General features: G+C 45.4%; 2 protein-coding genes across 2 annotated transcripts; one reads left to right on the forward strand and one right to left on the reverse strand.

The window, feature by feature from the left end:
- Nucleotides 1–30,001: 30,001 nt before the first annotated feature.
- Nucleotides 30,002–72,731, forward strand: RGS19 (regulator of G protein signaling 19). Its single transcript, XM_032217232.1, has 6 exons — nucleotides 30,002–30,234; nucleotides 55,043–55,191; nucleotides 56,588–56,727; nucleotides 64,758–64,832; nucleotides 69,110–69,344; nucleotides 71,959–72,731. Exons 2-6 carry the CDS (start codon nucleotides 55,162–55,164, stop codon nucleotides 72,145–72,147), a joined length of 669 nt encoding a protein of 222 aa, XP_032073123.1. The 5' UTR covers nucleotides 30,002–30,234; nucleotides 55,043–55,161; the 3' UTR covers nucleotides 72,148–72,731.
- A 12,423-nt stretch (nucleotides 72,732–85,154) lies between these two features.
- On the reverse strand, nucleotides 85,155–113,215 carry TCEA2 (transcription elongation factor A2). Its single transcript, XM_032217246.1, has 10 exons — nucleotides 113,019–113,215; nucleotides 110,616–110,678; nucleotides 108,152–108,257; nucleotides 104,014–104,101; nucleotides 94,752–94,885; nucleotides 93,368–93,424; nucleotides 91,455–91,609; nucleotides 89,369–89,515; nucleotides 88,178–88,249; nucleotides 85,155–86,773 (listed from the first exon to the last, which is right to left on the reverse strand). Exons 1-10 carry the CDS (start codon nucleotides 113,088–113,090, stop codon nucleotides 86,765–86,767), a joined length of 903 nt encoding a protein of 300 aa, XP_032073137.1. The 5' UTR covers nucleotides 113,091–113,215; the 3' UTR covers nucleotides 85,155–86,764.
- Between the last annotated feature and the right edge of the window lie 30,468 nt (nucleotides 113,216–143,683).

Raw genomic sequence — 143,683 nt, forward strand, 5'->3', positions numbered from 1 at the left:
ATGACAAGAGGAACTGATGTAATTACTACTTAATACAATAGGATATTGGCTATGTAATAGTATACATGTGATTATATGTTATGAAAATGGAAAATAAAAAAAGTATATTTAAAAAAAAAACCGAGTCCAACATTCTCCATTCTCCACTGAAGGCAAAATATTGTGTTTTGTTCTACCGTATTTGTTGTGTCAAAAAGCTGTAGGATGGCAGGCCAATTGCAGACAAATATTAGCCTTCCAAAAACAGACTGACCCAGAAATCCATTTTCAGCCAATAAATAAACTAGAAGTTTTTGAGATCACAAGCATTTGATTAGCATTCGAGGCATAATTACATTTCCCATCTGCTCTGTACGGCCTTTGAAGATGTTGGAGCCATCTAATAGATCTGACAGTGAAAGGCAGAGGTATATGAATCTGTATAAATCCCATTTCATGCCTCCTAAGCCCGCAGAGGCCGAGGCATCAGTGGCAATGAATTCCACAAGCCAATTTTATAAATAAATCTAGTGTCCCAATTTCTGTTACTTGGGAAATATCCGTGATGTGCCAGATGTAATTTTATCTTAATGGGGAAACCAAGATCATTTAATAATGAACTCAACTTTTATGTTTAAAATAGTCGTCCTTCTTTCCTTTTTTCTTTCTCAACTTCCGTCATTTCTTCTTCCACCTTTCCTTCCACCCTCCCTCTTCTTCCTTCCAACCCTCTCCCTTCCTTCCTTCCTTAATCTTCCTCCCTCTTCTTTCTTCCTTCCATTCTTCTTTGTTCCCATCTTCCATCTATTCTTCTTCCTTCCTCCCTCCCTTCTCACTTCCATCTTTTTCCCCTTCTTTCATCTTCCTTCCTTCCATTCTTCTTCCTTCCCATCTTCCATCTATTCTTCTTTCTTCCTCCCTCATCTTCCTTCCATCAATTCTTTTCCCCTCTTCCTTCCTTTCTCCCTCCCTCTTCTTCCTTCCTTCCCATCTTCCATATATTCCTCCTTCCTCCGCCATCTTCCTTCCATCCATTCTTTTCCCTCTCCTTCCTTCCTCCCTTCTTCCTTCCTTCCATTCTTCTTTGTTCCCATCTTCCATCTATTCTTCTTCCTTCCTCCCTCCCTTCTCACTTCCATCTTTTTCCCCTTCTTTCATCTTCCTTCCTCCCTCTTCTTCCTTCCATTCTTCTTCCTTCCCATCTTCCATCTATTCTTCTCTCTTCTTCCCTCATCTTCCTTCCATCAATTCTTTTCCCCTCTTCCTTTCTTTCTTCTTCCCTCTTCTTCCTTCCTTCCCATCTTCCATATATTTCTCTCATCTTCCTTTCATCCATTCTTTTCCCTCTCCTTCCTTCCTACTTAGTTTAGTTTAGTTTAGTTTATTATTTATAGGCCGCCCTTTTCCCTGAGGGGACTCAGGGCGGCTTACAATTTATAGGGAGGGGGATACAAGACAATAAAACAATAAACATGAAAACAGTGCAAGTAAAAATAAAACACAACATTCATCATTCGGGTGGGGACAGATTACGATCTTTATCCCCAGGCCTGACGGGATAGCCAGGTCTTGAGGGCTGTGCGGAAGGTCTGGAGGGTGGTGAGGGTACGAATCTCCACGGGGAGATCGTTCCAAAGGGTCGGAGCTGCTACTGAAAAGGCTCTCCTCCGCGTAGTTGCCAGTCGACACTGACTGGCAGATGGAACTCGGAGGACGCCTAATCTGTGCGATCTAATAGGTCGCAAGGAGGTAATTGGCAGGAGGCGGTCTCTCAAGTACACAGATCCACTGCCATGAAGGGCTTTATGGGTGGTAAGTAGGACCTTGAAGCGCACCCGGAGATCAACAGGTAGCCAGCGCAGCTCGCGGAGGATAGGTGTTATGTGGGCGAACCGAGGTGCACCCACAATCACTCGCGCGGCCGCATTCTGGACTACTTTCATCTTCCTTCCTTCCTCCCTTCTTCCTTCCTTCCATTCGTCTCCCTTCCCATCTTCCATCGATTCTTCTTCCTCCCTCCCTTCCCCTCTTCCTTCTAGCCATTCTTTTTCTCTCTTCTTTCTCCCTTTCCTCCCTCCCACTCCTTCCTTCCTTCCTCCTTCCCTTCCCACCTACCTGCCCTCCCTCCCATCCACTGAGTTTCCCAACTATGCAGGTCATAGTTGATTCCAAGGTGCTTTTTCCAGAAGGCAACTGGCCTCTCTCTCTCCCCCCCTCCCCCCACCCTGAAAATATTTCACTTTTCATCCAAGAAGCTTTTTCAGTTCAGTTTTATTCAAAGGGAAATAAAACCAAAGTCCAGTTGCCTTTTGGAAAAATCACCTTTGGGTTCCCTCTCCTTTCTCCTCATCTTCTCTCCACCCTCTCCTCTCTCTCTTCTCTGCTGCCAGGGAGAGCACAGTATTGATTTATAGGATGTCGCTCTTTGTCAGATGGGCAAGTCCTACGAATCTGATCAATCAATCAATGGCACAAACTCTCCCCTTTGGTTTAGTTTATCGTTCAGTGTATTTTGTGAACTCCAATGAAAGCGTCGGTCACAAACCAGGGGATTTATTTATTTATCTATGCCAGATGTAAGTCCTTCTTGTTCTTGAGATGTACAAAGCCCTCCCTGCTCCACTACTCCTGCATAACAACAGACCTGCGAGGTCGGTTGAGGGGAGGGAGGGAGAGAAAGAGAGAGAGAGACGGGGCAGAGACAGAGAGAGGAAAAGAGAGAAAAATGACAGAGAGAAGAGAAAGAGACAGAGAGAGGAAAAAAAGTGACAGACAAAAAGAGAGAGAAAAGAGACCGACAGACAGAAAGAGACAAAGAGACAGAGAAGGGAAAGAGACAAAGAGACAGAGAGATAAAAGAGACAGAGAAAGAAATAGAAAAGAGACAGAGAGGAGAGAGGAGACAGAGAAGAGACAGAAGAAAAAGACAGCGAGAAAAAGAGAAAACAGGCAGAGAGAAAAGAGAGAGAAAAGAGAGACAAAGAGAAACAGAAGAGACAGAGAGAAGAGATAAAAGAGACAGAGAGAGAAAAGAGAGAAAGAGACAGAGAAGAGAAAGATTGACAGAGAGAAAAAAAGAGAGAAAAGAGAGAGAGAAGAGAAAGAGGCAGAGAAGAGAGAGAGAGAAGTGAGAAGACAGAGAAGAGAGAAGAAAAAGAGAAACAGAGAAAAAGAGAAAACAGAGAAAAGAGACAGAGAGAAGAGAAAGACAGAGAAGAGGCAGAAGAGAGACAGAGAAAAGAGATAAAACAGACAGAGAAGGGAAAGAGACAGACAGAGAGAAAAGAGACAGACAGAAAGAGAAGAGAGAGAAAAGAGAGAGACAGAGAGGCAGAGAAGAGACAGAGAGAAAAAAGAGAGATAAAAGAGACAGAGAAAAGGGAAAGAGACAGAGAGAAAAAGAGAAGAGAGACAGAAAGAGAGAGAAAAGATAGAGAGAAGAGAGGGACAGAGACAGAGAAGAGACAGAAGAAAGAGAGACACAGAAAAAAGAGAGATAAAAGAGACAGAGAAGAGAAAGAGACAGAGAGAAAAAAAGAGAGGAGAGATAGAGAGAGAAGATAGAGAGAAGAGACAGAGAGGCAGAGAAGAGACAGAAGAGAGACAGAGAAAAAAGAGAGATAAAAGAGACAAAGAGAAGAGAAAGAGACAGAGAGAAAAAAAGAGAAGAGACAGACAGAGAGAGGAGAGAGACAGAGAGACAGAGAAAAGAGAAAGAGACAGAGAGAGAGAAAAGACAAAGTCTCCTCGGGTAGCGTGTGGCGTCCCCCAGAACCCCACTCTGTGCCAGTGATTTAGTAAAGCATCCCCCCTCAGACGCAAAGGAAAGGAGGCCACGCAGCACTCCTTTCCTTTACGCTAAATAGACAGCGCGACGGGAAAGAGGGGAGTGAGTGAGAGAGAGAGAGAGAGAGAATGTGTGACCTCACCCCAATTCAACCCTGCTCGGACCTTCGCGGGTGGTCGGTCGGTCGGTCGGTCGAGCGGGAGCGCACGCACAAACCCCCCCTGCCAAGAAAGGCACGTGCCCGCTCCACCCCCCACTTTCCCCCCAGCCGCGCGCAAAGCCTTTGATCCGGACCCCAATGTCAGCCAACGGGGATGGGAGGGGGAGGCATCGCGAGCTCCAACTTTCTCCAAGCTGGAAACTGGGGGGGGGGGAGTGGGGGGAGGAAAACTGAAAGAAGAAGGGGAGAAATCTGGTCTGTCCCTCCCCCGCGCCTGCATGCATGCGCGTGTGTGTGTGCATGTGTGTGTCCCACGCGGGCGCGCGCCCGTTTGGCGTGGGGGGTTCAAAGCGCATCTCCCCCTCCCCTATTTTTTTTGTGCCGGCGGGGGAGTTTTGCAATGCAGAGGGGGAAGGGTTTGCAAGGCGGAGGGGAAGGGGATTCCTTTGCAACGCCGCCTTCCTTCCAACTCCCACCCTGCAGCTTTCTGGTTGGCAGGCGTGCGGGGGAGGAGGAAGAGGAGGAGGAAGAAGAGGAGAGGGTGGGTGGGTGGAGAAGAACTGCGGAGGCAAGCCCCCGTGGGGTCTCCCACCCACCCCTCCCTCCTTCCTCCGGCTCCACGATCTTGCAACACCCCCCCCCCATCCCCCGCCTCCAAAGACGATCGGGCAAAGGGGGTGGCGGTGGCTTCGTTTGACGCGGGGAAGCGCACCGCGGCTTTTAGGAAGTCAGTCGCTGGGGCCGGGGGACGCGTGCGCAGTGGAGACCCTGCCAGCAAGGGATTTTTTTTTTTCTTTTAAATTTTTTTTTTTGCCTTTCCTTCCCCCCCCCCGCCAGAGCTTGCTTTCCAACAGACCCCCCCCCTTCCCTTTGCTCCAAAGGGTGTCGAAATCTGGAGCGTGGGGTTTTTTTGGGGGTGGGGGGGGTGGGGAGAGGAGGAAAGGAAAAGAGGGGAGGGGGGAGATCGGGCACGGATGCGCCGGGATTCAGCCAGCGCGGAGGCTCGCGGGGGCCTCGGAGGCAGGGGGAGGTGAGTAGGGGTCCAGCCCTTTTTTATTCCCCCAATTATTCTTACTGTTTTTAAGGGTGGGGGGGGGGGTTTGCACAGCCAGCGATCGGTCCGGAGGGAAAGCAACCACTCGGGGCAGGGAGGGGGGAGGGGTGTTCCCTTAAGGAGAGAGAGAGAGAGAAGCGACGGGGGGGGGGGAAATCAGGCACGGACTGCAATGAGAACCTGCCTTTTAATCGCACCCCTAAACCCCCCACCCCACCCCAATCCCCCTACCCAGCGCCCTTGGGCTCTTCCTTGTTTCCCTGCTTGGCTTTTGCGCCGGTGGATTCGATTGGGGTCTTGAATGAGGACACACACAGACACCCCGGGGAGACTGGGGCGGGGGGGGAGGAGGCATGTAAAACACACGCTCCCCGGCGAATGCAGCAAGTGTGCCCGTTGCAACGGAGCCCTCTTCTCGTTTGCAAAGCGAGGGGAGGGGTGGGGGAGGACCAACTGGGATGGGGTGGAAGTGGCGTGTGTTTGTGTGTGTGTGTGTGGAGAGAGAGAGATTGCCCTGCATTGCAAACCCAGCCCGGCTGCCTCCCTGGGAAGCGCGGAAGCCTCCAAAAATGAAAGCCATGTGCGCTGCGTTGCAAAGCAATTGCGCCGGCGGAGACCGGAAAGCGGGGCGTCCCCGGGCGCCAGGTTGCAAGAGCTGGTGCCCATCCGGCCTTGGGGGCGTTGGCGGCTCCTGCTCGGGGTTGCCAGCTTTGACCCGTGGCGGGTAACTGTCAGCCTTGCGTGACCACTCCGTGGCGGTGGGTGGGTAGGGGACTTCTCCCCCATCCCCCGGGAAGGAGGTCTGCGTGAGCAGGGGGTTGGACTAGATGACCTCTAAGGTCCCTTCCCGCTCTTGTTCCTCATGTATTTATTTATTTATTTCGCCAAGCCTGAATTAATAGCGGATATAAGTATAGACGCGGGGATGAATGCATGAAAGGGAAACGTGCAGGGCCCTTAAAGACCTCTTAGGATTAGGGTTGAGGTCGGCAGGAAGAGGGTCTTAATTAAAGGGAAAGTTGTGGGGTGGGGGTTTGGGGCTGAAAACCACAGAGTGCATTTCCAGGCATTGCCCTCTGGGTTGCAGAAGTCGCCTGTTCTGCAATCAATTTTAAAAATGCAATTAAATTTAAATGATGAAAGATGACTCCCCCCCCCTCTCCACCAGCCGAAGGCTCTACCTTCCCCCTCCGCTGGGATGGGCTGCATTCGCTTCTGCGCCTCCTCTTTGCAGTGTGGGTGGGGGGAAGCAGGAGGGGGGGGATTTCCCTTCCTGGATGCTGCCAGGAAAAAAAGGGGGTTCCCTTCCTTTGCCCGCAGCCCCACCCTGGATTGCTGGGCATCCTCCACTGGAGGAGGGGTAGGGAAATCCCTGCCTTTTGCAAGAGAGAGAGAGCCAGAGAAGCATCACTCCCCCCTTTTTTAATTTTTGCAAAGCAGGAAATCTTGCTGCGGGATTTCCCACCCCCATATCCCCCCCTTTTGGTGTCATCCCTGCTTGGGGGGGGCATCCCCTCCCCATCCTCTCGTGGAAACCTGGCTTAAGTGGCAAAGGTCTTTCCCACGTCCTCTCCTGCCTTATCCTGTGATGGCTGCTCTCTTTTCTTTCTTTTTTTTTGCAACAACCTGGGGAATCGCCCCGAGGAATCCTCACCCTTGGGATCCCCAGGGTGTTTTCCTATTATTATTATTAATAAAGTTCCGTATGTCTTTATTTTTACACATCTCATGGCGCGAACGGTTTGATTCCTGGGTGTCGTACAGTTCAGTACCAATAAACGTAACGGCGTTATTCCTAGCAATTTACATTTTTCATTTTTAGTTGCCGTTTCTACTATCCTCTTTTCAATTCTAAACCTTCTCGTGGTTCTACCGCACCATCTTAACATCCGTTTTTGCTGTTTCCCCCTCTCTTATTTCTACCTCTTATTTTAGCCTCCCCACCATCCCCCCTTCCCCTATCATTCTAATATCCAAAGACGTGATTCTTCCTTTTTTTTCATCACTCAATATTTTAATAGGCACTTCTACCGTGTTTCCCTGAAAATAAGACTGGGTGTTATTTTCTTTGAACCTCCAAAATATGGTCTTGGCCTTATTAGGGAGGAGGGGGGCTTATTGTTTGGGGGTTGCTCTTGCAAGCGGGGTTCCCGAAGAGCCTGGTGCGTGGACGGGAAGACACGGCCACAGCCTCAGGGGCGAACGGCTGTCTTGTACTGTCGCAGCAATGCAACACAGCCCCCGTGGGGTGACCACGCTCACGAGCAGCTGCCCGGTAACCCCCTTCTGCCGGGCAAAGCGCTACTCACTGACCTAGAGGTATCCCGAAGGCGCAAAGCTGTGTGAGCACCTGTCCTTCCCATCCCCGCCTCCTGCCTAGGTCGGTGAGTGGCTCTCTACCTGGACAGAAAGGGGAGGGGGTTATCAAAAGGGGCTTATTTTCAGGGGAGGGCTTATATTTTTTGCCCACCCCAAAAAATCCGTCATGGCCTTATTTTCAGGACATGTCACATTTTGGGGAAAACACGGTAGCATCAATCGTCCTTCCAAGCGTTTTATCGAGCTACTTCATCCTAGCTTTTCCCTGTTAAATCACATTTTAATACATATTTAATAATACCCTTATACAGATTCTGCTTATCTAATTTACAAGCCTTTTTTTGCAACCTCTAAATTAAATTATACCGGCGGAGGATTATTATTATTATTATTTTTGCCTTTGCCTTAAAAGGGATCGGTGGCTTGGAAAAGGAATCTGGGGCTGCCTCTGGTCGGTTGCCAAGGCGAGCAAGCAGCAGTTTGTGTCTGTAGAGGGGGGGGGGGAAATAGCGGAGTTGTGCTTTTTCCACGGCTGTTGCAGCCTCGGTCATTCTGACAGGTCGTAGATTTGAGGATCGATCCTGTAATGTGGGGCATTGCTCCTGCAGCGCATTAAATCTGGGTGGATTTGAGGTTGGTCAAGTGAGGTTCTGCCTTTTGGGCCTAACAAAGGCAGCTGGAATGGTCTCTCTTCATTTTCGTGCAATACAATCAGAATAGAGCTGGAAGGGAACCTTGGAGGTCTTCTAGTCCAACCCCCTGCTCAAGCAGGGGACCCTGGCCTGTACCGTATCAAACTCTTTTCAAGTGGCTGTCCAGTGTCTTCTTAAAAACTTCCAGTTGTTGGATCACCCACAACTTCTGGTGGCAAGATGTCCCACTGGTTAATTGTCCTATTAGGAAATTTCTCCTTCATTCCAGGTTGATTCTCTCCTTGATTGGTTTCCATCCATGGCTGTTTTTTTTGTCCTGCCTTCTGGTGCTTTGTGTAAATATTGTGTAAATATGTTTTATTTTCATTTCGTACAGTCACATATACACTGTGCATAACCGGGGCCATATAACATTGAACAATAAACACAGCCATTCTTGTCAACAATGCCCCCCAAAATACAAACCCAATATACCACTTCAACCCTCCATACACCCTTTCTTTCACCCTCCTCCAACTTTCCTTTCTTCCCTCCAACATTCCCCTCTACCCTACTTCCCCTCCCCCTCTACCACTCCTCTCTCCCAATACACTCCCTCCCTTCCTTCTCACCCTCCTTCCAATCCTCTCTCCCACCCTCTCTACCCCACTTTCTTCTATCCCTCTGCTCCTCCCTTCGGTGTATTTCTACTATCTATCAATATATTCAGCTTCCTATTTTTACACTAGAATTAAAGAGCAACACCATACAAGTGCAATCATGTTACTTTAAAATCTAGCACATACTGTATTCCCCCCCTCCCCCCTAGGACCCCACCTCCCTGCCCCCCCCCCCCGACTTCCCAGAGCCCCTACACGGTGTAGCTTCTGGTGCTTTGAAGAATAGGCAGGCCCCCCTCTTCTGGGCTCTGCACTGACATGGGGATGCATGCAGCATGTCAGAAAACGGCCCATGCAAAGAACAGAACAGAATAACAGCGTTGGAAGGGACCTTGTAGGTCATCTAGTCCAACCCTACGCTCGATAACACCATTTTTGACAGATGGCAGTCCAGTCTCTTCTTGAAAGCCTCCAGTGGTGAAACTCCCACAACTTCCGAAGGCAACTCCTGTTCCATGGTTGGATTGTTCTCACTGTCAGAAAATTCCCCCTTATTTCCAGGTTGAATCTCTCCTTGTTCAGTTTCCATCCATTATTCCTTGCCTGGCCTTTGGAAAATAGCTTGACCCCCTCCCCTCCTCTCTGTGGTAGCCCCTCAAATATTGGAAGAGCTGTTATCATGTCTCCCCTGGTCCTTCTCTTCACTAGACTAGCCATGCCCAGTTCCTGCAACCATTCTTCATATGTTTTTGACTCCAGGCCTTTAACAATCTTAATTGCTCTTCTTTTTTTACCCTAAACTTTCAACATCTTTTTTTCTTTTCATATGTTGGCCAAAACTGGATGCGCTACGCCAATGTATGGGCTTAGTAATGTGCCATTCGGTGCAACTGGAAAGCATCACATTGTGGAAAAACAGACCCGCACTTCACCTCTTGGCCACGTGTGCAATGTGGCTTGTCTAATCTGGCACTCTCTTTTTTTTTTTGGCAACATGTTGAGTTCCAGAGGGAATCCAGATTAAGCCAGGAATGGCCAGTGGCAAGACAGGGAGGCATTTAATGGACAGAAGTGCTTTGGTGTGTATGTATTTGTGTGTGTGTGTGAGATGACAAGAGTGTTGTTGGTGGTGCAACCATTTAAAATTGGAAGCTGTAGATGGCCAGAGCATGTGACTGTCATTGAAAAAGCCATCAACAAGCCGCAGGGTTAGGAATACCCCTATTGACAATGGTTGGGTGTCACTGAATGAATTCCATGTTGACCTCTGGGAAAAGGAATTCCCCTGTTTTCTCTCTCTCTCTCTCTCTCTCTCTCTCTCTCTCTCTTTTTATAGCAATAGCAGTAGACTTATATACCGCTTCATAGGGCTTTCAGCCCTCTCTAAGCGGTTTACAGAGAGTCAGCATATTGCCCCCAACAATCTGGGTCCTCATTTTACCCACCTCGGAAGGATGGAAGGCTGAGTCAACCCTGAGCCGGTGAGATTTGAACCGCTGAACTGCTGATCTAGCAGTAGCCTGCAGTGCTGCATTTAACCACTGCGCCACCTTGGGTCTTTTAAAGAGTTTTATTATTTTTTCCATCTTTCCTTATGCAGTGTGTCATCTGGGTACAAATATCCCTGTGCAACATCGTTCCTCTTTTGCCAAATCTTCCACATTCATATTAACATTATTTCCCTAAGTTTAGTATTGTAATATATTGAGCCTTTAAACATCATGGAACTCTCCATTTCTCTTGATATCTTCTAGCAATAATATCATATCGACATTAAACATCGTTATTCTCATCATAGACATACTAACAGTTTTCATCTTATTTATATCTATGTGTATTATCCGCTTATTTTTTAGTTTTCTTCATTTCCAAACTCTTTTTTTTTTCTCTCCAATCATTGGTAAAATGCTTCCCAAATCATATAATGTTCAGTTTGCTCTTTCTCCTTAATTGGAATCCCGCTGTTTCTCAATCTGCATCAGTGGTGGGATTCAAATAATTTAACAACGGGTTCTCTGCCCTAATGACCATCTGGGTAGGTGGGGCTCGGTGGCCATGTGACTGAGTGGGCGTGGCCAACTCAATGTCACTCAGGTCAACGGGCGCTTCGCCTTAGCTGTGACAATGTAATAAGGGTTAACCGGAGAGGCAGTTTCTGTAAGCAGGGCAATAAAGATTAGGCTAGAAGCAACACCAGAATGTTTCCTTCCTGCCTTCCTTACAGGATTAGCCCTGCAAAGTGGAAAAAAACAAAAGATTTCTTCCAACAACCGGTTCTCTGAACTGCTTAGAAAGTTACCAAATGGTTCTCCCGAATAGGTGCGAACTGGCTGAATCCCATCACAGATCTGCATGTATGGACATTTAATGCTCAGGGGAATTCTGGGAGTTGAAGTCCACAAGTCTTTAAGAGTTGCCAATGTTAGACATGCCTTATGTCAGTGATGGCTAACCTTTTTGTTGCTGTGTGTCGAAAGAGTGCACGCCCCCTCCCCTGCACCCATAATGGAATATGTGCGTGATACTTCCCTGCATGTGCTCTGCGTGTGCGACACCCTCTCCACCCCCACCCCGTGCCCCATTTTTGTCCTGGAAGGCCTCTTGCATCAACCTGGAAGCCAAAATGGGGCATGGGGGGGGGGGAGAGGCTGCGTGGAACCCCAAAATACAATGTGAGTGTCCCCCACCCATGCACCCCGTCCCGTCCCCTGTGCATGCATGCACACATGTCCCCCGCATGTCCCTGTGTACCAAGTTTGGTTGAAATTGGTCGAGGCATTCCAGAGTTATGCTGGAACATACATACATACAGCCATTTTTATTAGATTAAAAAAAATAAACAAATAAGATTAATTAATAATATAAATATGATATAATAATATAATATGAATATAAATTGTGTGTGTGTGTGTGTATGTATGTATGTATGTATTATGTCACAACCCCTGCTATGCCTAAATATGGGAGGGAGCATACTGCTTCCCTTTTCTGTCTATCGGCTCACTCTGGGAGCCATCCCGGCAGAAAGCCATTTTTTTTATGTTGCCTTGTTACATTAGTGTTGCATTTGTGCTTTATTTATTTATCAGCACAAATGCAACCAATATATATATTGTTTGTTGTCATAGATTTTCACGGGTGTCGGTATGCTGGTTTTGTTGTATTTGGGTCTTTTCCCGTGTAAGATTGATATTGTCTTGGCGACATTTCGGCGAGGTCCCATTCGCCATCTTCAGGCTGGTGTTTTCGGCTTCGTGCTTATGGGAGTAAAGCGTGGTCCGTCTCTATAAATCTTGGTGGGGTGTGTGTGGAGTGCTGGCTTTGTTGCTGTAAGTGGGTTGATTGGCTGTGTAGTTGCATCCTGATTGGTAGAATCAGGATTAGGACTTCCTAATCTGCAAAAACCCCAATGGCCTCCTAAGACACATCATCTATCGGGAAAAAAACCACACCAACCGCTACTTAAACGCACAATCCAGTCACCACCCTGCACAGATCAATAGCAGTAGTAGACTTAGCAGTAGACTTATATACCGCTTCATAGGCCTTTCAGGCCTCTCTAAGCGGTTTACAGAGAGTCAGCATATTGCCCCCAACAATCTGGGTCCTCATTTTACCCACCTCAGAAGGATGGAAGGCTGAGTCAACCCTGAGCCGGTGAGATTTGAACCGCTGACCTGCTGATCTAGCAGTAGCCTGCAGTGCTGCATTTAACCACTGCGCCACCTTGGCTCATACAGATCAACTCTGTAGCCAAGACCCTCATCTCCAGAACCAAACGCCTAGCCGACAAAGACCACCTGAAAACTGAATTACACACTCTCACAAACATATTAATCTCCAATGGATTCCAAAGAAAAACAATTACCAACCTAATCCAAAGGGAGACTTCCCCCAAGAACCGAGACACAGAACAGGACAACGACATCGCCCTCCTCCCTTACATCAAAGGCACCACGGATAAAATCAGCAAAATTCTCCACAAACACAATATCAAAACAGTCTTCAGCATTGACCAAAAAATAGCCAACATCTTAAGAAACCCCCAAAGACAAAATCCAGCTAGAAAACCAAGGAGTCTATGAAATACCATGCAAAATCTGCCCTGCAACATACATTGGACAAACTAATAGGAGAATAAACGCACATATCGCAGAACACAAGAACACAGTAAGAAAAAAAGAAAAAACTTCCTCCCTTTTCCAGCACCTTAAAGCAACAGGACATGAAATTGATTTTGAAGGAACCAAATTACTCTCCAAAACTGAACGCTTCAACAAGATAATAATTATAGAAGCCATCGAAATAGAGAAACACCCCCACAACATGAATAAACGTGATGATACCTCCTGCCTACCAGACATCTGGAAACCAGCCCTAGTCAACAAACGATCCCCATCCACCACCCAGGCTGTTACAACACAAGAGAACAACGGCCACACAGCCAGCACCTCAGCCTGCCGCCTGGGGAATTCTGGGATTTGAAATCCACTCATCTTAAAACTGCCAAGGTTGTGAAACACTGCTTTAGAACAGTGTTTCTCAACCTTGGCGACTTGAAGTCCTGTGGACTTCAACTCCCAGAATTCCCAAGCCTGCTGGCTTGGGAATTCTGGGAGTTGAAGTCCATGGGACTTCAAGTCACCAAGGTTGAGAAACACTGCTTTAGAACAACTCCCTTGGCCCACTCTAGATATATTTGCACTATACCTCCCATCACCCACCCCCAAACTGTCCTGGACATTGTAGTTCAGGCAAGAAAAGGGATTTTTACAGCCTGTCAGAAGGCTGTCCTTTGCAAGACACCGTAGCCGCCTGCAAATTGTTTGAAGTGACATTCATCCCATTCTTGCTTGGGGGGAAAAAATCAAATCTTATTATCCAGGCTGAATATACCACTCTTGTCTTTCTTGAATTCCATCAGCCAAATGACATGGCTTTGGGATTTCTTGTCTGTTGCAAATTTCAGGGATGCAGAGTCTTTATGACACAGCTGTGAAGTTTGCAGAGGAAACACAAATGAAAGATTCCTCTTTTTTTTTAATGCTGTCGAATGCCTTTTAGCCTCTAAGAGATGGATCTGCCTTGAAAGTAGCTCATGTTGATCAATGGAGCAGACTCAAACACTTATTTTCTGTGATGTCATAAAACGGTTTAGGATAATCCTAGACCTGCGATGTCAAACTCAAGGCCCGAGGGGCCGGATAAGGCCCACGGGGTGCTTTGATCTGGTCCGCAAGGCCAGCCTGGAACCAGCAAAGGACCAGCCTATGGTGCGGCGACTCTGAGCTCCGTTTTCGCTGGCAGAGAGGCTGCAGGACGCCGTCGTAGCGCAAAATGATCTCCGTTTTCGCTGGCAGAGGGCTCCCAAAACATACTAAAAACAAAACCAAAGGAGAAATGTTTCCCCTTTTGCATTTGAGCATGCAAGAAGGGACAGGAAAGGAGAAAGGGGAAAGAGGAAAGACAAAGAAAAAGAAGGGAAAATGGGAAGAGAGCAAGGAAGGAAAAAGAAGAAAAGGGGAAGGAAGAAGAGAAGGAGAATGAAAAGGGAAGGAAAAAGAAGGAAGGGACGGAAGGGAAGGAGAAAGGGAAAGAGGAAAGACAAAGAAAAAGAAGGGAAAATGGAAAGAGCAAGGAATGAAAAAGAAGAAAAGAGGGGAAGGAAGAAGAGAAGGAGAATGAAAAGGGAAGGAGAAAGGGAAAGAGGAAAGAAAGAAAAAGAAGGGAAAATGGAAGGAGCAAGGAAGGAAAAAGAAGAAAAGAGGGGAAGGAAGAAGAGAAGGAGAATGAAAAGGGAAGGAATAAAGGAAGGAAGGGAAGGAGAAAGGGAAAGACAAAGTACAAGAAGGAAAGATGGGAAGAGAGCAAGGAAAGAAAAAGAAGGAAAGAGGGGAAGGAAGAAGAGAAGGAGAAGGAAAAGGGAAGGAAAAAGAAGGAAGGGAAGGAGAAAGGGAAAGAGGAAAGAAAGAAAAAGAAGGGAAGATGGGAAGAGACCAAGGAAGGAAAAAGAAGGAGGGGAAGGAAGAAAAAAGGAGAATGAAGAGGGAAACAAGAAGAGGAAGGACGGAAATTATAATAAGAGTGAGGGAGGGTCTCAGAAGTTTTGCCTTAGCACTTGGCCACCATGGACTATGGACACGGTCAGGGGTGGTGTTCACTTACTTACCCTACCGGTTCTCAAATGTGGGCACGCACTCATGCTTCGCTCACCCCATCCACGCATGTGCTCAGCCTTCCGCACATGCACTTCGGTCACGCGTGCAGCTTGTACGCATGCACATGGCTTGAAAACAAGCCTAAATAGGGTGGCCTAGAGCCCACCCACGATTTCCACAACCGGTTCCGGCGAACTGATCCAAACCGTCTGAATTCTATCTCTGGACCCAGCCCTCCAAGGTCAAACAGAACCCTGAGGAGACCCTCAATGAGATGGAGTTTGGACCCAGCCCACACTACGTTCCCAAAAAGATGCATTGGGGGGGGGGGGATAATAATAATGGAAATGTGTATGTATGTGTGTGTGTGTATACACACACACACACATTCTAACCCCCTCCTCCGTCCAGTAACGAATGCCAAGACAAGCTTCACTGGAATGTCACAGCACTTTATTAGCAAGACACCAAAACCTCGGTGGCTGAAAGCCAAGCATAACAAACAGATAAGAACCTTGGCAGCAACTCAGACTTCGACAGATAACAGCTTCTCCAGCGTTAGGAATGACGTCGAATCCTGCAAAACCAGGCTCCTCCCAGTCTCTCTTTAAATACTATCTTGAGAGGAGCCTAATGACAATCACCTGGGTCCAGTTATCTTTGGTAACTGTGTAGCTGCTCTCTAGGTCGATCTGCCCGGCATCCAGGAACAACTCCTTGTCTCCTCTCCACTGGTCCAAGGCTCAGGCGCCTCTTGGTGGCCAACCAGCCTCTCTGCGCCCTGCTCGGAGTCGGAATTCTGTCCAGGGTCCTCCACATCCTCCAGAGCCGACTCATAGGGCCCCTCGCTGTCAACATGTGTGTGTGTGTGTGTGTGTATTAATATGAAAGATGTTTATTGCAAATGTAACAATTAACATAATCAATATTAAACTGAGTCTACCCAGATGCTGAAATACACCATGTAAGCTAAGCAGAGAGAGTGGAGAGGAGAGGAGGGGAAGAGAGGAGATAGGAGAGAGGGAAGTAGAGTTGAGGAAGAGTAGGAGAGAGAGAATGAGTGGAGGAAGGAGAAGGAGAGAGGAAGGAGAAGTAGAGAAGAGAAATGGCAAAGGGAAGAAAGGAGCTGGTAGGGAGGAGGAGAGAGGGAGAGGAGAGGGAAATAGAAGGGAGAGGAAAGTAGGAGAGAAGGAGCGGAAAGAGGAGAAGGAGAGAGGAAGGAGAAGTAGAGAAGAGAAACTGCAGAGGGAAGAAAGGAGGTAGGGAGGAGGAGAGAGAAGGAGAGAGGAAGGGAAAGTAGAGAAGATGGATGGCAGAGGGAAGAAAGGAGGTAGGGGGAGGAGAGAGTGAGAGGAGAGAGGGAAATAGAGGGGAGAGGAGAAGTAGGAGAGAGAAGGAGCGGAAAGAGGAGAAGGAGAGAGGAAGGGTAAGTAAAGAAGAGAAATGGCAGAGGGAAGAAAGGAGGTAGGGAGGAGGAGAGAGAAGGAGAGAGGAAGGGAAAGTAGAGAAGATGGATGGCAGAGGGAAGAAAGGAGGTAGGGGAGGAGAGAGTGAGAGGAGAGAGGGAAATAGAAGGGAGAGGAGAAGTAGGAGAGAGAAGGAGCGGAAAGAGGAGAATAGCAATAGCAGTTAGACTTATATACCGCTTCATAGGGCTTTCAGCCCTCTCTAAGCGGTTTACAGAGTCAGCATATCGTCCCCAACAACAATCCGGGTCCTCATTTTACCCACCTCGGAAGGATGGAAGGCTGAGTCAACCCTGAGCCGGTGAGATTTGAACAGCCGAACTGCAGAACTGCAGTCAGCTGAAGTAGCCTGCAGTGCTGCATTTAGCCACTGGGCCACCTCGGCTCCGAGAAGGAGAGAGGAAGGGGGGAGTAGAGAAGAGGGATGACAGAGGGAAGAAAGGAGGTAGGGAGGAGGAGAGAGAAGGAGAGAGGAAGAGGAAGTAGAAAAGAGGGATGGCAGAGGGAAGAAAGGTAGGGAGGAGGAGAGAGGGAAATAAAAGGGAGAGGAGAAGTAGGAGAGAGAAGGAACGGAAAGAGGAGAAGGAGAGAGGAAGGGGAAGTAGAGAAGAGGGATGACAGAGGGAAGAAAGGAGGTAGGGAGGAGGAGAGAGGAAGAGAAGGCAGGGCTGTTGTGGAACAGATACGATGTATGGAAAGCAGAAGAGCAAATGAAAATTATTGCAGGTAGATGGTGAGAAGAATTGATATAATATTGGATAATACCTGACTGTCAAGATGTAATGATATACTTGTGGATATTTATATGAAAATAAAAAAAATTTAAAAAGCGTAGGAAAAAACCAAAATTAAGTTTGACCACCCCCCCCGCTCTAGACCGTACATTAGACTCTGCATTAAAAGAAAGATTATTATTTTTGCTGATGCGCTTCCAGCATTCAACTCTTTTGAAAGACTAAACAAATGCTTTATGATCATTTTGTTAAGTTCGCCCGATTTGAAGTTTGTGGTACCTGGGTTCGAAACATTTTGCCCTGTGGATGCCCTGTTTCACCCAGTTAAAGTTTACAGGGATGAGATCTGTAATAATATGTAAACTTCAGTGTGTCAAACAAAGCTTAAAAACAACCTTATGATGAACACCCCCCCCCCAAGAAATTAGGCAGTTTTACAACAGAGTTACTTTGCCGAGGTGGCGCAGTGGTTAAATGCAGCACTGCTGGCTACTTCAGCTGACTGCAGTTCTGCAGTTCGGCTGTTCAAATCTCACCGGCTCAAGGTTGACTCAGCCTTCCATCCTTCCGAGGTGAGTAAAATGAGGACCCGGATTGTTGTTGGGGGCGATATGCTGACTCTGTAAAGCGCTTAGAGAGGGCTGAAAGCCCTATGAAGCGGTATATAAGTCTAACTGCTATTGCTATTGCTGTTGCACGTAACTAAACCAGCTTTCTACAACCGTTTATGTCCGTGATGGGGAACCTATGGCACGCGTGGCACAGGTGGCATGCAGAGCCCCGTCTTAAGAGCATGCGAGCTGTTGGCCCAGCTCAATGCCGCACACGCGCGCATGTGCCTCCCCCCAGCCAGCTGGATTTCAGGTCTCTTCTGCGCGTGCACAGGGAGAGGGGCATGTGCATGGGGCGGGGGTGTATGTGTCATGTGTGCATGCGGGGGTCACGCCCGCATGCACACAGGGGTCAGGCGCATGATGGGTGCACGCACGAGCTTTCGGCACTCTGCCGGAAAGGTTAGCTAGCCCTCCCTGGTTTATGTCATTGGCGTAATGATGTCATGGTTTAAACTGGTTTATAGGATGACATCATTCAGCAAGGACATCACTCAGCTTAATTGGCAGGTGGGAATAAGGCAGTGTTTCTCAACCTTGGCAACTTGAAGATGTCCGGACTTCAACTCCCAGAATCCCCCAGCCAGCGAATGCTGGCTGGGGAATTCTGGGAGTTGAAGTCCGGACATCTTCAAGTTGCCAAGGTTGAGAAACACTGGAATAAGGGACACTCTGGCAGCATAATCGGTCACTTAAATCAAGATTTCCTTTGTAATTCAGTAATGAGTTGAAGTGGGTTGTGAAGAGGCAGCCCAGTGCTCCTCGTGTGCACCGCACCAAATTGAGTTCAGGTACCTGCTTAATATAGCCGTGGCTTCTCTTAGCGTCTCGCCATTCTTAACGGCTTATATTGCTCATGATTCTAAGCCCTTTTTTGTGTTAATGTTTAGGCTTTCAGAAGAGTTCTAATGCTGGAAGCATATCAGCCAAAATAATAATCTTCCTTTTATTACAGAGTCTTAATCTACACCCTAGGATTATCGTGCCAATGCAGCTGTTGTGTTGCCATTGTAACCTCTCTGGCTTTTGTTTGAATGAGCCGTTTCGATGATAATGCAATAATTATAGTTGGCGATAATTGTAGAGGCCAAAACAATTTCTCCCTGCTCGGTTATGAATGACGGAATCGAAGAAAGACTCAAGTACTCAGGAAGTCCTCGGAGTAGGAGCACAATCGAGCCCCAAATTCCTCCCGCCAAGCGAGACAGTTGTTAAGTGAACTTTGCCCCACTTTATGACGGTCGCTGTATCCCCCAGGAACATGGTCCTGCTGGCAAGGAAAGTCCACAGGGAATCCACGTTTCACTTCAACAACGGCGTTACTAACAGAACAACTGAAGCAATGATTTACTTCCCAACAGTAAAATTGGCAAAACTCCCTTAACAAATGTTTCACTTAACAACAGGGCTCGATTGTGGTCATAAGTCGTGGGCAACCTCTTACGATACTGCAGCTCCGGAAAGTTTGCGGACAGGATCGTCTCCTTGGGTGAGAAATTTGGGATCCAAGCCGACCGTCATTCTCAAACCGTTGCTGCATTTTGCTTGCTGCCAGCAAGGTTAAAAAAAAAAAGGGTTTTTTAAAAACTAGGATATGTTAAGCATATTGACATGTAGCGGAAATACACCAAGGAGAGGAGGAGTGGGAAACAGAAGGGAGAAGAAAGATGGGTAGAGAAGGATAGGAGAGAGGGTAAGGGGGGAAGATGAGAAGGATAAGGAGGAGTGGATTGTAGAGAGAGGAGCAGTAGAAAGGGAGGGGAAGTAGAGTAGAAAAGGATGATGGAGGGAAGATAGAAAGTTGGAGGGTGGTAGAAGAAAGAGGTGTATGGAGAGCAGAAGAGCTATAATGGGTTTCTATTTTTCTGGGCATTGTTGACAAGAGGAACTGATGTAATTATTATTTAATACCATATGATACGGGCTATGTATAGTATACATGTGAGTGTGTGTTATGAAAATGAAAATGGAAATATTCATTAAAAAAAAAAAGGAGGAATGGTGGTTTAGCAGCCTGGCGGCTCCCTCTGATAATAATTGCTTTGCTTCTTGCAAGGTTGCTGTGTGCCTAGAAAAAGCATGGATGAAGGGGAAGATAATTATGTGAGGATTGAGGTTTAATCCAGGATTGGTCGTGGTTTGGAGTAGGGCAATCCCATTGTCTGTTGTTGTTGTTTTGGCTCAAGCTACAGGGACAACTTAATGGCCCAACCTTTAAATTTGAGGGCCTTAGCATTTAAGACCTATAGCAATGATGGCTAACCTTTTGGGTGCCCTGCCCAAAGTGCGCACTCAAGCATGCACGCAACCCCAAAATGCATTGTGAGCACCTGCCATGCACGCGCCCTGCAACCCCCACTGGCCATTTTTGGCTTCCAGGTTGGTGCAGGAAGCCATCCAGGCCCAAAACGGGGACGCATGTGCGCAACCCCCAAAATGCAATGCGAGCACCCCCCACGCATGCACCCTCCCCATATGCATGCGCACGTCTCCTGCAGGCACCCCCAGCAAGCGCCCCACCCCCCCTCACATGCACAGCAGAGACTCGAAGACCAGCTGGCCAGCAGGAGGTGGGCTGGGGTGACGACTGGCATGCCCGCCGAGTGGACTCCGTGTGCCACCTGTGTCGCACGTACCATAGGTTCGCCACCACGGTTCAATGGAAATTAAGGAGCCAATTTTTTTTTTGAAACGTTGACCGCTTTTCTAACCAAAGATTCTCAAAATTATGAGACAATGGTTATATAATGCAAGGTCAAAGGCGACACGGGATATGTGTGAAAGATAGAGGAATGCCCTCTTAAGATACAATACAATACAATACAATAGCAGAGTTGGAAGGGACCTTGGAGGTCTTCTAGTCCAACCCCCTGCCTAGGCAGGAAACCCTATACCGTTTCAGACAAATGGCTATCCAACATCTTCTTAAAGATTTCCAGTGTTGGGGCATTCACAACTTCTGGAGGCAAGTTGTTCTATTGATGAATTGTTCTCACTGTCAGGAAATTCCTCCTCAGTTCTAAGTTGCTTCTCTCCTTGATTAGGGGACTGGAGGCTAAAACATATGAAGAACGGTTGCAGGAACTGGGTATGTCTAGTTTAATGAAAAGAAGGACTAGGGGAGACACGATAGCAGTCTTCCAATATCTCAGGGGTTGCCACAAAGAAGAGGGGGTCAAACTATTCTCCAAAGCATCTGAAGGCAAGACAAGAAGCAATGGGTGGAAACTAATCAAGGAGAGAAGCAACTTAGAACTGAGGAGGAATCGCCTGACAGTGAGAACAATTAATCAGTGGAACAACTTGCCTCCAGAAGTTGTAAATGCTCCAACACTGAACGTTTTTAAGATGTTGGATAGCCATTTGTCTGAAGTGGTGTAGGGTTTCCTGCCTAAGCATGGGGTTGGACTAGAAGACCTCCAAGGTCTCTTCCAACTTTGTTATTCTATATTCTAAGTAGAACTGGCCATCCTTGAGGAAGAGGTTATATACATAGAACCAACCACCAAACAACAAGAATCCAGGTGTTGACACCATCCCAAAAAAACCCACCTGGAATCGGAAGAACAATAATATTGGAGAGTATTTTTTCCCCCAGAAGGCTAAATGTGGTCTATTATTCTTCTGTTCCTTGATCCTTTGCTTCTGGCTAATAGTGACTTCTCCGGTCTTGGAGATGAAATCAGGTCATAGAGTCCAAGGTTAGACCACATGTGTGGTCTCCACAAGATCCCAGAACTTGGCCCCCAGATCCTCCAGGGAAATCTCAGCAGCTGTCAGCTGTCCCAAGTAAAGCAGACAGGAAGCAGGATGAGATGAGCTAATTCTGCTTTATTCCGAGGCTGCATTGAATGGAATCCCACGAATCTGAAGGCGCAAATTTCGCACTGCCCCTTCATTGTTTGATCCATTAGGATGTGTCTTTCCCCATGTTTCTTTTGTCTGGTCCTTTAGCCACTGGGGGCTTCTGCCTCTCTGGTCTGATTGTTTCCTAGGCAGCATCTCTTCCCTCCCTCCTACAAGGTCATTCACACGTTCTATTGCGGGCCGCTGCTTTCTCTGTCTCCTGTTCTTCCGCTTCTTGGCAGAAGATCAAGCTAGGAGGTCCTAGCTGAGAGGACAAAGGCCTGTGAAAGTCAAGGACGACTGGAAGATTGTTGGGGTGGGTAGATGCATGGATGGATGGATATCGGAGATAGATAGATGGATATGATGGATAGGTAGGTGTTGTGGCTCGGTAGGAGCCTTTGGAGCTGCTATCAGACTGAGATCTCCTGTGAGTGGTTTCAGGATGCTCACAGGAGTAAATAACAATCAGCTGTGGCTCGTTAAGGATCTCCTGCAGATAAAAGACTGATGGTGCCACGCCTTAGTTGCAGAAGTCAACGTCGTTCGTTCGTTCGTATCGTTAGTTCCGTTCGTGTTCTAGTTCGTGTTCATGATTCAAAGAAGCACTTGGATAAGTGATTTGCTTTATGTAAACTTGGTTGCTGTGAGAGTTTGTTTTTGCATTTGCTGTTTAACTTTTTGCCAGAGAATTTATCTATGTTTATTTGGGCTCGCAGCCAGCAAAAGCCGGGGACTGATAAAGCCCCCAAGTTCTGGCTGCTCCAGCAGGCCGGGGGGCTTGTGAAACATTCACCCCCACGGAAACTGTGAATGTTGCGTTGTTTTTTTTAAGTGTTGTCTTTGTCTAGTTATATTCCCCTTCCCTTGTCTATTGTGAGCCGCCCGGAGTCCTTCGGGAGTGGGCAGCACACAAGACAAATAAATACAAAATACAATATAATACAAATACAAAAGGGGGGGGACGAACAGGATTTCTACGAGGGCTGGATCAGCACTGTAGTTCTCCGGTTAGCTGGGGGCAGGGAGGGAGGGAGATGGAACGGATGCCTCCTGAAGCACCCTGCCGGCAAAAACTATGCCTTGGGGCCGTCCAGGCCCCAAAACAGGGTGTAAGGGATCTTGAACATGCCCCTGCGCCCCATTTAGGCTGCCAGAGGTACCGCGGGTCAGATTTAAGCACCCTGCGGGCCTTGAGTTTGACATTTGCCTGTTTTAAAATGTTAGAAGCGACGTTCGATGCATTTTCCAAAGATGTATTTATGCAGCCAGGTTTCATTTTATACGCTCCTTTCTTATTAAGAGGTCGAATCAGCCCCTTGCACGCCGGGAGACAGTTAGAGAAATGATCAAGAGGTTCATAGAAGGGAGCCGAGATGGCGCAGTGGTTAGGGTGCAGTACTGCAGGCCACTTCAGCTGACTGTTATCTGCAGTTCAGCGGTTCAAATCTCACCGGCTCAGGGTTGACTCAGCCTTCCATCCTTCCAAGGTGGGTGAAATGAGGACCCAGACTGTGGGGGCGATATGCTGACTCTGTAAACCGCTTAGAGAGGGCTGAATCAATTCCATCAACCAATCAAGATGTGACAACACAGCCAACCAATCCGTTTAAAGCAACAAAGCCAACATTCCACACCATACACAAACCTATATTTATAGAAAAAACGGCAGCTCCGATCACGCTTTGCTTGCACAAGCACGAAGCCAAAGGCACCAGCCTGAAGATGACGAGTGTGACTTTGTCGAAACATCGCCAAGATACTGTCAATCTTACACGGGAAAAGACCCAAATAGGCCAGGACCTATATATGCAGTGCTTTACCTTCTATAATTCATTTGCTATTTTTATTTCCTAAGATGGGAATTCAAGTGCCGTTTATAAATGGAAACAGATTGCTTAGGTGGCATTCGTAATGGGGGGACCGTTCCTGATTCCCAAGGAAGAGTCTTCCCTCTTCCAAAAGATAGATAGATACATAGATATTTTATTTGTATGCCGCCCTTTTCCCTGGGGGGACTCAGGGCGGCTCACAGTTCAGGGGGAGGGAGGACAAACCATGTTAAACACATAAAACAATACATTGTTAAAAGCACAACATTCATACAATTCGGGTGGGGTCAATATCTTTAACCCCAGGCCTGTCGGGACAGCCAGGTTTTAAGGGCTGTGCGGAAGGTCTGGAGGGTGGTGAGGGTACGAATCTCCACGGGGAGTTCGTTCCATAGGGTCGGAGCTGCCACCGAGAAGGCTCTCCTCCGCGTGGTTGCCAGTCGACATTGACCGGCTGATGGAAGTCGGAGGAGGCCTAATCTATGTGATCTAATTGGTCGAGTGGAGGTAATTGGCAGTAGGCGGTCTCTCAAGTACCCAGATCCAATACCATGCAGGGCTTTGTAGGTGATAAGTAGCACCTTGAAGCGTACCCGGAGATCGACAGGTAGCCAGTGCAGCTCGTGGAGGATAGGTGTTGTGTGGGTGAAACGAGGTGCACCCACGATCGCTCGCGCGGCCGCATTCTGGACTAGCTGAAGTCGCCGAATACTCTTCAAGGGCAGCCCCATGTAGAGCACAAAAGGGGAAGAATCTCTTAGGCCAGAGGTGTCAAACTCAAGGCCCATAGCTCAGTTCCGCCCCACGGGGTGCTTAAATCTGGCCCATGGGAGCAGCCTGGAAATAGCAAAGGAGCAACCCGTGGTGCCTCTGGCAGGCAAAACGGGGGACGGGGGGGCGTATGGCCAACCCGCGTCCCATTTTTGGCCCCGATGTCCTCCTGCAGTAGCCTGCTGCCCAAAACAGGGCGCGGCGGGCATGTGCGGGCACCCGTACCCCATGTGGGCAAGTAGAGTGCTGCAGGAGGCCATCCATGCCATAAACGAGGGGGGTTTAGGGGGTTGTGTGTGCATGCGCAGCGGGCGGGGGCGCATGGCATAATGGGTGTGGGCACATGCACTTAGCTTAACCATTCACTGCCCGATACTATTTCAGACGTGGCTGTCCAATCTCTTTTTGAAAGCCTCCAGTGATGGAGCACTCACGGTTTCTGGTGGCGGGCTGTTCCACTGGTTAATTGTTAACACTGTTAGGAAGTTTCTCCTTAATTCTAGGTTGCTTCCCCCCCTCCCCCCCCCGGAGTAGTGTCCATCCATGGTTTCTTGTCTGGCCTTCAGGTGCTTTGGAAAATAGGTTGACCCCCTCTTCTTTGTGGCAGCTCCTCAATATTGGAAGACTGCTGTCATGTCCCCCGTCCCCCCTCTTGGCCTTCCTCCTCACTAGAGCAGGGATGGGCAATCTTAAACACTCAAAGAGCCATTTGGACCCGTTTCCCACAGAAAACTCCGGGAGCCACAAATCCCTTCCCATGCCTGACTATTTCCTGAGCGGCCACAAAATTAGTATATCTAGTTGAATTAAACGTTCTGCTTTCTTTTCTTGGATGTTTCATGTTTGGCCCTACTGGGGGTTGAAAAGCTCAAGAAATCACATTCCAGCGGGGTGTCGCACATTGGCAGTCGTGACGCATATTTTGAATGACAGGGAGCCACAGCAGAGGGATAAAAGAGCCACATGCGGCTCCAGAGCCACAGATTGCTGACCTCTACAATGGACTAGCCATGCCCAATTCCTGCGGGCTTCCTTCATAACTTTTAGCCTCCAGCCCAGTGGTGGGTTGCTTATCCCGTTCCAACCGGTTCGGTTGGAACGGGGCCGCGGCGTCCTCATGTACGCGCGCAGTTCACACATGCGTCTTAGCGCTTGCACGATGCTCCAGCTGCTCGCGGAGAATCGCGCAGGCGCTGTATGTGCCATGCGCCTGCGTGGAAGCGCAGAAGCCTTCAAAGACCGGTAAGGAGGGCGGGCGGGTGGTCCTTCGCCGTTCCCGGAAGTTACTTACTTCCGGGTTCGCCGACCAACCAGTTTGCGGGGACTGCCGCAAACCGGTTGAAACCCACCCCTGCTCCAGCCCCCTAATCCTCCTTATTGCTCTTCTCTGCACTCTTCCCCAGCGTATTATAACCCCAGAAAGAATCTTCCGGCTTATTTAACTGGAATGGAGAAAAGGCCTTAATTTCCTATGGATATCGTTTTGGACCCTTCCTTTCGGCGTGAGGCTCTCCATTCATCCTTGTTAACAAAAACCGTTGCCAAGCGAAAATTACTCCCCGCGTTCATTCATAAAAGCTTCTCGAATGGGTAATTCATTAAAAAAAACCTCTGCCGGTGGCGTGGAGAAGAGAGGTCACCGGGGGGGGGGGGGCGGAATGAAAAAAAAACACTGCTCGTTTTCGGTGGCGCATGTATGACAAATGTAGATAGTTGGTGAGTTGGCGTATTTTGGTGGGATAATCGTTTTTATGGTCTTTTTATTGCAAAGCTGCTTTGGCTAAACAGGAAGAATGTGTCGTAAGGCTCCCAGATGGTCTGTGGGTAAATGCAGAGCAATTAGTTCTGGTAGCAAAAACAAGCCAATATTTGGTTTTTTTTAAAAACAAAACAAAAACCAGGATTACAGAAAAATGTTTCTTGGCTCTTGAGAATAATAATAGGCACATCGGTGGAATATCACTTGAATGAGCGGGAGTAACCCCTCTGCTATATGGGGAGTCCTCTACTTACAACAGTTCACTTAGTGATGATTCGAACTTATAACGGCACCGAAAAAATTGACTTACCATCGTTTTTTCACACTTAACGACCGTTGCAGCCTCCATCCCCATGGACACGTGATTCACCTTTTGGATGCTTGACAACTGACTCACCTTTATGACGGCTGCAGTGATCCCGGGGGGTGTCACGTGTTCCCCTTTGCGACCTTCTGACAAGCAAAGTCAAGCAAACCAGATTCACTTAACGACCTTGTTACTAATTTAGCCACTGCAGCGATTCGCTGAACAAAGGCGGCGAGAAACGTCGTAAGTGTGAACCAGTGCCAAGGGTCTGAATTCTGATCATGTGACTTTGGGGGATGCCGCGACGGTCGTTAAGTATGAAAAGCAGTCATAGATCACTTTTTTCCAAATCCCGTTGTAACTTTGAAACAGTCATCAAATGAACTGTTGGGATTCAAGGATGAGCTGCAGTATAACTGAGCAACAGAGTTGGAAGGGACCTTAGAGGTCTTCTAGTCCAACCTCCTGCTCAAACCAGAAACCTTATACCATTTCAGTCGAATGTTAGTCCAATGTCTCCTGCTCTTTATAGAGACGCTGGCATATCAGAGGCCAAAATAAAACAGCTGTTTTACAGCTCGGTTTGGCAGAGTTCTGATTTAATAATTGCATGTTTCGAGAAATAAAATGACAGCCTTCGAGTTGGGTTCGCCAGCGACGTTTGCCTCGGAGGGCTAGAAGGCTTCTAGTGCTGGGTCTCTAGAGCTAAGGAGCTAGTCCTCATGAAACCTTCCTGATCCCCTGAGTGAAGACCCCTGATCTATCCCAGCCCCCTCCTCTTTTGCAAAGGTTCTCCTATCCCTGTTGCTATGGCAAATCTAGACAGCATCCTAAAAAGCAGAGACATCACCCTGCCAACAAAAGTGCGTGTAGTCAAGGCTGTGTTTTTCCCAGTTTGCAATGGATGGCTGTGAATGTTGGACCATAAGGAAGGCTGAGCATAAGAAAGAATGGAGGCCTTTGAACTCTGGTGCTGGAGAAGACTCCTGCATTGAGTCCCTTGGACTGCAAGGCCATCCAACCGGTCCAGTCCTAGAGGAGATCAATCCTGGCTGCTCTTAGAAGGCCAGATCCTGAAGAGGAAACTCAAAGACTTTGGTCACCTGATGAGAAGGAAGGAGAAGAGCCTCATGCTGGGAAAGATGGAGGGCAAAAGAAGAAGAAGGGACGGCAGAGAAGGAGGTGGCTGGATGGAGTCACCGAAGCAGTTGGCCTGAGCTTCAATGGACTCCAGAGGATGGTAGAGGACAGGAAGGCCTGGAGGAACGTGGTCCATGGGATGGTGATGGGTCGGACACAACTTCGCAACTATCCCCATTGCAAAATTTAACCACACTAGCACAGTGTTGCTCAACGGTGGGGACTTTTAAGAAGGCGGACTTCAACCCCCAGAGTTCCTGGGCGGGCTGGGGAACTCTGGGAGTTGAAGTCCCACCCTTCTTAAAAGTTCCAGCCGTTGAGAAGGGGAAACGGCACTGGCTGATGTCAAGGAAGAGGATGTGAGAGGCCCCGTCTTATGCAAAATTGGTTTCTTTGCAGGGCAATCGTCTCCTTGGCTGCGTCAAATTGATTTCCGAAGAAAGCAAAGAGGAACTTAAAAGGATTGCACAGGCCTCCCTTCCCCCCCCTCTCCACCTCTCTCTTAATAAAAAGCTAATATTTGGTTGAATAAATCTTATGGAAATGTCAACCCACGGACCAGAAGCAGGCTTTTCTCATCCCTGCTTGCAAAATATACTGTGAGGCGGGCTGGGTGAAGTTTGTGGAGGCAGGATTTCCAACTATTCGTTGAAGGACCATTGGGGTTAGAGTAACAGGGGTTCCTGCATGAGAAGGGGGTGGACTAGAAGACCCCCAAGGTCCCTTCTGACTCTTGTTCTGACCGAGGCTTCCCAAGAGCCTGAAGCAAACTCCTGGTCCCGACAAAAAACCCTTTTATTAATTTGCTGTGAATTCTGCTCATTCACATCCAGCAAAGTCTTTCAAGGGAGGATTTACAGTCACAGACCTTATCTGGCTTGGAGAGCTGCCAGGCCGATCTCTGCAAGGAGTCTTGGAGAGTCACAAACCAATAAGTGATCTAATTGTCTCCTGCAAACTCCACTCCCCTTGTCCCGACAAAAACACCTTTTATTAATTTACTGTGACGGCAAAGTCTTTCAAGGGAGGATTTACCATCACAGACCTTATCTGGCTTGGAGAGCTGCCAGGCCGATCTCTGCAAGGAGTCTTGGAGAGTCACAAACCAATTATGTGAACTAATAGTCTCCTGCAAACTCCACTCCCCTTTCGCTCCTCTTTATTCCCTCTGAGAGGGGCCATTCATCGTCCACCTGTGGCCTTACTCCCAAGTCGAGCTGGAAGGGACCTTAGAGGTCTTCTAGTCCAGCCCCCTGCTCAAGCAGGAGAACCTATGCCCGTGAATGGCGAACCTATGGCAGTCGTGCCCAAAGTGGCATGCAGAGCCATTTCTCCGGGCATGCAAGCCATTGCCCCTTGTTCTTCTGGGTTCCGGTGCGCCGGCCCGCTGGTCTTCACGGACACATGTGTGCCACAAACTGGAAGACAAGGCCGCCTGTTGCGCACAGCCCGGAAGATGATCTTCTGGTTTCCATTGCATACATGCACACGGGTTTTTTGCGCGCATCCACGCCAGTCCACCGGAAGACCAGGTGGACGATGGCATGTGTGAGCCAGAAACCAAATGATCATCTTCCTGGCATGCGCACCAGGCGGCTGCTCTTCCAGTTTGTAGTCCGCGCAAACGCGCATTCCCATTTTGGAACTCAGTGCCCAAAAGGTCCAGTCCAGGGGTGTCAAACTGGATTTCTTCAAGGCCTGGATCAGCATTGTAGTTTGTCCTCCATGGGCTGGCAGGGGGAGGGGGTTGGGGGAGAGGAGACAGGGCGGACTCCTCCTGCAGCACAGCTGGCCAAAATGGGGCACGGCGGGGGGGGGCACATGAGCCCCCCTCCATTTCCCATTTTGGCTGCCAGAGTGCTGCAGGAGGCCATCCAGGCCCAAAATGGGCTGTGAGGGGAGTGCATGAGGTCATCATCCCCCCGCACCCCATTTTGGCTGCCAGAGGCACCGTAGGTTGATCCTTTGCCACCGTATTTTTCGGACTATAAGACGCACCAGAGTATAAGACGCACCATGATTTTGTAAGAGGTAATTTTTTTTTTTTAAAAAAAAGAAGTTTTTGGCACTTTGCAGGCCTCCCAAACCCTTTGCACGCCCTCGGTTTTTTTGCAAAAGAAAATGTTGGGGGGGCATACAGAGGGTTTGGGAGGCTTGTAGAGTGTTCGTGGGGGTTGGGGGGGGCAAAAACGAGCAAAAAGGGCTCGGCTTTTGCTCATTTTTGCCCTCCGCAAGCCTCCCAAATCCTTTGCACATCCATTTTTGCGAAGGGGGCGTGGTTTCGGGAGGCCAAAACTGCTGTATTCAGTGTATAAGACGCACCCAGATTTTCACCCTCTTTTGTGGGGGAGTAGAAAAGGTGCGTCTTATACTCCGAAAAATACAGTATTAACCAGGCCAGTCCCGCAGGCCAGATCTACCCACCCCGCGGGCCAGAATCTGGCCCGCGGAACTTGAGTTTGAACCCTTGGCGTAGTCTCTTCTGCCCTCCGAGTGTCCATAAATGGTCCATCGGCTCTTCTCCCCCCCCCCTCCCCAAGAGGCAGGAGGCCTCCAAAAAAATGCTACGTCTTGGCGTTTCAACATGTCGGCCCCAAAGTCTTGCAGTCTGTAACAATAGGATGGGAAGACGGGAACTTTCTCGGTCCCCACCCTTCGCTCTTCTGCACACTGCCACGCTTCTCAAACCCACTTCCTCAGTGTGGGTTGAACTGCCTTCCTTATGTCTAGGAACCCTTCTTGAGAGCTCTCTCTCTCTCTCTCTCTCTCTCCACCGACGGCTGCCGCTTTCCCCAAAAAAGGCCTTGGGTCGTGCATTGGTTACGCCATTTCCGCCGTCCACTTCCCTTTCCTGTTAAGTAAGTTCTTGCTGCGAGCTTCCCTCTCTCTTCCTTCTCTAGTTTTCTACCGCATGGGGCACCTCTCTTCTCCTCCTTCTTCTTCTTTTTCTTCTTCCTTTTCTTCCAAACGTATTATGACAAGCTCCGGAAGAGAGCAAGAGACGCCTCGGAGAAGCTGCTTCCAGGATGGCTAGATGGGATGGTCTCGCCATGGAGCAGGTATGGCGAGGTCCTTCCAACGCATCATGCTTCCCCCTTGGTTTTTGAAGGTGCAAGGAATTACCTTGGGATTCCGACCAAGATGTTGAGGGGTTGGAGAAGGGGTGGAATGGAAAAGAACCCAAGAGATCAACCTGTATCCAGGTGGGATGGCTTGCCTTCAGAAGTTGTGGGTACTCCATCTCTGGAGGTCAGCTGGGTCTCCTGCTTGGACAGGGTTAGACTAGAAGACCTCCGAGGTCCCTTCAACTCTGCTATTTAGTTATTCTGCTTGGGCAGGGGGTTGGACTAGAAGACCTCCAAGGTCCCTTAAAACCCTGCTGTTTAGTTATTCTGCTTGGCAGGGGGTTGGACTAGAAGACCTCCAAGGTCCCTTCCAGTCCTATGATTGTATGTTCCCATCGGGTGGAAGGTCATTTAAAGAGAGATCAATCTAGAATTAAGGAGGGAGTTTCTGACCGTGAGAACAAACTCTGATGACTTCCCTCCAGAAGTCGTGGGTGCTCCATCCACTGGAGTTTTTCAAGAAAACATTGTACAGAATGGTGGTAGAGGGTTTCCTGCTTGGGCAGGGGGTTGGACTAGAAGACCTCCAAGGTCCCTTTCGACTCTCAAATTCTGTATTTCGTATTCTCAACATAATGTCTCTTTCTAATCAATGTTGGGTGAAATCTACTGTAGCTTTGCAAAGTGGACTGCTTGTTCCTATTCAAAGGGGCACTTATTTATATTTATGATTTATGCCGGAGGGCGAGTGAAAATTAATACAGCTTTGCACTTAACCCAATGTTAATGGTGCTCCAACAGGCCAGGGGTATGCCTCTTGTTCATATTTCCATGTCTTTCTCGGTGGCCCGCCACAGGTTGAAAAAGGAAAACAACAAATGTGTGATAAAGGGAGTTTTTAGTAGGTCACAAACGCTTGTTTTGCTGTTTTGTGAATTCTCCTTGTCTGAAAAGGTTTCCACGTATGCCATTAATGCAGTTAGATTTCATTTTAGGTTGTGTGAATTCAGGCAAGTACCCTGTCGGTCACGGCTTAGCAATATCAGAGACAATATCTCCGAATGCATATTGGGTTTTTGTTTTATGTTGGTAGTCCTCGACGTAACAATGGCTCATTTAGTGACTGTTCAACGTTACAAAGTGAAAAAACCACCGTTTTTTCCACACTTAATGACCGTCGCTTGCGTTCCCCGTGGTCACGCGATCAAAATTCAGGCACTTGGCAACGGATTAGTATTTATGACGGTTGCAATATCCTCGGGAACCAAGTGGGTCCAGGGGTGAAATTCAGCAGGTTCTGACCGGTTCCAGAGAACCGGCAGCGGAAATTTTGAGTAGTTTGAAGAACCGGCAAATACCACATCTGGCTGGCCCCCAGCGTGGGCTGGGAAAAGAGATTTCGCAATATCCTTCCCCTGCCACGCCCACCAAGCCACGCCCACTAGTTGAATTTCACCACTTAACGTGATCCCCTTTTGCAACCAGCAAAGTCATGGGGGAAAGCCAGGTTCACTTAACGACCGTGTTGGTAACGTAACTGTATTGATTCACTTAACAACTTGGCGGCAAGAAGGTGGTAACGAGGGAGCAAAATTCACCGAGCAACCTGTCTCGCTTAGGGACAGAAATGTTGCGCTCCGTAGGGGGGGTCGTAAGTCGAGGACTCGCTGTGTCTGGGATTCGGATATCGGCAGGCCTTAAAGGCGTGGTGAGTTGATGTGTGTCGTTATCTTAATTGAAACGACACCCTGAATTTGGTTCTTCTCTCTCCCCCACTCTGGGGTCACCCATCATTATTGAAATGGCTTATCTCAGATCTGTCCGGGAGATAAAAATCAGAACTTTATAAGTCTTTGCACGCGTGGTCGGACAGCAGAACACAGAATGCGGAAATTGCTTTGATGTGCAAACTCTACGTCAGCCGTGAAGATATCAGCAAATCTCTCTCTCTTTTTTTTAATTCTGTGGAACTTGATAGGCATAGCTGAGGAGTCATTTTAAACTATAATCTCCATATTAGACATGTGGATGCTTTTTGCTAGCTGTCTTTGGAGATTTAATCCTTGCACCTCATAGCTAAGCAGCGCCTAAAGGCTTTGAGATGATAAAACACCCATTTCTTCTGACAATTTTTAATCTTTTGAACCTGGGTACAATGATTGCTTTTTCAGCAAAGATCTTTTCACTGCCCGAAGCCTTTTCGATACGCCTATCAACACTGCCCTGTTCTATGCAACCAGGGACAGTAGAATAAGGGGAGATTTTTTTTAAAAAAAAGGCCATTAAAATTATCAAAAAGTCATTAAAATCCGTTCCTGTATTCCCTCCCAGTAAAAGAAGAATCCGTGTTGCTTCGATTTAAGACATTTCTTGCCCTTCGCTTGTCTCTTGCAAAGTAGGGGCATCTATTTTGATATAGCAGATTTTTTTTAAATTATTTTTTTCCCTTCTACAACACCTTACAGTCATTATATTTTGATTTCTCTTCTTATTTTGCTTTTAGTAAAAGTCCCTGCCCAACTTGGCGTTGGTGAGCTAGGAAAGCCAAGAAGATCTCAAATTGAATAAAGCTATTATAAGAAATAACAGGACTAGTTCAAACCCTGATTCACAAAACCTGCATTGACTATTTTTAAAAAAAAACATTTTTATTTTAATATAAACATCCATCTTCCATTAACAGTGTCATCTGGGTACAGATATTTGTGCAATAACAATTAAATTTACAACCACGTTCATTATTTAGTCTAGTCCTAGCTTAATTACCAATACCTTAAATGTTTAATACTATAACAATTCTCTTCTTGATTTATTCAACTCATTAATTGCGTTAACTCTTTAGATAACATTTTCTAATTTTTACACATCCACTTTTACTTCTAATTCTATAATTCATTCTCTAACCACCGATAAATAATTCCCATATAGTATAATAATCGGTTTGTTCTTCCTCCTTGATTGCCAGTGTTAATCTATTCATTTCTGCACATTCTTAATTTTTCCTAATCACATTCTCTTCTGGAGGGATCTCTTCACTTTTCCAATGTGTGCAAATAACAATCTTAGCTGCTGTTTATTCCATGGATAATTAAATATCATTTTTTTATCATGAGTTTCTGGAAAACCTGCATTGACCTTGGTTTGGGTTTTTTGTGTGTGTGAATGCAGCCCTTCGGGCGCCTTGGCGTGGGAAATCCCGTGCAAAAGCAAGAGAGCTTTTTAATTCTGGCTAGTTTAGCCTGCTGCGTGAATGCAATTCAGGTTAGGAGAACATGTTGTGTGAATTCAGTCCTTGTGATACGCTAGAAAGGAAGATGGGCCGCCGTCTTCCTTCTTCTTGGCAATTGTGAGATTGGCAGGGGGGATTTTGAGGGTTTCCCCTTTTTACACAGCAGCCGCCTCTCCAAGGTTTGAGGAAGAACCATAGTTACCGTATTTTTTTGAGTATAAGGTGCAGCAAGATTTTGAAGAAGCAATTTTTTAAAAAAAAGTTTTTGTACTTTGCAGACCTCCCAAAAGCAGCCAGTTTTTTGCAAAAACGGGCCTGTTTCCCCCCCCCCCAAAGGGCATGAATAGCCTTTAGGAGGCTTTGTAAAGTGCTCCTGGGGGTGCCCCCCCCCAAATGAGCCAAAACCGGGAATTTTTTCGCTCATTTTGCCTCCCCAGCCCCTAGAAGCACTCTGGAAGTCTCTTAAAGGCAATGTACGGCCATTTTGGTGGAGGCCAAAAATGCTGTATTCGGTGTTTAAGACGCACTCAGATTTCACCCTCTTTTTTGGAGGGGAAAAGGTGCGCCTTATACTCTGAAAAATACGGTATGGTTGCTCACCCAGTGGAGGTGCATTTCCAATCATGGTGGTTTGTATTCTTGCACAACAACTTTGTGGTGTTGCAGACATGTGCTGGCGTTCAATTTTCTGAGATCAAACCCAACACATCATCCTCGTCCTTATTTAACGACCCCATAATCCCTTGTGGGGTGGAGTCTGGGCAACTGAATGGAGTTAGCAAAGTGTTTTCATGGCCGGATGCCCTTCCTGTCACCAATGCGGAGTTTTGTTCAGCAGATATATTCTCTCTCGGAGAGAGAGAATATATCTGCCTCTACCTAGGATCAAACTCATCGCTTCCTGATTGTGTGACCCGAGCTCCACCTCTAAGCCACCAAATCAACCATTTGGTGCCCTGCAAATCCCCAGCTTTCAAATGTGAATCCGTTTTTCCGTAAGCTTGGAAAATTAGGACTCTCCTCCTCCAAGAGGCAAAAGTTTCGTCCAAAGGTGCTTTTTCAAAAGGCAGCTGGACTTATGGTTTTCCTTGAAAACTTTTCCTTGAAAACTGGGGTTTTTTCTTTTAACGAACTGAAGAAGCTTCTTGGAGGAGAAGCGAAAGGTCTTCAAGGAAAAAAACGAAAGTCCCAGTTGCCTTTTGAAAAAGCACCTTTGGGACAACCAGGACCCGTAGAGACGGTGAATCTCTACAGCATGGCCGGCAAACTTTTGTGGCACCAGTATGGCCGTAAAGGTCGTGCGGAAAGTCACGGCACACCGTGCACGAAGCAATGTTGTGCTCTGGAAAAGTGGAAGTTCCGGGTTCTAGCACGCCTGTGCAACATGATGATTAGCTTGCGCATGCCACGGCCCGGTTTTTCGGCACTGCCGTGCGTGTGGAGGGATCATTCTCCAGAAAAGCCGAATTTTCAATATCTCAGTGGTTGCCACAAAGAAGAGGGAGTCAAACTATTCTCCAAGGCACCTGAGGGCAGAACAAGAAGCAATGGGTGGAAACTAATCAAGGAGAGAAGCAACTTAGAACTGAGGAGGAATTTCCTGACAGTGAGAACAATTAATCAGTGGAACAGCTTGCCTCCAGGCACTGAACAGAAGGGAGGTATGACCGATTTTACGACTGTTGCAGCAAATCCCCCCCCCCTCTGGTCATATGATCAAAATTCGGATGCCTGGCAACGGCTCATTTTATGACGGTTGCAGTGTCGTTAGGTTGTAAAATGGGACAAAATTCCCTTGACAAATGTCTTACATAGCAACATAAATTTTGGACTCCGCTGTGGTCGTAAGTCAAGGATTATCTGTATCTCCGCCCCCCTCCTCTCTCATCTGTCTGTCTAGCTATCAATTTGTCTATCAATTTCACCAATATAAATTATAAATAATTTATATATAAATATAAAATAAATATAAAATAAAATAAAATTTCTCTCGATCTCTACCATCTTATCATTTTTCTCTCATCTTTTCATCTCTCTTCTATCATCTATCATCTCCCTCTTTATATTAATTAAATCAGTGGAAACAATTAATGAGTGGAACAGAAGTTGCCTCCAGAAGCTGTGATTGTCCCAGCACTGGAAGTCTTTAAGAAGATGCTGGATAGCCATTTGTCTGAAACGGTTTAGGGTTTCCTGCTAGGCAGGGGGTTGGACTAGAAGACCTCCAAGGTCCCTTCCAACTCTGTTATTCTATTTTATTCTATATATTCTGGGTTCTGGCATACAATCAGCTCTCCAGCCTGCACGCGCACATTGCTTTTCAGCACTGCTGCATGCGCGAAGGACAGGTGGTTATCGTGTGTGTTGCACGCCAGAAACCTGGAAGAGAAACTTGCAAGGCCACGCGTGCTGGTGCAACATGGATTCGCGTGCCACTTTGGCCATGCGTGTCACAGGTTTGCCATCAGGGCTCTTTAGACATAAGGAAATTTGTCTTTATGAAGAGCCTCCAAGATACATTAAGCCAGTGTTTCTCAACCTTGGCAACTTGAAGATGTCCGGACTTCAACTCCCAGAATTCCCCAGCCAGCATTCGCTGGCTGGGGAATTCTGGGAGTTGAAGTCCGGACATCTTCAAGTTGCCAAGGTTGAAACACTGCATTAAGCCAGTGCTCCAGATAAGCCGCACTTTAGCTCTGCTCCTTATCAACCAGCAATGTCTCCCTGACCAAATCCTAAAACATCTGGCCACCAGCTGTGGAAGGCTGGACTAACTGCTTTGCTCCCAGGGATGGAGGGCAGTAGCTGGTCGCTCGGTCCCTCAAACCCTCGCATGTGGCGCAGTTCACACATAACACAAATCCACCTCGCTGGGTGGATTCAAGGCTTGCCGAGTCTTGAATTATTAAATGATTAATAATGATAATAATGCTGCATACATACTGTATATATTGATAAGAGATTTTATATAATTTGTAAGTGGAGAGGATGCATAAAAGTTTGGTAACCAAAGAGAAACGATTTTATAAACATGGGACTTAATCAATGGTTAGATAAAAGAATTTTATAAAGATGTATTATTATTGGGCGGATTTAGGATGATGTAATGAAATGTCACAATATACATTTACCTAAAACGTAGGATATCATACATAAAATGAAGTAATGACAATTATAGTCAAATAAATGTATAATCATGATAATAATTGTACCGTATATACTCGAGTATAAGCCGACCCGAATATAAGCCGAGGCACCTAATTTTACCCAAAAAGCTGGAAAAGTTATTGACTCGAGTATAAGCCTAGGGTGGGAAATGCAGCAGCTACGGTAAATTTCAAAAATAAAAAATCAGTGTTATTTGAAACTCAAAGTTATGTTTATTCAAGGGACCCGCTTAATTAAAGTGTTCTATAATATCAGTATGACTTATAATACTGCAAGTCTGCAATATTAAAATACTTGTATAGGGGATCCCCGGGATCCCACGAAGAGATCAAATCACAACCAGTATGCCACCTTCTTGGTATATTGTTTTATTTTCACTGAGTTTTAAAAATGAGCATTATTTCATCCTTTTTTTCTTTATGTTTGATTGGTATCTGCAATTTGTGTTAATTCTGTTCATACATATAATATAAATGAAAACCCAGCTCTCTTAAAAATATTTTAAGTTCTTTCTGGTGCTCCCTTTTAGAATTGGCCAACTAATATTTCTGTTCACCCAACTAATGTCAGGCAGAGTTAACTGAAAAGTAATTTTTCATGAAAGGACATTTCCTAGGATTTTAATTGTTCTTACTGTCAGATTTCTCGTTATTTCCAGCTTGAGTCTCCTTCTGACAAGTTTCCATGCTTCTTGTCCTGTCCTCAGGTGCTATTGCTGCCGCCGCCTCCTCTCCTCCAACAGCACCAGCACATTTGCTGCCCAGCGCTGCGGCTGAGGTGAAGCCGCCAAAGCTCCCGCTGGCGCCCCCGCAGCGTTGGGGATATCCGGCAGTGCTGTTGGAGGAGGAGGAGGCGAACCAGCCTGCCATCGCCGGCCACTGCCAGCCCGCCGCTCTTCCCACCCCTTCCAAGCCCCACAGTCCAGCGGATGGAGCAGAAGCAGCTCGGGGCTTCGCTGCTGCTCCCCGCATTTGCTGCACGGGATCCCTTGGAGAGGGGATTCCAGCCTGCCATCGCCAGCCACCGCTAGCTGCCATCGCTGGACTGTGGGGCTTGGAAGGGGGTGGGAAGAGCAGCGGGGCTAGCGGTGGCTGGCGATGGCAGGCTGGAATCCCCTCTCCAAGGGATCCCCGTGCAGCAAATGCGGGGAGCAGCAGCGAAGCCCCCGAGCTGCTTCTGCTCCATCCGCTGGACTGTGGGGCTTGGAAGGGGGTGGGAAGAGCGGCGGGGCTAGCGGTGGCCGGCGATGGCAGGCTGGCTCTCCTCCTCCAACAGGCAACAGCACTGCCGGATCCAGTTGTAGACTCGAGTATAAGCCGAGGCGGCTTTTTTCAGCCCAAAAAGTGGGCTGAAAAACTCGGCTTATACTCGAGTAATACGGTATACATATATACCAGATTGATAATACGAGATTCTATATAAAGTGTAAGTGAAGACTATGGTGAGAATGTACAAAAATAGTTTGTAACCTATCGACAGGCTGTACGGAATTGGAAGAAGTTTTTATGTTTTAGTTTGTTTGTACTTGTTTGCTTAAAAATAAAAAAAAATGTTTTATTTTTAAAAAAGACTTGCCGAGCAGCTGGGGAAATAAATAGCAAGGTAGACCTTCCAGCTGTTAGTTCAATACAGGCAGTCCTCGACTTACAACCACAATTGAGCCCCCACGTTTCTGTCATGGAGGGAGACATTGGTCAAGTGAGTTTTGCCCCATTCGACCACCTTTCTTGCCACGGTCGTTAAGCGAATCTCCACCATTGATAAGTGAGTTACACGGTTGTTAAGTGAATCCAGCATCTCCATTGACTTTGCTGGTCAGAAGGGTCGCAAAAGGGGATCATGTGACCCTGGGACATTTTGACGGTCGTAAGTACGCCGGTTGCCAAGCATCTGCATTTTGATCATATGACCAAGGGGATGGTACAAAGGTTGTTAATGGAGGGGAAACGGTCGTAAGTCACTTTTTTCAGTGCTGTTGTAACTTTGTATAGTCAGTAAACAACTGTTGTAAGTCAAGGACTACCTATACCTTTTCTCACCACCCAGATTAGACACCCCGCGTGGCTGTTCTTGAGTAATGCACCTAAGATAGTCCTCAACCTACGACCACTGCAATCTTCAGGCAGTCGAGTGAGTTCCGCCCCATTTTATGGCCTTTTTTGCCACCATCGTCAACGAATAACCGCAGCTCTTAAGTGAACCATGCAGTCGTTAAGCGAATAAGCGAATCTGCCTTCCCCCCCATTGACTTTGCTTGTCAGAAGCCAGCTGTGAAGGTTTACAGATGGTGGTCACATGACCCCGGGACAATGCAACCGTCATAAATACATGCCAGTTGCCAAGCATCTGAATTTTGATCCCGTGACCAGTCCCCTCGTCATCTTGATTGCTCTTCTCTGCACTCTTTCTAGAGTCTCAACATCTTTTTATAGCCCCATCCCAGTGGTGGGTTTCAGCCAGTACACTCCGGTACGGGTGTACCGGTGGCTGCTGGGAGCAGCAGCCACCGTACCGGAATGGGCTTTGGAGGGCCTGCCCGCCCGCCTTCGTTCCTTACCTATATTTAAGCCAACCGGCCCATTTGCACACGCGCGCACAGCGTATGGGCCTGCACTATGTTCCGCTGAGCAGTGGTGCCCATTCATGCGCAGCCCGTGTGCCCGTGGAGGACACCCGGCCCGTCGCAAAGTACCGGCTGCGACGGGATCCGGAAACCCACCATTGCCCCATCCACGGGATGCAGGCAGTACACGAAACTGCAACCCCTCTAATCGGGGAAAAGCTCTCTCCGCAGAACCGGTCTTGGGCCCCAAAAAGATTGGGGGCTGCTGATCTTAAAAAATCAAGATGGTGGATAGATTGGTGCACCGAGATCAGAGGTGATATTCGACCAGTTCGCCCGAACCGATAGGGGAAATCACTGGTCGGCCCGCCCATCCACCCCGCTTCTATTTCGTCCTATTTAGGGACCTATTTTTTTAGCACAGTACATCCGTGGAAGGCCGGGCACATGCGTGGGACGGGGTGCGTGCGAGCAAAGCGAGTATGCGTGCGCACACATACATTTGCGAACCGGAAGGGAAGGGAAGTGAAACCACCCCTGGCCTAGATACTTTCTGTTTTAAGTGAAAATCTGCTCCCGTGTTGTGGATGCCATTTTCATGTTTTTGGGATACCCTGGGGTTCATACGCGCATTTTCCATGTCGAGAGCCAGAGATAGAGATGGCTTTTAAACGCATCTGGCTTGAGGAGCTGGGCTCCAGAAAACAGATGTGATGGAAGCCTAAAGCTAAATTATTTCATTCATTTCATATACTGTATCTCCGCCTCTCCCTGCATTTAATCCAGTGTTTCTCAACCTTGGCGACTTTAAGTCCTGTGGACTTCAACTCCCAGAATCCCCCAGCCAGCTGTGCTTAAAGTCGCCAAGGTTGAGAAACTGATTTAATCTTTCCTTCCGTCGTGTTTTAAAGTGAATTCTGGAATTTCTGCAGGGCTTATTCAAAAGATGTTTATAGGAGGCAGAAGGATTCACGTTGTCCTCTCTTATCTTGAATCCTGTCCTGACCCCCCCATTAGATTTGTGTGGGAGATGCGTTCAGACAAGACACTGGCCTCAAATCAAGGCTTAGGGCCTGCAGTTGTAAAATGCACTGGCTGCAAAACTCCGACTAACCAACAGAGGGCAAGAAAGAGAAACAGACTTCCAGCCCGTTGCTGCCCTCTTATGTTCCTCTGAAAGTTTGCAATTCGGGTCTAAAAAGCTAAAAGTTCCCCTCGCACATATGTGCTAGTCGTTCCTGACTCTAGGTGGCGCTGCTGGTTTCCGTTTCAAAGCCGAAGACCCAGCGCTGACTGAAGACTCTCCGTGGTCATGCGGCTGGCATGACTAAACGCCAAGGCGCACGGAAAGCTGTTCCCTTCCCACCAAAGGTGGTCCCCATTTTTACATGCTTTTGAACTGCTAAGTTGGCAGAAGCTGGGACAAGTAACGGGAGCTCATTCGGTTACGTGGCGCTAGGGATTTGAACTGCCGACCTTTCTGATCAACAAGCTCAGCGTCTTAGCCAGGGAGCCACCGCATCCCTATAATTCGGATCTAGGAACTCCGAAATTTGATTCACCTGCATTTTAATTTTCTGGGGCTGCTGAGACCTCTGCTTTGCTTAGCCAAGGCTTCAGGATCGAATGCAAACCCAGAACATGGGTTAATTCAGTTTAAGTGCCATCTTGGAATTTGGGAAGGGTTAACTATCTGTGGAGCAAGGGGGAAATGCTACCAGTTTGGGCCAGTTCGCCCGAACCAGTAGTAAAAAATGCTACTGGTTTCCAGAACCGGCAGTAAAAAATACTAAAAAAAGTTTTTTAAAAAGGGTGGGGAGGGGTGCTGAGAAAGAAAGAAAGAGGAGAGGAAGGAAGGACTTCAATCCTGGTACCAGACCAGCTTCAGAGGATAATCCAGGGCTGGAAGGCACCTGGAGGTCATCTAGTCCAGCCCTGCTCCAGCAGGATATTGTTAAAGTGGCTTTCTGTGTTTTGATCACCCAGTTATATGACTGCGTAGCCACGCCCACTCAGTCACATGACCCCTACTAAGCCACACCCACAGAACCGGTAGCAAAAAAAAAATTAGATTTCACCACTGCTCTGGGGGATGATTGAAAACTCGTTGGTTTTATTCAAACACGGCCATTAGGCATGTAGGCAGATCTTCAAAATTTGGATTACTTTAACATATAGTTTGTTGTGTGTTTCTACAGCAAACTGCTTCATTGTTCTTATGCACAATATTTCTGGCCCTTCGCCTCTTTAAGATGGGTGGACTTCAACTCCCAGAATTCCCAGCTAGATATGCTGGCGGGGGAATGCTGGGAGTTGAAGTCCACCCATCTTAAAGCTTCTAACGTTGAGGAACACAATGTGTATTTTAGTGCTATTCTGTCAACTTTAGGTTTTTTCAGACCTTTTAGTTCTACTTTCAGGTTTTTCCTGGGAATTTTTTTATAGATACAAAAAATATAGTCCTCAACTTACAACAGTTTGTTTAGGGACTGTTCGAAGTTATAATGGCATTGAAAAAACTCAAACCAGTTTTCACTCTTGCAGCTGTTGGAGCTGTAAGTAGTCATGTAATCAAAATTCAGACGCTTGGCAACTGACTTGTATTTATGACGGTTGCAGTGTCCTGGGGTTATGGAATCCCCTTTTGGGACCTTCTGACAAACTCCCTGGGGAAGCCAGAATCGCTTAACGACCGTGTTACTAACTGAACACCTGCAGCGACCCATTTAACAATTGTGGCAAAGAAAGGTCACAATGGGCCAAAATTCACTTAACAACCGTCTCGCATAGGAACAGAAATTTTGTGGTCGTAAGTCGAGGACTACCTGTATCGGGGAGGAAAGAATCTTTTAAGTGCATTTGGTAATGAAAATTCCCTGCCCAAGTATTCTCTGTCGGGAAAAGTTATATGAATGATATAGAGCCGAGGTGGCACAGTGGTTAGAGTGCAGCACTGTAGGCTACTTCAGCTGACTGCAGTTCTGCAGTTCAGCGGTTCAAATCTCACTGGCTCAGGGTTGACTCAGCCTTCCATCCTTCCAAGGTGGGTGAAATGAGGACCCGGATTGTTGTGGGGCAATATGCTGACTCTGTAAACCGCTTAGAGAGGGCTGAAAGCCCTATGAAGCGGTATATAAGTCTAACTGCTATTGCTATTGCTAACTGCTAATGATGGATTTATTAAAAAGTTTGAAGGAAAAAAGGAAGAAGGGGGAGTTACCTAAAAATACAGGCACATCCTTAAAACTCTTTAAATGATTTGCAAAATGGCAAGACAAACATAGAGTTTCCAATGGCAAATAGAAATAAGATAATTTCTCCACCGGTCAGTGGCAGATAGAGCCCCTATGATGTAGTGGTGAAGGTATTAGACTAGAAACGTGGAGACTGTGAGTTCTAGTCCTGCCTTAGGCATGAAAGCCAGCTGGGTGACTTTGGATCAATCAACAGGAGACAGTGAGTTCTAGTCTCACCTTAAGCAGGAATGTCTCTTGGGTGGCTTTGGGTATGTCACCAAGTCACTGTGAGTTCTAGTCCCACTTTAGGCTTGAAAGCCAGCTGGGTGATTTTTGACCCATCACCGGGAGACAGAGAGTTCTAGTCCTGTCTTAAGCAGAAATGCCTCTTAGGTGACTTTGGGTCGATCCCCAGGTGACTGTGAGTTCTAGTCTCACCTTAGGCCTGAAAGCGGTGACTTTGGGCCAATCACCAGGAGATCCATCTCTACACCTGCCTTAGGTCTCAAAGCTGTCTGGGTGACATTGGGCCACTCACCCAGAGACTTGAGTTCTAATCCCATCTTGGCCATGAAGCCAGCCACTTTTTCTCAACCCTAGGAAAGAGCTAATGTTTCAGTTTTGGTCAACCAAAATATTTTAAAAAAAGATGTTGAGACTAGTTTAGAAAGAGTGCAGAGAAGGACAACAAAGATGATTAGGGGACTGGAGGCTAAACAGTTGCAGGAACTGGGTGTGTCTAGTTTAATGAAAAGAAGGACCAGGGGAGACATGATAGCAGTCTTCCAATATCTCAGGGGTTGCCACAAAGAAGAGGGAGTCAAGCTATTCTCCAAGGCACCTGAGGGCAGAACAAGAAGCAATGGGTGGAAATTAATCAAGGAGAGAAGCAACTTAGAACTGAGGGAAATTTCCTGACAGTTAGAACAATTAATCGGTGGAACAGAAGTTGCCTCCAGAAGTTGTAAATGCTCCAACACTGGAAGTCTTTAAGAATATGTTGGATAGCCATTTGTCTGAAACGGTGTAGGGTTCCGTGCCTAGGCAGGGGGTTGGACTAGAAGACCTCTAAGGCCCTTCCAACTCCGTTATTCTGTTGAAAAACCCATCTGAATGGAAGATAAATCTTAAATAACCTAGGTACACTTGGAATACAGCATCCAGTTTTGGTCGCCACGATGTAGAAAGATGTGGAGACTGTAGAAAGACTGCAGAGAAGAGCAACAAAGAGGATTAGGGGACTGGAGGCTAAAACAGATGAAGAACGGTTGCAGGAACTGAGTAAATCTAGTTTAATGAAAAGAAGGACTAGGGGAGACATGATAGCAGTCTTCCAATATCTCAGGGGTTGCCACAAAGTAATGGGGCAAGAAGCAATGGGTAGAAACTAATCAAGGAGAGAAGCAACTTAGAACTAAGGAGAAATTTCCTGACAGTTAGAACAATTAATCAATGGAACAACTTGCCTCCAAAAGTTGTGACTCTCCAACACTGGACATTTTTAAGACGCTGGATATCCGTTTGTCTGAAGTGGTGTAGGGTTTCCTGCCTAAGCAGCGGGTTGGACTACTAGAGGACCTTCAAGGTCCCTTCCAACTCTGTTATTCCAATTCTATACTACTGCTAAGAAAGTCGTTGGAGAGGTTAGAAGGATAAGTGAATGGAGACAGCCCATCAGCCTGCCTAGCCATTGTGTTACAGGATGTCCAACAGATGAAGACATGGCCAGATGTGCAATTATTCTCTTTTCCAGTGATGTAGAAATCCAGGCCCGGTTTGTGATTTTTTGCAGCTAACAAAGGGCCATCAAAAATGAATCGTTGGCAGCTTATTTGAAGTCCTTCTGCATTGGCGATTTGCACCCCCTTCTCACATCTGTGATTTTGTTCTGTTGAATAGGCCCACACAACTTTTGCAATCAGGCCAACAAAACCAGCTAATGAGGAAGCAGCCATTCTGCTCCCCAGATGGCCTCCCCGGATACCTTTTCCCCACACTAAACCCGACAACCCAGCGCCCACCCAAAAGGAAGTTATTCAAAGGCATGGTGGGGTAGCGAGCTCAGGATACGGGTTCCCGAGATTTTTCAAAGTCCTTTGGGCCACGGAAAGAATTGCTCCAGCAAAAAAAAAAAGAAAGAAAAATCCCAAAAGAAAAACGGAAGTTCATTTTGGGTTAGCGACGTGCCATCTGAAACACCCTCTGAAAAGAGGAAGAAGAATGTGCTAACCCCGAAGAGGAGCAAAATGATGAAAAGGCGGATATTTCCCAAGAAGAGAAAATAGGATCTTGCTTTTTTTTTTTTTAAAAAAAAAAGGGCTTAAAGTGTTTTGTTCTGGGAAATTAGCGGTTGCATGCTGCAGGAGACTAGTACTCAGTGGTATTTCCAAATAGATCAGTGTTTCTCAACTTTGGCTGCCTGAAGATGTGTGGACTTCAAACTCCCAGAATTCCAGAGTGAGCCATGCTGGCTATGGAATTCTGGAGTTGAAGTCCACGGGTCTTCAAGAGGCCATTCCATAGCCGGCCATACTGGCTCTGGAATTCTGGGAGTTGAAGTCCACCGGTGTTCAAGTGGCCATTCCATAGCCGGCCATACTGGCTATGGAATTCTGGGAGTTGAAGTCCATGTGACTTCAAGCAGCCATTCCACAGCTGGCTATGGAATTCTGGGAGTTGAAGTCCACGTGACTTCAAGCGGGCCATTCCACAGCTGGCCATGCTGGCTATGGAATTCTGGGAATTGAAGTCCATGGATCTTGGCCATTCCACAGCCGGCCGTGCTGGCTCTGGAATTCTGGGAGTTGAAGTCCACGTGACTTCAAGCGGCCATTCCACAGCTGGCTATGGAATTCTGGGAGTTGAAGTCCACGTGACTTCAAGCGGCCATTCCACAGCTGGCCATGCTGGCTATGGAATTCTGGGAATTGAAGTCCATGGGTCTTCAAGAGGCCATTCCACAGCTGGCTATGGAATTCTGGGAGTTGAAGTCCATGGGTCTTCAAGAGGCCATTCCATAGCTGGCCATGCTGGCTATGGAATCCTGGGAGTTGAAGTCCATAAATCTTCCAAGTGGCCAAGGGTGCGAAACCCAAGGTAGAAAGCTGGGGCTTGAACAGTGATAGCTTGTTGTAGATGAGGAAAGAGTAATCAATAGTTCAGCCTGGATTTTCTTGCCCCAATGAAAGAACCGGATGAGTCCAAAGCAACCTTAGTTTGTCAAATAAGCTAAGTAGGATTGACCCTAGTTAATCCTGGATGGATGGGATCTCTTGCTTAAGCAGGGGGTTGGACTAGAAGACCTCCAAGGTCCCTTCCAGCTCTGTTGTTCTGTTATTATTCTGTTAAGGATGATATCCCAGGAAATTGAAAAGTCCACATCCTGGAAGATAAGAAACCAAACAGCATTCGAGTGGCCTGATACTAGCCTACAGCTAGTCCTCAAAATTTCTGTTGCTAAGCAAGGCAGTTGTTAAGTGAGCTTTGCCTCATTTTACGACCTTTCTTGCCACAGCTGTTAAGTGAATCCTGCAGTTGTTAAATTAGTAACATGGTTTGTAAGTGAATCTGGCTTCCCCATTGACTTTCCTCCTACTCCCTACTCCTCCCCGCAAACCGTATTTCCCTTCTAGCACTGATGATGTTACCTAGTTGGGTAATGAAATGTCTGCAAGAAAACAACCAAGCTCAGTGGGCCCCCAGTCCTCCTCCTCCCCATAAACCCCACTCCCTTTTAGCACTGATGATGTTGCCTAGTTGGGTAATAAATGTCTGAAAGAAAAGAACCAAACTCAGAGTTTCCTGGACACCACCAAGTATCCCACAGTCTTCCTCCCCATAAGCCCCGCTCCTTTCTAGCACTGATGACGTTACCTAGTTTGGTCATGAAACATCTACAAGAAAACAACCCAGCTCAGAGAAGGACCCCCACAGTTCAACCTTGAGTAGAAATAATTATCTTCTATCAAATCCACATTGTTGTGAAGAAAAGGTGTTGGTAAACACTTTGGGTTGGAAGTAAGAGCCAATTCTGAACATCTTCTGTATGAAAACTCTCTCTCTCTCTCTTTCTCTCTCTCTCCCTCCCTCCCTCCCTCCCTCTCTCTCTCTCTCTCTCCCTCCCTCCCTCCCTCCCTCTCTCTCTCTCTCTCTCCTCTCTCTCTCACCACACACACACACACACACAAACAAATTGATTGCAATAGAGTGATGTATTTAATGGCTAGCTGGGGTTTGCAGAAGTCAAAATTCAGCATTAGCTAGCTGAAAAATTAGCTGGCTGGATGGATGGATATATGAATAGATAGGTAGATGCAAATATATAGATAGAGACGTGGAGAGAAACAGATTAGGGTAGAGATGAGACTGTAGATAGATGATGTAGGTAGCAGAGGTGGGTTCCTACCAGTTCGCACCTCTGCCACACTTGTTAAGTGAATCCCTGCAGTCGTTAAGTTGGTAACACAGTTGCTAAGGCGGCCATCTTTGAAAGTGGACAAGGTGTTCCCCAGAAGGGCATCGGGTACCGAGCGGAGGTCGTCTGTTCTGCGTTGTCCGGTTGCTTTAGGGATTGTGAGCCATGGTGGTGCAGTGGTTAAGAGTGCAGTATTGCGGGCTACTTCTGCTGACTGCCGGCTGACTGCCATTTGGCAGTTCGAATCTCAACAGGCTCAAGGTTGACTCAGCCTTCCATCCTTCCGAGGTGGGCAAAATGAGGACCCAGATTGTTGGCGGCAACAGGCTGACTGTAAACAGGCTGTGTTCCGTGTTCTTTTCTTCATTGCTGTCGTTGGTTTCTTCCTGGGTGGGCTCTGAGACTTCCCCCACTTCTTCCTGTGTCTGTGGAGATTCACTCGGTGCAACCGGCATCTGATCAAAACAAGGATCTGGCTGTCATATTAACACTGTCCCTGGAGGAAATCAGCAGGGCCTTGGCAGACCCCAACTGCTTTGGATGAAGGGCTTCCAAGAAAAAGATATTTATTTGTTTTTTATTCAAAAGTTAAAATACACATGAAGCTGGAGAAACGGAAGATTTGTTCTCCCCATTGTGAATTTTTTCCATCCCGCCACTTCTCCAAGGTGCAAACATACGTCCCTTCCAACTCTGCCCTTCTATTCTGTTCTCATTGCACAGTTTTCACCGCAGGCTGTTTCGGGCTCTTTTCTTCATTCCTGTCGTCTACAGTGAGTCCAACATTTCTGTCGTTAAAGTGAGACCTTTGTTAAGTGAATTTTGCCCCGTTTTAGGACCTTTTTCGCCATCGTTAAGTGGATCCCTGCAGTTGGTAAATTAGTAACCTTGGTTAGGAAGTGAATCTGATTCCCCCATTGACTTTGCTTGTCTGAAGGTCACCAAAGGGGATCGGTCACATGACCTCGGTACCCAGCAACGGTCATAAGTATGAGCCAGTTGCCGAGCATCTGAATTTTGATCGCGTGATCATGGGGATGCTTGCAAGGTGCTCCTAACTGTGAAACACAGTCATAAGTCACTTGTTTTCCTCCCCAAAAACGAAGGTGCATCCTATACTCCAGAGCAGTGGGGTCTCAACCTTCCTAATGCCGCGACCCTTTAATAGAGTTCCTCATGTTATGGTGACCCCCAACCATAAATTATTTTGCTGCTACTTCGTAACTGTAATTTTGCTACTATTATGAATCGTAATGTAAATATTTGATATGCAGGATGTATTTTTATTGTTATAAATTGAACATAATTAAAGCATAGTGATTAATCCCAAAAACAATGTGTAATTATATATTGTGAAATATTTATTTCTAATTACAAATAAATAAAATTTATGTGCCGGTCGTTACCTTTAAAGCCCTACATGGCTTGGGACCTGGATACCCATGGGACCGCCTCCTGCCACATACCTCCCAACGACCTATAAGATTGCACAGATTGGGCCTCCTTCGGGTACCGTCAACCGGGCAATGCCGGTTGGCGACTACTCGGGGGAGGTCTTTCTCTGTAGCTGCCCCGGCCCTGTGGAATGATCTACCCGCAGAGATCCGGACCCTTCCCACTCTCTCGGCCTTCCGTAAAGCCACTAAAACCTGGCTGTTCCGGCAGGCCTGGGGCTGTTGACTCCAAAATACGGTCCAGCCCCACTTAGAACGGAGTGCATGGTGTTTTTTTTTTAATCTGTCTTTTCTTTCCTTCTCTTCTTTTTGATTTTTTATATTGTTAGCCGCCCGGAGTCCTATGGGATTGGGCGGCATATAAATGTTATTAAACTTTAAATTCTTGAAGCATAGTATAGCACAGGGGTGAGCAACCTTAAACACTGAAAGAGGCATTTGGGTCCGTTTCCCACAGAAAAAACACCAGGAGCCACAAAACCTGGGTGGGTGTGGCCAACTCAACATCACTCCCACCCAGTCACATGGCATTCTTCCCCCCCCCCCACATGCCTACCCAGGTTTCATGGCTCAGTGTTTTCTGTGAGATAGGGTCTCCCTCTCTTCTCTCCCCCTCGCTCTCATTTCTGTTTTTCTCTATATTTTCCTCTCCCTTTCTCTTCTTCCTTCCTTTCTTGCTTTTCTTCCCTTTCCCTCTTTTCTTTCTTTCTCATTGAATACGATAGCAAATCCACAATAAAGTTATTAATTGTAGGAAATTGCTTCGCTGTAACCTTTTCATAGTGAACTCTAAGTTGATAGAAGCTGGCAAGATTGTACTAACAACAATAGGATATATATTTTTTTTCTTTTGAGTTTGACAATATAATATGTTATCCAAAATTAGAAATAATCTTATTTCCAGATGCATTTTTTGTGCCCTGTTATTTTCTTTTTAAAAAAATCAGACTTGCTTCCAATTTGTGCCTTCTGGCAAACTGCAGTTTTCTTGGCAAGAGATCTAGCTTGCCATTGCTTTCATCATAGGTCTGAGAAAGTTAGTTTCTCTCTCTCTCTCTCTCTCTGTTTCTTTCTTTCTTTTCTCTTCCTTTCTTTCCCCCGATTTGTTTCCCTCTCTTTTCCCTCTCTCTCATTCTCTCCCTTCACCTTTCTTTCATTTCTTTCTCCCTCTCTCCCATTCTCTCCTTCCAGCTCTCTTTCATTTCCCTCTCTCTCTCTATCTCTCTCTCTCTCTTCCCTTTTCTCTTTCATCTCTTTCTTGCGCGTGCAAGGAAAATACTCTCCTGGGCCAGGATCACGGCGGCGGGGACAGCGACTCCTTCCGCTGTGGCCACTGAGAAGAGAGTAGCTGGCTGCGTTGCCCGCAATTGTACGGCTAAAACATCTGTAGAGATTCTCAGTCATCTAGGTCGTGGTTGTCCCAAAGGTGCTTTTTTTCAAGGAGGCAACTGGACTTTCTTGTCTTTTTGAAGACGTTTCGCTTCTCATCCAAGAAGCTTCTTCAGCTCTAGATTTATACTCCTTGCAGACCGCTGGTCATTTTCATCCTTTGAGAGCAGGGCAGCCCAGTGAGCCAGATCTAAGCACTCAGCAGGCTGGATCTGGGGTTCCACCACAAAACCGCGGTAGACTAAAGCGCGCTCGACGAAAGCACGTACCTGACGTCATCACAGCGCGACGAAAACATCACGCTGTGAGCGGTAAAGTTAAAATTAACGCGAAAACCTTACCCTAACCCCCCTAAACCTAACCCTAAACCTAACCCTAAACCTAACCCTAACGCTTAACGTAACCCTAAACCTAACCCTAAACCTAACCCTTAACCTAACCCTAACCCTAAACCTAACCCTAAACCTAACCCTTACCTTTACGTTTATCAGCTTGCTTTAAAAGCGCTTTTTAAAGCGCCCTTTTTTCTCCGTGGTGGTATTTGTCGCGCTGCTGATGACGTCAGGTACGCGCTTTAATCGGGCGCGCTTTAGTGGACCGCGGTTTTGTCGTGCCACGGGATCTGGCCCGTGGTCCTTGAGTTTGACCCCCTCCCCACCCCCGTTTTGTAGAGTAGTTGAAGTTTATCTCTATCCTCAGGGTCACCTGAGTGGTGCTCCTGGTTCCTGTAGCCTGCAGTTTTCCCCTCTGGAAATCCATTCCTACTCCCGCACCCTTCCAAAGGTGTTCATTTATTTTATTTGTTTATTTAAAGCTTTTATTTGCTGCCCAATCCCAAAGGACTCCGGGCGGCTTACAAAGAAAATATAAAAAACATAAAACAATACAATTTAAAACAACAGTAATCCCTCATAAATTCATTCTACTCGGGGCCGGATCTCCACAGTCTGGTCAACAGCCCCAGGCCTGCCTGAACAGCCAGGTTTTTACGGCTTTCCTGAAGGCCATCAGAGTGAGTATGGTCCGGATTTCCGGGGGGGAGCTGGTTCCAAAGAGTCGGAGCAGCCACCGAGAAGGCTCTCCTCCGAGGGCCCGCAATTGTATGGCTAAAACATCTGTAGAGATTCTCAGTCATCTAGGTCGTGGTTGTCCCAAAGGTGCTTTTTTTCAAGGAGGCTTCCTTGTGTTTTGGAAGATGTTTCACTTCTCATCCAAGAAGCTTCTTCAGCTCTGACTGGAAGGCGGGGAATGGAAGGATTTCTACTCCTTGCAGACAGCTGGTCATTTGCATCCTTTTAGACGTGGCACGACAAAACCGCGAAGCCCTTATCTGCGGAGACATAAGCGCGTCGCTAAAGCCGCGACGTCATCACCGCGCGTCATCACCGCCGCAACAACAGCGCGGCAACAGAAGGGCGCTTTAAAACGGCGCCGCGGCAGAAAGCCAATTTCAATTAAGGTAAGGGTTAGGATTAGGTTTAGGGGTTTGGTTTAGGGTTAGGTTTAGGGTTAGGTTTAGGGTACTGAGTGCTTGGGAATGCGCGGATTTGCCCTCCGCGATTATGTCATCGCGGTAGGGTCGCATTTTTCCTTAGCGCTTCGAACGGCGCGAATTAATCTTCGCGCTTATGTCTCCGCGGATAAGGGCTTCGCGGATTTGTGGTGGAATCCCTTTTAGAGAGTCATTGAGGCTACCTGGAGGTTTATCTCTGTCCTCAGGGTCACCTGAGTGATGCTCCTGGTTCCTGTAGTCTGCATTTTTTTTCCACCCCTCTGGAAATCCACTCAACACCATTCAAAAGGTCTTCATCCCAAATTGTGTAGCTAAAAAGTCCGTAGAGATTTTCAGTCGTCCAGGTCGTGGTTCTTCCGAAGGTGCTTTTTACAGAAGGCGACTGGACTTCCTTGTTTCCCCCCCCCTCCCCCCTGAAGACTTCCTTATTGTTGTTGCCCTCGTATTCATCGTTTTGAAAAACCAAAAAATATTCCAGGCAACCTGTGTGAGCAAAGACCTCCTTACTTGGCTAGCTGTGCTACCTCGAGATCTGGGAACCGTTCCCAAAACAACTGAGAGGGGCCTGTTGAATGATGTTGAGCAACGGCTGATGCAAAATCCGTCTGTTTTTCTTCCTGGCTGCGGTGCAACTATATTTTATTCAGTGTCATGTTTATGATACTTTAAGCAGGCAAAAGAAATACCGCCACCCTTGATTTATGACCGCAACCGAGGCCAACATTTTCATTTTCATTTTAGCTTTATTTGTATGCCGCCCTTTTCCCTGAAAGGGACTCAGGGCAGCTCACAACTCAAGGGAGGGGAAAAACAGACAAGTTACAAAGCATAAAAACCATACACAATTAAAAAGCACAACAATCATACCATTCGAAGTGGGGCTGCAAGTCTTTAGCCCTAGGCCTGTCGGAACAGCCAGGTTTTAAGGGCCTTGCGGAAGGCCTGGAGGGTGGTGAGGGTGCGAATCTCCACGGGGAGATCGTTCCAGAGGGTCGGAGCAGCCACAGAGAAGGCCCTCCTCCGGGTAGTCGCCAGTCGACACTGGCCGGCTGATGGAATTCGGAGGAGGCCTAGTCTGTGGGATCTTATTGGTCTAGTGGAGGTAATTGGCAGCAGGCGGTCTCTCAAGTATCCAGATCCAATACCATGAAGGGCTTTGTAGGTGACGACTAGCACCTTGAAGCGTACCCGGAGATCAACAGGCAGCCAGTGCAGCTCGCGGAGGATAGGTGTTACGTGGGTGAATCGAGGCGCACCCACGATCGCTCGCGCGGCTGCATTCTGGACAAGCTGAAGTCGCCGAATACTCTTCAAGGGCAGCCCCATGTAGAGCACGTTGCAGTACTCCAGCCTAGAGGTCACAAGGTGGCCCAGCGAGTTTGACCCAGTTTTATGAACTTTTTGCCCCCGTTGCTAAGCGAATCGCTGCAGTCCTTGGGGGAAACCAGGCGGTCGCTAAGCGAATCTGGCTTCCTCCCTTGGCTCTGTTTGTTAGAAGCCAGCTGGGAAGGTCGCAAATGGAGTTCAAGTGACTGCGGGATGCTGCAACCGTGATAAATAACCTGCTTGCCATCTGCCCAGTTTTGATTGTGTGACCATAGGGATGCTGCCGTGGTCGTAAATGTGAGGACCTGTTGTAAGAGACTTTTTCAGTGGTGGTGTAACTCGCAACACGTGTTAAACAAATGATTGTAAGTCACGGACTACCTATTAAACTGTCTAAATCAGGGGTGTCAACTCAAGGCCCGTAGACTGTGCGGGGGGCTTAGATCTGGGGGTGGGTGGGGGCACACACAGGCCCCCTGGGCTCCGTTTCCACTGGCAGAGGACTGCAGGAGGCCATCCAGGTGGAAAAGGGGGCCAACTCCGTTCTTGCTGGCAGAGGGCTCTCCAAACAAACGAAAAACCAAAGGAGAAATGTTTCCTCTTTTGTTGGATCGTTGGAACTTTTTCTTTATTTTTTAAAGAATTTTTTTACTACCGGTTCCGGTAAGCCGGTAGCATTTTTACTACCGGTTCGGGCGAACTGGCCTGAACCGGTAACATTTCATCCCTGCTTACGATGCAACATAGAGTATTAGGACTTAAAGTTTGATCTTCAAAGCTGCATTTGGCAGTTGAAAATATCTCCTTTAACAAAATTGAGAAGACAGTTGATAGCTAAATGAAATGATTTCCCAATTATGCTTAAATTAGGGCTCCTGGGTGCTCTCTGAATTGGATAGTCCTCTTGCAGACGTTTCATTACCCAACTAGGTAACATCATCAGTGGTTTAATTTTTAGGAAGACTTTTGTGATGGTTTCTGGAGGTGATCAGCAGAAGTAGCCTGCAGTATTGCACTCTAACCACTGCATCACCTCGGCTCATAATGGCGGCTCCCAGCCTTTTGGGTAACCAGGGACCATTCCTGTGGAGAGGGGGTTTTCCTCGGAGGGAAGGGAGTGTGGTTTTGCACGCGGCCTGCATCCCACGGAGGGGGCTATGCTTGTTTATGCGGCCCGGTTTCTGGCATGCCGTGGCACGGTGCTAATTCACGTATTGCCGGTTGCGGACCCCTGCTTTAAAATACGGTGAATGAATTTTTGGTTGCCACAAGTAGAAAATATGTGGAGACTCTAGAAAGAGTGCAGAGAAGAGCAAGAAAGAGGATTAGGGGACTGGAGGCTAAAACATATGAAGAACAGTTGCAGGAACTGGGTATGTCTAGTTTAATGAAAAGAAGGACCAGGGGAGACATGATAGCAATCTTCCAATATCTCAGGGGTTGCCACAAAGAAGAGGGAGTCAAACTATTCTCCAAAGCACCTGAGGGTAGAACAAGAAGCAATTGGTGGAAACTAATCGAGCAGAGAAGCAACTTAGAACTAAGGAGAAATTTCCTGACGGTGAGAACAATTATTCAGTGGAACAACTTGCCCCCAAAAGTTGTAAATGCTTCAACGCTGGAGGTTTTTTTAAGAAGAGATTGGACAACTATTTGTCTGAATTGGTATATGCCAGTTCTTATTATATCTGAGTGAAAAGCAGCCTTTGAAGTGGAAATAGATCACAACAGAAGTACATTTAGCAGCCTTATTAGTATTTCTTGGCTGAGCAGGGGGCTGGACTAGAAGAATTGAATTGAATTGAATTGAATTTATTGCACTTATATGCCGCCCTTTTCCCCGAAGGGGACTCAGGGCGGCTCACAATCCAAGTCAGGGAAGGGGATACAGATAAGGGATAAAAAAGACGAACAAAACAATACACAATTTAAAAGCACACAACAACCATTCCATTCGAGGAGGGGGGCAAAAGCTCTTTAGCCCCAGGCCTGTCGGAACAGCCAGGTTTTAAGGGCTTTGCGGAAGGCATGGAGGGTGGTGAGGGTTCGAATCTCCACGGGGAGCTCGTTCCAGAGGGTCGGAGCAGCCACAGAGAAGGCTCTCCTCCGGGTAGTCGCCAGCCGGCATTGGCCGGCGGATGGAATTAGGAGGAGGCCTAATCTGTGGGATCTGATCGGTCTATTGGAGGTAATTGGCAGCAGGCGGTCTCTCAAGTACCCAGGTCCAATGCCATGAAGGGCTTTATAAGTGACGACTAGCGCCTTGAAGCATATCCGAAGACCAATAGGCAGCCAGTGCAGCTCGCGGAGGATAGGTGTTACGACCTCCAAGGTCCCTTCCCACTCTGTTATTCTAATTCTAATTTTCGAATGCGAGGCTTAATTTGGATAGGGAGGCGTGGGAGACCAGCACAGGAAGTTATCCTTGTAACCCTGGGAATAGGGCGGCATACAAGTCTAATAAACTAAACTAACTAACTAACCACTGCAATGTTTTTTGCTTTCTGCAGGGGCTCTTCCCTAAGCTGCAATTCCCCTAGGCAGGGCAGGGGCCACGGAGACGTCTGGCTAGCCCTTGGGCTCGGAATAAGTACCCAGTGTGGGCCAGAAGGGCTGAAGAGGGCTCCCCATGCCGACCGTTTGCGAAGTGGGGAAGCAGGTAAGCTGTTGATCCTAACTCTGGTCGTTTACAAAACCAGGTTAGCATTTCAAACTGTGCCTTGGAGGGAAGTGGTCCCCACCTTTTCTGGGGCCCTGGACCGGTGGCGGGGGGGAGGAGGGGAACGGTTTCACACATGCAACCTAGATCCCGCACATCCTGCAGAGTCTCCTAGTGATTGGTGCAAAGTCACCCAGCCAGCTCTCATGCTTAAGGCGGAACTAGAATTCACAGTCTCCTGGTGATTGGTCGAAAGTCACCCAATTGACTTTCATGCCTAAGGCGGGACTAGAACGCACAGTCTCCTGGTGATTGGTACCAAAGTCACCCAATTGACTTTCATGCCTAAGGCGGGACTAGAACGCACAGTCTCTGGTGATTGGTACCAAAGTCGTCCAATTGACTTTCATGCCTAAGGCGGGACTAGAACACACAGTCTCCTGGTGATTGGTACCAAAGTCACCCAATTGACTTTCATGCCTAAGGCGGGACTAGAACGCATAGTCTCCTGGTGATTGGTACCAAAGTCACCCAATTGGCTTTTATGCCTAAGGCGGGACTAGAACGCACAGTCTCCTGGTGATTGGTACCAAAGTCACCCAATTGACTTTCATGCCTAAGGCGGGACTAGAACACAGTCTCCTGGTGATTGGTACCAAAGTCACCCAATTGACTTTCATGCCTAAGGCGGGACTAGAACGCATAGTCTCCTGGTGATTGGTACCAAAGTCACCCAATTGGCTTTTATGCCTAAGGTGGGTCTAGAACTCATAGTCTCCTGGTGATTGGCCCAAAGTCACCCAATTGGTGAATGAATTGGTGAGTGAATGAATCAGTGAGAGTATGAATGAATGCAATGATTGAATCAAATCAATGAGCGAGTGAATGAATCAGTGAGTGAGTGAGTGTGAAGAATGAATGAATGAAATGATTGAATCAATCAATCAGTCAATGAGCGAGTGAATGAATCAGTGAGAGTACGAATAAATGCAATGATTGAATCAGTCAGTCAATGAGCGAGTGAATGAATCAGTGAGAGTATGAATAAATGCAATGATTGAATCAGTCAGTCAATGAGCGAGTGAATGAATCAGTGAGAGTATGAATAAATGCAATGATTGAATCAGTCAGTCAATGAGCGAGTGAATGAATCAGTGAGAGAATGAATAAATGCAATGATTGAATCAGTCAGTCAATGAGCGAGTGAATGAATCAGTGAGAGTATGAATAAATGCAATGATTGAATCAGTCAGTCAATGAGTGAGTGAATGAATCAGTGAGTGAGTGAGTGTGAAGGAAATAATTGATTGAATGTTCTCTGCAAGGCCTCGCAAGGAGTTTGCTGGCCGAGGCGCCTTGTTCCTCACCCTCTCTGTTTGGCTCCTCCCCTTTGCAGTACCCAGAGCCGCCGTACCCGGACAGACCCCTTCCAATGTCCCAGCATGAGACTTCTCCAGCTGCACTGCGGAGGGCCAGCAACCACCGACGGGGCAACCCCTGCTGCTTGTGCTGGTGCTGCTGTTGCAGCTGCTCCTGGTAGGTGCCTCCCGCAGGGGGCGGTGAGGGGGGGGGGACGTTCAGCTGTTTCCTGGCACCTGGCCTGCTCTTCTACACACGCACACGTGCACGGCTTTACAACTCCACCAGGGCTCTGTGTGCCTTGCAAGAAGTCCTCGACTTACAATGGTCACTTAATGAACCCTCTGTGGGGATACTTAGGATGTGATTCTGATGGCCAGCTAGAGATGGATTTGAACGGGCTATTTTACATGTTAGGCAGTTATATTAACCTCTAAGCCACAAGCTCTCCTCTCTTACCAGCTGAGCCAGGGGAATGATTAGGAGTTTTGTCAAAGCACTGGTATGGCCAAATAGGGGAGGGAGTATACTGCTTCCCTTTTGCCTTTCAGCTCCACCCTAGGATACACACACCACACACCAACACCACACACACACACACACACACACATATATATATATATATATATATCCTGGTCTTGTTGTATTCAGGTCTTTTCCCGTGTAAGATTGAGATTGTCTTGGCTCGCCATCTTCAGGCTGGGTTTTGGGTTGCCAAGATAATCTCAATCTTACATGGGAAAAGACCCGAATACAACAAGACCAGCTGATGATAGATAGATAGATAGATAGATAGATAGATAGATAGATAGATAGATAGATAGATAGATAGATGATAGGTAGGTAGGTAGGTAGGTAGGTAGGTAGGTAGGTAGATAGATAGATAGATAGATAGATAGATAGATAGATAGATAGATAGATAGATAGATAGATAGATAGATGATAGACACACACTATATTGTGAATTATATGTATACACACACACACAAACACACTATATTGTGAATTGTCCTAAAAATGTGAGTTCCAGGTGTAGTTATAAAAGAAACAAACATTGTGATCTCCAAAACTTTAAAATATATTGCTCACTAAACTTTCATTAGCCATTGTTAACATCATTAGAGTGTAAAAGCCATTAAAGAGATACCTGCCTTTATACACTATTACTCAATTTGGCCATTGCATGCGTGATAGGCCCATCCACATATATCTGTGTGTGTGCGCGCGCGCACGCATGCGCACACACATACACATAGATAGAGATAGAAATAGGTAGATCTAGTTAGATATGTCAATTTCTATCTTATATATCCATCTCTAAACGGAGATGGATAAATGAAGAGGGATAAAGGGGCTAGTTTACAAATGGCATTTGCCAGTTCTCCAAACTACACAAAATTTCCGCTACTGATTTGCCTGAACCGGTCCAAACTGGCTGAATATCACCTCTGAACTAGTCCCTTTATCCTCCTGTGCCATCCACCCTGGGCTTAAGCGGTGTTTATTTGCTTGGTGCATTTAACAAAGCGACTCTTAAACACGGTCGCAAACAGATGGCGTCTCCTATTTACACTTTGCAAAACGCGTCCCGTTCTCTGCATGCTCCGGGGTCTAAGTGTTTTAAATTTAGAGTTATTCCCTCCTGGCTAATTTGTTTGTGGGGTTTTCTAAGAAATGCCCTCATTTCCTAGCTCAGTGTGCATTTAATCCCCTCGCCTGTCCCTGGCTTTTAAGTTTCAATGCTCATAAATAGCAAGGATTTTTCCGTAGTGCAGGAATGCTAGAATGGAGTTCTCCGGTAAATGACAGGAGCTTTAAGTGGCCCAAATGGAGGGGGCCAGAGATGATCTTACTCTGGTGTAAAGGAAAACACGTTGTCCAATCTTAATTAGAATAGAATAGAATAGAATAACAGAGTTGGAAGGATCCTTGAAGAAGGATCCTTGAGCTGGAATACTGCAACGTGCTCTACATGGGGCTGCCCTTGAAGAGCATCCGGCGGCTTCAGCTAGTCCAGAATGCGGCCGCGCGAGTGATTGTGGGTGCACCTCGGTTCGCCCACATAACACCTATCCTCCGCGAGCTGCGCTGGCTACCTGTTGACCTCCGTGTGCGCTTCAAGGTGCTTCTTACCACCTACAAAGCCCTTCATAGTAGTGGATCTGGGTACTTGAGAGACCGCCTCCTGCCAATTACCTCCTCGAGACCCATCAGATCTCACAGATTAGGCCTCCTCCGAGTGCCATCTGCCAGCCAGTGCCGGCTGGCAACTACGCGGAGGAGAGCCTTTTCAGTAGCTGCTCCGACCCTCTGGAACGACCTCCCCGTGGAGATTCGTACCCTCACCACCCTCCAGACCTTCCGCACAGCCCTCAAGATCTGGCTATCCCGTCAGGCCTGGGGGTAAAGATCATAACTCGCCCCCACCCGAATGTTGAATGAATGTTGTTCTATTTTTAATTACATGTTATGCTATATGTCATTGTATGTATCCCCTCCCATATAAGTTGTTAGCCGCCCTGAGTCCCCTCAGGGAAAAGGGCGGCCTATAAATAAACTTATTCTAATTCTAATTCTAGTCCTACCCCCTGCTTAGGCAGGAAACCCTATGCCATTTCAGACAAACGGCTGCCCCAAATCTTCTTCATTTTTTAAGATTTTTAATTGTTTTTATTACACTCGCAAAGAAAGAAAAAGCGAATCATCTTTCGTTACATTTTGTAGAAAGCGCGTCCATTGGTACAGATAACGTGCGTTTCTTCCACAATCATTACCTATACTTCATTCAAATTAAGTTGTACATTTTAGAATTTATGTATTTTACTATCACAGTATTGGATTACAGTTACTTAAACTTGTTTTTTTCTAAAATCATTTATATTTAAAGACACAACCATCTACTGGCATACTTTCACAATCTCAATGAGTCTACCATAACTTTACATCTTTATAACATATTCTAAAAGAGAGTCAATTAGTAGGATATCTAACATTCCCTCCCCTTTCCCCTCCTCCAACTCACAAATTAGTGCTTCTGTCCGAATTACTTTTACTAGTACAACACACCTGTATATATCATTAAATATTATCCATCAACATTTCCTTATTATTATTGTAGTTAACTAAAAATTGTTTACTATTTATCTCACCTCTCCTCTGTTCAGGCCCAAAAGAGATTATACCTTTTATAACCAGCTCTCAACAGAAATTTATTAATAAGATCTATAGGTCTTTTCCCTAATCCCCAAATCCTCTTAAAGACTTCCAGTGTTGGGGCATTCATAACTTCTGGAGTCAAGTTGTTCCACTGATTAATTGTTCTCACTGTCAGGAAATTCCTCCTTAGTTCTAGGTTGTATATCTCCATGGCACGACAAAACCGCGCTCCACTAAAGCGCGCCCGATTAAACCGCGTCGCTGACGTCATCAGCAGGGCGACAACAGCGACCGCGGAGAAAAAGGGGCGCTTTAAATAGCGCTTTGAAAGCAAGCCGATTCAAGTTAAGGTAAGGGTTAGGGTTAAGGGTTAGGGTTAGGGTTAGGTTAAGGGTTAGGATTAGGTTTAGCGTTAGGTTAAGGGATAGGTTTAGGGTTAGGTTAAGGGTTAGGTTTAGGATTAGGTTTAGGATTAGGTTTAGGGGGGTTAGGTTTAGGGTTAGGTTTAGGGTTAGGTTTAGGGTTAGGTTTAGGGTTAGGTTTAGGATTAGGTTTAGGGGGGTTAGGTTTAGGTTTAGGGGTTAATTTTAGCTTTAGCGTTTACAGCGTGCTTTTTTTGTCACACTGTGATGACGTCAGCTACGCGGTTTCGTCGAGCTCGCTTTAGTCGAACACGGTTTTGTGGTGGAACCGTATATCTCATCGTTTAATTTCCATCCATTGCTTCTTGTCCTGGCTTCAGGTGTTTTGGAGTAGAGGTAACCAACCTTTTGGACCGCAGGGACTACTAAATTCATAATTTAAAATCCCATGGACCACTAAGATGATTAAAAAAAAAAAAAAAAAAAAGGAATAGTATTTAGTTCAATATAAAAATGCACATAATTTTTTCTTCCAACCACCAAAATTTTCTCACGGACCAACAGTTGATGACCACTGCTTTGGAGAACAGCTTGACTCCTCCTTCTTTGTGGAATCTAAGGGGTCCTTCGTGTTCTCTGAGCTTGCTTGTTTTCTTGCAGACGTTTCATTACCCAACTAGGTAACATCATCAAGGCTAATGTCAGACCAACAATCAAGTAAACAATACCCCAATCTAGAAACAGCCAAAGAACCATCAGCAAATAGCCCAACCAAAGAATTTCTTAAGACCCAACACCGACAGGCAAGTCACCAGACTATAAACTGACAGCAAACGGCACTCCTTACTAGCACTGATGGTGTTACCTAGTTGGGTAATGAAACGTCTGCAAGGAAACAGGAGAAAGAACAATGAATATTATATGGTTTCCAGCCGTTGCTTCTTGTCCTGCCCTCAGGTGCTTTGGAGAATAGCTTGACTGCCTCTTCTTTGGGGCAACCTCTGAGATATTGGAAGAGTGCTATCATGTCTCCCCTAGTCCTTCTCTTCCCTAGACTAACCATACCCAGTTCCTGCAACCGTTTTTCATATGTTTTATCCTCCAGACCCCTAATCCTCTTTGTTCGTTTTTCTATGCACTCTTTCCAAAGTCTCAACATCTTTTTTATAATGTGGTGACCAAAACTGGATGCAGTATTCCAGGTGTGGTCTCACTAAGGCTTTACAAAGTGTTACTAGTAACTTCAAACAGTTACTAAACAGCTGTTGTATGTTGAGGACTTACCTCTACTTGACAATGCAAGTGGAAATGTTCTCCTGTCTCTAGACTTCCAACTTCTCCTTCCTGGTTGACTAAACATTGAGGTTACCCTGACATCTACTGGCCAAATCAAACCAGACTCAAAATTCAGGCAGAAAAAAAACCCCAGGAGCCACATCATCCGCCGGTTAATTCGGGTTCCAGTTGCAGAAAATTAATTATTCTCTGGTGCAATTAGCACATTGGGCATCTGGGTATAACCAAGGCTATGGCTGCCTGTTTGGTTTCTCTTTGCTTAATTGAGCAACCTCCTGTTGAATTTGATGCTCTCATTTTCAACTGATTTTGCAACTTCCTGAGATTGCTTTTTAGAATAGAATAGAGTAGAATAGAATAGAAATAGAATAGAACAGAACAAGTAGAAAATAGAATAGAATAGAATAGAACAAGTAGAGAATAGAAAGAATAGAATACGTAGAGAATGGAACAGAAATAGAATAGAATAGAAATAGAATAGAAATAGAATAGAACAGAACAAGTAGAGAATAGAATAGAAATAGAACAGAACAGAACAAGTAGAAAATAGAATAGAATAGAATAGAAATAGAATAGAACAAGTAGAGAATAGAAAGAATAGAATACGTAGAGAATGGAACAGAAATAGAATAGAATAGAAATAGAATAGAACAGAACAAGTAGAGAATAGAATAGAAATAGAATAGAACAGAACAAGTAGAAAATAGAATAGAATAAAATAGAAATAGAATAGAACAAGTAGAGAATAGAAAGAATAGAATACGTAGAGAATGGAACAGAAATAGAATAGAATAGAAATAGAATAGAATAGAAATAGAATAGAACAAGTAGAGAATAGAATAGGTAGCGAATAGAATAGAAATAGAATAGAACAAGTAGAGAATAGAAAATAACAAGAATAGAATAGAACAAGTAGAGAATAGAATAAAAATAGAACAAGTAGAGAAAAGAATAGAATAGGTAGAGAATAGAATATAACTAGAATAGAATATAAATAGAATAGAACAAGTAGAGAATAGAATAGAATAAAAATAGAATAGAACAAGTAGAGAAAAGAATATAGAATAGGTAGAGAATAGAATATAAATAAATAGAATAGAATATAAATAGAATAGAATATAAATAAATAGAATAGAATAACAAGTAGAGAAAAGAATAGAATAGGTAGAGAATAGAATAGGAATAGAATAGAATAGGAATAGAATAGAATATAAATAGAATAGAATATAACTAGAATAGAATAGAACAAGTAGAGAATAGAATAGAATAAAAATAGAATAGAACAAGTAGAGAAAAGAATAGAATAGGTAGAGAATAGAATATAAATAAATAGAACAGAATATAAATAGAATAGAATATAATCTTGCTATTAATCAACCCAAGAAGATTGTTTTCTCTTTCCTGAGATCTGCAATTGCTTGAGAAATCCTTCGCTTAGGTCCGTGTTTTTCAAACTTGGCAACTTTGAAGATGTTTCCAGAATTCCCCACCCTAAACCAGGACTAAAACTCAGTCCCTTGGTTTCCAGCTTGGGGCCTTAATCACTACACCCTATTCTAGCTATTCAGTTAGTCCTCGACTTAACGACCACAATGGAGCCCACAACTTCAGTTGCTAAGTGTTCTGACCCTCCTCCGTCCAGGAACGAAAGCCGAAACAAACGTAAATGAGAATCTTTTTTAATAAGTCCAGACTCTTGTTGGCTGAAAGCCAAATCAACAAAGAGATAAGCACTTTGGCAGCAAGTCCTACAAACCTTGGCAGCAATGCAAACAAACTCTGGCAGCAATCCAGCCTGCCAAGTTTGTTTCTCATTAGACCCTAACGTTGACTTCTGCAAGAAGGGCGTGGCACAAGCAGTCTCTTTTATAATCTGGAGAGGAGCTTAATGAGCATCAGCTGAGCGTAATTGCCTCCTGTAATTACGTAGTTGTTCTTGACGCCGAGTGGCCCTTCGACGGCGTGCATCCCGGAACAACTCACGGGTGGTTTCTGGATCACTTTCTCTTGTCTCCTCCCCACTGATCCAAGGCTCAGGCGCCACCTGGTGGCCAACCAGTCTCTCTGCGCCCTGCTCGGAGTCGGAACCCTGTCCAGGGTCCTCCACATCCTCCAGGGCCGACTCATAAGGCTCCTCGCTGTCGGAGTCTGGTGGCAGTTCCAACGGCTCCTGCCGGGCCACAACAGCTAAGCATGACAGTTGTTCAGCGAGTTTCATCCAATTTACAACCTTTCTTGCCACCGTTCATAAGTGAATCGCTAAATTAGTAGCCCAGTTGTGAAGTGAACCTAGCTTCTCCGTTAGCTTGTCATGAAGATCGTAACCATCATAAATGTGAATCTGTGGCCAGGTGTCTTGAATTTTGATCAGCTGACCCTGGAGATGCTGCAATGGTCTTTAAGTTTGCAAACCAATCCTAAGTCACTAGTTTCAGTGCCCTTGAGTGGCCACTACGCAAAAGGTTGTAAATCAAGGACTACCTATAATTGATAAGGCCACAGTGCTTGATTCAGATTGTCTTCCAAAATTCTTATTTTCTCTAAAAGGTCTTTAAAGGTCAGTCATCCAGGTCATGGTTGTCCCAAAAATGCTTTTTTTTTTCAGGAGGCAATTGGTGTTCCAAATAACATCCGAAAGTAAATCAGAGTCAGAGGGAAAAGCTTCCTCAAAGTTCCAATTTATTAAGACAGACATGTTGGCACAGCTGGGAAAACCCGAATCTGAAAGCTTCCCGTTTTTCCCCACCCAGTTGAAAGTTCAAGATCTTGCCCCCCACGCCGCAAGTCCATCACATGGTCCAATCTTCCACTGCCAGGAGAAAGAAATGGTTAAGGAGCAAGGGAGTAAAGGCACAGGTGGATGGTGAATGGCCCCTCCAATAGGAGCGAAAAGGGAGGGGAGTTTGCAGGAGACTATTAGTTCAATGCATTAGGGTGAAGATCTGTTCCTGACTCTTTGCCAAGTAATTGCTGCTACAGCGTGGAGTTTGGAAGATATCAGCCTGGCAGGTCTCCAAGCCTGATAAAAGTCTGTCGTTGTGAAATCTCTTGAGACTGTTAGCCGGGACTTTGATAGAGTCCACCCATCCAGTTCCGGCCAGGTGCAGAGACAATGGATGACCTTGGCTTTCTAGAAAAAAACGTTATTATGGCTACCTATCACCCAACTTCATATAATCCCCCCATCCCATTTTTCATTTTCCCACAATAGAAAATGAATGGTAGAAATTGTGGCAGGCCTGAAGTCCAAAATTGTTTTTTTTTTCTTTTGAAGAAGTTTCACTTCTCATCTTATTTTCTCTCTCTCTCTTTCTCTCTCTCTCTCTCTCTCCCTCCCTCCCTCTCTCTCTCTCTCCCTCTCTCTCTCTCTCTCTTTTCTTTTCGCATCATTAGGAATGAAGACCGGGAAAGGGCCTGGAGAGCATCTCGCGAAACGAAATTGGAGACCATTCCAAACTGTGAATCCTGGTGAGTTTTACTTAGTTATTTATTTATTTGCATGAGACTCTCTTTCTGCTTGGCTGGCGGCATTCGCACAATCTGCTTGAATCGGGCTGCACCTCGGGCTGCATCCACACCGCAATCCTAACCAACCAGGCCAGATGAAGATCTGGCCGGAAGGGGGTTTGCACGACATGCTAAGCTTTTACTGGGGTTGGATTTTGTGAGTCGCCAAGAGTTGTTGACAGTGTTGTGGCCGGCCAGCAGAGTTGGCGGCAGACTCGGACAGTGAGGAGGTTGGGGAGAGGAACATGGGCCAGTCTTGGAGTCTGGGGAAGGCTCCGATGAGGGCTCTGTGTCGGAGGCAGAGTGGGGGCCAGAGCCGTATGCCAGTTAGCAGCTGCCTTCGGAGTCAGACATCAAGTGGGGCAGAAGAACAGCTGGAGCCTGTTCCTGATGTGTGCATGTGCAGAGCTGCCAGGAGAAGGGAACAGCTAAAGAACAAGGGTCGACTTGGGAGGAAGGCCACAGGCGGACGATGAATGGCCCCTCCCATAGGGAATAAAAGAGGAGCGAAAGGGGAGGGGAGTTTGCAGGAGACCATGAGTTCAATTCAATAGAGTGAAGATCTGTTCCTGGCTTCTTGCCAAGTAATTGCTGCTACAGCGTGGAGTTTGGAAGATATCAGCCTGGCAGCTCTCCAAGCCTGATAAAAGTCTGTCGTTGTGAAATCTTTTGAAAGACTGTTTGCCAGGACTTTGATGGAGAGGAATTCCCTTTAACCTAAATAAAAGAGGTGTTATCGGGACGAGGAGTCTGCTTCATGATCTTGGGAAGCCTAGGTCAGAACAGGCTGTTTGGCAGCATACAAATAAACAAAAAGTTATTTGTGTTGAATTTATGTTTATGCAATACAATAGCAGACTTGGAAGGGACCTTGGAGGTCTTCTAGTCCAACCTCCTGCTTAGGCAGAAAACCCTATACCGTTCCAGACAAATGGCTATCCAACATCTTCTTAAAGACTTCCAGTGTTGGGGCATTCACAACTTCGGGAGGCAATTTCTGTTCCACTGTTGAATTGTTCTAACTGTCAGGAAATTCCTCCTCAGTTCTAAGTTGCTTCTCTCCTTGATTAGTTTCCACCCATTGCTTCTTGTTCTGCCTTCTGGTGCCTTGGAGAATAGTTTGACTCCCTCTTCTTTGTGGCAACCCCTGAGATATTGGAACACTGTTATCATGTCTCCCCTGGTCCTTCTTTCTATTAAACTAGCTGACAAAGAAATAAAGGGGGACTAGTATAGATCTATTTCAAGTTATTTAGCTCTCGTCCGCTAGCCATACCCTTTCTGGAATTCGAGCCCAGGCTACTTGCATATTAGGTAGATGTATTAACCTCTAAGCCACGGGCTCTCCTCACTTTGTCATTTATACCAGGGGAGAGATTAAGAAAGCGGAAGCAGTATGCTCGGTCCCATAATTGGGTAGCCCAAGTTGCCCTGATAGACCAGTCTCACAGGAAAAAAAAAAACACTTAAAAAGCTTGCTTGGTTTGAATCGGGGTTAGGTTTATGGTGGCTTCTTGTGTCTGTGTGAACTCAGTTTGTTTGTTTGGTTGAAATGTGTTCCGACCTAGGCTTCCCCAAAAAGCACGAAGCAGATTCCCTTTTATTAGACGAATGTGAATTCCTCTCATTCACATTCAGCAAAGGCCTGGCAAACAGTCTTTCAAAGGTGAATTTATGACCACAGACCTTATCTAGCTTGGAAAGCTGCCATGTGAATATTTTCCAAATGGGGTGCTATGCAAGGAAAGACTCGGCACAGAGTCTCTGAGATTCACGGACAGATCTTCACACTCCTCAAACGAACGAACTAACGAACAAATTGTTGCCTATAAAATCCCACTCCCCTTTTGCTTCTCTTATTTCCTATGGGAGGGGTCATTCACCGTCCACCTGTGGCTTTACTTCCAAGTCGACCCTGATTTCTGAGCCGTACTTTTCTTCTGGCAGCTCTGCGCATGCGCACACTGGGAACAGGCTCCAGCTGTTCCTCTGCCTCACTGCTGTCTAGCTCCGAAGGCAGCTGAGAACTGCCAGACGGCCTGGGCCCCACCACTGCCTCCGACGCAGAGCCCTCGTCCTCACCTTCCCCAGTCTCCAGGACTGGCCCATGCTCCTTCCCAACCTCCTCACTGTCTGACTCTGCAGCCAACTCTCCTGGCCGCTGGCAGGCCACAACAAAATGTGTTGTACAAATCCAGAGCAGTTATGTTGAACTTAAGGAGTGTGTTTATGGATTCCTTGATGGATGGCCCTTTCATGTTGTTGGCTGCTCAAAGGACTCCTTTGGAGCACTGTGGAAGAGAATTCAGTCTCATAAAGAAAGGATATATCATACATTTGAGACCTAAACCAAGAGCTGAGCTTTCAAAACTAACAGCGCTCTAAATGTCATCATTGACATCAGTGCAACTTCAAAGTACTTGACGGGCATCTCCGTCCGGGAGGAAATGAAGGGTGGAATAAGAAAGCGATATTTTAATACGTTTTTCACCCTAATTCATGCTCCAAAAAAGGAAGCTGCATTAAATTTTTGGAAGAGATAGCTTAGATCATCGACAGGAAAGCAGCAGGGCAGTCAGATTTCCACTAGTGACATTCTCTTCCTTGTAAGCTGCGAGTTTGGTATTGCTGAAAGCTTCAGGAGATACAACTTACAGAGCCTTGGGGGTGCAGTGGTTAGAGTGCAGTACTGCAGGCTACTTCTGCTGCCTGCCAGCTGCCTGAAATTTGGTAGTTCGAATCCCACCAGGCTCAAGGTTGACTCAGCCTCCCATCCTTCCGAGGTGGGCTAAATGAGGACCCTTCTATTGCCATGGTGGCGCAGTGGTTAGAATGCAGTATTGCAGGCCATATTGAATCTGGCCACAGCCAGCAGTTCGATCCTGGCTCAAAGTTGATAGACTCAGCCCTCTATCCTTTGGAGGTGGGTAAAATGAGGACTCCAGATTGTTGGGGGCAAAAGGCTGACTCTGTAAACCGCTTAGAGAGGGCTGTGAAGCGGTATATAAGTCTATTGCTATTACTATTGCTACAGCCACAATAAGACCCTGTTGCTAACGTGGACATTGGTTAAGGGAGTTTTGCTCGATTCTATGACCTTTCCTGCCACAGTTGTTAAGCAAATCACTGCATTTGTTAAGTGAATCTGGATTCCCCATTGACTTTGCTTGTCAGAAACCAGCTGGGAAGATCATATGACTCTTAAGATGCTGCAGTCATTATGAATACATGCTGGTTGCTCAAAATTTGGATTTTGATCATATGACTGTGGGGATACTGGGATGATTGTGTGAGGACCAATCTTAAGCTACTTTTTACAGTGCCATTGTAGCTTTGAGTGGTTGCTAAATAAATAGCTGTAAATTGAGGAATACCTGTAGCTTGTTTTTGAAAGCCTCCAGAAAGCATGAAAGCTCTAGAACACTAGTTTACAACTTCATAAACTTTTAAGATGTGTGGACGTCAACTATGTAAGTTTACTTCAACTGTTGCGATCAACTGGTTGAGTTGAGTTGTTGAACTGGTTGTGTTGAATTGAGTTGTGTGGTCTTCAGTTGTTGAAGTTGACTTCAACTATTGGAGTTGAACTGGTTGAGTGGTATTGTTGAATTGAACTGGTTGAGTTGAATTGAGTTATCTGGTCCTCAGTTGTGGAAGTTGAGATGAATTAGTTGAGGTGTGTTGTGTTGAGTTAAACTGGTTGAGTGGTCTTCAATTGTTGAAGTTGACTTCAACTGTTGAGTTGAACTGGTTGAGTTGTGTTGTTTAATTGAACTGGTTGAGTTGTGTGATCTTCAATTGTTGAAGTTGACTTCAACTATTGAGTTGAACTGGTTGAGTGGTATTGTTGAATTGAACTGGTTGAGTCGAATTGAGTTGTCTGGTCTTCAGTTGTGAAAGTTGAGATGGAATTAGTTGAGGTGTGTTGTGTTGAGTTAAACTGGTTGAGTGGTCTTCAATTGTTGAAGTCGACTTTAACTGTTGAGTTGAACTGGTTGAGTTGAGATGGGATGAGATGAGATGCATGGACTTCCAACTGTTGAAGTTGACTTCAACTGTTTGAGTTGAAGTCCACAGGTCTTAAAAGTTGCCAAGACTGAGAAACACCGCTCTAGAAATTGCGCAAGAATTACCGGGATCTCGCTCCAATAACACATTTCTTCCTCCTCCTCTTCTTCCCACTGTGACTCACTCTACCTTGCTTTGTTTCTGCTGGATTGTGGCTCCTGTGACTTCAGCAACAAACCCACCACCGAAGAAGTCAAGGTCTGGTCTCAGTCATTTGACAAGTTGATGAAAACCCCAGCTGGCAGGAACGTGTTTCGGGAGTTCTTACGGACTGAATACAGCGAGGAAAATATGCTCTTTTGGTTAGCTTGCGAGGAGCTCAAAAGCAAATGCAACAAGCGAGACATCGACGAGAAAGCACGAGAAATCTATGAAGATTACATCTCCATCCTTTCTCCCAAGGAGGTATGTCCTTTCTTATTTTATTCCCGCACCCCAAAATGTTTCACATATCAGTTTTCACTCAGTTGGTAATTGGTAGTCCCCGGGGCCCTTCTCCCCTTCCCTTTGCAGTCCAGAAACTTTTCCAAGGTTTTCTCACTCCAGGGTAAAGTGTGTAATTATTAGGGAAGTGAGTGTTTTGACCATATAGTCATTTTTATGCATATTTTCCACCTCCAAGCTGTATAAATGAAAAGAAGGACTAGGGGAAACATGATAGCAGTCTTCCAATATCTCAGGGGCTGCCACAAAGAAGAGGGAGTCAAGCTATTCTCCAAGGCACCTGAGGGCAGAACAAGAACCAATGGGTGGAAACTAATCAAGGAGAGAAGCAACTTAGAACTAAGGAGAAATTTCCTGACACTGAGAACAATTAATCAGTGAAACAATTTGCCTCCAGAAGTTGTGAATTCCCCAACAACTGAACATTTTTAAGAAGAGATTGGATATCCATTTGTCTGAAGTGGTATAGGGTTTCCTGCCTAAACAGCGGGTTGGACTAGAAGATCTCCAAGGTCCCTTCCAACTCTGTTATTCTGTTTTTCCCAAATTGGAATGCATAGTGGATACAGATCAGGTGATGTGTGTTTGCGTAACAAGGGAGGGTGTGGCCTCAAGAGATCAACCCCCTATATCAAGGTGTGCATAATTATTTGGCAAGCTTTTTTTCCTCAGGCAAAATGGGCCAAAAAGGGATTTAATTAACTCTTGAAAAGTCAAACATGGTAAAATGTCTTTCAGACAGATGCAGCACCCTTGAAATTGCTAAAATATCACAGAACCATCAAAACGTTTTGTTGCAAATAGTCAACAGGGTGGAGTTGTTCTTTTTTTTTTTTTAAATGTTTACTCGTAAATTTTGAATTGTTTGTTTATTATTCTCACTTTTAACAGATGAAAATAAACAAGTGAGATGGGAACATTTTCATTTAGTTGCGCAATAATTCTGCACACTACTAAGTTATAATTGTGCACACGTAGGTATTCTTCGAAGAAAACCAAAAACATCACTTTTACTTCCTTAAATATTCAGGTTTGGGGTTTATTAATATTTTGGATTGACTGAGAGCATCGTAGTTGTTCAATAATAAAATCAATCCTCAAAAATACAACTTGCCTAATAATTATGCACACTGTATAAATTCCTTCACGTTTGATTATGACTTTAGCTGGTACACATTTTCAGTCAAAGTAGGGCTAAATCTATTTATCTCAGAAAACCAGTGCCAGTCCTAGGCTGCATTAACAGGGATAAAGGTAAATGCTCCCCTCGCACATATGTGCTAGTCGTTCCCGACTCTAGGGGGTGGTGCTCATCTCCGTTTCAAAGCTGAAGAGCCAGCGCTTTCCAAAGATGTCTCTGTGGTCATGCGGTCGGCATGACCAAATGCCAAAAGTGTTCCCTTCTCACCAAAGGTGGTTTCTATTTTTCTACTTGCATTTTTACATGCTTTCGAACTGTTAGGTTGGCAGAAGCTGGGACAAGTAACAGGAGCTCCCTCCGTTACGCGGCGCTAGGGATTCGAACCGCCGAGTTGTTAATCTCTCTGATCAACAAGCCCAGCATCTTAGCCACTGAGCCACCGCATCCCAATAACGGAGGGGTAACAACACCATTATCACGAGAAGTGATATTTCTGCTTTATACTGCAGTGGTGAGGCCACACTTAGAATACTGCCTCCGTTTCTCGTCTCCATAATGGAGAAAAGCAAAAATGAAAAAGGATCTGGAAACTAAATTGCATGAACAATTGAGGGAATTGGATATGTCTACCCTAATGAAGGGAGGGCTTAGGGATGGCATGATACCTGTCATACAATATTCAAGTGGCTTTCACAAAGAAGAAGGGATAGGAGTTAATTCTCCGAAGCATATGAGGGCAGAACAAGAACTAATAGGTGGGTGATCATTAAATTGACAACCAACCCAGGACCAAGGAGAAAATTCTTGACAAATTCCTTCCTCTCCTTTTTTCCACAACTACCCTAGGAATTGTGTTGGGTTGAAAAAGAGGGAATAGCCCAAAGCCACCAGCCACTTTTCATGCCTAAGATGGGATTGGAACTCACAGTCTCCTGGTGATTCGGCCAAAATCACCCACCCAGCTTTCATGTCTAAAGCAGGACTGGAACTCCCAGTCTCCTGGTGATGGGTGCAAAATCACCCACCAGCTTTCATGTCTAAGGCGGGACTAGAACTCACAGTCTCCCGATGTTTGGTCCAAAACCACTCAGCCAGCTTTTATGTCTAAGGTGGGACTGGAACTCCCGGTCTCCTGGTGATGGGTGCAAAATCACCCAGCCAGCTTTTATGTCTAAGGCAGGACTAGAACTCATAATCTCCTGGTGCTTGGTCCAAAATCACCCAGCCAGTTTTCATGTCTAAATCTTAGAACTCCCAGTCTCCTGGTGATTGGCCCAAAGTCACCCAGCTGACTTCCATGTCTAGGGCTGAACTAGAATTCACCATCTCCTGACTTCTTAACCTTAACCTCTAGACCCAACTGACTCTCCCTTGATTGACAGTTCACCAAAATCATCTTTCTTGTGTTTTGCCCGATCTCTTCCTTTTTCTCAGGTCAGCTTGGACTCCCGTGTCCGCGAAGGCATCAACCGCAAGATGCAGGAGCCCTCTTTGCACACCTTCGACGATGCGCAGCTACAGATTTACACGCTTATGCATAGAGACTCCTACCCCCGTTTTCTGAACTCTGCCATATACAAAGCTCTCCTCCAGAGTGTCTCTCGGTCATCTTCGGAGTCTTAAGCCCTTCTGTACCATTGATAGAGACACCAAGTGAAGGATACAACAGGTGTTACTGGTTTTTCCCCTCCCCACTCTTCTTTAAAAAAAAAATCTCCCAAATGAGCTTACAGAACAAAATAGACTGAAGACATAACCCAGCTGAGTTCTGGCCACAGACAATAGTCCTGTCATTGGAAAGGTGACTCCACAACTTTCTGCCCGCTTTTCTTCCGTCAGAAAAGGGCCGGTGCCAGCCGCCATCAAGAACTCCAAACTTGGGCTTCTACTTCCATTACAGAATGTGGGCCTAGAGATGGAGAATGCAGAACGGAGCAAGTAACCAGCAACGGACTGGGATCTAGACCTCTGGGGTCACATAGCAGAAGAAACAGGCCAAAGCCCATATCTCCTGGATGTTTTGATCTCACTCTTGGATTTGTGTTTTGTTTGTTTTTTTAAATTCCTTCCATGTTGATTTAAGAATGATTTCCATGCTGTCCTTGTAGATGCAACAAATCTCGGACAGTTGGCGTGGAAACTGCGGTTAGAGCAATGTTTATGGAATTAAGAGAAGTTCAGACGTTATAAAAAGTATGTTCAGGTTTTCCGCATCTCGAATGCTTTCCGTTCACAGTTTATTCTAGGTAGGATTCCCTCACCTCAGTTTTGAGAAGAAGCAGGGACCTCTTCAAGGGAAAGAGAGAAGATAGGTGATACTTGGCTCTGATGTGGAAGCTCTGTGAGAAAGACAACTTGAATATTAATTAGTCCCAAAATCTCTCCATCATTGTAAGTCATATAATCCACCCATCTCCAATGTACAGTGGTACCTCAGTACTCGTTGGTAAATTTGTTCCGGAAGACGCGAAAACTGACCAGTACTGAGAAAACCATGTGACCCACTATTCAGGAAATAGGCATGAGGTAGCCAATGTCGGCAGGTTCTTGCACGTTAGCTACCACCAGAAAGACGAGTGCCGGGACAAGATTTCTGCTTTAAAACTGGTCAGATACTGAATCCGGCACGTTTTAAAGCAGTCGTGTGCCAAAGTTATGACTCTGTGTGGACTTCAGAGGTCTTAATGACCAAGAGGATCCTTCAGCCCACCATCCATGCTGTGGATTTCAGATTGAATTCCAGTTTCCTTCCTTTTTTTAAAAGCTAAGGGGCTCTTTTGCAGATGGAGTTGTGGATCCACCAGGCTTCTGCAGAGAAGAATGAATGAATGACCCTGCCGTTAGGCCCAATGAAGCAGTCCCCAACTGGAGCAGCTGCTCTACAGATAGTCCTCGACTTACAACTCCAATTGAGCCCAAAAATTTCTGTTGTTAAGTGAGATATATATTGCCTCCTTTTTATGACCTTTCTTGCCTCGGTTGTTAAGTGAATCACCGCAACTGATAAGTTAGTAACCCGGTTGCTAAGTGAATCTGGCTTCCCTGTTGACTTTGCTTGTCAGAAGGTCGCAAAAGCGGATCACCTTCCATCAGCAACCACTGTATCCCTTTTATCCCAGAGGCTTCAAGGACATCTCCGAGTGATGTCTTTAAGAAAGGTACCCACCGATGAACAGAGAAGATAGGTTACAGCTATGATGTCGATAGAAGGAACATGGGAAAGAGCGCCCAAGAGAAATGATTAGTCTTCCAATTCAAGAAGTGGATGGGTCTCCTAATTTGGGCAGACTTCTCTTATCCAGGAGGGAGGAGAACTGGGTGGAGAAGGTGCCCTCTCATTGCAACACGATATCTATTCAGTCCAGCCTGGCATCAGTAATAGAATGGTTTACTGTTAGGAAAGAGAAACTTCCTAATAGTGAGGACAAATACCATATTTTCCGCTCCCGTTTTTGGCCTCCATGCACCCCATTTTCAGCCTCCACGTAGGACTTTCGTGGAGGTCGAAAACTGGACACACAGAGGCTAAAAATGGCCGAAGGGTGGGGACCAGCGGGTGGATGGTGCTTCGGCAATATTCGCTCCATAAGAAGCACAGATATTTAGAGTTTAATAGAGTTTAATAACATTTATATGCCGCCCAATCCCGTAGGACTCCGGGCGGCTGACAATACAATAAATCAAAAAGAAGAGAAGAGAAGAAAAGATAGATTTAAAAAAACACAACCATGCACTCCATTCTGAGTGGGGCTGGACCATATTTTGGGGTCAACAGCCCCAGGCCTGCCGGAACAGCCAGGTTTTAGTGGCTTTACGGAAGGCCGAGAGAGTGGGAAGGGTCCGGATCTCTGCGGGAAGATCATTCCACAGGGCTGGGGCAGCTACAGAGAAAGACCTCCCCCGAGTAGTCGCCAACCGGCATTGCCCGGTCGATGGTACCCGAAGGAGGCCCAACCTGTGCGATCTTATAGGTCGTTGGGAGGTGTGTGGCAGGAGGCGGTCCCGTAGGTATCCAGGTCCCAAGCCATGTAGGGCTTTAAAGGTAACGACCAGCACCTTGAAGCGCGTTCGGAGACCGATGGGGAGCCATTTGCACCCACTTTTGGGAGACAAAAATGTGCTTCTTGTGGAGCGAAAAATAGGGTAACCAGTGGAACAGGTATGCCTTCAGAAGTTGTAGGTGCTTCATCACTGGAAGTTTTTAAGAAGAGACTGGACAGCCAATGTATCTGAAATGATATGGGGTCTCCTGCTTGGGCAGGGGGTTTCAACTAAAAGACCTCCGAGGTTCCTTCCAGCTCGATTCCCATTGATTGATCTGATTGTAGATTCTCCCAAGTTCCTATTGGGCAGCAGTAAGATTCATAATCTTCATGGCTTAGGAGCCAGGAGGAGGTCTTCTTCATTCAGTTGACGTTACAGGTGGCCCTCCACTTATGACCACAATTGGGCCCAAAATGTCTGTTGCTGAGTGAGACATTTGTTAAGTGGGTTTTCTCCCGTTTTACGACCTTCCTGGCCACACTTGTTAAGTGAATCGCTGCAATCGTTAAGAAGTCAGTAACACGGTTGTTAAGTGAATCCGGCTTCCCCACATTGACTCGGCTTGTCCGAAGGTGGCAAAAAGGGGATCACATGAACGCCGGGACACTGCAACTGTCATAAATACGAGTCAGTTGCCAAACGTCTGAATTTTGATCACGTGCCCACGGGGATGCTACAACGGTCGCTGAGTGCGAAAAACGGTCATAAGTCACTGTTTAGAGTGACCTTGTAATCTCGAACGGTCGCTAAGTGAACTGTTGTAAGTCAAGGATTAGCTGTGCTTCATAATCCGTTGGTGAGATTATTGGAAGTATCTCTTTGATCCTTCTGGTCTAGGTGGATCTTTGCTCTGATTGAACAACCTTTTCCCAAAAGACAATAATGATGTGCCAGAATGGAATGGAGTAGTCCAGATATACTAAAGCAGCTTTTTTATCTTACCAACTCACTGGAGAAGTGTGGATCCTTCCCATTGGGGTCCCTTCCATGCCCAAATTATTCAAGGGTTATGACATCGCACCAGAAGTACATAAGGCAGTGTTTCTCAACCTTGGCGACTTTAAGTCCTGTGGACTTCAACTCCCAGAATCCCCCAGCCAGCACAGCTGGCTGGGGAATTCTGGGAGTTGAAGTCCACAGGACTTAAAGTCGCCAAGGTTGAGAAACACTGCCATAAGCGGTGGAGTTGGCCCATGATGCACATTTCATCCCTTCTCCGCTGGAAACTCTTCTGACCCAGCTCCCCAAACACGACAAACCCTCGGTATTCCTTTATTCGGAGCGCCAGCAGTCCCGCCAAAAAGTTTCTCAACACAGGCGAACAAGTTTGTCCAGCAAGGAGATAAATAGTGGTCTGCTACACCTATTCATCTCCGCCCCCTGCCTTTTATCTCCAGAGCTAGGGTGGGACTTTGCTAGCAGCCGTCCCAAGGATCAGCCCATAGATTTCCACTGCTCTCCTCTGCCTTCTGTGCATCCACGCATCGGGCACTGGACCCAGCTGTTCCTCCTCTTCCTCATCAGCCACCTCCAGACCTGGAGGCTGTGGACTCTCCATCTGAGGGCTGATGGACGGCCTAGGCTCCGCCTCTGTCTCTCTCTGACAGCATTCCCTCTTTCTCCTTGGAGCTCTCAGGTTGTCTTGATGCTGATCCCGATTCCCGCACCTCCTCCTCTGAGTTGGTTGTTGGATGGACCCAGCGGCTGACAGGCCACAACACTAACATCCCAGACCCCAAAGGTACTTTTTCAAAGGGCAACTGGGCTTTCTTTGTTTTGCTTGAAGAGGCTTTGCTTTTCATCCAAGAAACTGCTTCTGAAGAACTGAAGACGCTTCTTGGATGAGAAGCAAAACATCTCCAAGCAAAACAAATTGAAAAATTGAATTGAATTGAATTTATTTCATTTATATGCCGCCCTTTTCCTCGAAGGGGACTCAGGGCGGCTCACAATCCAAGTCAAGGGAAGGGGTACAAATAAAGAATAAAAAGATGAACAAAACAATACACAATTTAAAAGCACACAACAACCATACCATTCGAGAGGGGACAAAAGCTCTTTAGCCCCAGGCGTGTCGGAATAGCCAGGTTTTAAGGGCTTTGCGGAAGGCCTGGAGGGTGGTGAGGGTTCGAATCTCCATGGGGAGCTCATTCCAGAGGGTCAGAGCAGCCACAGAGAAGGCTCTCCTCCGGGTGGTCGCCAGTGGCCGGCGGATGGAATTCGGAGGAGGCCTAATCTGTGTGATCTAATGGGTTTTTGGGAGGTAATTGGCAGCAGGCGGTCTCTCAAGTACCCAGGTCCAATACCATGAAGGGCTTTATAAGTGATGACTAGCGCCTTGAAGCGTATCCGAAGACCAATAGGCAGCCAGTGCAGCTCACGGAGGATAGGTGTAACGTGGGTGTACTGAGGTGCACCCACGATCGCTAGCGCGGCTGCATTCTGGACAAGCTGAAGTCTCCGAATGCTCTTCAGGGGCTGCCCTTGAAAAAGCACCTTTGGGGACAACCGTGACCTGGATGACTGAGAATCTCCAGGGACATCTATGATCCTGTGGAAGCTGTGAGCACTTGGTTGCTCCCATTAGTCTTGGATAGCCATTCAGGATGTCTTGAAGTTATGTAGTACAAACTTCCAGTGCCAGCATATTGGGAGATGGAAGGATTGAGTCAACCTTGAGCCTGGCGAGATTCGATCTGCCAAACGGCTGGCAGCCGGTGATCAGCAGAAGTAGCCTGCAGTACTGCACTCTAACCAACGCACGTCATGTTAAGGTTTCCCCGTCTCGTCTTCTATAAGAGCGCCATCAGGGTGGTGGGGCGTCTCTCCTCTTTTCATAATTGCAAGCGCTTCTCTGCTGTCTGGTTTTGGGGGGCTAAAAGGATAGCAGGTACTAAGGACAAATTTCAGGGTTGGTGTTCCTTAGCTCAGGAGGGAAGGATCTATGTCAGCGTTCCAAGTATCATGTAGAATTAAATCAGAATCAAAGGCAAAACGATCCTAAAGTTCCAATTTAATAAAGCAGACATCTTAGCACATCTGTGGAATCCCAGTTCTGGAAATTGCATCAGAATCCCACCCAGTTAAAAGTTCGTGATCTTGTCCCCACACCCACAATCCATCACATGATCCAATCTTCTTCCACGCTGGCATCCACACCCAGCTGCTTCCACACCCAGGTGTACTGGTGCGGAGACAAAGGATGACCTTGCTTCTAGTAAAGAATGAAAACAATACATTCCACAATCTCACTCCTGTCTATTCCCCACTCCCATCAACTATTCTAAAGAAACAGCATAATGAAATAAGAGAAAGTGTGGCAGGCCAAAATTCTAAAAGGAATATAATTGCAGGCCTGACAATCTCGATGTCAAGGTTCCCAATAGCACCTAAAAGAGTCCAAGTGAAATCCTAAATCTGAAAGCTTCCCGGTTTTCCCCACCCAGTTGAAAGTTCAAGATCTTTCCCCCACACCCACAAGTCCATCACATGGTCCAATCTTCCACTGCCATGCTGGCAGTTCCATTCTTCCAGTTCCGGTCAGGTGCAGAGGTGCAGAGACAAAGGATGACCTTGGCTTTCTAGAAAGAATTTTGTTATGGCTTCATATCATCTAACTCCATACAATCCTCCTCCCATTTTCCCACAATAGAAAATGCATAGTAGAATAATAGAAAGTGGCAGGCCAAAGATTCAAAAGGAAAGATGGCTGCAGGCCTGACGCTCGAGCCGTCTCAGCCGATCCCCCTTGTTGCATTTTTTTAAAGAGTTATCTGTGAGTTATAGAAAGAATTTTTCAAAAAAACTGGTCACCCCAATACATCCTACTGGCCTGCCTAGTAAAACTTCTGTTTGTTTGTTTCTAGAAACTCGTGTGTTTTGTGGCCAGTAAAGTATGCAAACTTTGTCTGATATCTTTTTAATTCCCATGCAGGTGTAACTGAATACTCATCGTTAATTGGTTCCAGGAGGTGCAATGAGTACCAAAAATGATAAATACCAAACATTTTTTTCCCGTAAGGAATAACGTAATGAGTCACAGGGTAGCCAACACTGATACGTTTTAGCTGGTGTGTTGAGTACCAAACAAATGATGAGTACCGGGTCAAAATTTTCACATCAAAATGTGTCGACTATCAAGTTTGATAAGTTTCAAAGCAGTTGAGTACTGAGATATTACTGTATTACTATAGTTTGGGAAATGGCTTTGGAATTACATAAAGAGGTGGATCCACAGGGCTAAGGTTTCTTTTAAAAAAAAAAACATACTTTTTATAACTTTGTGAGAGCTGTTGGCCCACTGGAAGGAATAAAGGGTCAATTGAGTAAATCAGAAGCATTTTTTGTTTACATCTACCAAGAAGATAAGAATATCGACAGGCATGCTGTAAAAAATGGGGTTAACTTTTTTTATACCAGGTTTTGCAAACTCCTGTAAGCATTTGACAGGGTTTCGTGGGATTCAGAAACTTTGCAAGGGACTCGAGTATTAAAAACAACACTGAATACACTCAGCCTTTAAGTTCCCATCTCAAAACTGTACAGAGATATCCATAGAATTTTTCTGTCAACTTGAGCAGAAAGGGTGGGGCTCATCAGCTGACATTCAGGAGCCCCCCCCCCCAAATAATTCGAGATTCTGGGAATTTTTAAAATAAAACCAGCTGTATAGCCTGAAAAAGTTTCAAAATTCATGCTCTAGAGCAGTGTTTCTTACCCTGGGAAACTTTTAAGAAGTGTAGATATCAATTCCCAGAATTCCTCTGGCTGGATAATTCTGGGAGCTGAAGTCCACAAATTTAAGTTGCATCCAACCCCATGAAGTAGAGCATGCTAGAACCCTGGTCCACTTTCTCACCACTTTTGCCAAAATTCATGTTCGTTGTGTCTTGCTTTCCATCTTTCCCAACCTCAAGGTCTTCTCCAGTGAGTCCTCTCTTCTCATTTAGTGGCCAAAATATTTTAGCTTCAGCACCTGTCCTTCCAGGGTTGATTTCCTTAAAGATTGACTGATTCAGAGATGGTATTCTGCCGGTTCACCCCGGTTCAGGCGAACCAGTAGTAGCCGCGGTGGGAGGCTATGCCCAGACATCATCCCAGACAATCTGCACATGCGCAGAAGGTCCTACGCGCACACACGTACCCCTGGTTCCAAACCAGTAGTGAAGATAGCAGCATTTCATGCCTGGACTGATTGGATCTCCTTGCACTCTCAAGAGTCTTCTCCAATGCCACAATTGGAAAGCCATCGATTCTTCGGCTCTCAACCTTCCTTATAAACCAAGCTGGCAGCCATACATTATTACTACTGGAAAAACCAAAGCTTCGATCTTACACAAATCTTAAAAAGGTTTAGCTACAGCTGAGAAATGCTTCTCTGGGATATTGACTCCAGCAATCTGACTGGCTTCCTTAATGGGGTTCCACCACAAAACCGCGGAGGACAAAATCGCGCTCGACGAAAGCGCGCATTTGACGTCATCACAGCGCGACAAAAACATTGCGCTGTGATCGAAAAATGTAAAAATAAAGTGAAAACCTTACCCTAACCCCCCCAAACCTAACCCTAAATCTAACCCTAAACGTAACTCTTAACCTAACGCTAAACCTAACGCTAACCCTTAACCTAACGTTAAACGTAACCCTAACGCTCTAAACCTAACCCTAACCCTTAACCTAAACCTAAACCTAACCCTTACCTTTATGTGAATCGGCTTGCTTTAATTTTAATTTTATTTCAATTTTTAATTTTTTTCGTCGCGCTGTGATGACGTCAAATGCGTGCTTTCGTCGAGTGCGATTTTGTCCTCCGCGGTTTTGACGGGTCATGCCTTAATGCTGGAGAGAGATAGTGGGGAATACAGCGGTTTATGGATACAGGATATTGATTTTCGCAATTCATTCATATGACATCGACCAGGAGTGTCAAACTATTTCTTTGAGGACCAGATCAGCATTGTAGTTCTCTGTGGGCTAGCTGGCGGGTGGTGGATTAGACACCTGTGGCACCCTGCTGGCCAAAATGGGGCATTGGGGGGGGCACTTGAGACTCCCCTGTGCTCCATTTTCGGCCTTATGGCTTGCTGCAGCCCCTGCTGGCCAAAATGGGGCACGGGCACATAGCAATAGCAGTTAGACTTATATACCGCTTCATAGGGCTTTCAGCCCTCTCTAAGCGGTTTACAGAGTCAGCATATTGCCCCCACAGTCTGGGTCCTCATTTCACCCACCTCGGAAGGATGGAAGGCTGAGTCAACTTTGAGCCGGTGAGATTAGAACCGCTGAACAGCAGATAGCAGTCAGCTGAAGTGGCCTGCAGTACTGCACTCTAACCACTGCATGACCTTGGCTCTTCACATGGACCTCCGTGCCCCCATTTTAGCCAGAGTGCTGAAAGAGGTCATTTAGGCCAAAAATGGGGTGTACGGGGGCGGGGGCACCCTGTTTTGACTTCCAAAGCCACCACGAGCCAGTTCTTTGCTATTTCCAGGGTGACTCTTCCCTGTGGTCCAGATTTAAGCACCCCTGACATAGACTCAAGGGTCTTCAAGCTTGACAGCTTTGAAATTTGTCGGCTTCCATGCTGGCTGGGGAATTCTGGGAGTTGAAGTCCAGAAGCCTGAAAAGTTGCCAAGTTTGGCGATCCCTGGATTACATGACAAACGTGGACTAAAAGCTTACTCGCCCTCGAGCAGCACGTCATTTTACAAGCTGGGTTCACACGATGTCATATTTCAGTAGAGCTCGGTTGGCATGCCAGGCCAAGGGCATTAAAATGGTTTACAAATGAACGTTGGCTCACACATTTTTGTTAAGCCAAAAGCAAACCATCGTGGCTTAGTGGATTTTTTTTTTAATGGTTGGAATTGTAAACACTTCATTTTAATTGCAAGTTGGCATTTTGATCGCCATTGAGTAGGCTTATCATGACCGCTTCCGTGTGTCTTCCGTTTATATGTACAGATAATCCTCAACTTACGACTCTCCATCATATTTGTAAGTCTTGACCTCCCTGATACATAGGTAGTCCTCGACTTACAACAATTGGGACCAGAACTTCTGTCGCTAAGCAAGAGAGTGGTTAAGTGAGTCATACCCGATTTTACGACCTTTTTTGCCATGGTTAAGGCAATCACTGCAGTTGTTAAATGAATCACACAGCCATTAAGCAACTCTGGCTTCCCTCATTGACTTTGCTTGTCACAAGGACATATAAATGACGATCAAATCATCTCAGGATGCTGCAATCCCCATAAATACATGCAGATTGACAAAGTGTCCAAATTTTGATAGCAATAGCAATAGCAGTTAGACTTATATACCGCTTCATAAGGCTTTCAGCCCTCTCTAAGCGGTTTACAGAGTCAGCATATCGCCCCCAACAACAATCTGGGTCCTCATTTTACCCACCTCAGAAGGATGGAAGGCTGAGTCAACCCTGAGCCGGTGAGATTTGAACCGCCGAACTGCAGAACTGCAGTCAGCTGAAGTGGCCTGCAGTGCTGCATTTAACCACTGCGCCACCTCGACTCACGATTATGGGGATGGTGCAAGAATTTTAACTATGAGGATTGGTTATAAGTCATTTTTTCTAGTGCCATTGTAAATTGAGGACTTCCTGTATTCTGGAACAATATCTGCATTTTTTTTTAAAGGCACACTCCTTTCCAAGCACAGATTTTTGAACATGAAGAGTATTTGAATTGAAATTAATTGGAAAAAAACTTAACGCCCATGTTTTCTCGAAAATAAGACAGGGTCTTATTTTCTTTTGAACCCCGAAATAAGCACTTGGTCTTATTTTCAGGGAGGTCTTATTTTTGAGGTGCAGGAGGTAGCGAGTGTGGTCACCCCATGGATGCTGCGGTGTTGCAATATTTTTGGGGAGGGCTTATTTTAGTGCATGCGCTCAAAAGCCTGATTGGGCTTATTATCCAGGGAGGTCTTATTTTCAGGGAAACCGGGTATTTTAAAACGAAAAGGCTGTTTGGTGCAGGATCATAGTTGCAAAACCTTTTGGGATCCTTTTCGATTCCTATCTCAATTCCATCACATCTACTGTATTTTTTGGAGTATAAGATGCAACTTTCCCGCCCCCCCAAAAAAAGACGGTGAAAATCTGGGTGGGTCTTATACACTGAATACAGCATTTTTGGCCTCCCGAAACCCCGCCCAGTGCATCCCGTTTTTTGCAAAAATACACGTGCAGAGGATTTGGAAGGCCTGCAAAGTGCTCCTGGGGGCTGGGGAGGGCAAAAATGAGTGAATAATGGGCCTTTTTTTGCTTGTTTTTGCCCCCCAGCCCCCAGGAGCACTCCACAAGCCTCCCAAAGCCTATGCATGCCCTGAAAAAATGAGGCATTTGGAGGGTTTGGGAGTCCTGCATAGTGGAAAAGTTTTTATTTATTTACCTCTTCAAAATCTTGTTGTGTCTTATACTCCGGTGCGTCTTATAGTCTGAAAAATACAGTATATCTTTGAAATAATGCTGAATAACCACACTTTATAATTAGCTCAGTGGATCAAATAACTTTCCCTGTCTTCAATAGCTCCAGTAAGAATGAGAATGCTTCTGGTTACAGTAAATATATTTATTTTTTTTGCAAAATATATAATAGCAATAGCAGTTAGACTTATATACTGCTTCATAGAGCTTTCAGCCCTCCATAGCGGTTTACAGAGTCAGCATATTGCCCCCAACAACAATCCGGGTCCTCATTTTACCCACCTCGGAAGGATGGAAGGCTGAGTCGACCTTGAGGCGGTGAGATTTGAACAGCTGAACTGCAGAACTGCAGTCAGCTGAAGTAGCCTGCAGTGCTGCATTTAACCACTGCGCCACCTCGGCTTCACTAAACAGTGAACTTGAGAATGGATCTGCAGGCTGAAATGTTGGAGTTGTCATATTTGGCTTTTTTTTTCAAGCTAGCGCAGAGATAAAATGGCTGTAGAAATGTAGCTGCACACATACCCAGCAGTGGCCCTGGTGATTTGTGCATTGACATTTATAATGTCAAATCCTTTCCTCTTTAATATTGAACCCATCTTTCCTTCTACAAAAATTTCAGCTTTTTTTTTTTTAAGAGATTTTTCCACTCAAGGAAATGAAGCGTCCATTATAGTTTTGAGTTGAAAGTTATCTTGGGAAGAGTAACAAAGACGTCGCTTGTAAATTTCCCATGGCTTTTCATTTCGCCATTGAAACTCTAGGCAAGGGAAGGTTTGAATATACAGGGAGTCCTCAACTCACGACCCTAATTGAAGAGCCGAGGTGGCGCAGTGGTTAGGGTGCAGTACTGCAGGCCACTTCAGCTGACTGCTATCTGCAGTTCAGCGATTCAAATCTCACCAGCTCCGGGTTGACTCAGCCTTCCATCCTTCCGAGGTGGGTAAAATGAGGATCCAGACTGTGGGGGGCGATATGCTGACTCTGTAAACCGCTTAGAGAGGGCTGAAAGCCCTATGAAGCGGTATATAAGTCGAACTGCTATTGCTAACCCAAAATTTTGGTTGCTAAGTGAGACTGCTGTTACCTGAAGCTTTGCCTCATTTTATGACCTCTCTGGCTATATTTGCAGTTGTTAAGCGAGTGACACAGTTGTTAAATGAATCTGTCTTCCCGCATTGAACTTTGCTTATCATAACCCCGGGATTGACCCCGGGATTGCGCAACTGTCACAAGTACATGCCAGTTGCCAAGCATCTGAATTTTGATGACGTGACCATGGGGATACGGCAATGGTTGTAAGTGTATAAAATGGATATAAATTACTTTCTTGTTGTAACCTTGGTTACTAAATGGTTGTAAGTTGAGGACTTCCTGTTTTGAATTAAATTATTTCCTTGATCCCTATAATTTATTCACTGAGGATTAACCAAACAGTCTGTGTGAGAACAACACACTAAATCCCCCAAAATCTAACCGAGATTAGCCTTAACCAAATTAGCTTTTGGCGTAAATTACTTAATTGAACTGGATATTACGACTAGATTTGTGTCGAGAACATCGAAGAATTCCCGGGTTGAAAGGATTTTCCCGAGACATCATCACCATCTGGGGGACACCCATTCACATCCCTGTTAAGTTGCTCACCAAAGTGGTACTCATCTACCTACTTGAAGTTCGAACTGCTGGTTTGGCGGGAGCTGGAGCAAGGGATGGGAGCTCACCTGCCACATGGCAGCAACCGGGTCTCGAACGCCGGCCTGCCGATTGGCAGCCCAGCATCGTAGCCAGGTGAGCCACTGTGCTCCTGTGGGATGAAATAAAATACATTCCGTTCTTCGCGAAGGAAGTTTTATTGTTTTGCATTTGTGACTGTACATGGAACAGACAAAATCAAATTTCATATTGAGGGCCCGATGGACGAGATGTGGCAGCAGAGATACAAATAATCCAAGTTCCTTTGGGTGAAGCATCATTCCCAAATCATGAATTGATTGTTCAAGCTTTCATTTGCCTGGTAAGCTGGGATGACCGGAAGGGGGAAGATTGAAAACAATATTTCTCAAAGTTGGCAAACGTTCAGACAGGTGGACTTCAACTCCCAGAATTCCCCCAGCCAGCATAGCTGGCTGGGGGAATTCTGGGAGTTGAAGTCCACCTGTCTGTCAATGTCAGACACGTTGGTCTAAAATCTTGTTTTCCAACTCTTTTCTGAGAACTTAACAAAGTATTTAAATAGCAAACTTTCCCCCTTTTCCTCCCCTCACACCGCCAGGATTTGTTCATTTAACAAACTCAAAATACTTTTTGTGTTAATAACACTTGTACTTAAAAGGATGTGGACCATCCAAATGACCCACTCCCTCAAGTATAAAACGGCTCTCTTTTTCACATTTGCGTGGGTTCAGAACGCAGAGCCTCGTCCTACGTGGAAAACGGAAACTGGTGTGCAAATGCGATTGATTAGCAGAGGGCAGTTGTATTCCTAGCACACCCACAAAGAACACAGCAAAGTGAGGGATTTCAGATGCCACGGTCAAAATGGATGTAAGCCCAGCCATCTCTCCGTTTCACACCCGGAAGTTCTCCAAAGTCTCCAAAGCGGCAAACTTACAAAGATGGCAAGAAATTTGTATCTGCATCCCCACCCTTCCCACCCGACGGCAGAGACTCTGCTGAAATTAAAGCGATTTTCCTTGAAATACTTGAATTTCCCCCTTTCCTAGGTTTCTTTCGAAGCTCGCATTTTTCACCTCGTAAACTCAATGGCAAGAGAGCGTGCTGAAATTAAAAGTGGTTTTCCTACAAAGCACTTTTGAATTTTGAAATTTTGCCCCCCTTCCTCTTCCTGGTTTTCTTCCAAAGCTCACATTTTTCATCTCGTTAACTCGGTTGCAGCGTCTGCTGAAATTAAAGCGATTTTCCTAGAAACACTTTTCAATTTTGAAATTTTGCCCCCCGCCCCTTCCCCTTCCTATGTTTCTTTCGAAGCTCACATTTTTCATCTCGTAAACAACAGAGGCCAACTTTTCTAAGATATTTGGCTTCACCACCCAGGCAACGGGAGAATCTATAGCATATATTTCAATTGAAAACAAAACCAAAACGAAACCTTTTAACTCTTATTTCATATTCTTTCCAGCCCCCAAAACAAAAGGAAAGCAGGATGAGTAATACTTATTCGGTTAGAGGGGCTGGGAGGTTTTGAATCCTCAGACCCACCCACAGCCCCTTGGCACCGGCTTTTCAAACCGGGCAAGGTTTGTGCAACGAAAGCGGGAAAATGTCATCCTGCGAAACACAAAAGCAGCCTTGAACCCCAGGACGAGGGAGTGGGGTTAATACTGGTTGTAGCTTTGGAGAGTTGCACCCGGAGCCAAGGAGGGAGTCGCAAGAAGCTTCTGTACAAACTTTGAGGCTCGAAGCCCGGCCTTTTTAAGAGAAAACGAAACGAAACAAGAACGGGGGGAAAAATATATGGCTGTCCCACATTCTCACAATAAGCTGGCTGGTCCGGGTAAACTTTTCATCCGGTGCCATCCTGGGAGGCGTCTATTCCCAGTCGCTGTTACTCCCGACAGGTGTGCAGTCAGCCAGGCCCTCCTCACCTGGTTGATGTACAGAGCACAAAGCAAACTTGGCGACAAAACAGGACAAAAAATAAATAAATCTGCTGGCAGTACTTGCGGGAGTCCGTGGCAGAGCTCGGGGCCCTGAAATTGGCTGTGGCTGCTCCCCTCGGAGACGTTTTCAGCAGAACTGTAAGAAAGGGGAAAGGGATGTAGAGGCAGAAGCGATTGAGCCAAAGAGGCTGTTCTGCTGGATGGGAAGGGGGGGGGGGCACAGATGAACCAAGAGGGTGTGGCCGTTTGCTTTTTCCCTCGCAGAATGCTGGGCTTGTGATTCAGTTGGGGTGAAGCAAAAGGATGGAATTCAGGATGGAGGAGTCAAGTTAGTCATTGACCGGATCCTTCCTTCTTTCCTACCTACCTATCTACCTACCTACCTACCTACCTACCTTCCTTCCTTCCTTCTCCTTATTGCCTTCCTTCCTTCCTTCCTTCCCTCCCTCCCTCCCTCCCTCCCTCCCATATTTCTGCCTTCTTCCTCCCCCCCTTTCCCTTACTAATAAGTTAATAATACGGTCAAAAGGATGGAAATCAGGGAGGAGTGAAGTTAGTCAGTAACCGGATCCTTCCTTCTTTCCTACCTACCTTCCTTCCTTCTCATTGCCTTTCTTCCTTTCTTCCTTCCTTCCCTCCCTCCTTCCTTCCCATCTCTCTGCCTTCTTCCTTCTCTCCCCCCTGCCCTTTCCCTTACTAATAAGTTAATAATATGGTCAAAAGGATGGAAATCAGGATGGAAGGGTGAACTTAGTCAGTGAGCGGATCCTTTCTTCTTTCCTTCCTACCTTCCTTCCTTCTCATTGCCTTCCTTCCTTCCTTCCTTCCTTCCCTCCCTCCCTCCCTCCCTCCTTCCCATTTCTCTGCCTTCCTCCTTCTCTCCCTCCCTGCCCTTTCCCTTACTAATAAGTTAATAATACGGTCAAAAGGATGGAAATCAGGATGGAAGGGTGAACTTAGTCAGTGAGCGGATCCTTTCTTCTTTCCTTCCTACCTTCCTTCCTTCTCATTGCCTTTCTTCCTTCCTTCCTTCCTTCCTTCCCTCCCTCCCTCCCTCCTTCCCATCTCTCTGTCTTCTTCCTTCTCTCCCCCCTGTCCTTTCCCTTACTAATAAGTTAATAATACGGTCAAAAGGATGGAAATCAGGATGGAAGGGTGAACTTAGTCAGTGAGCGGATCCTTTCTTCTTTCCTTCCTACCTTCCTTCCTTCTCATTGCCTTTCTTCCTTCCTTCCTTCCTTCCTTCCCTCCCTCCCTCCCTCCTTCCCATCTCTCTGTCTTCTTCCTTCTCTCCCCCCTGTCCTTTCCCTTACTAATAAGTTAATAATACGGTCAAAAGGATGGAAATCAGGATGGAAGGGTGAACTTAGTCAGTGAGCGGATTACTTTTTTTTAAATTTGCCTCTTCAAAAGCTTGGTGCGTCTTGTACTCCAAAAAATACAGTAATTTGGGCTCAACCCGGGTTGTAAGTCCACAACGGCCTGTTTCAGGGTCGTAGGTCACGTCAGGGCCGGCCCGCAAGGCATGAAGATTGCTTACCTTCCAGCGATTTCCACATTCGTTACACACCACAAAGGTTGTCATTGGCTCATCCGAACTCCGGGTTTGCACCTGTGGGGATAAAACACAGGATAAGCCTCCACCAGGTGGCAGATTTCCAAAACTGTCAAATCACCATCTTTCCTCACCCCTTCCACATATCACAACTACAGGTAGACCTCGACTTACAACAGCTCATTGAACGACAGTTCAAAGTTACGTCGTCCCTGGAAAAAGCAACCCTGCCATTATTCCACAAGGAAAAATGGCAGCCTCCCCTTAACCATGTCATCAAAATTCAGAGGCTTGGCAACGGGTTCGTATTTATGACCGTCGCTGTGTCCCAGGGCCATGTGATCCACTTTCGTGACCTGACAAGCCAAGTCAGTGGGGAAACCATTCACTTAACAACTGAGTTATTAACATATCAACTGCAGTGATTCACCTAACAACAGCCTTGTGGCAAGAAAGGTCGCAAAACGGAGCATCATTCGCTTAACAAATGTCTCACTTAACAACAGAAATTTTGCCCCTCCATTATGGTTGTAAATCGAGGACTGAACGTATTCTGCCCTATTTTTAAAATTGTTCAATTCCATTTGTATGATTTTAACTTTTATATATTCATCCTGCCAACAAAAGTGCGTATAGTCAAGGTGATGGTTTTCCCAGTTGCAATGGATGGCTGTGAAGGTTGGACCATAAGGAAGGCTGAGCATAAGAAAGAATTGAGGCCTTTGAACTCTGGTGCTGGAGAAGACTCCTGCATTGAGTCCCTTGGACTGCAAGGCCATCCAACCGGTCAGTCCTAGAGGAGATCAACCCTGACTGCTCTTTAGAAGGCCAGATCCTGAAGAGGAAACTCAAAGACTTTGGCCACCTAATGAGAAGGAAGAAGGACTCCCTGGAGAAGAGCCTCATGCTGGGAAAGATGGAGGGCAAAAGAAGAAGGGGACAACAGAGAAGGAGGCGGCTGGATGGAGTCACCGAAGCAGCCGGCGTGAGCTTAAATGGACTCCGGGGGATGGTAGAGGACAGGAAGGCCTGGAGGAACGTGGTCCATGGGGTCGCGATGGATCGGATAGGACTTTACAAGTAACAACAAGTTTTATATGCTTTTTAACATTTGTAGGCCGCCCAGGATCCCTTTGGGGAAAGGAGATTTTAATGGTTTTAAACAGGAAGTCTCACCTGAGTGTAGGTGCAGTTCTTTTTCTTGCACTTGCCACAAGTGAAAAGGTCTGTCTGGGTCCCTCCAGTTTTGGCCATCTGATGCTCCCGGATGGCTTCCTTGGTCATGGCTTTGCGGATCTCTTTCAGTTCATTGCTGGCCATTTCCTGTCCAGGAAAGAACGCAAAGGGACACTTCACTACACGGAAGGGGAAAAGAGGCAGCAACCTCTGAAGTTGGAACCCAGAAACACTTCAAGCATTTGCTTAATTCAACATAGAACTGTAGGACTGGAAGGGACCTTGGAGGTCTTCTAGTCCAAACCTCTGCTCATGCAGGGGACATTATGCCATCCTGGATAAGTGGCTGTCCAAACTCTTCTTAAAGACTTCCAGTGTTGGCGCATTCACAACTTCTGGAGGCAACTTCTGTTCCACTGATTAATTGTTTTAACTGTCAGGAAGTTTCTCCTTAGTTCTAAATTGCTTCTCCTTGATTAGTTTCCACCCACTGCTTCTTGTCCTGCCCTCAGGTATTTGAAGAGTAAGTCAATCCTCTCTTCTCTGGGATAGCCCTTCAACTTCCAGTACTGTGGTACTCAAAAGCTTTGAAACTTATTGAATTGCATTTTGACATGAACATTTTGTCCTGGTAGTCATCATTTGTTTGGTACTCAACTCACAAGCTAGAAGTTATCGCTGTCAGCTGCTTTGTGACTCAGTATATTATCCCTGATGGATAAAATTTGTTTAGTACTCATCATTAATTGATTCCAGGAGGCGCAAGGAGTACCAACAAATTTTAACCATCAGGTTAAATAATATAGTGAGTCCCAAGGCAGCCGACAGCGATAAATTCTAGCTTGTGAGTTGAGTACCAAACAAATGATGAGTATCGGGACAAAATGTACTTTTATTATCCAATTCAACATGTTTATGACCATTGCAGCATTCAAAGGATTTGGCAATCAGTATATATTTAGAATAGCTGCAGCCACTTGCGAACTTCCAAGGGGGTCAACGGGGAAAGGCGCATTCTCTTTAACGACCACAGCAAAAACTGGTCATAAAAACTCATTCAACGTTTACATTGTGTAGCACCAGACATTCCGATTCCAAATGTGGTCGTAAAGAGGAGTTAGTTGAAAGATGGGCAGGTCTTTCAAATAAATCAATAAAACATGCCGGGGCGCTTTTTAAAAACAAAAGTGGGCACCTTGGGACTAGATATAGGTAGTCCTCGACTTACAACAGTTCATTTAGTGACTGTACAAAGCTACAACAGCACTGAAAAAAGTGAGCCAGGACCGTTTTTCACACTTACGACAGTTGCAGCGTCCCCAGGGCCACGTGATCAAAATTCAGATGCTTGGCAACTGCCTCGTATTTGTGACGGCTGCAGTGTCCCCGGGACCACGTGATCCCCTTCTGCGACCTTCTGACAAGCCAAGTCAACGGGGGAAGCCAGATTCACTTAACAACCGGGTTACTCACCTATTAACTGCAGTGATTCACTTAACAACCGAGGCAAGAAAGGTCAAAAAATGGGGCAAAGGCTCACTTGTCTCACTTGACAAGAGACATTTTGGGCTCAACTGTGGTCGTAAGTTGAGGACTACCTGTGCTTGCACAGCAAAAGAATCGATCCAATCCAGATGTTTTAAGCCTCCTCAGGTCTTCCTATCTCCTGTCAGACCTGCCCCATCTTTTCTTTTGGATCTTTGGCCTGCCACACTTTCTATTATTGTACTATGCCTTTTTCTATTGTGGGAAAATGGGAGGGGGGATCGTAAGGAGTTAGATGCTATGTAGCCATAACAAAATCCTTTCTAGAAAGCCAAGGTCATCCTTTGTCTCTGCACCTGACCAGAACTAGATGGGTGGAACTGCCAGGATGGCAGTGGAAGATTGGACCACATAATGGGCTGGTGGGTGTGGGGGCAGGATCTTGAACTTTCAACTGGGTGGGGAAAACCGGGAAGCTTTCAGATTCGGGTTTCCCCAGATGTGCCAACATGGCTCTCCTAATAAATTGGAACTTTGAGCAATACTTTGCCTTGGACTCTGATTTAATTTTGGATGCTATTTGGAACCCTGACAGTCTCACCTCTGAGGTCATCACCGCAATTTGTTCGGGGGTGATCACTCCACACAAGACATTCTTTCGCAGGTCCGGGTTCTTGGAGTCCTTGAGGTTGGAGAGGCGGCTCCTGATCCGATTTTTGTACTTCAAATCTGTGTTCTTCACATCTTGGAATATAAGTTCAGGTGCCATTAAGGACCATCAACACAGAGAGATGTGGGTTTGCTGGAGCTCCCGCCAGAATCTTATCAACACATCAGGAATGTGTCTATGTATTCGCACACTAAGAGAGGGACCCCAAAGCTTCAGGATTGAGGTAGTTATTTTATCAAGGGTCTGCCTTTTCTGACCTAGGCTTCCCTGAAAAGCACGAGGCAGAGTCCTGGTCCCGACAAAACCCCTTTTATTAAACGAATGTGAATTCCTCTCATTCACCTTCAGCAAAGGCCTGGCAAACAGTCTTTCAAAGGAGTATTTATGACCACAGACCTTATCTAGCTTGGAAAGCTGCCATGCAAATATTTTTTCAAATGAAGTGTTGTGCAAGGAAAGACTGGGCACAGAGTCTCTGAGATTCACGGACAGATCTTCACACTCCTGAAACGAATGAAGAAATTGTTTCCTGCAAATGCCCCCTCCCCTTTCTCTCCTCTTTTATTTCCTATGGGAGGGGCCATTCACCGTCCACCTGTGGCTTAACTCCCAAGTCGACCCTGATTTCTGAGCCGTTCTTTTCTTCTGGCAGCTCTGCACGTGCGCACACTGGGAACAGGCTCCAGCTGTTCCTCTGCCTCACTGCTGTCTAGCTCCGAAGGCAGCTGATCACTGCCAGATGGCTTCAGCCTCCGACACGGAGCCTTCGTCCAAGCCTTCCCCAGGACTGGCTCATGCGCCTCCCAAATCTCACTATCCAACTCTGCTGCCAGCTCCATTGGCCGCTGGCGGGCCACAAGAAGTCACCATAAATGAACAGAAGACCTGACGGATGTCCCAAAGGTGCTTTTTCAGGAGGCAACTGGACTTTCTTGTTTTTTCCTTGACGTTTTGCTTGTCATCCAAGAAGCTTCTTCAGCTCTGACTGGATGGTGGGGGAATGGAAGGATTGATACTCCTTGCAGACAGCTGGACATTTGCATCCTTTTAGAGGGTCCTTGATGCCACTTGGAGGCTCATCTGTGTCCTCAGGGTCACCTGAGTGGTGCAAATGGACATGGAACCCTCTTGACTGCAGGATGTTTTTCTGCCCAGGGTCCCTTCCCTGTTGAAGACACGCGTGTGAGGCTGCCGGGGATGAGTCTGGGTTGTCTGCATCTCCAATGGGAGGCAAAACTTATCTTCAAAGAAAAAAAAAAGACAAGGAAGTCCAGTGGCCTCATGAAAAAGCACCTTTGGGACAACCACGACCTGGATGATGGAGAATCTCCATAGACCTTTAACCCCTGCTGGAGTTTCCACATGCATAATACCTTTACCCTAATTGATCCATGGGTCAAAAACGAGCAAAATATGGCCCATTTTTAGTTCATTTCTGCCCTCCCCAGGCCCCAGGAGTACTCTGGAAGCCTCCTAAAGACTATGCACGTCCATTTTTGCATAGGGGGCGAGGTTTCAGGAGGCCAAAAATGCTGTATTCCGTGTATAAGACGCACCCAGATTTTCACTCTCTTTTTAAGGGAAAAAGATACGTCTTATACTCCCAAAAATACAGTAACCTCTGAATCAGAATCCTGTATTTTATTTTATTTTTTTGTTTTAGGTTGTTGGAAGAAATGTGGTAACTTCCTACAAGGTGATACCCTCAGATGTCTGGGATTCAATTTTCAAGGCCTTTAACATGCCTAAAGGAGGGTAAGGGGACTGCAGGCCAAAACATCTGAATATCAGGTTACGTATCTCTTCAGTTTGGTTTCCTGATACCACAAACAAGGAAAGGATATATTCTTCAATCTGCCCAGCAAGTTGCTCACAGTCAGCACCAATGGCCACATAGTCATCTGTAAGGGAAAAAAGGAGCACAATAGGAATATTTAAGAGTGGCTATTACAGGGAGTCCTCAATTTACAACCGTTCATTTGGCGACCGTTCAAAGTTACAAGGGGATTGAAAAAAGTGACTTATGATCATTTATCGCACGTATGACCACTGTTAGGAATATAATTCTAACGGTTGGGTTGGCAATATATAAATCATGTAACAATGTTGTACCTGTTTCTTTAAAGCATACTGTAAAATGTGATTGGTTACCGTTTCCTCAATCGGCCATAAGAGGGAGCCAGAATGACTGTTAGCTCTCTGTTTCGTTTGATGATGGGATGATCTGATCTGAGTGTTTTGGAAGCTGGCTGTTAGAAAGTGCCGTGAGCTATTGTAAGTTTTGCAACTGTTAGCAAACTTTGAGTACTGAACTGATTGTATGCTACTGGACTATGTTATTTGGATTATCCCTTAACTGAAAGACGTTGATGACTGACTGTCTTATCCATGTATGACTTGGACTGTTTGATGGACTCTGATACCTCTATGGATGGATAGATGATAGATAGATATGTACGTAGGTAGGTAGGTAGGTAGATGGGTGGGTGGGTGGGTGGATGGATGGATGGATGGATGGATGGATAGATAGATGATAGATAGATATGTACGTAGGTAGGTAGGTGGTTAGAGAGAGAGAGAGAGAGAGAGAGACGGAGGGAGGCAGGGAGGGAGGGATGAGAGGGGAGAGGGGGAGAGAGAGAGAGATACCGATAGATAGATAGATAGATAGATAGATAGATAGATAGATAGACAGACAGACAGACAGACAGACAGACAGACAGACAGACAGACAGACAGACAGAATATCTACAGATGTATACCTATAGGTATTTATGGATGGATGGATGGATGGATGGATGGATGTGTATATATATATATAGAACATATGTATATGGGTGGGTGGATAAATGGATGGATGGAAAGATGATAAGATACTTTTGAGAGTGGGCATCAGAATTTCATTTTTAATGTATGCCACTGTGTACACAGAAAAAGTGACAATAGAGGTCATCTTATTTTATTGTGAATAAGATGAACATTACATACACCGGTAGTTGTGTTCAGTACTAGAAGGGAAAAGTGTTTAAGAAAGAAAAAAACAGGAGAAACAAGGCATGCCTAAGCGCACCAGCGTGACTAACGTCCTTGTCCTACTGTCCCCATTTATCTGTACCCATTTCCTGCGTTCTTATCCCTGTTTATTCTGATTCCTGCGACTGTATCTTGTACATGAGGGACAAACTACATAAATAAATAAAATAAACACTCATTTCTCCTGGGACTTACTGTCTGTCTGGAGAGCTGAAGTTAACATTTCTCGGCATTTGCCTCGAACTGTGTCACACGTGATGGGCACTGGGGGGAAAGTGGTGATTTTGGGAGTGGTGGGAGTTTTTACGGACTCCTGCCTTTTGATGGAGCTGAAAGAGAAAACAAACCTGTCAGGATTTTTTGAGGTAGAATTCTGTATTTCTAGACGTTTCGAAGCCTCCCTCCTATTTTACCTGCAACATTATTTATTCTTTCCAAGTCTTTGGAATATAGAAAATAATCTCCAAACCTTTCTTGCGGTGTTCCCCACATCTCTGAATCACAGGATTAAACTCACTAAAAGGTTTTAGATGAATTCAAGAAGAGAGTTTTGAAAATTCAACTAATGAGACGGTGAAAATGTAAATGAGGAGAACTTTTAAGCATTTAGACAATTGAGCATAGTGACACCCCTTTTTTTACAAAATTGGCAAAAACAACTGCAGTGATTCACTTAACAACCGTGGCAAGAAAGGTCTTAATGTAGGGCAAAACTCACTTAACAACTATCTCACTCAGCAACAGAAATTTTGGGCTAAAATTAAAGTTAAAAATAGCCTTTATAGGCACAAGCTTGTAACATTAATGTGGTTTTTTGCCACTATATGTGGTTGGCCCCAGGGTGGATTTGATTTAAATCAAGTCGACTTATATCGAAATTGAAATCACTCGTAAAAGGGCTTGATTTAAATCAACTTGATTTAAATCATCATTTTTAAAGAGCAACTGTAGTCTCTGTCCTGCAGCGGCTCCTCCTCTGACCTGCTATTGGCTCACCGACTGTCCCAATATTAGAGCCGAGGTGGCGCAGTGGTTAGGGTGCAGTACTGCAGGCCACTTTAGCTGACTGTGATCTGCAGTTCAGCGGTTCAAATCTCACCGGCTCAAGGTCGACTCAGCTTTCCATCCTTCCGAGGTGGGTGAAATGAGGACCCGGACTGTGGGGGCAAGTTGCTGACTCAATTTGCTAAAAAATTTGTAAACCGCTTAGAGAGGGCTGAAACCCCTATGAAGCGGTATATAAGTCTAATAAATAAATAAATAAATAAATAAATAAATAAATAAATATTGCAGAATATACAGCCTCAGGCAATTTGCTAAAAAATTTGTAAACCGCTTAGAGAGGGCTGAAAGCCCTATGAAGTGGTATATAAATCTAATAAATAAATAAATAAATAAATAAATAAATATTGCAGAATATACAGCCTCAGGCTACAGAATGAAGATCCAGTTCATGCTGAATAAACTCAATTATTAATGTCGCTTAAATAGAAAACCATTTTTGGAAAGATTTTTACTCCAAAAGCATTTTATTAAAATAAATTAATTTTTAAAAACCTGATTTAAATTTAAAAAAAACCTGATTTAAATTTTTAAAAAAATCTGATTTTTTAAAAAAATGTAAAACAAAGTCATCAATTTTTATCCACCCTGGTTGGCCCTGATGTGAAGGAGTCTCAAAGGTGCTTTTTTTTTTTTTGAGAAAGTGTTTTATTGTTTTAGTTAAACAAAAAAAAACAAGAAAAAAAATCATCTTTCGTTACATCTTGTTGAAAGCGTATCGATTGGTTACAAATATATTCCGTGGGTTTCTGCCACAATCCTTACATATACTTCATTCATGTCGAGTTGTACATTTTAAGTCAAGAAAGAAAAATTATGTATTTTACTATCCCTGTACCACAATTCTCATTTGGTTACCATTATTTAAACATGTTTTTATCTAGAATCATTTATATTTAAAGACACAACCACCTACTGGCATTCATTTGCAGTTTCAATAGATCTCCAGTACCATTACACCTTTACGACATGTTCTAAAACAAATTCAGTTAAGTAAGAGATCTAAGCATTTCCCCACCCCATAACACACCTGTATCATTAAATATTATCCATTAACATTTCCTTGTTATTATTGTAGTTGACTCAAAAGTTATTTACTGTTTATCTCACCTCTCCTCTTTTTCAAGAGGCAACTGGACTTTCTGGTTTTTCTTTGAAAACGTTTCGCTTCTCATCCAAGAAGCTCAGAGGGGTCCCATTGTAAGATTTCATCAGCAGTTTCCTTATCATCCAAATCCTTGGCTTAAAGGTTGACATTCATTCAGATCAGGAACATCCATTTTTCCCAATTTTTTGTAAAAAAAAAATCCAGCAGTATCCTGTTCCAACAATGGTCAACACAATAGAGGTAGTCCTCGACTTATGACCACGAGGGAGTCCAACATTTCCATTGCTAAGCAAGACAATTGCTAAATGAGTTTTTCCCCCATTTTACAAGCTTTCGTGCCACAGTTGTTAAGTGAATCAATGCAGTGGTTAAGTTAGCAACGCAGCTGTTAAGGGGAATCTGGTTTCCCATTGACTTTGCTTGCCAGAAGGTCGCTAAAGGGGATCACGTGACACACACACACACACACACACACACACACACACACACACACGGGACACTGCAACCGGTCACAAATATGAGTTAATTGCCAAGCATCTGAATTTTGATCACGTGACCATGGGGATGCTGTAACGGTTGTAAGTGTGAAAAATACTCAGGAGTCACTTTTTTCAGTGCGGTTGTAGCTTTGGAGGGTCACTAAATGAACTGTTGTAAGTCAAGGACTCCCTGTATTTGTGGGAAGCCTTTAAGCAAGACAAGAAGGCTACTGCTCCCCTACAGGTGACCTGGAGCCCAGAAACCAAGCAAATCAACAGCTCTTCTCCATAAAGCATTTCTTCAATTGAAAATGGGATGGGATGGAATGGAATAGAATAGAAAACAGAGTTGGAAGGGACCTTGGAGGTCTTCTAGTCCAACCCTCTGGCGCTCAGGCCTCTTTCTCTCTTCAAATATCCCTTTTTGCAATTTTTGGGGAATCCGCCAGAATAGAATATAAAATAGAATATATAAAATACAATTTAGAATAGAATAAGAATGAATAGAATAAAAATAAGGATAGGATAGGACAGGATAGAATGGAATGGAACAGAATAGAAAACAGAGTTGGAAGGGACTTTGGAGGTCTTCTAGTCCAACTCCCTGGCACTCAGGCCTCTTTCTCTCTTCAAATATCCCTTTTTGCAATTTTGGGGAATCTGCCAGAATAGAATAGGAAATAGAATAAAAATAGAATAGAATATATAATATAGAATAAAGAATAAGAATAAATAGAATAAGAATAGGATAGAATACAGAGTTGGAAGGGACCTTGGAGGTCTTCTAGTCCAACCCCCTTGCACTCAGGCCTCTTTCTCTCTTCAAATATCCCTTTTGCAATTTTGGGGAACCTGCCAGAATAGAATATAAAATAGAAATAGAATAGAATATATAAAATAGAATATAGAATAAGAATAATTAGAATAAGAATAGGACAGGATAACAGAGTTGGAAGGGACCTTGGAGGTCTTCTAGTCCAACCCCCTGCTTAGGCAGGAAACCTAATACCATTTCAGACAAATGGTCATCCAATCCCTTCTTTAAAAATTCTTTCATTCAATTGCTTCATGTCGCTATCTTAGCTATAAGCTTTACTTCCTAAAGACATTTTAGAAAAGACTACATTTTGAGTGGATCGTGTAATCAGGGGAAGCAAGAAAAAATCCTTCCGATCGACGGGAAACAACGCCACTGGATCAGTGGTAATCATCAAGCCAATACCTGGATGTACAGATTGCTCCCTTATGAAAAACGTTTATGAAAAACAGGAGAGGCGGAGAGAAATATCCGATATCAATTGAATCGAATAGGTCACAAGGGGACGAGTTCTTTTTATAATTAAAAAAGAAATCCACCAAAGACGATAAAGGGAGCACATCGGGGTCCCTGCAGATTCCCTGACATGCTTGTGAGCAAGAGATCGCAGCTCCTGTTCATTTCAACAGATCCATAATGTCAAGTGTTTAGAAAACAGATCCTGGGGCATGTGCAGGTAGTCCTCGACTTACAACGGCTCAGTGACCATTCGAACAGCACTGAAAAAAGGAACTTGTGAACAATTTTCAGACTTATCACCATTACAGCAGCCCCCAGGCTCACGCGATTTACAGTTGAATGCTTGACCACTGACTCACATTTATGACGGTTGCAGTATCCCAGGGTCCCTTTTGCAACCTTCTGATGAGCAAAGTCAATGGGAAAACCAGATTCACTTAACAACCGTGTCACTAACTTAAGAACTGCAGTGGTTCGTTTAAGAAATGTGGAAAGTAGTAATATAGGGCAAAACTCACTTAACAAATTGCTAGCAACATACATTTTGGGCTCAATTGTGGTCGTAAGCCGAGGACTACCTGCAGTGTCTAGAATAAACTTTCTATAACATCGATACCGGTTGTCCTTGACTTATGACCACAACTGAGACCAGAAATGTCCATTGCTAAGCAAGGCAGTGGTTAACACAGCCCATTTTACGGTGTGCTTTGCCTTGATTGCTAAGTGAATCACTGAAGTTATTATGTGAATCAGCCAGTCATTAAGTGAATCTGGATTGTTCCGCTGACCTTGCTTGTTGGAAGCCAGCTGGGAAGGTCACAAATGGGGATCACGTAACCCGGGGGACACTGCAACTGTTGTGAAATGCCCAGATTTTGACCACAGGTATTTGCCACTGTCGCAGATCACGTGACTGTGGTGATACTGGGACAGTCTTAAGTGCGAGGACCAATCATAAGTCACTGTTTTACTGCTGTTGTAACTTTGAATGGTCTCTAAATAAATAGATGAAGGTTGAGAACTACTTGTATATCCAAATCTTCGCTTCTATCTAGTTCTGTTCTACATTTAGGCAACAAAAACGAAATGCACAGGGACAGTATAGGTGGTACCTTCCTCAACAGTAGTAACTGTGAAAGGGATCTTGGAGTCCTAGTGGAGAACCATTTAAATAGGAGCCAGCCGTGTGCAGCAGCTGCCAAAAAAGCCAACACAGTTCTAGGCTGCATCAACAGAGGGATAGAATCAAGATCACGTGAAGGGTTAATACCACTTTATGAGGCCTTGGTAAGGCCACACTTGGAATACTGCATTCAGTTTTGGTCACCATAATTTTAAAAAAAGATTTGGAGACCCTAGAAAGAGTGCAGAGATGATGATTCAACTAAGATGATTAGGGGACCGGAGGCTAAAACATACAAAGAACAGTTGCTGGAATTGGGTATGTCTAGTTTGATGAAAAGAAGGACTAGGGGTGACATAGCAGCGTTCCGATATTTGTGGGGCTGCCACAAAGAAGAAGGGTTTAACATTCTCCAAAGCACCTCAAGGCAAGATAAGAAAGAAAAAAATGGATGGAAATTAATCAAGGAGAGAAGCAGCCTGGAATTAAGGAGAAATTCCTAACAGTTACAATAATTAATCAGTGGAATCACTTGCTTACAGTAGTTGTAAATGCTCCAACACCAGATGTTTGAAGTGGTGGGGTTTCCTGCCTAAGCAGAGGGTTGGACTAGAAGACCTCCAAAGTCCCTTCCAACTCAGTTATTCTATTCTATTAAGTATAAGTATCTTTACTGTCATTGTACTTAAATACAATGAAATTGGTTATACAATGAATTTGGTTGAAAGTGGTCTATTCTATTCCATTCTATTCTAGCATTCTATGTTGAAAGTGCTCCTTCCAATTACTCTGTAAAGTAGGTCCATTTTATGAGCTCCATATGCTGTGACAGACATGTTTTTTATCTTATAATTAGAGGCTCATGGTTTTCCTAAGACAAGTAAGGAATTTGCCCCCCCCAAAAACAAAATCTGGACAGTAGATATCTCAAAAGGCAAGTAGGGTGCATAAAAGTATTAAACAACCGTGTGCAGCACAAACCTTGTGGAACTTAATTCATGGCTATGTATCTAATGTAATACAGAATAATCTGAGTAATTCCACCGCTAATGCCAATTAATTTGAGCATGGGGAGCATTTAATCTTTAGCAGCCTCCATTTAAGTGGCTTATCCAGATGGCATTAGCTTCTTCATGGTTCAACAGCAACAGCGCTTAAGACTTATATTCCACTTCACAGTGCTTCCCGGCCCTCTCTAAGCGGTTTTACAGAGTCAGTGTATTGCCCCCAACAATCAGGGTCCTCATTTGACCGACCTCGGAAGGATGGAAGGATGAGTCGACCTTGAGCCTGTCAGAATCAAACTTCTGGCAGCTGGCATTTAGCAGAAGTAGCCTGCGGTACTGCATTCTCACCCCTGCACCACAAGATACAATAGCAATAGCAGTTGGACTTATATACCGCTTCATAGGGCTTTCAGCCTCTCTAAGCGGTTTACAGAGTCAGCACATTGCCCCCAACAACAATCCGGGTCCTCATTTTACCCACCTCAGAAGGATGGAAGGCTGAGTCGACCCTGAGCCACTGAGATTAGAACAGCCAAACTGCAGAACTGCAGTCAGCTGAAGTAGCCCGCAGTGCTGCATTTAACCACTGCGCCACCTCGGCTCATACAGGTAAATCAGAGAGGTTGCCACAAAGAGGAGAGGGTCAACTTATTCTCCAGACAAGAAGCAACGGATGGAAACTAATCAAGGAGAGAAGCAATCTGGAATTAAGGAGAAACTTCTTAATGGTGAGAACAATCAACCAGTGGAACAACTTGACACCGGAAGTTGTGGGAGCTACAACACTGGAGGTTTTTAAGAGACTGGAGAGCCACTTGTCTGGAATGGTATAGGGTCTTCTGCTTGAGCAGGGGGTTAGACTAGAAGACCCCCAATGTCCCTTCCCGCTCTATTCCGATTGATTCATTGAATTGCCTTCTACACAACAGCAGTAACCATTAAGTAAGAGTTCTGAGTAGCTTCAACATCCACTGTGCAAAGAATCTCCTGAATCTTAAAAGCGGTGCAAATGCTGACATAGGTTGGGCTGATAAGGAACAGGTCACAGGGACTTATGACCATTTTTCACCCTTACGACCCTTGCAGCATCCCCATGGCCACATGGTCAAAATTCAGACGCTGGGCAACTGTTATGATGATTGCTGCGTTGATCAGCTTTTGCGACTTTCTGACGAGCAAACTCAACAGGGAAGCCAGATTCACTCAACAACCGTGGGGCTAACTCAACAACTGCAACGATTCACTGAACAACGGTGGCAAGAAAGGTCGTAAAATGGGGCAAAATTCATTGAGCAAATGTCTCGCTTGGCAACAGAAATTGTGGGCTCAATTATGGTGGTACACCCATATCTTTCATGACCTCAACCAACTGGATAGCCACTTATCTGGAATGGTATAGGGCAGGGGTCTCCAAACTTGGCAACTATAAGACTTGTGGACAGAATTTTCCAGCCAACAGAGCTGGGGCAGAGCTGGCTGGAGAATTCTGGGAGTTGAAGTTCAAAAGTCTTAAAAGTTGCCAAGTTTGAAGACTTCTGGTATAGGGTCTTCTGCTTGAGCCAGGGGTTGGACTAGAAGACTTCCGAGGTCCCTTCCATCTCTGTTATTCTGTTATTTGTACTTTGATTCAGGTCCTGAGGATACAGATAAACCTCCAAGTGGCCTCAATGACTCTTAGAGAGAGTGCTAACAACCACATGACTGCAAATAATATAAATCCTTCCATTCCCCACTACTCAGTCAGAACTGAAGGAACCTCTTGGATGAGAAGTGAAATGAATTCAAGGAAGAACAAAGAAAGTCCAGTTGCTTTTTGAAAAAGCACCTTTGGATCAATAAAAAAAAATCATTCATAATACCCAAACTGCACAATGGATCGTGTTTCTCTGTATTATTGAATATTTGCCATAGCGAGATGTGGTTCGATGGTAAATTGAATTGAATTGAATACTTTATTTGGTGATCATGCACACAAGGAATTTGTCTCCAATGCAGACGCTCATAGTGTTCATGCAAAGCAACAGAATAATGACAATCATCATCATAATCATACCAATAAGAGGGGAGAGTAAGAAAGATAATAAGCATAAATAATAGTAATACTACATGGACATTAGACAGCACTGTGGGAATTCGATGTTCAGCAGAGTAACGGCCCAACCAACTCTCTAAACAATCACTTATGAGGTGTTCAGATTATGTAGAATCATTTTAAGGTTAAATATCTGTGTGTTTCTATCCAGAAAATGCTTCAATCATGTTCTAGGGAAAATTAGGATTACTCCAAGGCCACTGAATGGGAATCCCAAACTCGCAATTTGAGTGGTTTTGACACACGCGGAATCGGGGGGATAATCCTACGAAGGAATTTGGAATAAGGGTACATTGGTACAGCTGGAGCCAAGATATTGTATGGTTTAGGGCAGGTGGCATGGCCAGTAATTTTTTTTAATCACTGGCCAAAGGATAAAAGGATCCTTATCCACTTATGTCGCAGGGTGATGCTACTTAAGTCAAAATAAATTGTATGTACATAAACAGAAGGTTGGGTTAATAAAGAAAGAAAACTACAAATGAAAGAAAAGCAACAAAATGAGAAATGCCCTTTATTAATAAAAGGAGGAGTGTGAGAAAGACAGGAGAAATGAAAGCCAATCAAATAATAAATAAGAATAAAAAGAAATGCACAAAGTCCACTGAGTTTTGCAGGTGTTTATTATTATTTTTCCACTTTATAACTGTAAGGTTCAGAAAAAGGACATTATAACCTGTTTGTCAAAATGGAGTCATCATCGCTTCTTGAGAATCTTTGTCAGTAGAGAAGTAATATTTCCCCAATTCAATTAAGCCAAGTAGGGAAGCCATATTGATTATTAATAATAACAGGCATCTGGCTAGAAACTGGGAAGGTGTGTGTTCTATTCCTACCTTAGTCATGAAAGCTGCTGAGTGACTTTGGGCCAATCACTAGGAAGCAGTAAGTTCTAGTTCAGCCTTAGGAATGAAGGCTGCTGGGTGACTTTGTGCTGAACACCAAAAGATTGGGAGTTCTAGACCTACATTAGAAATGAAAGCTTCTGGGTGACTTCGGGCCAATCCCCAGGAGGTTGGAAATTCTAGTCCCATGTTAGACATGAAAGCTGTTGGGTGACTTTGGGCCAATCCCCAGGAGGTTGTGAGTTCTAGTCCCGCTTTAGATGTGAAAACTATAGGATGACTTTGGGCCAATCCCCAGGAGATTGGGAGTTCTAGTTCCATGTTAGCCATAAAAGCGCGCTCTCTCTCTCTCCCTCCCTCCCTCCCTCCCCAAATAATAAAGGTGGGATATGAATTAAATAAGCATTTGAAAGAAAACTTGGGTGGGCAACCAGTACAATACCACTATCTCTGGCTAAGGATTACCTTTGGTCTCGTGAATCCCCGGTTTCTTTTGAAGAAGAGGCTGCCAGAGAACTCTTCTTCTTCTCATCTCTCTTATCTTCGGAAGCATCTGGACAGAGTTAAGGAGGAAGAAGGACAAGCAGTAAAGAATGAAGTCGCCATAAGGAAGCCATGGGTCGCGTGCCTCGAAGTGGGGTTCTAGGACGGCTCGTTCCTTGGTCATAGGGTCTTCTTCTGAGGCAGTTGGCCCCCAAAGCAGTAGATGAACAGCATGGTCCATGTTTCTAGGTTTGTTTAACACCTGAGGAAGCTTAGAAGAACATCTGTCATGACATGGACAACGATGGAGAGAGGATGCTATTTTTTTGGCAATTAAAAGAACACGCAACAAACCAGCTTTTGCCAGGAAAATAATCCAGTTCTAGCTACATCATTTTACTGGAAATTGTTGTTACTTCTCAAAAGAGATCTAGCTGGGGAAAATTCAGGGTCAGGGCTGGGTTCCTACATATTTATCCTGTCTTCTGTTTGGACCTGAAGCTGTTCATGTTTGATTGTTTTGACTTTTGGAAGGTGCATAATTTTTAGTGGGTTTGGGGTTTTTTTGACCCGCGGCGTTCAACAAAAATTTAACTCTAAATTTAATCTGGAAGTAAAATTGTTGGTAATAAGTCATTATCAAGATAGCAGCCATGAATCTCAGTATTAGTAGTCCTCTACTTACAACTGTTCATTTAGTGACCGGCCAAAGTTGCAGCGGCATTGAAAAAAATGTGACTTTGGACCGTTTTTCAAAGTTACGACCTGTTGCAGCACCCCCATGGTCACACGATCAAAAATCAGAGGCTTGGCAAGTGTTTCATATTTATGACGGTTGCGGTGTCCCGGGGTCATCATGTGATCCGCTTTTGTGAACCTTCTGACAAGCAAAGGCAATGAGGAAGCCAGGTTCACTTAACAAATGCAATGATTCACTTAACAACCGTGGAAAGAAAAGTGGCCAAATGGGGCAAACTCACTTAACAAATGTTTCACTTAGCAACATAAATTTTGGGCTCAACTGTGGTCATAACTCGAAAACTACCTGTATTCATGGATTTAGTACAAAGAAAGTAGTAGAATTAGGAATTCATCAAGGTTCGTTAGGATTGGGGCATTCTGGGAGTTTACAGCAATGTACAATACAATACCATATAATACAATAGCAGAGTTGGAAGGGACCTCGGAGGTCTTCTAGTCCAACCCCCTGCCTAGGCAGGAAACCCTATACCATTCCAGACAAATGGCTATCCAACATCTTCTTAAAGACTCCCAGTGTTGGGGCATTCACAACTTCTGGAGGCAACTTCTGTTCCACTGATTAATTGTTCTCACTGCCAGAAAATTTCTCCTAAATTGCTTCTCTCCTTGATTAGTTTCCACCCATTGCTTCTTGTTCTACCCTCAGGTGACTTGGAGAATAGTTTGACTCCCTCTTCTTTGTGGCAACCCCTGAGATATTGGAAGACTGCTATCATGTCTCCCCTAGTCCTTCTTTTCATTCAACTAGACGTACCCAGTTCCTGCAGCCGTTCTTCATATGTTTTAGCCTCCAGTCCCCTAATCGTCTTTGTTGCTCTTCTCTGCACTCTTTCTAGAGTCTCCACATCTTTTCTACATCGTGGCGACCAAAACTGGATGCCGTATTCCAAGCGTGGCCTTACCAAGGCCTTATAAAGTGGTATTAACTCTTCACGTGATCTTGATTCTCTCCCTCTGTTGATGCAGCCTAGAACTGTGTTGGCTTTTTTGGCAGCTGCTGCACACGGCTGGCTCCTATTTAAATGGTTGTCCACTAGGACTCCAAGGTCCCTCTCAGAGTTGCTACCGTTGAGCAAGGTACCTCCTATACTGTACCTGTTTTTCTTGCCTAAATGTAGAACCTTACTCTTGTTTCTCAACCTTGGCAACTTTCAGATGAGTGGGACTTCAATTCCCAGAATTCACTAGCCAATCCTGCCCTAATGGTTGCTGGGAGGAGGTGGGTGGGATTCTGGAAGTTGTAGTTCCAGACATGTGAAAGTTGCCAAGGCTGAGAAAAACTGGTTTAATGGGTAGGAGGGACTTGCCCTAATAGTTCTAGCAGTTAAAAGTGGGCTGGCAGGAAGTCTCTACCTTTAGACTTGCAAGATCCTGTTAAAGTAGCCTTCCAATAAAGCAGATTTAGTTCCTCTGGTCCCATTTTCCTATCTTAGTTTAATCAGGAAGGCTGACAAAGCTTGATAAAAATACAATTACCTACTATGTTTCCCTGAAAATAAGACAGGATCCTATTTTCTTTTTACCCCCGAAATAAGATTTGGCCTTATTTTCGGAGAGGTCTTATTATTTTTGCAGTGCAGGAGGTGGAGAGCGTGGTCACCTCATGGCTGCTGCTGTGTTGCAATATTTTTAGGGAGGGCTTATTTTAATGCATGCGCTCAAAAGCCCTGATTGTGTTTATTATCCGGGGAGGTCTTATTTTCGGGGAAAACAGGGTAGAAGTCATGATATATTTATTTATTTATTTATTTATTTATTTGTCTTGTATGCCGCCCACTCCCGGAGGACTCCGGGCGGCTCACAAAAGACAAGGGAAAGGGGGGAACGATACAAAGACAACATATTAAAAACAAAACCAACATTCACAATTTCCGTGGAGGTAGATGCTTCTCAGCTCCCCCCAGCCTGCCGGAACAGCCAGGACTTGGTGGCTTTGCGGAAGGCCGGGAGGGTAGTAAGGGTCCGGATCTCAACAGGGAGCTCGTTCCAGAGGGCCGGAGCTGCAACAGAGAAGGCTCTCCCCCGGGGAGTCGCCAGCCGACATTGGCTGGCAGATGGAATCCGGAGGAGACCCAACCTGTGCGATCTAATTGGTCTGAGACAGGTAATCGGCAGGAGGCGGTCTCTCAGGTACCCAGGTCCGATGCCATGTAGGGCTTTATAGGTAGCGACCAGCACCTTGAAGCGGATTCGGAGACTAATAGGTAGCCAGTGCAGCTCGCGGAGGATAGGTGTAACGTGGGTGTACCTTGGTGCACCCACAATCGCTCGCGCGGCTGCATTCTGGACTAATTGGAGTCTTCGAACACTCTTCAAGGGCAGCCCCATGTAGAGCACAAGTCATAGTCATAGTCAAGGCTATGGTTTTCCCAGTTGCAATGTATGGCTATGAAAGTTGGACCACAAGAAAGGCTGAGAGCCAAAGAATGGAGGCCTTTGAACTCTGGTGCTGGAGAAGATGCCTGTGAGTCCCTTGGACTGCAAGGCCATCCAACCGGTCAGTCCTAGAGGAGATCCACCCTGACTGCTCTTTAGAAGGCCGGATCCTGAACAGGAAACTCAAGTACTTTGGCCACCTAAGGAGAAGGAAGGACCCCCTGGAGAAGAGCCTCATGCTGGGAACAATGAAGGGCAAAAAAAGAAGGGGACGACAGAGAAGGAGGTGGCTGGATGGAGTCACCGAAGCAGTAGGCGTGGGCTTAAATAGACTCCAGAGGATGGGAGAGGACAGGAAGGCCTGGAGGAACATGGTCCATGGGCTTTCAATGGATCGGACACAACTTCACAACTAACAACAAGAACCCATGGTGTGATAAAACCTCTACAGATAGTCCTAGAGCAGTGTTTCTCAACCTTGGCAACTTGAAGATGTCCGGACTTCAACTCCCAGAATTCTGGAGTTGAAGTCCGGACATCTTCAAGTTGCCAAGGTTGAGAAACACTGTCCTAGAGTCACAACCACAACTGAGCCCAACATTTATGCTGCTAGGTGAAACATTTGTTAAGTGAGTTTGCTCCATTTTGCGGCTTTGCTTGCCACAGTGGTTAAGTGAACCGCTGCATTTGTTAAGTGAGTAACATGGCTGTTAAGTGAATCTGGCTTCCCCACTGACTCTGCTTGTAGGGGGTCGCAAAAGCAGATCACGTGACCCAGATCAATGCCGCTGTGACTTTGAACGGTCACTAAATAAACTGCTCCCTAAGTTGAGGACTACCTGTACAGGGAAAGGGATGCAATTCCAGCCTTCGCATTCTGCACCAGCATGATGTTGCTCAAAACCAAAAGGAGGTGTATCTTGATTTATTCTGCAACGTGTTTTTTATTATTTGACTTACCTACAACATGCCTATTTCTTACCTAGGAGTTTCTTCCAAGCCTTGATAAGCGACTTGGCGAGTGCAATTACATCTTCATCTGTGCTTTGCTTCCGAAGGGCGTTCACAGACATCCCGATTCGGGTAGACTGCAAAATATTAAACGGAGAAGCGATTGGCCCCCAAACTAGCAAGGTTTCTGTCAGGCCTGAGGCCATATTTCTCTTGGATCTTTGGCCTGCCGCACTTTCTATTATTCTACTATGCCTTTTTCTATTGTGGGAAAATGGGAGGAGGGATTGTAAGGCGTTAAGATGCTATGTAGCCAAAACAAAACTCTTTCTAGAAAGCCAAGGTCATCCTTTGTCTTGGCACCTCTGCACCTGACCGGAACTGGATGGGTGGAAACTGCCAAAATGGCAGTGGGAGGATGGACCATGTGATGGACTTGTGGATGTGGGGGCAAGGTCTTGATTTTCAACTGGGTGGGGAAAACCGGGAAGCTTTCAGATTCGGGTTTTCCCAGATGTGCCAACATGGCTCTCTTAATAAATTGGAACTTTGAGGAATCTTTTGCCTTGGACTCTGATTTAATTTTGGATGCTATTTGGAACCCTGACAGTTTCAATGAAGATTAAATTCTTCAAGCCAAGGGAAGACTGCCCAAACTGTAAGTTAAGGTTAAGCCATAGGCTATTTTTCTAGATGGCAGTATCTTTCTATCGATCTCTACCTCAATGACTCTGTGTGTGTGCATGTGTGAATGTTCCAGCATAACTCTGGAATGCCTCGAGCAATTTTAAGCAAGCTTAGTACACAGACGACTTACTCTTTGAAGAAAAATACTATTGGGGTAAGACACCCCTAGCACCCCTCGGGGTGTGTGTTCTGTTAAGATACAGCCTGTTGTGCCTTAAAATGGCTTCTACTGTACTGCTGTAAAATGATTTCTACTGTACAGCACAGAAGCCATGGTAACGGCTTCACAGTTCTCCACAAGGAGGCTCGCTCTGGTAAGGGGGGAAATCCAACACTAGAAATTACGTTTGGTCCAGACATTTCCACCTATAAATAAATACCGGGTGACTTATGATCTTTTTTCAACTTACATCCATTGCAACATCTCCATGGTCACGTGATCAAAATTGGGATGCTTGACAACTGGTTCATACTTATGACCGTTGCAGCATCTCAGGGTCATGTGATTCCTTTTTGCAACTTTCAGACCAGCAAAGCCCATGGGAAAGTCAGATTCACTTAACAACCAGATTACTAACTTATCAACTGCAGTGATTCACTTAACGACTGTGGCAAGAAAGGTCATAAAATGGGGCAAAACTCATTTAACAAATTCTCACTTAGCCACATACATTCTGGGATCAATTGTGGTCATAAGTCGAGGACATAGAAAGAGTAGTGGAAACCTGAAACCAACTTCCAGTGGAGGTAATGAATCAAACATAATTAACTAAGTTTAAATATCTTGGGATAAATACATGTCCATCATCTAACCAAAAATAAAATTAAAAATTAAAAAAAAAAACTCAAAGGTGGTGGAGTATTAGGCAGCCTTCTGCCATCATTTTTCCTTGTTTCCATGTTTGTATTTGGCAATCTGCACTAATCTCACAAAGCAACAACTTTACAACTCTTTACTTTATAAATCGTATCCTGGATTTAATTTTCCTGGCATGGGACACCAAATCACAATTGTTTTCCCAGATGTGCCAACATGGCTCTCTTAATAAATTGGAAACGGGTTTTGAAGCGTATTGATATTAGATAGTGGAGCGAGGTATTTAGGTAAACTTAGGTAAAGCACAGGAAATGGACAGACAGTACAGGTAGTCCTCAACTTACAATAGTTCACTTAGTGACCATTCGAAGTTACAATGGTACTGAAAAAAGTGACATGACCATTTTTCATACCACTGCAGCCTCCATCTGGTTACGTGATTTATATTCAGATGCTTGACAACTGACTCACATTTATGACGGTTGCAGTGTCCCAGAGTCACGTGATTCCCTTTTTGCGACCTTCTGACAAGCAAAGTCAAATGGAGAAAGCAGATTCACTCAACAACCGTGTTGCTAATTTAACAACTGCAGTGATTCACTTAACAAATGTGGCGAGAAAAGTTGTAAAATAAGGCCAAACTCACTTAACAAATTTCTCACTCAGCAAATGCGGCGAGGCCCAAAGCATAAATTTTGGGCTCAATTGTGGTCATAACTCGAGGACTATCTGTATAGGTCTTCATTTATGATCAAGTATTAATCTTTTCCAAAGTATAATACATTAAGACAGCTAGAGCAGTGTTTCTCAACCTTGGCGACTTTAAGTCCTGTGGACTTCAACTCCCAGAATCCCCCAGCCAGCTCTCGCTGGCTGGGGAATTCTGGGAGTTGAAGTCCACAGGACTTAAAGTCGCCAAGGTTGAGAAACACTGCTCTAGAGAAATTGAGAATACATTTGAAGTCAAGAGATAGTCAACATTATGGTTTACCTGTAGTAAATGCAGGGTTATCGGCATACTTTTCAGTTCCTTCAGCAAGTCCATTGCCCCTTCCTCAAAAATAAAAAGAAATTCCACAAGTTAAGAGACATCCAATAACAAATTGTTCAATCGTTTTGATGAGGCGACGTAAACGTAGAAAAGGGGCTCATATTCAGAAGTCTAAGCAGAATTAGAGGGCCATTGCCAATCAAACAGAGAGGGGGATACAGTATAGGAATGGAAAAAGTCAGTTCGGTCAAAATATACCAAATATCAATGGAAATATTATTATATGAAACAAAAGAAAAATCCAACTGTGGTTGCCTAACTTAACCTTTCAAATTAGTACGAGGTTGTACAAGGACTTTTTATCAATGGGGTCACTTGTGCTCTCCAAGCTTGGTTATTTGCTTGCAGACGTTTCATTACCCAACTAGGTAATATCATCAGTGCTAATAAGGAGTGGTGTTTGCTCTCTTTTTATATACTAGTGGCTTGCCCTGTGAGTGTTGGTGGTTCCTTAAAAACAGCTCAGAAGTAGCCCTTGACTTACAGCCATTTTTTTAGCGACGGTTCCAAGTTAACAACAGCGCTAGAAAACGTGACTTATGGCCAGTCCTCACACTTGCGACCATCACAGCATCCCCAAAGTCATGTGAACAAAACTCGGGGGCTTGGTCATATCGTTGCCGTTTGTGACCTTCCCAGTTGGCTTTTGGGAAGCAAAATTGAGGGGGGGGGAGGAACCCAATTTTGATTCACTTTGCAACAGCAGTGATTCATTTACCAACTGTAGCCAAAAAAAAGGTCATAAAATCAGGTGCAATTATTTCACAACCTCCTCACTTCACAATTCTGGTCCCAATTATGATTATAAATCAATACTACCTGTATTTTTTTTTTGTGATTTCCCCCCGCACCCCCCAATGAATCTTACAGCCCTTGTTTTTTCTGGCAGTCTCCGATCCAAATATTAGCCAGCCCTGTTTCTCTTCTGAGACCAGCCAAAATTGGCTAGGCATGGCTATCTATTGTAGATTTTTGGGAAAGTTACACTAAATTGCCAAAAGTATTCGCTCACCCATCCACATAATCAGAAGCAGTTGTCAATATATTGTATGTCCTCCCACCAGAGAAATAAAATAAAGGTAGTTCTCGACTTACAAGAGTTTGTTCAGTGACCGTTTGAAGTTACAACAGCCCTGAAAAAAGGGACTTGTGACCATTTTTCACACTTATGACCGTTGCAGCATCCAAAGGCTGCACGTAATTTACTTTCGGATGCTTGGCAACTGGTTCGTATTTATGATACGGTTGCAGTGTCCCAAGGCTACGAGATCCCCTTTTGCGGCCTTCTGACAAGCAAAGTCAATGGGGAAGCCGGATTCACTTAACAGCCAGGTTACTAATTTATCAACTGCAGCGACTCACTTAACAGCTGGGGCAAGGAAGGTCGTAAAATGGAGCAAAGCTCACTTAAGGACCCAGATTGTTGGGGGCAAGATGCTGACTGTAAGCCGCTCAGAGAAGGCTGCAAAGCAGAGTGAAGCGGTATATAAGCCTTAAATGCTACTGCTAACAAATTTCTCACTTAGCAACATAAAAGTTTGGGCTCAACTGTGGTCGTTAAGTCGAGGACTACCTGTACAAAGATGTCATTAGCAGCTTGAGGAAGCCTCTCTCTTTGCTTTCAAGCAGGTGGCAACCCCGGGTCAAGTTCGGATTGGCTCAAAAACAATGAAGCTGGATCTGATGGGCTTGCTCTTTGGATGGGAGACCACCAGGAAATCCCAGCCAAAATGTCAAAAACCTCCGGGGGGGGGGAACAGTTTTTTAAAGACAAGCATCATCCCCTGGGAATCGAGATCAACTCAAAGGAATCTGGAAACAAGCAAATAAATGAGCAGGCAGGATTCCCAACACGGCCCATTCTTTCCCTTAAAGCGCCCTATGGATTCACACACACCCATAAAAATAAAAAAAAAAGGACGCGGGCGGGCGCGAGGAGCAACATTCGGACGGTGAAGGCGGGCAGCCAAGGCTGCGGCGAGCAGGGAGGAGGGCGTGGCTTCAAAGGGGCGGGCGAAGCGCTAAAGCAGTGGGCGGGGCCACGGGCGCTTCACGGCAAGAGCGAGGGCGTGGCCAACGGTTAAAGTATTTAAATAGCGGCGGGGAGGCGGGGCCAAGAGGCCGTCCTGGGCGGGGCCCGTTCTCCAGGCGATGCGGCGCGGGCGTTGCCATGGCAGCGGCGAGGATGGACTGGGGGGTTTTCCTCTGGAGAAACTGGAGACGGCCAAGCAACGGGAGTTGTCGGAGGAGGCGGCAGTGGTGCAGGGCGGGCCTCCGGACGGGTTCCTCCGCGGGCCGGGAAGGCGGCGGCGGCGGCGGGTGGCGGCGGTGCCCCCCACTCACCACGCTCTTCTTGGCGACCATCTTGTCGAGCCGCTTGGCGATGCGCAGGACCTCCTCCTCCTCCCCGCCCATGGCGCCGGCTCTCCGCTCCGCGCTCTGGCCCCGGGGAGGAGGGAGGGAGGCAGGCGAGGAAGCTCCGTCCCCGGGACGCTGCCGGCTGAGCCGCGGCGGAGAGGCGGGCGAGCTTGCCTTCGGTGACCACGGCAACGCCTCTTCCGTTTTGGGCGCCCGCCCAAGGCATGCTGGGAAACGGAGTTCGGCTCCCCTGCAGGCGCCCCGCCCCTCCCAGAGCGCCGCGCGCGCCGCACCTGTTTCTCTCGCTTCGCAAAGCCTTTCGGGAACTGCAGTCCCGCTGGGGAGGCGGTTTAGGCTTAGACATTGAGGAACGGACTCCGAATCCCAGCATTCTCGGCGGCTTCTGCGGGCGGGAGTATTTGTTAGTCAGGTCTTTCTCTTGCGACCACCCCCACCCCCTTTTAGATTTTTGCAGAACGGACCGTTAACAGCCGTTAGCTTGGCCTGCAAAAGAGTCTGTGGGCCTTTCGTTCCGCCTATGGGTTAAGATCCCAAGGTGGGCGTGAGTTCTAATCCTGCCAGTTGGGTCTCTCTCAGGTCCGAGAAGAAGATTGGTGATGGATTATATATGCCGTCCAGTCACCATTGCCTGGTACAGCTAGTCCTCGACCTATGGCTGCAGCTGAGCCCAGCATTTCTGTTGCTAAATGAGACATTAAGTGAATCTTGCCCCATTTTACCATCTGCCTTGTCAAGGCGGTAACTTGGCTTGTCAGAAGCTTTTTCAAAAGGGGGTCACATGACCTTGGGACAGTGGCCGTCATAAATATGAGTCAGTTGCCAAGCATCTGATTTTTGATCATGTGATTCTGCAATGGTTGTAACTGGAAGAGGGTCACGCGTCACTTTTTCCAATGCTGCTGTAACTTGGAATGGCCACTAAAGGAATGTCGAAGGCTACCTGTACACAGATTTCCTAACCTGGCCCTTCAAATCTTCCAAGGGTCCACCCGTCACCATGGCAACTGAGTTTATCCACCTGGCTCCTGGTCATCCTCTTCTTTTTCGTTGCAACTTTCCAGCATTTCAGCCTTCTCCAGAACTGGATCTTGTCCAGAGTTAGGATAAGGAGGGAATTCCAGAGACCAAGAAAACGGCAAAAAATGTCACAAATTGTGGGCATGTAACCACAGGATTCTGCAAATGTTGATGGGAATGGTTGGACCCCACCACTGTTTGACCTAGAAGCAAACTCCTTGTCCCGACAAAAAAAAACCCTTTATTAATTGACTGTGAATTCTGCTCATTCACCTCCAGCAAAGTCTTTCAAGGGAGGATTTACAGTCAGAGACCTTCTCTGGTTTGGAGAGTTGCCAGGCCGATATCTGCAAAATTTGGCAAGGAGTCTCGGAGCGTCGTGAACCAATGAAGCGAACTAATGGTCTCCTGCAAACTCCACTCAACTGTCGCTCCTCTTTTTTTTTTTTTTTTTAAAGATTTTATTGGTAAAAAGAAAATACAACATCCATAACTTGTAACAAACAATACAACTACATTTCGAGATATTCCCATACTATCAAATCATTATAAACATCAAAGGTTAGGTATCTTTCCCTCCCTCTTTTCTTCCCTCCCCCCCTTACTTCCTTCTCCCCTGCCTTCCCTCCTTTCTTTTCTCCTTTCCTCCTTTCCTTCCCCCTCCTTTCTCTCCCTCGGTCCCTCCCTCCTTCTAACATACCTTTCCTCCTTCCCTGCCTCTTTCCCTCCTCCTTCCTTTTCTCTTAATCTCCCTCCTTTCCTCCCTCCTTCCTTCCTTCCTTTCAACTCTCCTTCTCTCTTTCTTTCCCTCCCTCTTTCCCTCTTTACTACCCTCTTCTCTTCCCTCCCTCCTTCCTTCCCCAGTTTTTTCTCTTTCTTCTCTCCTTTCTTCCCACCTTCTTTCCCTTCTCTGCTTTCTCTTCCTCCTCTTTATCCTTCCCCCCTTCTTCTGCCTTTCCTATTCCTCTCCTTTCTCCTCTCCATCCTGACTTCCCTACTGTCCTCCCTCCCTCCCTTCTAACCTTTGTTACATTTGCATATTTTCCTCTGCTGAGGACAACCTGGTTCTCTTTCCCTTTCCTTGCTTGAAGAGGCAAGGATTATAAGTCCTCTCGCCTCATCTAAAATGAAGTTTGATCGCTAGTTTCATGCAGGTAATTATAGCGAATTTCCTATCAGCTTTTTAAAGTTTTCCCAACATTGTAGCGTAACAAAATTGCTCGACGGTGGGTTCTCTCCCCTGATACATTTCTCCTTTCGTTTATCTCTCAGTTGTTGTATATTGTTCACTTGAGTTATTGGTTTAATCGTATTAGGTTAGTCAGCTATCTCTTTTTATGTCTAGGTCTTCACTGACTCATCAAGCCATTTGTATAGCTTCTCCCAGACTGTATAAAAGTCTGTGTCTTCTTTGTCATTAATTCGCATCGTCAGTCTGTTCATTTCTGCTAGTTCTAGAATTTTATTCATCACCATAGTGTTGGTGGGGGCATTTTCACTCTTCCAGCACTGTGCGTAAACAATCCTTGACGCTGTCAGAATATGGACTAGGAGGTATTGGTCAGATTTGCAAATTTTTTGATCTATTATCCCTAATAAGAAAGTTTCCGGCTTAAGACATAGTTTAGTTGATAAGATTCCATTCAGCCATCCTAGTATTTGCTTCCAATATGCTTTGGCTACCGGACACGTCCACCACATATGGTAGTACGTGCCCAGCACCGTTTTACATTTCCAGCATATGGCCGAAACTTTTGAAGACATTTTCGCCAGTCTTGTCGGTGGAAGATGCCAGCGATAGAACATTTTATATATATTTTCTTTATAGGCCGTCGACTTTGTCAATTTTAGGTTCCATTCCCAGACTCTTTCCCAGTCGTCTAGGTCTATTGTGTGGCCGATGTTTTGGGCCCAGGTTACCATGACTTCTTTTACTCTTTCTGCTTCCGTTTTTCGAATCAGTAAGCAGTTGTATATTTTTGAAACTAATTTCTCATCTGGTCCAATTAAAATTTTATCTAATTCCTGGTTCTTGTTCTGGAAGCCAGGTTGTGCTAGATCGAATTTGTGTTTGTTTTGAATTTGAAGATATGGCCACCAATCGATGTTTATTCCCTTATCAGCCAAATTTTCCCTGGGGTTTAGTTTGTTTTGGTCGTCTAGCAACTGTTGGTAGGTAACAATTTTATCCAAGTTTATCAAATTCGGGTATATCAGGGCTTCCGTCGGAGATATCCATTTAGGTAGTTGCGTGTAGTATCTCCTTCTAATTTCGAGCCAGTCCTTAATCAATACCCCCCTTAAATGGTGACTACTAAAATAATTGTGGATTTTATTTCCCTCGCACCATAAGTAGTTGTGCCACCCGTATTGCAGGTCGTGGCCCTCTATTGTTAAGATTCTTTTATTAGCTAGCATTACCCATTCTTTTATCCACATAGTTGTTGCTGCTTGATGATATGTTTTCCATTCTGGTAATCCCATTCCCCCTTGAGTTCTTTTATCCTGCAGGTGCATATATTTTATTCTGGGCTTTTTACCATTCCATATAAAGTTTCGAATCATTTTGTCCAAATCATTATAAAATTTTTCCCCTAGCTTAACCGGTGCCGTTTGAAATAGGTAGAGGATTTTTGGCAGAACATTCATTTTAATTACTGCGACTCTTCCCATCAGTGATAGTTGTAGTTTTGACCAAGTTTTTAAGTGCTTTTGGGTATTCTGTAACAACTTATCATAGTTGTCTTCTTTTATGGAAGAGCATTTCGCAGACAGCCAGATCCCTAAATACTTAATTTTTTTAGTTACCTTTAATTCCATTGTTTCCTCTAGTTCTCCAATCTGGTCTTTGGGGAAATTTTTTATAATCATTTTTGTTTTTTCCTTGTTTATTTTTAAACCGGCCACACACCCAAAGTTCTCAATGTCCTTCATCAAATTCGGTCCTGAAAGTAAGGGGTCTTCCACGATAAAGACCATGTCATCCGCGAAGGCCTGTACTTTATATTGTTCTTTTTTTATGGTCAAGCCCCTAATTTCCTGATTTGATCTTATCCGATTTAAAAGGACCTCTAGTGACGTAATAAATAGTAGTGGGGAGAGCGGGCACCCTTGTCTAACACCCTTTCCAATTTGTATCCTCTCCGTTAGTTCCCCATTGACTATAATATTTGCAGATTGCCGTGAATATATAGATTCTATAATCTTAATAAATTTATCGCCAAATTTCATCATTTTTAGTTGAGTGGTTAGAAAGTTCCAATCTAGGTTATCAAAGGCTTTCTGAGCGTCGACAAAGATTAATGCGAGTTGTTTCTCGGATCTTGTTTGATAGAATTCCAGGGTATCAATTATTATTCTTGTATTGTTTCTAATATGTCTTTTTGGGAGAAAGCCGTTTTGATCCGAATGGATGCTTTGATTTAATATTATTTTTAGTCTTTCCGCCAATATTGATACAAAGATTTTGTAATCTGCATTTAACAGGGATATGGGTCTATAATTTTGGACCTTGCTACTGTCCGCCTCTTCCTTTGGTATTAGGGTGATGTAAGCTTCCCCCCATGATTTTGGGACCCTACCATTTTGTAATGCCTCATTACATAGTTCTAATAATTTGTCTTCCATGGTATTTTGAAGTTTTTTATATATTTCCGACGGAAGCCCATCCGGCCCAGGTGTTTTATTGTTTTTTTGTTTTTGAATGGCCTTTTTCAGTTCTTCTTGTGTGATTTCTTTATCGAGCATCTCTCTCATCTCCTCCGACAAGACTGGAAGCTTCTGCTTTATAAGGTATTTTCTAATGTCTTGTTCATTAATTTCGTCTTGTTTATATAGTTTCCTATAATAGTTCTGTACTATCTTTTTCTTTTCTCCTATTTCTTGTTTCAAATTCCCCTCCTCGTCATACAGTTGTTTAATAATTCTTTTGACCTTCTCCTTTCTTATTTTGTGGGCCAACCATCTCCCAGTTTTATTTGCATGTTCAAAATAATTCTGCTTCATTCTCTTAATGTTTTGTGCTATTTCCTCTTGGGAGATCAAATTTATTTGGTGTTTAATTAACTCTCCTTTTTCCCTGTGTCTACTATTTTCTGGCTCTTTCTGGGTCAGCAGTTCCGTCTCTCTTAATTCTTTGTTCAGTGTATTAAGTTTTTCCCTGTGCATTTTGTTTCTTCTTATTATATAGGCTATGGATATTCCCCTCACAACTGCCTTCATCGTGTCCCAAACATTTTGTATTGAGGTCTGCTCTTTACCGTTTTCTTTAAAGAAGTAGCCCAATTCCTTTTCTATTTGTTGTACAAATTGTTTCTCTTGTAGTATGTTCTGGTTTAATGTCCACCTAGCTTTTATCCTTGCCTTCCCTTTCCATTGCCATAAGACTGGGTGATGATCGGCCCACTTGTTGGTTATTATTTCAATATTTACAGTATCCATGAGTAGCTCCGAGTTTGACCAAACCATGTCGATACGGGACCATGAATTATGTGGATGGGAGTAAAACGTGTACTGTTGCGTCTTGTCATTCATTGCTCGCCAGACATCATAAAGATCTAAATCCTTCACCATATTTACATAGGCAGACGGTAGTTTCCTTCTTGTGCTTTTCTTGTGAGTACCCTTATAGTCCATCTTACCGTCTGCTATAGCGTTGAAATCCCCTAGAATACATATATTTTGCCACTCTATTTCATTTATCCTCTTATATAGATTAATATAAAATCTCTCTTGTTTTTGATTTGGGGCATAGATTCCAACTAGTAAAAAATTTTTCCCACCATTAATTATCTCCACCATTAATACCCTACCGTCTTTGTCTGCATGTATTAATTTGGGGTTCAACCATTCTTTTATATACATCACAATTCCTCTTTTTCTGGTTTGTGCTGACGAGCAGAATGTTTTACCTAGTTTTGGACAGACCAACAGGTTATTGTATTTTTCTTTAATGTGGGTTTCCTGAAGACAGATTACATCTAACTTTTGTTTCACTAGATCCAACAGTACACGTTTTCTTTTGGAAGTTATGTTAAGACCATTTACATTTGCTGATAGTACATTCGTTTCCCATTCTTCAATTCCCTTACACGTTATTCGCTTTGAGGGCGCCTTTGGATCGAGTCTCGATGGGTGACCTTGCTCTCGAGTCTTCTCTGCCATATCTCTCTCGTTCTCTGGCCTCTCCTGGCCCCCGCCCCTCTGGTTGAGTTTCAATTATAGTGTCCTCCTGTCTTAAAAGTCCTTCTTTATTAAATCTCTCATCGTCTGCTAGTAAAAGTTCCTGGAATTCTCTTTTATTCCCTCTGGGAGGGGCCATTCACCGTCCACCTGTGGCCTTACTCCCAAGTCAGCCCTTGTTCTTTAGCTGTTCCCTTCGTCTGGCAACTCTGCACATGCACACCCTGGGAACAGGCTCCTGCTGTTCTTTAGCCCCACTGTCGCTGGGGGGGGGGGCGACACAGAGCCCTCCTCAGAGCCTTCCCCAGCCTCCAGGACTGGCCCATGTTCCTCCCCAACCTCCTCCCTGTCCGAATCTGCTGCCAGCTCCCCTGGCAGGCCACAACAACTGTCCAATCCTGAGCTGTAAATATTCTATTGTTTCACCTCTATTATACCACAGTGTAATCCAGAATCTGAGCTGTTATTCACATCAAGTCAGAATTACTCTTTACTTTTCCTAACAGTGCTCTTCTGATGCTTCATCTCCCAGAGCTCGGAGAACCAACATGTAGAAAGTTAGCACCCACCCCTCCTAGAAGAATAAAGTATTTTGAGATATATTAAAGCCAGAATATTATATTTTCCCCAAAGGAGGAACATGTTTCTAAACTCCAGAAACTCAGAGCCTCAGCTCTCTGCCCTAAGAAGAAACTTAAGGGGACAACTTTTAGAAATTCAGATTTGGTAATCCATTCAAGAAAGGATATTCTGAACAGCAAAGGTAGGACAACAATAGAAATTTCCCAACAAGCCCCTTCATTGCATCAAAACCTACAAAGTTAGCTATGGCTTCTACAACAGCCAATAGAACACATGGTCTTGCACAGGAACAGGAAGCTCAAGTTTAAAGCTCAGAGAAGGTATAAATAATCCTCATTCTCCACTCCGTGTGGTCAGCTGCCCAGGACCTCAAACCCATGTGGTTCTCCTTCATCAATAAACCATCTTCCCAAACAGCCTTCATGTTTCCAGAGTCTCTCCCCGCTTGGAACTGAACCAGGTGGATATTTCTTCCAACAATCGAGTGACACAATAAGTCACATGGAATCATTTGACCCAAAACCTTTGTTACAACTCATTGTAGACAGTGACAAAGGCTGGAGTCAAACTGCCCCACCGGATCCTCAGGAAATAACCCAACCTTTCTCAGCAACCCGTCACTTTCCATTAATCATCTGGGTGGACCAGTCAATCCCTTTGGGGTAGAAGGACATGGGCAACCCAAAAAGCCATCAACTTGTGACTCAGCCGCAACAGACGACTGACAATCACATCCTCTGGTATCAGATCACCTCACCTGCTTAATCATGCTAACTATTAGTCCTTTGACCTTGAAATTTCAGTTGGTGTCTCTCATTAGCTTGAGATGAGAAGAAAATAACTTTGGTCTATCAAGGACTGGGATAGTTGATTCATTTTTTAAAAAAAAAGTTTTTTATATTTTTATTCGCTTACTTACAGTTACAGGTATACATTGTGATTCTTATTTATATTTATCACTTTTACACATTTGTTTTTCCATATAAAAAGTTAAATTATTATTTCTGGGTTGCTTCGTTTACCATCCAATAGACTTATTTTGCATTATCACCATCCTACTTTTCCTTTCTTTTCTCCCTCCCTCCCTTCTCTACTTTCTTCCTCCTCTCCCTTCCCTTCCTCCCTTACCTCTCCCCTACTCCTATCTTTTTCTTCCCCTTCCTACCCTCTCTTCTTCTCTTTCTATCCCTTCCATCCTTCCTCTCCTTTCCTCTTTCTTCCTTCCCTCTCCGTTCCTCTCCTCTCTTCCTTTCCTTTTCTGTTGTTTGTGGTTATCTCCTTTCATCTCTCAATTTTCGGGATGGTATTCCCGCAAACCCGGATATAGTTTTAAGGGATGGTTGATTCATGATGTTATCATGATAAATTAGAAATTTGGAACGGATTTTAGTCCAACAAAAAGGATTAGGGATGACATGATAGTATACCAATATTTGAGGGGCTGTCACAGAGAAGAGGGGTTCGATCTATTCTCCAAAGCACCAGAAGGCAGGATAAGAAGTAATAAATGGAGACTTCTCAAAGAAAGAAGCAACCTAAAACTAAGAAGAGATTTCCTGACAGAACAACTAATGAGTGGATTACTGGGCCTTAATCACTGGGCCTTCACACCTTATAGGTGCTCTATCACTGGAGGTTTATAAGCAGAAATTGCACAGCTATTTGTCCAGAATGTTATAGAGTCTCCTGCTTGAGCAGGGAGTTATACTAGATATCTCCAAGGTCCATTCCAACTCTATTTACAATAGTACAAATGAAATGATCAAATCCTGACTCAAAAACAGAAACTGAGAGACGGACATTGGAATCCTAGTGGACGATCACTTAAATGCCTTGGTAAGGCCACACGTGGAATCCTGCATTCAGCTTTGGTCGCTACGATGTAAAAAAGATGTGGAGACTCTAGAAAAAGTGCAGAGAAGAGCAACAAAGAGGATGAGGGGAATGGAGGCTAAAACATATGAAGAATGGTTGCAGGAACTGGGAATGTCTAGTTTAATGCCCAGAAGGACTAGGGGAGACATGATAGCAGTCTGCCAATATCTCAGGGGCTGCCCCAAAGAAGAGGGAGTCAAGCTATTCTCCAAAGCACCTGAAGGCAAGATAAGGAACAATGGGTGGAAATTAATCAAGGAGAGAAGCAACTTAGAACTAAGGAGAAATTTCCTGACAGTTAACAACAATTAATCAGTGGACCAACTTGCCTCCAGAAGTTGTGAATGCTCCAACACTGGACGTTTTTAAGAAGATGTTGCCATTTGTCTGAAACTGTATAGGGTTTTCTTCCTGGGCAGGAGGTTGGATTAGAAGACCTCCAAGGGCCCTTCCAATTCTGTTATTCTATTCTGTTCTAAATATGAGCCAGCAGTGTGTGGCAGCTGCCAAGCTAATACAATCATTGGTTGTATAAACAGAGTCGTAGAGTCAAGATTATATGAAGTATTCATATCGCTTTATAAAAGTTGAGGGGCTGCCACAAAGAAGAGGGGTACAACTTATTTTCCAAAGCACTAGAAGGCAAGGCAAGAAACAACAGATGGAAATTAATCCAGGAGAGAATCAACCTAGAATTAAGTAGAAACTTCCTAACAGTGAGAACAATTAACCAGTGGAACAGAAGTTCCCTCCAGAAGTTGTGGGCGCTTCATCACTGGAGGTTTTTAAGAAGAGACTGGACAGCCACTTGTCTGAAATGATGTAGGGTCTCCTGCTTGACACGGTGTTGGATTAGATGGCCTAAAAGGTACCTTCCAACTGTTATTCCAAGTAAAAGTGAGAACAATTAACCCGTCGAACAGGTGCCTGCCTTCAGAAGTTGTGGGTACTTCATCACTGGAGGTTTTTAAGAAGAAACCTAGGCTTAGAATAACTTTATTGTCACTTTGAAGAGGCTGGACAGCCACTTGTGTGAAATGGTATAGGGGAAGGGTGTGAAACTCAAGGTCCGGGGCCCGGATCCAGCCTGCGGGCTGCTTAGATTTGGCCCTGGGGCTGCCCTGCAAACAGCGAAGGACCGGCCCACGGTGCCTCTGCCATTGAATATGGAGATTGGGATGGCTGCACGCAACCTTCATGAGCTCCATTTTCAGCTGCAACGGCCTCCTGCAATCCTCTGCCAGTGAAAATGGAACTTGGGAGAGCTGTGAGTGCTTGGAACACCAGAAACGCCTCCCCCCCCCTCCGGACACGAGTGACATCGAGCTGGCCATGCCCACCCAGTCCCCCGAGGTCAAACACAACTCTGATGTGGCCCTCAATGAAATCGAGTTTGACACCCCTGATATAGGGTCTTCTGCTTAATGGGGTTGGATTAGATAGAAGACCTCCAACGTCCCTTCCAGCTCTATTCTGATTGAAAGTCCACCCTTTCATTTCCCGGTGAGAGTATCAGGACCTGGGAAATGCCCGCAGGTGGCACTGTTGTGTCATTCAAGAAATATTCAGTCAACTGCTGAACTCAGCTGTTAATCCTTCAGCACTGGCCTTGGAGCGCAGCTAAGAATTGTATTTTGCCCAAAGTCCTTATACTGTTACATTTGGGCAATTCCTTGAATGGTAGAGTGGGTTTAACTGCTCTATTCTTGCTCCTGTTTTTGTTGTTATTGGAATTTGTCGGTCAGCTCACGGTATGGAAGAAAGGAAGGGCCCAGCATTGAGTCATGAAACTAATTTTTGGGAAGAACTCCAAAATGGATCACGGGTTGTCAAGCCGTTAATCCTTTCTGATGAGACCAAGCCTCGTGGTAGCTGCCATAAAAGTCTCTCTCTCTCTCTTTTGAGTGCAAAAAGCACACTTGCAAGAGATCCCTGGAAGGCAGGAGACTGTGAGTTCTAGTTCTGCCTTAGGTATGAAAGCCAGCTGGGAGACTTTGGGCCAATCACCAGGAGACAATGAGTTCTAGTCACCCCTTAGCCATGAAAATCATCTGCTTGACTTTGGTTCACTCTCCAGGCGACAGTTCTAGTAGTGCCTTAGGCATGAAAGCCCACTGGGTGATTTTGGTCCAATCACCAGGCGATGGTGAGTTCTAGTCTCACCTTATGCATGAAAATCATCTGGGGTGGCTTTGGGTCAATCACCAGGTGATGGTGAGTTCTAGTCCCACCTTACGCATGAAAATCATCTGGGTGACTTTGGCTCCAGTCCTGCCTTAGGTCTCAGAGCCAATTGGGTGACCTTCGCTTTAGTCCCTCTCTTACAGCCAAACGCACCTCACAAGGTTGTTGTTGTGAGTTGTGTGTAAAAAAAACAATAAAAGTGGTGTAAAATAAATACATTCTCAGCACTCTGCCACACTCCGTTTGATAGGAGGGACGTAAGAGAAAAAACACCGAGGGTCGACCTGCCCTTTGGTAAATCTGCCATTCAGACTGCCGGCTTTTGTTTCGCTTTTTTGAAAAGTCCAAAGAAGAACCTGTGATTTATGTTCCCAGCATCCCAAAGGTCCAAAGGCTCTATTAATGTTGCGCTGAATGGAAGGTGTTCCCGGGGCGTTTCCCTCAAACGGGACAGAACAGGAACCAACAGGAAAGAAAGGAACAATTTAAAAAGGAAGGAAGGAAAGTGTATGCAGAGCCCTGCATAAAAAAAGCCAAATGAAATGAAATGAAATGGCTGGCTCTCACCTTGTTTCCTGGCATCCTATGCCAACTCAGGCCGGTGCCAAATTCCCTTCCTCTCATTCCTCCCCCCCCCTGACAGATTTTGCTTTGCACCGCTGAATTTCCAAAGAGGTTTATTTGGATAGAAGTGCTTTTGATTCCGTACGGGCTTCTTTCCTTTCTTAAAATGATATTTTTATGGAAGTGGATTGTAAGATGAAATGCAAATAGAAGCCAAAGTTTGGGGAAGCTACAGAAAAAGAGCGGCTTATGGCTGTTTTTCACCTTCAACCGTCGCAGCATCCTTATGGTCCCATGATCAAAATGGCTTGTCAACCACCCCGTATTTACGACGGTTGCAAAGTCACGTCATGAAATTTTGGCCCCCATTGCGGTTGAGGTCTATCTGAATTTTCCTTCCTTCTCCGGGTGGCGTGGCAGCATGGGATTAAGTGGCTGGCAGTGCCCAGCATCTTCCCCACCCTGGATGGATGTTTTTTTTTCCCAACTCACCCTCCCCAACTCTTCCAGGAGAGCTGGCCAGCCAGTGGAGCCCTTCAGACATGCGGTAGCAGCTGAGATGGCGTCGCCAGGACGCACCTCCTGAATAGGGAAGCTGCGTGCCAACAACCCCAAGAGGGGGAGGGAGGGGGGAGAGAACAGGAGGAAACCCCACCTCTGCAGGAGCCGACCCATTGCAGCCGCAGCAGTAATTCCCAAGGGGAGGAGAACAAGCCTTGACGGGAACAGGCCCTCCTGACCTTTTGCTTCTCACCCAGACTGTAGTTTCTCTCGGACTAGGTGGCTTTGAGTGAGTGTGTCTATGTGTGTGTGAGAGAGAGAGAGACTGAGAGAGAGAGAGAGTGCACTTACAACACACATAGGTGTTCTTTGCTCACACTCTTCCTTCCCATACCTTTTTAGCGCCTTAGCGTTGGATTACTGCAATTCGCTCTGCGCGGGGCTGCCCTTGGAGACTTCTGGGTCCCAGTCAAGTTGTGAGTTGTGACAGATAGTCCTCGACTTAACAACAGTTCGTTCTGGGGCCGTTTAGAGTTAGAACGGCCCTGGAAAAAGGGTCTTATGGCTTTTTTTCCACACTTGCGACCGTTGTAGTATCCCCATAGTCACGTGATCAAATTGAGACACTTAGCAACGGTCTCGTATTTATGACGGTTGCAGTGGCCCGAAATGGTGTCATCCCCTTTTGCGACCTTCTGACAAGCAAAGTCAAGCGCGGGAAGCGGGATTCAGTTAACGATGCTGTTGCTAACTTTTACGGTCGTAAAAATTGGGTGGGGTCACATGATGACTCACTTAACGACCAGCATGACTTACAACTTGAATTCTGGGCTCAGTTGCTGTCTTAAGTCGAGGACTACCTATATTTGAACTAAAAGGTAGTTTTATTCAGAAATGGATGGGTGAGCAGAGCTTGCTTCTAACATCTTGAAGACAGGAAGAGGCAGAGAAGGGAGGAAGAGTGGGGGAAATACTATATCAATTTTATTTCTCTCAGCTCCTCATTTTCTCAAATCTTAATTTTTTTTTCTTCAGGTACTGGGTTTTTTTTCCTTTTACAAATCTTTCACTTTCAGTTCCCCCCACCCCGTTTTTTAAGATAGCCCTAAAAATCGGTATGCATCTCTGTTAGAAATTCTGTTTCGATAAAGCACCAAACAGAGCAAAGAGCACAGTCACCATGTGCTTTACAGCTCAACTATTTTTCTGTAACATGAAACACTACTTAGATCCAAACTTGTAAATACTGCCTTCTATTGGCTGAATTCTACTGTAGCTGTTGCATAGAAATAGGTTGCAACAATGACTTCTAACAATCTCAGTATGTGGCTTCTTCCAACCCCTCCTGTTTGCCATTTTAGCAAACATACATCAAATCTGCAAATAATTTCCACAAATGGAATGCTTTCTTCCATATCGCATTCGCAAAAATATGCATTTTTGTAGAGGTTTTTCCCTAGCTTGCAGTGAGCTGGCTTGGCTGGGGGCTTGGTATGTGTGCATGCGTGTGGGGAATCAAACAACAGGCATATGAAGATCTCATTACAGTAATTTGGTGTTCCATCCATTTTCATGTTTGCTTCTGCCTCAGTTTCCAAGAAAAGCATGAGACCTTGGTGGATCTTTTAGAATTTGGCAGGGGGGAAAATTCTGAGTGGGCACCCGAGGTGGCGCAGCGGTTAAATGCAGCACTGCAGGCTACTTCAGCTGACTGCAGTTCTGCAGTTCGGCTGTTCAAATCTCACCGGCTCAGGGTTGACTCAGCCTTCCATCCTTCCGAGGTGGATAAAATGAGGACCCGGATTGTTGTTGGGGGCAATATGCTGACTCTGTAAACCGCTTAGAGAGGGCTGAAAGCCCTATGAAGCGGTATATAAGTCTAACTGTTATTGCTATTCAATGGCAGTAGAGTGGAAATAGTGTGGTACGAGTGTACGTTGTCACCAGGGTGGGTGTGGGGTACTTTATTTTTATTTATTTTTTTATGTTGTGCTTTTATTTCCTGTAAGCCGCCTTGAGTCATCACGAAGCAACAATATACATTTTCCAAATAAATACCATAAATAGGATTAGGGATTGGATTGGAATGGACTGGACTGGACTGGATTGGATAGGAATGGAGATGAGCGGAACAGAGTAGAGTGTAGAGTAGAGTAGAGGGTAGAGCAGGGTAGGGTAGAGTAGACTGTAGAGTAGAGTGTAGAGTAGAATGTAGGGTAGGGTAAAGTAGGGTATGGTAGAGTGTAGAATAGAGTACAGTAGAGGATAGAGTAGAGTGTAGAGTAAAGAGTAGGTTATAGAGTAGGGTAGGATAGAGTGTAGAGTAGAGTGTAAGTAGGGTAGAGTAGGGTATGGTAGGGTAGAGTGGAGAGAAGAGTAGAGTATAAAGTAGAGTGTAGAATAGGGTAGAGTAGAGAGGGTAGAGTAGAGAGAATAGAGTGTAGAGTAGGGTAGAGTAGAGTAGGGTAGAAATGTAGAGTAGGGTAGGGTAGAGTAGGGTATGGTAGAGTGTAGAATAGAGTACAGTAGAGGGTAGAGTAGAGTGTAGAGTAAAGAGTAGGGTATAGAGTAGGGTAGGATAGAGTGTAGAGTGTAAGTAGGGTAGGGTAGGGTAGAGTGGAGAGAAGAGTAGAGTATAAAGTAGAGTAGAATAGGGTAGAGTAGAGAGAGTAGAGTAGAGAGAATAGAGTAGAGTGTAGAGTAGGGTAGAGTAGAGTAGGGTAGAAATGTAGGGTAGGGTAGAGTAGCATTGCTGGCTGGGGAATTCTGGGAGTTGTAGTCCACCCATCTTCAATTGAGAAACTCTGATATAAGTCATTGTGTCCCCTTTACTGATTCAGCATCCAGAAAAGTGCATAAAATCTCAGCCCATCTGAAGTTTCCCTCCTGCTTTGCTGCACTTGTGAAAACGCTCAGCCTCCCAGCAAGCCCCTCCCTCCCTTCCCCAGCTTTCTCTTCTATGCTTGTTTGGTGTCCTTGACCCAGAGAAGTCCGGTATTTGCATCTTTTTCCTTCTGGTTTTTACAAAAAAACCTTCCTCTTTCGGCGCCACTGCAAAGCTGGCTGTGGGAAGACCAGGCCTCCCAAATTCTCACCAGAGATTCCCCATTCCCCACCTCCCCATTCAGGCTTCCTAAGTCATCCCTATCCTGTTCTCTCCCAAACAACCAAAGCCGACACCCCCCCCAGTCAGAATCGAGCTGGAAGGGACCTTGGAGGTCTTCAAGCCCAACCCCCTCTGCAATCTGAGATCCCATGCACACTGTATTTCCACGCCGCCAGCAAAGCAAGAAAAGAGATTTGCAAGGAGGCCCATCTAATGAGTTTTCAGATTTTGAGGTTCCCTCTGATTTTGTCCTTCTCCAAAAATTTCTGCCTTCTGTAGATCACTGTTTTTAAAAAAAGTTGAACCCTTTAAGATGCCCACCCATCTTAAAACAGACAACTTGGGAAAACACTGCCATAGATTATTTTTTTTAAAGACCTTTTTCACAATCACAAACCAGGACAGCATTTTTCTTGTCTGTCTTTATTAAAGTTCATTATAAATTAAAAATACAGCAATGAATAAAGGTTAGAGAAGGAAGGAAGGAAAAGAAAGAAAAAGAAAGAGGGAGGTATGGAGAGAGGAAGGAAGGAAGGAAGAAAAAGAAAAAAGAAAAAGGAGAACGAGAAAGAAGAGGAAAAGAAGAGAAAGGGAGGAAAAGAGGGAGAGAGATGGAAAGGAAGGAAGGAAGAAGAAGAGAAAGAAAGGTAGAGGGAGGGAGGAAAAAGAGAAAACATGAAAGAATGAAAGAAAGAAGAGGAAAAGAAGGATGGAGAGGAAAAGAGAAAGGGAGGAAAAGAGTGAGAGAGAAATGGAAAAGAAGGAAGGAAGGAAAGGAGGAGTGATTTCTGCATTTTTCAGTATAATAGAGGCAAAAAAAAAAAGAATTAGAACTTCAGCCTTTTGCTTCACTTTTCTCGATATTTCAAGGCCCTTCTATAACACCAAAAATCAAATCTAAAGTCAGAGTTTCATTTGAAGTTTTGTATTTCTCTGCCTCCCAGAATTCCCTAAAATCAAAGTTTGATTTTAGAGAATTCTGGGAGTTGAAGTCCACACATCTTCAAGTTGCTGAGGTAGAGAAATACTGATCTAGAGTTTGCCCCATGATACTGGCTGGGGAATTCTGGGAGTTGAAGTCCACCCATCTCCAAGTGACCAAGGTCAGGAGGAAACTCCCAACTAGATTTCACTCCCCCTGAGGCAAGTGACTTAGAAATCCAACTGTTTCCCCTCCTTGACCTTCACAATTCCCAGAAACGCTGCCTTCTGGTTCCGAAATCCCCAGGGACCTATGCCAGCCAGCCGGCACCAGGGCGAAGAAAAACGGCTTTCCACTGTAGGACCAAAGGAAGCTTACGACGGTCCCTGAAGGGGCTTCCCCCGGGCCGCGACAAAACGGGCGAGTTGGACTTGCAAAGGAGAGAGAAAGGATTGTTTCATAAGAATGACGGGAAGGATCAGCCCGCTGGCTAGGAAATTACCGCTCCGGCAAAGTTTAGCTGACCCAATTCCTCCCCTCGGCAGGCTTCCTCCTCCAAAGAAAGCGCTCCAAAGCGCAGAGGTAGATTCAAAATGAAATTCAATGTAGGAAAAAAAAAATAAGCAAGGTTTTACACTTAGGCAAGAAAAATCAAATGCCCGGATAGAGTATAGGCCAGGACTCAAGGACGCGCCGTGCAGTCCAACAAAAATTGCTCTGCGCCTGCGCGGAAGGCAAAAACAAGATGGCGCCATCAAGAGAACCCGTTTGGGGGCATGGCAGGCCTGGGACCCAGGCCGCCAAGTTGCTATCAGTTTGGATAAGCAGTCCGAAGCTGTAGGAAACCATCTCTGGTCAGGGGTCTCCAACCTTGGCAACTTTAAGAGTTGTGGCCTTCAACTCTTTGAAATTGAAGTCCACAAGTTTGAGTTGAAGGCCACAAGTCTTAAAGTTGCCAAGGTTGGAGACCCCTGGTATAGGTGGTACCTGGCTCAACAGTAGTAACTGTGAGAGGGATCTTGGAGTCCTAGTGGACAACCACTTAAATAGGAGTCAGCCGTGTGCAGCAGCTGCCAAAAAAGCCAACACAGTTCTAGGCTGCATCAACAGAGGGAGAGAATCAAGATCTCGTGAAGGGTTCATACCACTTTATAAGGACTTGGGAAGGCCACACTTGGAATATGGCATTCAATTTTGGTTGCCATGATGTAGAAAAGATGTGGAGACTCTAGAAAGAGTGTAGAGAAGAGCAACAAAGATGATTAGGGGACTGGAGGCGAAGAAATACGAATAACGGTTGCAGAAAATGGGTATGTCTAGTTTAATGAAAAGAAGGACTAGGGGTGACATGATCCAATATTTAAGGAGCTGCCACGAAGAAGAGGGAGTCAAGCTATTCTCCAAAGCACCTGAGGGCAGAACAAGAAGCAATGGGTGGAAACTTGTTAAAGAGTTTGCAGCAGCTGCCAAAAAATCCAACACATTTCTAAGCTACATAAACAGAGGGAGAGAATCAAGATCACGTGAAGCGTTAATACCACTTTATAAGGCCTTGGTAAGGCCACACTTGGAATATTTGCATCCAGTTTTGGTGGCCACGATGTAGAAAAGATGTGGAGACTCTAGAAAGAGTGCAGAGAAGAGCAACGAAGAGGATTAGGGGACTGGAGACTAAAACATATGAAGAACGGTTGCAGGAACTGGGTATGTCTAGTTTAATGAAAAGAAGGACTAGGGGAGACATGATAGCAGTTTTCCAATATTTGAGGGGCTGCCACACAGAAGAGGGGGGGGGGTCAAGCCTTCTCATTGGTTACATTTCCAACATACATTTGATGCAGGTAATCATCAACTTACAACAGTTCTATTTAGTAACCCTTCAAAGTTACAACAGCACTGAAAAATGTGACGGAACCCAGATCCTTGCACTTACGACCGTTGGGAGCATCCTCATGGTCTCGTGATCCAAATTCAGGGGCTTGGCTACCGGTTTGTATTTATGACGGTCGCAGTGTCTCAGGGGGTCGTGTAATCCCCTTTTGCGACCTTCTGACAAATGAAATCAATGAGGAAGCCAGATTCCCTTAACAACAGTGTTACTCCCTTAGCAACTGCAGTGATTCACTTAGCAACAGTGTCGAGAAAAGCCGTAAAATGGGGCAAAAGAAGAAATTTCTCACTTAGCAACAAAAAAAACCTCTGCCTCAATTGTGGCCATTAAGTCGAGGACTGCCTGTAAATCAAAGCAAATTTCATACGTGCCAAGGGATCCAATTCACATTTTTGAACCAGAAAACTAGTTCTCAGGTATAGGGAGAGGAACTGCCGTCACTAAGCGTGCAGTCATTAAGTAAGTCGTACCTAACTTTAACACCGTGATATGTGGCCTCTAAGTTGCCAGAACAGTTCCGAATACATGCCACAGTCCAAATTTTTTACACTTTGCATTTCAGTTTTCCCGATGCAATCTTGTTAGTTCTCAAGGCTCTTTTTCCCACTATGTATTCTAAATGGACTGTGATTAATACACGTGTGTGTGTGTGTGTGTGTGTGTAACAACAACCACATCCAAGTTGGAAGGGATCTTGGAGGTCTTCTAGTCCAACCTGCTGCTCAGGGAGGAAAATCTATATATTTATTTTCTTTTGAGAGCAGGCATCAGAATTTCATTTTTTAATGTGGGCCAATGTGTTCACGAAAAAAAATGACAATAAAGGTTGCTTTGCTTCTCTCCTCTCCTTCTCCTCTCCTTCTCCTCTCTCTCTTCTCTTCTCTCTCTCCTCTCCTCTCTCCTCCTTCTCTCTTCTCTCCTCTCTCTTCTCTTCTCCTCTCTCTCCTCTCCACTCTCCTCTCCTCTCTTCTCTCCTCTCTCCTCCTCCTCTCTTCTCCTCTCTCTCCTCTCCTCTCTCCTCTCCTCTCTTCTCTCCTCTCTCCTCCTCCTCTCTTCTCTCCTCTCTCTTCTCTTCTCCTCTCTCTCCTCTCCTCTCTCCTCTCCTCTCTTCTCTCCTCTCTCCTCCTCTCTTCTCCTCTGTTTCCTCTTTTCTCTTTCCTCCTCTCTCCTCGCTTCTGTTTCCTCTCTTCTATTCTCTTTCTTCTCCTCTCTCCTCTCTTCTCTCCTCTCTCCTCCTCCTCTCTCCTCTCCCCTCCTCTCTCTCTTCTCTTCTCCTCTCCTCTCTCCTCTCCTCTCCTCTCTCTTCTCTTCTCCTCTCTCTCCTCTCCTCTCTCCTCTCCTCTCTTCTCTCCTCTCTCCTCCTCTCTTCTCCTCTCTCTCCTCTCCTCTCTTCTCTCCTCTCTCCTCCTCTCTTCTCCTCTCTCTCCTCTCCTCTCTCCTCTCTTCTCTCCTCTCTCCTCCTCCTCTCTCCTCTCCCCTCCTCTCTCTCTTCTCTTCTCCTCTCCTCTCTCCTCTCCTCTCCTCTCTTCACCTAGGAGCCGAGGTGGCGCAGTGGTTAAATGCAGCACTGCAGGCTACTTCAGCTGACTGCAGTTCTGCAGTTCGGCTGTTCAAATCTCACCGGCTCAGGGTTGACTCAGCCATCCATCCTTCCGAGGTGGGTAAAATGAGGACCCGGATTGTTGTTGGGGGCGATATGCTGACTCTGTAAACCGCTTAGAGAGGGCTGAAAGCCCTATGAAGCGGTATATAAGTCTATTGCTATTGCTATTCTCTTCTCTCCCCTCTTCTCTTCTCTCCTCTCTCCTCTTCTCCCCTCTCCTCTCCCCTCCTCTCTCTCCTCTCCTCTCTCTCTTTTCTTCTCCTCTCTCTCCTCTCCTCTCTCCTCTCTTTTCTCTCTCCTCCTCTCCTCTCTCCTCTCTCTTCTCTCCCCTCTTCTCTCTCTCCTCTCCTCTCTCCTCTCTCTTCTCTTCTCTCCCCTCTTCTCTCTTCTCCTCTCCCCTCCTCTCTCTCCTCTCTTCTCCTCTCTCTCCTCTCCTCTCTCCTCTCCCCTCTCCTCTCTTCTCTCTCTCCTCTCCTCTCTCTTCTCTTCTCTCCCATCCTCTCTCTCCTCTCTCCTCTCCTTTCCTCTTGCCTCTCCTCTCCCCTTCCCTCTCTTCTATCTCCTCTCCTCCTCCTCTTCTTCTTCTCCTCTTCTCTCTCCTCTTATCATCTCATCTCATCATCTCATCTTATCTTCAGCCATGCCTACAATTTCACATGCCCCTGGGTGCCCGTTCCTGCCTTCCGCATTCCTGCTCATCTTTTTACGCAAAGCCAAATGTAATCTCCAAAATCCAAACGGCCCCTTCCGAAGATCCTCCTCTTTGTGCCTGCTTGCATGGGTGTCTGTGTTCGTGTGTGTGTGTGTGTGTGTGTGTGTGTGTGTTTTAGCAAGCCGGAGAAGAAACCAATTAATAAGTTAAGGCTGACATCTTTGCTGCCCCTGCCCCTCCCCGGCTCGGTGGGTGTGCGAGAGGTGAAGGAGCCGAAATCCTGCCAGACTTATCAGATGGAGCGTGAGCTTTTCCAAAGCTGCTCTCGCTATCAGCTGGAGACAGATGTGTTGTTGGCAGCCTTTCTGGGAAGGAAAAATACAAACAGACTATTGTCGGATCAACAATGATGGGAGAAGGAGCCCGTGTGCCATAGTTGGCTCGAGCAAGGCGCACCGCAGGCCCCTCCGAGCCAGGAAGATGCTGTCAAAAATCAAACAAGAGGAGAAGGCAGATTTCTGGAGCTTGCTTTTATTTTTATTTTTTGGGGGGGGAGGGGGGAGGTGTTGTAGTTTTCCCGAAGGAAAACTTTTACTTTGGGAGATGTTTGGGGGAAAGCCAACCAGTGTTGTTTTCTGCATAAAGCAGTGGTTGGAAATCAAAACCCACCCGTCTCCTAGAAAAAAAAATGAAATATCCTGGGAAATATTGAAAAGGCAGAATATTACATTTCCCTGGATAAGAAATGGAGAAACATGTTTTTAGGTAGGAAACAGACTCACTCTTAAAACCCGCCACCTTTGTCAATGGGCCATTAATAGGCCCGAGTCAGTCTATTCTACATAACAAAGATCTCCCCCTTCAGCTCCATAGTGATGGGATTAAGGCATAATAGTATTAGCCCGTTCCCCATCTCACCACAGGGCACTTCGGAAGAAGCAAGGCTCAACCAAACTTGGACTCAAAGCACAACCCACAGAGTTGCCTCTGCGTGGCCCCGTGGGAGTCTGACAACCAATCAGAATACAAGCTCAGGTTCAAAGCCCAGAGAGGGCATAAAACCAGGGACTTTCAGCATCTCTGCTCTTTTTCCTCTTCACCCAACATCTGGAAGCATCTGATCCCCTTTTCTGTTCAGGAGCTCAAGCCATGTGGTCCTGTCCACTATTAAACCATCTTTCCACGCAGCCTCCATGTTTCCGGTGTCTTTTTCCCCACTTGGAACTGAGCTCAAATAGACATTTTTTCCAACACAGTGAAGGGCTCCGATTCCTGGTAGGCGTGTTGGGAGAAATATCCATCTGGTTCGGTTCCAGGCCCTGAGAAAGGCACTGGAGACAAAATGGAGGCTGATTGGAAAGAGGGTCCATTTATCGATGAAGCAGAACCACCAAGGACGTGTGATTCTGACCCCATGGAGTTGAGAGTAGGGGGTATTTATGCCTTCTGTTGGGCTTTGCCCTTGAGCTTCCTGTTCCTGTGCAAGAGCATGTATTCTATTGGCTGTTGTAAGGGTCAAAGCAGGCTCTGTAGGTTGTCTGAGCTAGGTTTGATTGAAGTTTGGTCTGCTGATGCAATGAAGGGGCTTATTTGTGCAATTCCGATGGTGGCTGAGGGCTAACCCTACCTCTGTTCAGATCTTGCTGCAGGGAATTTGCTTATGAATAGAGCTAGCTATCTCTTTATCTCTTAAGTGCTGACATCTGCTATGGGGTATTAAGGAAGATGGGGGCTATTGAGAGTGAGTCTGCTTCCTGCCTCTAAAAAAACATGTTTCCAGGGAAATATAATATTCTGCCTTTTTAAATATTTCTCAAAATATTTCATTCTTCTAGGAGATGGGTGGGTGCTAACTTTCTATAGGCGCTTCAAAGCAATTGCCGTTGCCAGCCACGCAGGGAAGCCATCAGATTTGCCAAGGTGCTAGTCCTCAGGCCTGCCAGCTGGCTCCCTTTCCAGCACGGAGGTGGTGGGAATAGGAGGAAGACAAGATTTCTGGAAAAGCCAGGTAATTATAATCAGGGCTGGAATTGGCCACGTGCGTGAGGTCCATGCGATTTTCAGAGTGATGGGTTTTGACATTTCAGAGGTGAAGCGCCAGAAAGATCTGGAGGAGGCCAATAAAGAAATTGGTGGGGGACAGATGTTCAATGCATAAATCAAGTCTGAAAATAAACTCAAGCTTGCCAGATGACAACACATAATTTGCTATACATTCCTGATAGCGGAATATAGCCAGTTACGGTCATAAACAATATTTAGAGCTGTATAAGTAAGTGAAGAATGTTGTGATTTCGAGCTTTGGAAATGATATGAGGGATAGAGCAGAAGGCCTGCTTAGGATGCTACTAACTAGTCCCTCCCGTTTTATTGGTGGTAAATTGGTGGTGAAATTCAATTTTTTTTCTTCGATTAGTAACAAGGTTGTTAAGTGAATCTGGCTACCCAGATTCTTATACACAGACAGACAGACACACAGACAGACACACAGACACACAGACACACAGACACACAGACACACACACACACACACACACACACACACACACAGAGTATTATGTCAAAGCACCTGGTATGCCCAAATATGGGAGGGAGCATACTGCTTCCCTTTTGCCTTTCAGCTCTACCCTAGGAGCCTTCCAGGCAGAAAACCATTTTTGTGTTGCATTTGTGCGGATAAATAAATAAAGATCTATAGATCTATTTCAAGCTATTTAGCCCTCATTAGCTAGCCATACCCTCACTGGGATTCGAACCTGGGCTGTTTTTACAAGTTAGGCAGTTGTACTAGCCTCTAAGCCACAGGCTCTCCTCCCTTATCAGCTGAGCCAAGGAAATGATTAAGTGTTATGTCAAAGCACCTGGTATGCCCAAATATGGGAGGGAGCAAATATGGGAGCTAAGGACTGCATATATAAAATTTAAAGATAAATCAGCTAAATATTGGAAATGCCACCAGACACCGGGCTTGTACTTGTCATATGTGGTGGACCTGCACAAAAGCAAAAAAATATATTGGACTAAATTAAGATAAGATGAGAGTAAATTATGAATAAGATTGTATAAAACCAGTACAAAATGTTGTACAGATGGCACCTGGCACCATCAAGGTTAGCTAAAATCTCAACAAATACCTCCCCCAAATGCTGGAAATGCAAATCAATACATGGAACATATTATCATTTATGGTGGACCTGTGAGGAGGCAAAAATTTTTTGGAAAAGGATCAAAAATTGGCTGGAGGCAATAACAAGAGTTAAAATAGAATGGAAACCTGAAGTTTTTGTATTAGGAATTATGTTGGTGAAATACAAAAAGGGAAATCCAATATTTAATACTACATATACTTACAGTGGCAAGGATTGCCTTTGCCCAGAAATGGAAAAGCAAATTAACCCCAAATGAAGATGAAATAATAAGAAAGATTATGGACTGTGCCGAAATGGATAAACTAACTAAAGAAATCCAGGGAAAAGAAGAATCAGAATTCTACCAGATATGGGATAAATGGTATAGGTGGATGGAGGAAAGAAACAAAAATCAATGAAAGAATATAACAACACTCAAAAATAATAGTTATGAGTAAAATAAGAGGGTTAAGAATGGTGAAATCTAAATGTAATACGATAGAAGGGGAAATAATATAAGGTGAGCGATATCGATTGATGATTGCTAATATAAAAAACAGGAAGTTCCTATTCGCACTGTATTGTATAAATGTAGTGTACGTCTAATTTTTGTGTGTGTGTATTTTACATGTTTGTTAATAAAAATCTTTAAAAATAAAAAAAGATTGTATATTTTAATGTTGGCACAAAAGAGGTATACCCAGATGACACACTGGTTAATGGAAAATGGATTGTTAAAATCAAAATAAAAAATGGAAAAAAATTAGAGTCTTTTCCTTGACGGAGACGGGTGGCGTCTAATCGAAATCAATAAAAACGAATCAATAGAACAGGTCCGTGAGGGAGCCGAGTGCGGGTTGCGCCAAACTCCCTGCCCTTCCCAAGCGGGCCCTGTGGGAACTTAAGCGATTGTGCAGTGATGCCAAGGTTCACACCCACCCTTTGGTTAAAAAGGAAAAGTGCTTTCACTGTTTGAATTTTCCTCCAAAGTCTCGTCCTGCCAAGAGCCAAAAATAAAAGGAAAGAATCTTAACATTTCAAAGCAATCCCACCCTTTTCTTTAAAAAAAAATAGGAAGAAAAAAATCTGGTTTCTGCAGAACCAGGAAAGCCACCGTCCATCAAAACAGGCGCCCTGTCACACTTCCTGTCCTTCTCGCAGAGAGTTATTTATAAAGAAGCTGCAAAAGGTGAAGTGAAGAGGGCCACGTTCTCCATCCAGGCGCCAACTGATAAAGCTCCTCGCCCCACCAGGATGCCCAATGGTGGGAAACTCACTGGCATCCGTGGTGTAAGTCTTCCCTTGAACATCTAGGCTTTCTGCTTTCCGAAAGCATTGAACTGAGAGATTAAATATTTGTCTCAACGGATTGGGATGAGTGACATTCTCGTTCCTACAGAGACGGCTATTCTTTAGGCGCAGCTACAGCGCTTTTTGTCCTCCTTCGGAAGCCATCTCTCGCGACGTTTGCGAGCCAATCAAGAGTGTGGCTTTGAAAACCTGCGGCGTGATCGTGTTGCGCGGGAGCGAGTGTCTCTCCCCGAATATGGAGGACGTAGTAGGCAACTTGTATGTATCCTAGAAAATCAGTAAGACCCGCTGGCGGCCCCTATCTGCCACGGCCTTGCAGCCTCTTTACATTGGTAAAAATAAAATTTAAAAAAAATCGGGACTTTTTAAGAACGTGGTGGGACGCGTGACAAATTGTAGAAAAGCGTGCCTGTCACGCTGAAAGCGTGACGTCTGGTCACCTTATGTATTAACCATTAAGCAGACTATGCGCGTGCTTAGGGCACCAGGCCCAAAAGGGGCACCGCTAAGTTCAGAAATAAAGAAAAATTGTTTTTTTAAAAAGATTTTTATTAACAAACATGTAAAATACACAAACACAAAAATTAGACATACACCACATTTATACAATGCAGTGCGAACAGAAACTTCCTGTTTTTTATATTAGCAATCATCAATCGATATCACTCACCTTATATTATTTCCCCTTCTATTGTATTTCATTTAGATTTCACCATTCTTAACCCTCTTATTTTACTCATAACTATTATTTTGAGTGTTGCTATATTCTTTCATTGATTTCTGTTTCTTTCCTCCATCCACCTATACCATTTATCCCATATCTGGTAGAATTCTGATTCTTCCTTTCCCTGGATTTCTTTAGTTAGTTTATCCATTTCGGCACAGTACATAACCTTGAAAGAAAAATTGTTGATGCTACGTATTACCATATATGGTGGACTTGTAAAAAGGTTAAAGCATTTTGGTTAAAAATATGGTGGATTGTGCAAAATATTCTTAAAAAGAGGATAAAGTTTACTCCTCAGTTATTCCTGCTAGGTATAATTACAGACTGTACAGTTATAGAGACTAATTTGATTTTGAATCTTACAACGGCAGCAAGACTGTTGGTGGCGCAGTACTGGAAGAAGGAAGAATTGCCTACTATTCAAGAATGGACGTTAAAAGTAACAAACTTAGCAGAGATGGCTAAAATATCAGCATAGAATATGGTTGTTAATGTTTATATCCTGTATTTGCTCTGGGAGGTTGGGGGGGGAGGTTGGGGGGAAGCTGGGTTTTGGGGGGGAGGTATATATTTGTAAAACTTTTTTAAAAACTTTTAATAAAAGAAAGAAAGAAAGAAAGAAAGAAAGAAAGAAAGAAAGAAAGAAAGAAAGAAGAAAGAAAGAAAGAAAGAAAACTATATTATCAGACTTGGGGAAAATGGTAGAGGCCAGTGATGGGGAACCTTTTATGGCTCGTGTGCCAGAGGTGGGGGAGCACAGGGGGGGCATGCACGGGCATGCCACACCCATAATGCTATGCGCACGACCCCAGCTTGCATGCGCGCATGACCAGCTCTCCACCCCATTTTTGGTGTGGGTTTTTTCACCCTCCCCAGGCTCCAGAGGCTTTATAGGAACCTGGGGAGGGCGAAAACAGCCTTCCCCACTCCCCCGGAGGCGGTTTGTCCGTAGGGCCGTTTTTCATCCTCCAGAGCCTTCAGCGGCCTTCCGGAGGCTTCCCTGAAGGCTCCAGAGGGCAAAAAGTGACTCTACATTCCTGTTTGCTCATAGGGTCGTGTTTTGCCCTCCGGAGCCTTCAGGGAAGCCTCCTGCAGGCTCCAGAAGGCTCCGGAGGGTTAAAACCGGCCCTATGAGCAAACTGGAAGTACGTTTCTGCACTGAGCTGAGGTGGCGCAGTGGTTAGATGCAGCACTGCAGGCTACTTCAGCTGACTACAGTTCTGAAGTTCAGCTGTTCAAATCTCACCGGCTCAGGGTTGACTCAGCCTTCCATCCTTCCGAGGTGGGTAAAATGAGGACCCGGATTGTTGTTGGGGGCAATATGCTGACTCTGTAAACCGCTTAGAGAGGGCTGAAAGCCCTATGAAGCGGTATATAAGTCTAACTGCTATTGCTATTGCTATATCTGGTTTGCCCGTAGGGCCGGTTTTTCGCATTCCGGAGGGAAACTTCAGGGAAGCTCCTGAAGCCTCCGGAGGGCAAAAAATGGCCTCAAAAGAAGCATGCACACTGGCCAGCTCACAGGGCAACACCTCGCATGCACGGACAAATGGCTCCGCGTGCCACCTGTGGCACACGTGCCATAGGTTCGCCCTCAGGGGTAAAGGTGGTTGGAGGAAAGAAACAAAGGTCAATGAAAGAAATTGACAAAGTCCAAAATAGACGTTAAGGAGGATTATTAGGTATATATACACGTAAGAGCATTTACAGTTGTTAGAGGTAATTAGCCAATGTATCAGACAGATAAGTAAAAGATAATGAAATAAGAGGGTTAAAAAACGGTGAAACTGAAGTGAAACATAATTAGAAGGAGAAACAACACACGGGGGATTGTGAAACTGCTATAAGAAGGAACACGAAGTTCCAATGTATTGTGTAAATGTAGTCTAAGTTTTGTCTTTCCTATGTTTGAAAATAAAAAAAAACAATTTTTAAAAAAGGGGGGGGAGAAAGAAAGAAAACCAATGAAGATTTGTACAGTATGTACAAAGGAGGGGGGGGGGACACCAAGATTTGACGCTGCTTGGGGCACCAGTCAGAAGTGGCATTGTGCCGGTTCACACTGGTTTGCACGAACTGATATGTAGTAGCAGCAGCGGAAGGCTCCACCCACCCAAACATCGTCATGACCTTCTGCACATGCCCAGAAGTGCTGTGTGCGAGCGAAGCAATCAGGCGCACGCGTGTACCCTCGGTACACCCATCCTCCGCGAGCTGCACTGGTTACCGATCAGTCTCCGGATACGCTTCAAGGTGCTAGTCGTAACTTATAAAGCCCTTCATGGTATTGGACCTGGGTACTTGAGAGACCGCCTGCTGCCAATTACCTTCCATAGACCCATTAGATCTCACAGGGTTGGCCTCCTCCGGGTTCCGTCTACCAGGCAATGCCATCTGGCTATTACCCGGGGGAGGGCCTTCTCTGTGGCAGCTCCGGCCCTCTGGAATGAACTCCCCGCAGGGATTCGGACCCTCACCTCTCTCCAGGCCTTCCGAAAAGCCGTCAAAACCTGGCTTTGCTGGCAGGCCTGGGGGTGATAAGTTCCCTCCCCTCTCGACTTGTATGATTGTGTGACCCTTGCGTGTTTTAATTATTTGTATTCGTTTTATGTTCCCCTTTTTCCCCTTTTGAATTGTTCGCCGCCCTGAGTCCTCCCGGAGAAGGGCGGCATATAAATAATAAAATTCATTCATTCATTCATACCCGCTACCGAACTGATAGTGAGGAAAAGAGGATGCCATTATTACTGGCACCAGTGAGCCTTAATCTGCAGCTGGTTGGCATCTTCACATTTTTCCTTCTTCACGTGCTAACCAATATTTGGAGCTGGGAGATGTTCTTGCAACCCATCACCTAAGTCTTTGGGCCCCCTTTGCCCCAAAATAGGGCCACTGATGCATTGGTAAGGCCACACTTGGAATACGGCATTCAGTTGTGGTCGCCACGGTGTAGAAAATATGTGGAGACTCTGGAAAGAGTGCAGAGAAGAGCAAGAAAGAGGATTAGGGGACTGGAGGCTAAAACATACGAAGAACGGTTGCAGGAACTGGGTATGTCTAGTTTAATGAAAAGAAGGACTAGGGGAGACATGATAACAGTCTTCCAATATCTCAGGGGTTGCCACAAAGAAGAGGGAGTCAAGCTATTCTCCAAAGCACCTGAAGGCAGGACCAAGAAGCAATGGGTAGAAACTAATCAAGGAGAGAAGCAACTTAGAACTGAGGAGGAATTTCCTGACAGTGAGAACAATTAATCAGTGGAACAGAAGTTGCTTCCAGAAGTTGTGAATGCCCCAACAACACTGGAAGTCTTTAAGAAGATGCTGGGTAGCCATTTGTCTGAAACGGTATAGGGTTTCCTGCCTGGACAGGGGGGTTGGACTAGAAGACCTCCAAGGTCCCTTCCAACTCTGTTATTGTATTGTATTGATATTCCAGCAGGTAGAAATAGGATGGACCGGGGAGGGGGGGGCATTAGGATCACCCAGAAACCACTAATCTGCTTAGACCCAGATGAGAAATGCAGTTCTCACAAGAGAGAAAGTGAGAGCATCAGCCTTGCCCTGGACTTTAGATGCTTAGTGATAGGTGGCAAAAAATGTCACCTATGGCAGATATTAGTTGCTTTAATTCCATGTTTGATTTTTTTTAAAAAAAACTTTTTTGTTAGGTATTTGAAAGGAGGGAGGGAGGGGAGGGGAAGGGAAGGGTAGGGAAGAAGAGAGAGAGAGAGAGGAAAGGAAGAGAGGGAGGAGGAAGCAAGGGGGAGAGAGAAGGGAGGAAAGGAGAAAGAGGGTGGAAAGAAAGGAAGGAAGGAGAGAGAGAGAGAAGGGAGGGAAGGAAGGAAGGGAAGAGGGAGGGAAGGGGATAGAAGGAGGAAGAGAGAGGAAAGGAAGGGAGGGAGGGAGGAGGGAGGAAGGGAGAAAGAGGGGGAAAGGAAGGAAGGAGAGAGAGAGGGAAGGGAGGGAAGGAAGGGAAGAGGGAGGAAGAAGAAATCTGTCTCTCATCTATTCTATCTATTATCTATGTATTATCTGTCTGACTGTTTGCCTCTCTCTCTTTCTCTCTATCATCTATCATGTCTCATCCCTATGTCTATCTCAGTGTCTCAATCTCTCACTGTTTCTGTCCTTCTCTCCAACTTTGTCTGTCTGTCTGTCTGTGTCTGTCTATCTGTCTGTCTGTCTGTCTGTCTGTCTGTCTGTCTGTCTGTCTATCTATCTATCTATCTATCTATCTATCTATCTATCTATCTATCTATCTATCTATCTATCTATCTATCTATCTATCTGAATGCAGTATTGCAGGCTTACTCTGCCCAATGCCAGCAGTTTGATTCTGACCGGCTCATGGTTGACTCAGCCTTCCAGCCTTCCAAGGTGGGTAAAACGAGGACCCAGATTGTTGGGGGAGGGGGGGGCAAGAGGCTGACTCTGTAAGCCGCCTAGAGGGGGCTGTAAGTAAAGCACTGTAAAGTGGCATATATGTCTACGTGTTTATTGCTATTGACTTCCCATTGAAATCAGTCCTCCCACCTGGTCCCAAGCTACACGTACAGCCACTCCTTCAACGTACCAACAACTCACTCCTGCATGCATGCATTCTCACGTTCAGGAAATTCACCCCGGTTCAATGGAGAATTGAATGACTTTTCAGGAAGCTGCTTATTAATGGCAGTTGAGACTGAATTCTTAGCGGTGGCCACGGAGAGCACTTCGGCTATTATGCTCCCAGGGCATCCTTTCACTCTCGCAATAATTCTCCCCGGCGTTTTGCCAATTTTTGCTAAGCCTTCATATTTCAGGCTTCCCAAATGATCTCAGCTTCCTGCGTTAAGCATGTTTTTGGCCAGTTGTCCTCCATGACACTGGAAGGATGAAAAGACTTCGCTGGGGGGCGGGGGGAGACCAAGATCTTCAGGGACCTTTATAGAATAACAGAGTTGGAAGGGACCTTGGAGGTCTTCTAGTCCAAACCCATGCTTAGGTAGGAAACCCTACACCACTTTAGACAAATGGTTATCCAATCCCTTCTTTAAAACTTCCAGTGTTGGAGCATTCACAACCTCTGGAGGCAATTTGTTCCACTGATTAATTGTTCTCACTCTCAGGAAATTTCTCCTCAGTTCTAAGTTGCTCCTCTCCTTGATTAGTTTCCACCCATTGCTTCTTGTTCTACCCTCAGGTGCTTTGGAGAATCGCTTGACTCCCTCTTCTTTGTGGCAGCCCCTGAGATATTGGAACACTGCTATCATGTCTCCCCTAGTCCTTCTTTTCGTTAAACTTCATTAAACGTTAGACATTGGGTGGACTCTCCATGAATAGGACTCCCCAAAGCCAACTGCCAGCCAGACCTACTGGCAACTTAAGTCCTCCAGGTTTTCAT

The sequence above is a fragment of the Thamnophis elegans genome, chromosome 5 (assembly GCF_009769535.1).
Source record: "Thamnophis elegans isolate rThaEle1 chromosome 5, rThaEle1.pri, whole genome shotgun sequence".
In the NCBI taxonomy this organism is placed as follows: Eukaryota; Metazoa; Chordata; class Lepidosauria; order Squamata; family Colubridae; genus Thamnophis; species Thamnophis elegans.

Bases quoted from the DNA above. Each gene is read 5' to 3' on its own strand.
- RGS19 (XM_032217232.1), top strand. From the start codon at position 55,162: ATGCCGACCGTTTGCGAAGTGGGGAAGCAG. The intron at 55,192-56,587 runs GTAAGCTGTTGA...TCCCCTTTGCAG, and splicing joins TTTGCGAAGTGGGGAAGCAG to TACCCAGAGCCGCCGTACCC. The intron at 56,728-64,757 runs GTAGGTGCCTCC...TCGCATCATTAG, and splicing joins TGCTGTTGCAGCTGCTCCTG to GAATGAAGACCGGGAAAGGG.
- TCEA2 (XM_032217246.1), bottom strand. From the start codon at position 113,090: ATGGGCGGGGAGGAGGAGGAGGTCCTGCGCATCGCCAAGCGGCTCGAC. The intron at 108,258-110,615 runs GTAAACCATAAT...AATATTTTGCAG, and splicing joins TAACCCTGCATTTACTACAG to TCTACCCGAATCGGGATGTC. The intron at 94,886-104,013 runs GTAATCCTTAGC...TTTCTCTTTCAG, and splicing joins GGGGATTCACGAGACCAAAG to CTCCATCAAAAGGCAGGAGT.